General features: G+C 46.0%; 2 protein-coding genes, 1 long non-coding RNA gene and 1 pseudogene across 4 annotated transcripts; 3 read left to right on the forward strand and 1 right to left on the reverse strand.

The window, feature by feature from the left end:
* Positions 1 to 2,470: 2,470 nt before the first annotated feature.
* On the forward strand, positions 2,471 to 43,019 carry BEND3 (BEN domain containing 3). Of its 2 annotated transcripts, none has more exons than XM_037159040.2 (4): positions 2,471 to 2,715; positions 16,788 to 16,835; positions 17,308 to 17,510; positions 37,346 to 43,019. In XM_037159040.2, the coding sequence occupies exons 2-4, from the start codon at positions 16,799 to 16,801 to the stop codon at positions 39,590 to 39,592; spliced, it is 2,487 nt and encodes an 828-aa protein (XP_037014935.2). In that variant the 5' UTR covers positions 2,471 to 2,715; positions 16,788 to 16,798; the 3' UTR covers positions 39,593 to 43,019. The 2 variants fall into 2 exon arrangements, with proteins under 2 accessions (XP_037014935.2, XP_037014936.2); XM_037159041.2 differs by lacking the exon at positions 2,471 to 2,715 and adding an exon at positions 3,536 to 3,601.
* A 4,263-nt stretch (positions 43,020 to 47,282) lies between these two features.
* On the reverse strand, positions 47,283 to 63,188 carry MTRES1 (mitochondrial transcription rescue factor 1). The gene is made up of 5 exons (XM_053664829.1): positions 62,849 to 63,188; positions 60,166 to 60,261; positions 56,676 to 57,155; positions 54,216 to 54,288; positions 47,283 to 50,948 (listed from the first exon to the last, which is right to left on the reverse strand). Exons 2-5 carry the CDS (start codon positions 60,222 to 60,224, stop codon positions 50,769 to 50,771), a joined length of 792 nt encoding a protein of 263 aa, XP_053520804.1. The 5' UTR covers positions 60,225 to 60,261; positions 62,849 to 63,188; the 3' UTR covers positions 47,283 to 50,768.
* On the forward strand, positions 48,902 to 49,006 carry LOC119059445 (uncharacterized; annotated as a pseudogene).
* A 42,577-nt stretch (positions 63,189 to 105,765) lies between the features above and the next one.
* Positions 105,766 to 110,255, forward strand: LOC119059376 (uncharacterized). Its single transcript, XR_005084398.2, has 2 exons — positions 105,766 to 105,965; positions 108,639 to 110,255. It is a non-coding gene; the product is annotated as an uncharacterized LOC119059376 (long non-coding RNA).
* The last annotated feature ends 33,277 nt before the right edge of the window (positions 110,256 to 143,532 follow it).

A 143,532-nucleotide genomic window follows, 5' to 3' on the forward strand; every position in this document is an offset into this window, starting at 1 on the left:
CTGGCCTACAAATAATCCTTTCTTTTCCTCTTTTCAAAATCGCTGCCTAACCCCGTTCTTTTAGGTGGGATGCTGCCTGATTCATTGAATTGCTTAATAAGCAATTAGATCTTCAGTTTATTCAGTTGGTTTTTTTATAACACTCATTAAAAAAACAAAACCTCATATAAATATACAAAACCATTTGAGGATAGTTTTCTTCCCTAGAGAGCAATGATTCTCATTTCTGTTAATAACTTATTTGGAATAAACAGCTTACTTTAAGTAGACTGATCCACATATGCAAAGTAAGATGCATATTTACAATAATTCACAAGGTCACTTGGTAGTTTAAGGGATATGCTTTGAAAAGTCAACTGTGTCAGTTAATCGTGTTGTTTATCTTAGATGCTATTTTTTTAGTATTCTATTTGACAGTCTGTGGTTTCAAACAATATGAACAAAGAAATGTTAATCCCTATTTTACTTCTGTTTTGTGTTATTTATCCTTAAATACTTGAAACAGTGAACGACTACAGATATATCCTTAAACACAATTCATCTAATTCTCTTTGTAAAAATTTTACATTTTTAAACTACTTGGCAGTCCACTTAAAACTGCAAAGTGAACTTAAATGCTAGTCTTAAATCTTCCTAACTCTCCTACTGGGAAATCCTAGAAAATCGAACTAATGAAATACAGTTTATACTTTTAAAATTCTAATTATGACTGTCATATTAAACTGAAGGTGAGACTAAAACTGCTGCATCTGTTAAATACGTCAAGCAATGTACTATGTCATACGTGTTACTTAGTACGAGTGTAAAAGTCAAGTCCCCGGCAGAAATCGGAGCGCCTCCACTCTATCTTCTGGAAACGTATAAATTAACCATTCTTCCCAGCGACCCTCCCCCCACCCTCCCTCCGCCTTATTTTACATGTAGATAGGGCGACTCAAGTCTTTTGAATTTGAAGGGCTGCTATCTCGACTCCATTCTTTTCATCATCCTGTTTTGAATGACACCGAGAACGTATGGATTCTTTTATAAAACCACCCCCTGGATGCTGAGCTCTGTTCTCCTGGCAGCCAGTTAATTTTGCATAGCAGTTAGTACCGACTTCTCAAAATTGGCCATCCAAATGTAGTTCAAGGATGTCTCTTGTAGTTCCTCAGTGGTCTCAGATAATCCTGTTTTGTTTCTCCAAACCCGAAGGGGAGGGAATTACATAATTACTAAATTCCCAGTTGGAGTGGTGTGGAGAAGGATACCGTAATCGAAAACTATACGGTCAATTCAACCCCGTCCCGCGCGACAGGGCAAGGATCCAGCATATGCCTTATTTTAAAATCTATTCTACTTATTCACTGACCGCGCAGGGCTGGGCCACAGGCACATGGTCCTCCTCTCTAGCAGCCAGTCAGCTGGGAGCAGCAGATGGGCTCATTTGCATTTTTCTTCTTACACTTCGACAGGCAAATTAAGGATTTTTTTAAAATTTACATTTTCGCTGTTTGCCTGAAACGTAAACGTGGTTTAACTGTTGGATTGGGCTTCTCTGACCTTCACCCACCACACCCACCCCTTAAAGTCACTGAGACTTGAGGAAATACCCGAGTGGTAGGTTGTATATTTATCAGGTTGAAATCTCCAGTTCGGAGTCGGAGAAGTCTCAAGAATCAGCCTTTATTCAGATGGTGACTCGTGTTTTTCTATTTTAAGCGCTGCGTGCAGCTATCCCGTGGGTTTGTGTGTGGATGTAGGTCTCTGAGCCCGCGCACTTCTGAATCTCTCACTTTGCAGCCTCAAAACTTCGGATTACCAAGTAGAAGACAGATTTTTAGCTCTGGAGCTCACAACAGAGGGCGGGTACAGCGCCGGGGGAGTGGCCAGAGACAGAGTTTCCCAGCGCTCCGGTCGCTCTCCAACTACCCTCGACTCCATGCCGGCTCTCAGGGCCACTGGGGTCCCTGCGCCCCTATGTCTTTGTGCCCAGCTCGGCGCGGGAACACCCGCCTGGGGGCCTGAGGAACCACGGAAATGCCAAGAATTCGGGAGAGGCGCGGGCGATAGGGGAGGAAACGCCCCCGCACAGTTGCCGTCCCGCGAAGAAAAAAAAAAGTAAAAAAAAGAGGCTTTTCAAGTCAAACTCCTAGGGTCTGAGAAACCACGTTTTAGATACATAATTCGCAGAGGAGAGAGAACACGCGGCGAGCAGGCGTCAGTCATTGTTAGCCAGCGCTGCCCTGGAGCGCCGTGGGTGCGCGGCCTCCGCCCCACGCCCGGGCAACCGGCGCGGGCCCACGTGGAGCAGCGCGGCACCCGCCAAGCGCGCGGGGCCGCCTGGGTCCCCGGATTGCGCGCCCTAGCTCCCCGCCGCGGCCGTTCACGCCCGAGCGCCGCCGCTGGTCCCGCGTGTGCCCCGCTGAGGGGGAGGGGCGGGCCAGGGGTGGGGGCGGAGGGGTTGTAGTTTCAATGCGGCGGGGGCTCCTGTGTCCTTGTGCGGAAATGACACACGGAGTCCCGTCACGTCACGCGAGAGCGCAGCGCACGGACACACACAAAGAGAGGGGAAAATACACGGCGCCCGCCCGCCGCCCCCAGGAACTCCCCGGGCCGCCCCGGCCAGGCCGTCGCGCGAGTCCCCAGCTCCCCGGACCTGCGCTACCCCGCACCCCACGTGGCGACCAAACTCGGCGCGGGCCCGCTCTGCAAAGTACAGAACTCGTGTCCCAGGTAAGCGCGGGGCGAACCAAGCTGGCTGCGCGGCGGCGGCGGCTTCAGGGCAGACGGACTAGAGAGTGCCTGCAACATCCATGCCGGGGTGGGGGCGGGAGCAGGGGAGGGGACGCAAAGGGGGGCTGCCCTGAGCGCGCCCGGCGGGAGGAGCGCCTACCCCCGCGCAGGGACGTGTGGCCGAGCAAGCGCCCGGCGCCCACGGGCTCGCCGCGCCCATTGTGCCGCGCACCCCTTTGTGCCGCTCGGAACGCGGCAGCTCCATGGCGTCCCCGGGAGCGAGCGCGCCGCGCGGGGGTGGGGGAGACGCGGAGTGGAATAGTCCGCGCTACCGCCGCTGCCTGCTCCACTCGCGCCGTGCGCCGGCTCCGCTCCCCTGCCTGGCGCCGCGATGGAGCGGCCGGGCCCGCCGGAAGGCTCTGCGGAGATCGCGGGGACTCGGCGCCCGCGCTCGGCCAGGCAGCGGCGGGGGACGTTTTAGCATGAAGAAGGGGGTGTCTGAGCGGAGCAGGGGGCGGGGACTGTAGGGCGATGCGGAGTCGGGCGCGGGAGGCCAGAGGAGCTGGCGTTTGGAGGGACGCTACCTCCGGGGTCTGCAAATGGAGTGAGGCCGGCTTACGGCGGTTGTCGCTGGGAGCGCACAGAGATGGGCCCCGCCTCCAGGGGGCGCAGCGCTCCCTCCCCGTCGTCCACGACGGTGTTCGCGGTTCTCGCTGTCCGGGAGCCGGAGGGGGCCCGGTTCCCTTGGGTGTGCACCCTGGCTGTGGAGAGGCCTTCGCGGGCGGCCGCGACTGGAGCTTGGGGCTTTCGCCGCTGCCCCTGACCCCTCACTTTTGCTATTTTTGCAAACGTGATTACCCACGCAGACTTTGCCCTCTTCTTATCGGTGAGTTGTGCAGCAAACCGTATGAAGACTTGTCTACCTAAACATACATTTTTTTTAACCAGGTGTTTTCACAGGTAAAATGATTGCTCAGGTGGCCTATCGGAAAGAATTTTACGCACCGAAGCTAACCAGACAAGGGTGTGTGGAATAGACTCAACACTTCAGAGTCGGAAACGTTCAATTTCTCTTTTTTTAAAGTAACTTTGGAGTGTTTAACGTACACAGGGCATTGCGTAGGGTGTCACAAAGCCAAGACTGCAGAAAACTGAGCTCTGGGCCTGATTCGATATATAAAAAAGAGGGTCGGAGGAAGCTCTTTTGCTTTCCATTCCCCACCCCCACTCCCCTTTTTAAAAAAACAATCATCCTTACCTAGTTTGTGGGTTTTTTTAATCACCATATAGGACCCTGTTAGTTCTCTCACCCTCAATAATGAGATTTGCTCAAGATTTTGTATTTTAAGTTTTCCATCCCTAGCCACTACCTCAGTGTTTGATGACTTAGTAGGTGCTCAATAAACATTTGCTAAATGAATGGAGAGCCTCTTGGATTCCATTCCAAGATGGACGGTGGGAGTTGGTGCAGCCTGTTGCTGCTAGTGGGTTAACCCATCTGCACAAGGTCCTTGTAGTGAAATTCATGGAGCCTTTAAAATTTGTCATGTAAAAACTCCTGGATGTGGATTTTACCAGAGGCCCCATCTCCTTGTCAAAGTAATTTAAGAGAGAAGTTTTATATCCTCACCACCACCACCACCACCACATACAAGGCACTAATAGTAGCAGTAGGCCAGTTAGGACCTAGCAGACAAGGTAATCAACATGTCAACCTATTGAAGGGTATCACATCGACACACTTAATTAACACTTTTCATTTTGGTCACTCCTAAGTTACTAAGCATCCCTTACATCAGAAAAGGAATAGAATTGTCTAACAGGGAGAGGGAAATTGGAATCCACCATGGTAGAGGTTTGAGTGACAATGTCCTGCAGGAACGAATGGCTTACCTGCCACTCTTTAGAGCTGTCCAGAAAGCCCCCGAAGCACTGAGGAAAGACACAACGTGCATCTCACATTTTATAATGTAGAAAGAAAGACAGGAAGGTTGCCGGCCGACCAAAAAGAGTGTGGTGTCAGTGTACGGAAGGCTGGGGTGCAGTGTTTTGTTTCTGGCACTTAATTTTGATGACAAGTGGAGAATTGTGGTTGCCACCCTTATTTATTGTTCATTGTCCCCATTATCAGCTAACGTAAGTTTGGAGGAATTATTTGTAGAATTTGTCTTTGGGGTGATGGAACTTTTCTGTATCCTCTCACTGGTGCTTATAGGGAGGTATACATGTGCTTTTTCACAGAACTGTGCACCCTTCCCTCCAGAGTGTAAATTTGACTGTATGGTAATGTTTTTAAAATCACATTTAAAGTCACATGTAATGCATATGCCAGAAAGAAGGATGTTTTAATGTGCTTTGTGCACAGCACCTTGCTCCTGCTGTTTCCTCCTCCAGACTGGACAATTGCTCTCCTCGCCCTTCTGATGCTCCAGTATCTCCTACAACATTATTATTTGAGCCCAAAGCTCTTGTGGTTTCTGGAACTAGCTGCCACACGTGACCTGCTCATGCCAAACTAAGAGCTCTCCATGCTGGCATCAGGCCTTCGGTGTGTCACAGAGGAGGGATGCTGTTTCACTCGTGGCGGCAGTTCCGTTCGTCACCATATGACCAGACTTTTACAGACTGTTGTTTCAGAGCTGAGTTGTTCTCAGCAGTTCACCCGGTGGCATGCCTTTCCTCCACTTTTAATCCAACTTGCAACATGTACAAAGTCAGCCCTCTTAGTAGTACAGTGTTTTGTTTTCTACCAGGGGCAACTTTTCCTCTTTTCTGGCCTGATCTTCCATTATTATTGACCAATAAAACACAGTTGCATCAATATCTATAAGGGCATTGATTGCTCAGTTGAATAAATTACTGATCTTGTGTGCAGGGGGTTGATGGTTTGAGTATGAAGCTAGTAGATCAAAGAATGGAGGTTTGGGGGTGGGGTGGGCGTTAGTTTACACCACATTATTCGCCAACTCTAATTAGCTTGTGTGGTCACAAGACAACATACTTGAAAAAGTGGGAAGTACAGAGGAAACCTAGCTTATACCTCCTAGGAAAATTAGTCACCATTGTCCAGTCAGTCACATGGGTGGCTGCTGGGATGTGCTGGCCCTCCTTTTCTCCTTGACCCTCAGCTTCTGGGTGCCAAGTTTAAAGTTACAAGCAAAGTCTTATGCCTCCTACCATTGACACCTAAAGAAGTTTCCTTTCATGAGTCCAAAGGCGCTTGAGTAGAATCCTTTTGCTGAGGAAGACAGCAGGTTTAGTTAGTCACTTTCTGAAAACGCAGTGTCTAAAGGGTGAGACGCCAGTTCCCAGGCAGGCAGGGCTGTGTGGTTGCCCTTCCCTGCCTGCTGAAAGATGAGGCTGTGCTCTGACTGAGTAAGGAAGGCAGTGACAATTACAGCGTTAGAGAAACTCGGGGTAAATTGCCCTGGTTTTGTGAGGTCTGGCGTTTTTCAAACAGCATGTGCAGATATGTCTAAAAATAAAAACATTGTGAACATACCCTGCAAGTCCCATGGGCAGGGTGCCACTGGTGAGAGAGCCGGGTTCTGAGAGCCCCAAGGCTCCCGGCTGTTCCCGCGGACCCAGAGACAGCGCAAGAGAGCGGGGCCTGGGAATGTTCTTCCTGTCCTCCGGGAGCGCTCGGTGTGATGTCACCCTGCAGTTTCTTTATTTCTTTCATTTGAAAGACAAGTCATACAAACCTTTTCAAAAGCTTAGAGTCATTTAATTTTTAGTTTTAAAAAGTAGTCACTATTAAGATGTACTTTATACATCTTTTTTCTTTAAAAAAAGCTTTATAATGGGTAACATTGACAGAGCGGTCCTTTGCCAGGTGCCTTCCCTTCTGTAGTTTTCACTGAAACTCTGAATGAGGCGGTGTGCACAGCTCCATTTTGCAGAAGAGCCAACGTTTGGGTGGGTAAGCAACCTGCCCGGTGTTAGAAGTTAATTGGAGGTGGGGCCGGGGTTTGAACCCAGTTCTGCCTGATCTTAAAGTTTAGTAGGGAATCCCGTTTTCTGCGAGATCAGCCGCACTAGTCCCTCCCTTGGTGTTCTGGGGCCCGTGTGGCCAGTTGACTTGCTCCTGCACGGGAGCCCAGCCTCCAGTGGGTGCTCAGCAGGGAATGGCGGCAGCGCCCCATTGTGTCCCTGCTCTTCTTGGAAGGCTGGAACGAGACCATCAGGCCGAAGTGCACCGCACTCCTTTCCTGCTCCTTGCTTTCTGCAGCACTCTCCTCCAAGTGAGGCGCAGATTGCGTGGGCTCTGGTTCTCTCTCTGCAAAATAAGTGGGCTCTCTGAGGACTGCGTGGGCCAACATGTGAAACCGTTAGACCGTGGGGCCAGTGTTACATGAATGTCAGCTGCTGTCCTCCCTTTATGTTTCATTTTTAAAAATCTGCATGACCTGCAGGAGATGGGTGTCAGGAAGTCACATCATGCGTGACTGTTGAGCCCTGGCTGACTGGCTCAGTTGGGTAGAGTGCCGTCCCAACACGACAAGGTTGTGGGTTCAGTCCCCAGTCAGGGCACACACAAGAAACAGCCAACAAATGCATAAGTAAATAGAACAACAAAGCCATCTCTCTCCCTCTCTTCCCTCTTTTTCCTCCCTTCCTCTCTCTTAAAGTCAATTTAAGAAAATTACAAATTGTGAAACAGTTGAGAAAAGTATGAAGTAAGGTTCAGTTGGTGCCTAGTGGAACATTTAAATCCTTGAGTATGTTTTTGATAGTAACGTTTCAGATGGTTTGAGCAGAGTCTCTGCTGTACCTTTGTGTGCGGCAGTGCCACACAGCTGCCATCCCCACGGTCTCAGGTTCCAACCACATTCGTCTTCTGAGGCTCATCAAGGAGACCTCCTTCAGTGGTGAGTGTTTGCTTCACTTTATATCTGGAAACGTGACTTGGGAGATGAGGCTTTGCCGCCACGGTGGCCTGAGCTGCTGGCCGGGGCCAGCTGCTCTAGGACCTGCACCTCAGCCCAGTGGCAAGTCCCAAGTGCAGTGGATATCTCTGATTTAATGGGGCAGAGTCCTGAGTCAGCTGGCTGGGATTTGAACCTCAGGGTTTCAGGAAGCCCAAGTACTTCCCATTTCTGGGCCTGCTGTTTGTCCTGAATGACGCTGGGCTGGCCACAAGCCTCTGGTGCCTCTGATTAGCCTGGTGCAGCTCGCAGCGGAGGCCTGGTCTGGCCAATCTCTCCCGAGCAGCCAATTCTAAAAGAACTTGGTAGAGGGGTGCCCCAGGGCAGTCCCACCCCCTATGGGCAGCACTGGGGAACATTTTCCTTTGGAAACCTGAGGGACATTTAGGGAAGAGACCAATAATCCTTTGCCAAGGAATCACCATGCCATGTGTCCCCTGCTCACCTTGCTATAGCCTTGCACCCAGCTTTTAACACGGAAAATAACCCCACAGCCAGATTCCTGCATGACTCCTTCCTCTCCACTTTTAACCAATGACCTCACTATACCCCTTCCTTTTTCTGTGACCTGGCCACTTCTCCGCTCCCCAGACCTCACCTTTTCTCTGTCCCCACTGCTGCCTGCTGCTTCACCCTGGCCGGAGCCAGGACCCTGGAGCACACCTCCGATGGCCCACTTTGGTCCACTGTTTAGGTGGCGTGGAAGGAGGGGATCAGAACATCTCCCAGGGTGCTCAGTCCCAAGAGAACCCTGAAGAAGGGACTGCATGTAAGTCATCTGCTGTGCAGAACATAGAAACCCAGCATGTCAGGCATCAGGCCCTGGTCAGACACTGAGCTGCTCTCCAGTCCGCGCGTCCTCGGATGGCCTGGCTGTCGGCACTCGGCTGAAACTGTGCACAGCCCTGAGTCCACCCTCTCCACACACTGAGGGGCTTCTTACACCTTTGGAGGCAATAATTCAGAAACAGTTAGGAAATGAAAGGTCTTCGCTAGTTTGTCAGTTGTTGACATTTAACGATTTGATTTTACATTCTCACTCGTTCCTGTTTTGTGGATGTAACTTAGAATGTGACCTGACAAATAAACATTACTGTACTTCTTTTTTTATTTAAAAATTGCTTTTTTGTCCTGACTGGTGTGGCTTAGTGGGTTGGGCATTGTCCCGTGAAGCAGAAGGTCACTGGTTCAATCCCGCATGTCTGGGTTGCAGCCAGGTCCCCACTGTGAGTACAGGAGAGGCAGCTGGTCCAGGATGTTTCTCTTGCCCATTGATATCTCTCTCCCTTTCTCCCTCCCTTCTCCTCTCTCTAAAAATAAATAACATCTTTAAAAATTAAAACAGAAAGAAAATGTCATCCATAACCCTCTTAATTGGAAGTAATTACCATTCTTTGGGCATATTTCCTTCCAGCTTTGGCATCTTTAATTTTGTAGCCGAGATACCCCCATTGCTCTTGGAAGAATGTTGTTATTGACTGGGTGGCCCTGTGATGAACAATTGATTTTGAATCTTTACACATAATTTAATGCTAGGCTCTTTCTGTCATTAGAGGTTTCCAAGTCACGTGATGAGAAAATGTGTAGAAGTTGACTTCCTAACTTTTATAATAGAAACGACAGGGGCGACCAGTGATGGTCTCAGGCCAGGTCCCATTCAGTGTGTTGTCCCTTCCATTTTCTCTGCAACTTTTTGTGCGGTTTGTCAGTGCTCATGGCAGGTGGTGGGGAGGGCTCACTCTGCACCAGTTTGACCCCAGAGTCCCACCTGTGCTTCCCCCGAGAACAGCCGGGAGGTGAGAGGCCTCCCGGTCCGGGCTCCTTGTTTTACCCTTGTAGCCGTGGCTCATTACGGTGACAACATACCATAACTGTCAAGTGTGTGAGGTTCTGTAAGTGATGGAAAGATTTGATGTTAGGTCTTTATAAACTGAAGTTTATGAGGAAGATTGGGATGTACCCATTTGAACACTAACAAAGTTATTGTTGAAGTAGACCTCCCCCTAGAATTATCTTGGATTAACATTTCTCCCCTGCAAAGGAAAAAAGTCTCGTAGGTATGTGTTAAAGTTTAGAATTATTTGTGTCTAGAGCACCACATCGGAAGCATGGGTGGTCTTCTGCACAGCTGTGGCACGCAGCCTGTGTTTACTAGATGTAAGTGAGTTGTTATAGAAACCCTGGTGTAGTGTCTCCTAACCTGGGGCTTCCGACCGCTCTTTCCTTCCTGTTACTTTTATCTTCTGGTATTTACTCGTACTCCCCTCCGACAGAAGTTCCCAGAGACCTACCTGCATCCTCCAGGTCCTCCCAGGTGTCGGCCGTGATCCCCGTAGATAAGTGGTATGTGTGGTGGATTCCCTGTTTGGTGGGGCCCCGGGCCACCAGAGCACCAGGCAGGAAGACGAGAAGCCGTTCCCGACAGTGTGATCGTCAGCACGTTGCTAACCTTCCTGAGCCCCGGGTCCCATGCCTATGAAACAAGATGGTCTCTGAGGTCCCTTTGGCTCTAAAATTGTGCTTCAGTTTCCTCACCTGTAAAATGAGACAAACGAGAGTTTCTACTTCACAGGATTATTAGGTTAAGTTCACGATGAAGCTCTTAGGGCAGCACCTTCCACCCGGTGTAGGATGCAGTGTGGTGAGCAGCTGGAAGGAAAGGGCACAGCAGGGCTTCTGCCTTCAGGAGCTTGCCCTGCAGGCTGGGGCACCTCTGCTCCCGGAGGCCCCGGCAGGCACCTGCGGTGGCACCCGCAGCACCGCGAGCCAGGGGCTTCCCCTGCCCCCATTAACATGCCTCTTACAGGTTTTTAGCTCTACTCTCTCTTCCCAAAGCAGCAACTCCAAATCTTTGTCTCAAAATTTGCCTCTGGGGGAACTCAAACTAAAAAAAGAAGTAAAATTTCCATGATACATTAAGTGAGGGGAAAAAAAGCAAGGAATGAGGATCTTAAACCTTTTATTCTCAGGATCCCTTTATACCCTTAAAATTTGTTGAGGAGCCCAGAGAGCTTTTATTAATATGAGTTATGTCTGTCAGTATTTACTGTGTTAGAAATGAAAGCAAAAATATTTATTAATTTGTTTAAAAATAACCATAATAGCCCTGGCTGGTGTAGCTCAGTGGATTGAGCGCAGGCCTGCAAACCAGAGGATCGCGGTTTGATTCCCAGTCAGGGCACATGCCTGGGTTGCAGGCCAGTTCCCAGCAGGGGACGCACGAGAGGCAACCACACATTGATATTTCTCTCCCTCTCTCCTTCCCTTCCCCTCTAAAGATAAGTAAATAAATAAAATTTAAAATAACCATAATAAATTCAGTATAGGTTCAATAACATTTTTATGAATATCTTAGTGAAATGAGTGGTATCATTTACATTTTTGCGAATCTCTTTAATCTCTGACTTCATAGAAGACAGCTGAATTTTCAAATCTGCCTCGGTGTTTAATCTTCTGTATATCTCGTGGCCTCAGGAAACTTCTCCTGCTGTGCCTAGGTGAGAAAAGGGGCAATAACACCTCAGTGTTGTTATGGAAATAGTTTTGGCCCAGACTGGTAGGTCACCTGTGGGAGACCTTTCCTGTGGGAGAGGCAACCAATCGATGTTTCTCTCCCTCTCCTCCTCCCTCAAAATAAATAAATGAAGTTTTTTTTTTATGAAAATGAGTTTGATCTTGTGGACCTCTCTGAAAGGGTCTTGGATGTACTAGTAAACTTGTAAACTAGTAAACTCCAGAAAGAATGAAGAAAACACCCTGGTTGTAAAAGTGTAGATTTCCGTGGTGTAAAATACTACCACCATGGCCAATTTCAAGCCACCAACTTGACCCGTGGGCAGCAGAGCTGGGGGGAGAGACCATGTAAAGCGACAGTGGCGAACCACCGAGTGCGAAGCGCACTCCGAGAACCACGGACGCAGAACGTCTGCAGTGGGACACGTGAGGAAAGTAATGTGGGTGCCTCCAAGAGAGTAGCCCAGTGACTGGAAGACAGGGGACTTCTTAAGCAAATATTCTTTTATAGCTTTTGAGTATTGTTTTCCTGTGCGTATATCACCTAGTCAAAAAGGAAGAAAAAAGATTTTGTGTCCTCTCTTCCTTAATTAACTCTAAAGATACGAATATAAAAATATGACCTGTAATTGTAAATCTTCCCAGATTTTCCATTGCCTTGTGGCATCTCTTAGAATTGGTCATTTCTAAGCCCCAGCGAGGGGTTCTCGCTTCTCTGCCTTCTCCTCATCTTTCTTCACGGATTCTCTCCCCTCCCCAGCCGCACTTCCTGCCCCAAGCCAGGAACGTGCTGACCTTCGGGATATTCGGGATTCGAATTCAGCCTCATCTCAGCATGAGGCAGGGGGGCAGCTTGGCCAGTTATTACATGTATGCAGCCAATTTAAGCAACTTAATTAGTCTTTGTAATTTGATATTGGAGTGGCTAGAAGCGTTTTATTTATCAACATTTGGGATTACCTTCTCTTTTGTGCTTTTTGTAAACTGAAGGCTTTTCTGGTGACAGTCTGATTTCCCCTCAGCCACAGACAAAGTTACACCCACGCACGGAAGGTCGAATGGTGTCCATCTCACTCTGCAGAAGCGACCGGGAAGCACTTCAGTAACATTATGTACTCCTGCAAGCTCCGCTCCATTGGAGACCTTTCTGTAACTGTGGCAGTCACTTCACCCAAGGCTTCCTGAGCTCTTTGGTTTTTGTTGTTTTGTTTAAAAGGATTTCACTGAGATTAGCCCTATTTGAGAGTTACCTTCAAGCCTGTGCTGGCTCAGCTGGAGGCAGTAGCAAGGCACACAGGCCTCCTTGATGCATGTTCCTGTCTTTGGGTGAAATCACCGTCCCTTGGTTTTGGTCAGGGGTTTCTGAGGGGCATGCAACAGCTGCCCCACGAAAGTTGATTTTCAGGAACCTGTGGTCGCATGGGTTATCTCACGATCTGAGGTGAGAGGAGGAAGGTTTGGAAAAGGAGAGAATCTTAAATGGGGAATTCTAGGAGGCCCAGCAGGCAGGGGGGGATTGCAGTGCTTTCATCCTGGGCAGGCGGGGGCCGTGCTGGCTGGAGGCTCCCACGTAACCTATAGTTAAGTAGCGGAAGGAATTTCTGAGGCATGCTTGGCATCCGGATACTCGGTATCCACCCAGGAGAAGGAACCCTGCAACCTTCACAGTGCAGATGACCAGGGAGTGGAGGTAGCAGGCAGTACACGCGTCCCCTTCCCACCCAGCCCTGACGTGGTTGGTGTGCTGTCACTGTGTTGGCTCAGGATGCCTGCAAGGACCCACACATCCCTCTTGCAGAACCCTCTGTGCTCTGGGCTGGAGTCTGTTTATAAGCACAGGGCACACTGGTTTGCCAGGTACCTATGTGGAGATAAAAGGAGATTTGGATGCTCTAGCTGCTGTTGGAACACAAAATCCAAGGCTGGAGAACCTCAACAGAAGATGGAGGATTCTGTTAGTATTCCCTCTCCTGGTGGCTGGCAGGAGGTGTTCACAGCCTCCGTTTTAGCCCCAGTCCTCCCACTCACAGCTGTGTGACCCTGGCAAGTGACCTGCCCTCCATTTCCCCGTCTCCCCTTCCAATATTCAAATGTTTTATTTCCTTAGTCAAAATGTAATATTTTCCAGCTTCAATAACAAATAAACATTGTGTATATTTAAGGTATGTCTCTCAGTTTCCCTGTTGGTAGGATTGGGATTAAAACAGTGCGGGGTGAGCTGGAGGCACACACACGGTGGCCAGTGGTGCCAGCTCCCGGTCTGCAGATGGTAGTGAAGTCCCTCCCCCACTCAGGCCCCACATAGTAGTCCTGGGTTTTCGAGGCCTTGCAAATAGGAAATTCCCCAGTTTCCCTAAGAGCATGGCTTCTTTGCGGGCAGGGAGGGAAGGGGCTCGCCATTCTGGGTCACTCCTGAGCTGGTCTAGCTGTGTTCTGGGTCACTCTTGAGATGGTCTAGCACCTGTCACTGGCCTATAAATGAACACAGAAACGTTTTCCCAAGCAGATGCACCCTGGGCATCCTGAGGCCTGCAAAGCTGCCCCCACCCCACCCCCTCCTCCCATGGGTCTTCCCAGCTCCCCTCTGCTTTTCCTTGAACCAAGTGGCCCCAATGTGTTCTCCTCCATGATTTTCTGATAGGACAACCACAGGAGCTCACGATTCTGGTGCTGAATGGCTTGCTGTCGTGTCATGTGGTGGTGGTTCAGAAAATGCCCTTCCTGCCCACTGCGTCACACCCTGGCAGCAGCCGTGCCCGGCCCCAGGCTCCAGCCGCACGCTGTCTGCCTCCTGGGCAGATGTAATGTTAGACGACCGTCTTTGCTCAGCATTTGTGGTTCTCTCTCCTGTTTTTGCATCGACTCCTATTTTATTTTCTTCTTGGATTCACTTATTTTTTTAATGCTTTTCTACTTAGCCAGAGTCTTTGTGGTTTTCTTTCACTATGGCCTGTTTCCCCTCCAAATAAATCATCCTCCATCTCCTCCCCTTCCCACCTTTTCTCTCCAGAATGTGCTGTTTTGTGCACTGTCTCCGCCCGCCGTCTTCTCATTCTGCTGCCCCCACCTCTGCCCTGGATTTGAGGGGAAGGGTCATGGGACCCTCTGGCAGGTTTCCAAGGGGAGTTGTCACACTCGGGCCTTTGGGTGAGGCCGGAAGTGCCCTTCCTTGAGAGGCCCCTGACTGCGCTGGGAATTTCTGGCAAAGGTCGGTCATTCCCGCTGCCCCCCGAAATGCAGTTGTGTGCTTGATTTGTATATGGGAAAGTCCCATGTACCTACCTGTACCCCCCTCCTTACCCACCAGAGACACCCAGGTCTGGGATGTCATCACACGGGAGGTTGCTTTGCCTGGGACACAGTGGGAGCTGCATTTGCTAGAACTTGCCTCTGGTAAGACGGCTCTCGGGCTGTGGACGCTCACCTGTTTATTTTCCCTCAACATTGCCTGGCCTGTTGCCTTTTCTGGGTAGGAGGTAGTTTACTAAGTAGGACTTATTTTTAGTGTTAATTTTGGTTTCAAATAAGTCTTAAATTTTCTTACTCATTCCTCTGAAAATTAGTGACACAAGGATGAGAGTTAACGGGACACGCTGTCCCAAAGTTAACGGGACACGCCGGGAAGTGTGGGTCACATCCTAAGGCCTGTGTAAGTGCCGCTGCTGTGAGTGAAGTTACCCCATGCCCGGGCCATCTGCGTGCCCTCTGTCTCACCCCGTCCCCAACGTCCCTTGGCTCACTGGTGTAAGATGGGACCACAGATCATTTCGTGACTACTCTGTGAACAGTTTACTGACCTCTATAGGTGGCACCCCTCTTCCGTATTGAAATTTCTTTTTTTTTTTAAAATATTTATTTATTTATTTATTTATTTATTTATTTATTTATTTATTTTCTTAAGAAAGAGAGAGGAAGGGAGAAGGGTGGAGGGGGAGGGAAAGAGAGAGAAATGTTGATTTGTTGTTCCATTTACTGTGCAATCATTGGTTGATTCCTGTGGGTGCCCTGACTGGGGATCAGACTGGCAACCTTGGTGTATCAGGATGATACTCTAACCAATTGAGCTACCTGGCCAGGGCTAGACATTTCTTCCTTTTTTTTCTAGAAACATTTTTCATTCTTGTGACTGGGGGTGGGGCGGGGTGCCACTAGCCCCGTGCATCCAGTAGCAAGGACGCCGCTAAACATGCAGGACAGGGACTGACAACACAGGTCTGCGTGGCCCAAATGTCAATAGTGCTGAGGTTGAGAAACCTGACATTAGGGTTTGCTCTTCCTAAAACTGGTGTCTTAGTGGCTGAAATGGGCCAGGGACGATAAGCTCTGTGGTCAGCACTGCCCTGTTGTTTGAGTGGAAGGAACAGGGGAAAATTGGGGAAGCAGCTTGGGGGTCCGGAGTTTTAACTTCTGACCCCGAAACCTGGAACGAACGTGCTTTACTGCTGTAGGCAATAGAAATTTCTTAGGAGACACTTCTTAGTCCTGTTCCCCTCCGATCCCTCACCAAAGTAACACTGATGCCTGCGGTCTGCGTGACCAGCTGCGGGAGCCACAGCCCCTCAGGGTCGGCAGTCGAGACTGTCACGTGTGTTCTTTCCCACTACCTCATTAATACCTTACAGTTTTTACGGATGAGCTGTTAAGTAACGAGGGGGAAAGAATCCCAGAGACTTACTGGTGCTGTCGGTCACGGCGCCCATTCCGTTCCAGCTGGGGCCATGGGAGTCCGGGGGGCAGCTCTGCCCTGGACCCTGAGACCTGGACAACGCACCTGCCCCTCACCCGTCTCACTCACTCATCAATGAAAAGGAAGCTTGAACCAGATTGTGTGGTGCTTGGGAGCCTTAGAAACCCACAGTGCCTTTTTCTCTGAAACAGAAAGTTGTTTCTGTAGGACCAGCACCATCCAATAAACATGTAATGTGAGCCACACAGGTCATTTAAAGTTTTCTAGTAGCCACATTATGGAAAGGTGAAATTGTTTTTAATAAAATATTTTAGTTAGCCCAGCCCAAAATATTATCATTTCAACATGCAATCAGTATAAAAAAAATTATTGATGAGATGGTTTACATTCTTTTTGCTGTGCTGAGTCTTGGGAATCCCGAATGCGCATTTCCGTTGGGACCGGCCGCACTTCCTGTGCTCAGGAGCTGTGTGACTGGTGGCTGCGCCCACAGGCAGCACGGATCTCTTCTGAATGGCTGGAGTCCCAAGACCCCAGCTCGGGTCCACAGCTTCCACAGCTCGCATCCTTGGTCAGCCTTTTCATTTTGGGGTCTGGAATGTGTAAAGCAGGGACTAACAGCTTGCTGGAACCGGAGTCCGTACAAAGAGTTGATTTTCGTGAATGATGTTCCCCTAGCTCTGTAAGTGCCCTCAGTCAAAGCTGTGAGACACCTCTTGCCCACATAAAGTCTTGGAGAAGTGCTTCCAGCAGGCCTGGCTGCTTTGAGCAACTGCAAATGAGAATAAGATGTGATTTTTTGTAATATTGCAGAGCAGTGTGGACTTCACCTTCACTCCATGGAGCCAGCAGGGCTGGGAGGGAAGGGAATTTCTCACGGGAAGGGAAAGTTAAGACGTAAATCAAGCAGTAAATTGGGACTTTGTCTTTGTCTTTTCATGTAGTGGAATAGAAGATGAACTCAACTGAACTCAATGAAGATGTAGAAGAAGGTAAAACCCCTTATTAAAAATTATTTTTAATTTAATATTTCATTGGGTCATGTATTCAACGTGGTTCAGACATACTGAAGTATAAAAAGATACAAAATGAAAAGTCTGCCACCACTAGTCCCCACCCCCCCATGCACCTTCTCTTATGTGTCTTCCAAGAGGTTTTTTTTTTTTTAAGTATATTGAAAATGTAGTATTAGTCTCCCTGCATCTGCTCACCTCCCAGCCCCCCCCAAAGACTTTGAAGCGAGTTTGGACGAAAGGGTCTCGGACGTGGTGGTGTGGTATAGCGCTGGTGTGGCGAGGTAGAATCGGCGTGGTCTGAAGGTGCAGTCTCGCTCTGGCTGGACTTCACTGTCTGAGCAGCAGTGTCAGAGGGTGGCCCCCAGACAGCCTGTCACTCGGGGACCCTGCTGGTCTCCAAGCAGCCCGGTGGTCTCTCCTGCTGAGCCCTGTCTCTTCTCTGCCACAGTTCTAAAAAATAACACTGTGAAAGTGGAGACGGAGGCCGAAGATGCTGCCCTGGACTGCTCAGTGAATTCCAGGTCTTTGGAGAAGCACCCTCTGGACAGCGTCTTCACCGCCCTCCAGGACTGCAGCAAGCGAAAGCAGCTGGGCGGCGAGGGCCAGCCGGACCCTGTCTCCAGTGCGAAGAGGCGGCGGCTGATTCCCGAGGTGAGGACCTGGCCCCTTCTGTGTCTGCTTGGGCTCTAACCCTCTGATGGGACACAGAATCTCTACTCGTGGGACCTGGGCAACTCCTAAACCCCTGGGTGTGAAAAGGCTTTCATTTCAGCTGCCCCATCTCTGGCTTAAGTGTCTAGAAAGTATCCTTAACTGGAATCTTGTCTGTGTCTGGGTTCAGCAGTGGGGATGGGAGTCTTCACCAGCATTTGCTTGTAAAGGCAGGAACTTATTGATGGCAAGCCTACGTTCTGCATAGTACACCCTCAGCATAGGCTCCTCTGAAAGGGCTGAGGGCTAGCAGGTCTTCTCCACAATCAAATCCATCTTTTATGTCTGTCAGGGCAGTTTGTTGCCTAAAGAAACTTTTCAGTGAATCTTTTTGTGAAGTGGAGAATTCTTCTATATCATACCTGTTATTCCAAAGTTACCTATGTTATGAACTTGCTTTATTTCTTTTTTAAGATTTCATTTATTTATTTTTACAGAGGAGGAAGGGAGAGAGAAAGAGATGGAGAGAAAAACTGATGTGCGAGAGATACATTGATCAGTTGCCTTGCAAAAACAGGACCTGGCCTGCAACCCAGGCATGTGCCCTGACCAGGAATTGAACCAAGGACCTTTTGGTTCATGGGCCTGCACTCAGTTCAAGGAGCTACTCCAGCCAGGGCAAACTTACTTTATTTGTTAGTCACCTGGTGGTTACATTGAACTTTGCTAAATTCTGAGAGAGAAAATGGAACTGATCTAGTGCCCCGTCTAGCAGCCTGTAGTCCAGATGGCAAGTGAGACATGTACACAAAAGAGTGAAGGCTGCAGAGAGAGGCAGCTTGGGGAGATGAGGAGGTGTGCGGCCTGGGATGCCTCGTCAGCGGGCCTCCCTGTGGACCAGCAGGTTACATCTCAAACCCTTAGGACATTTTCCCAAACTCTCCAACCCAACCCAGCCCCCCCCCACACACACACTGTCTTTGGGGGACCCTGATAGTTATTTCAGCTTCTGCATGTCTGTCCAAAAGAGGCCCCCTTTTCAAGGCTCATTATCATTAGCCAGAACACCGTGGAGTATCAGCCTGGGACTCTGGGTCGTTACTGGTTTGTTTTAATTCTCCTTTGTTAGATTCTAGGGTAGATTCACAATAAATTGGGGATTTATGGATTTCAGAGACTGAGTCTTCAGTAAGTAAAACGATCCTTCAAGTGGAAAGATGATGTGGTTAAGATTCTCACCAGGATGTAAATATACATGTTTACATTACATTATAATGACGACTGACCTGCCTTCCACATCATGGAACATTGATTGATCGTCTAGCTACCTAGGCCAGCCCCCCAAGCCCCATTATTGGCATATGGTTCACATACTATACAATCCACCATTTCAACTTGTACAATTCAGTGGTTTTTCATATGCTCACAGAATTGAGCAACCACCACCACAGTTAATTTTAGAACAGTTTCACCACCCCACTGGGAAGTCCTGGACCCATTAGCAGTCCCTCCCCATCCACCCCTCCTCCTGCTCCTGGCAACCACTAACCTGTTTTTTGTCTCCTTGGATTTGCCTCTTATCAACATGCGTTATAATTGGAATCATAGAATATGTGGCCTTTTGTGTCTGGTTTCTTTTACTTAGCAAATGTTTATAAGGTTCATCCATGCTAGAGCATGTATCAGTACTTCATTCCTTTTTGTGGCCAAATAATATTCCATTATGTGAATATACCAGATTTGGTTTACCCACCCATTAGTTGATGGACATTTGTGTTGCTTTCACTTTTTTTAAAAAATTTATTTATTTTATTGATTATGCCATTACAGTTGTCCTATTTCCCCCTTCATTCCCCTCCACCCTACCCCCCGTCCCCACCATTACCCCCCTTTAGTTTATGACCATGTGTCTCAAGTTCTTTAGATTCTATATTTCCCATATTATTCTTGCCCCCCATCTACTTTCTATCTACTCTCTATGCTACTTATTTTCTGTACCTTCTCCCCCCTTCTCCTCCTCCTACTCCTCTGTTGCTAACCCTCCTTGAGATCTTCATTTCTGTGCTTCCACTCCTGATCTAGCTGTCCTTTTAGTTTGCTTTTGTTTTAGGTGTGGTTGTTAATAACTGTGAGTTTGCTGTCCTTTCACTGTTCATGTTTTTTTAACTTATTTTTCTTAGGTAAGTCCCTTTAACATTTCACATAATAAGGGCTTGGTGATGATGAACCCCTCGAATTTGATCTTATCTGAGAAGCACTTTATCTGTCCTTCCATTCTAAATGAAAGTTTTGCTGGATAGAGCAATCTTGTAGGTCTTTGGATTTCATGACTTGGAATACCTCTTTCCAGCCCCTTCTTGCCTGTAAGGTCTCTTTTGAGAAATCTGCTGACAGTCTGATGGGGACTCCTTTGTAGGTGACTGTCCCCTTATCTCTTGCTGCTTCTAGAATTCTCTCCTTCATTTTAATCTTGGCTAATGTAATGATGATGTGCCTTGGTGTGTTTCTTCTTGGGTCCAACTTCTTTGGGACTCTCTGAGCTTCCTGGATTTCCTGGAAGTCTATTTCCTTTGCCGGATTGGGGAAATTCTCCTTTATTATTTTGTTCAAATAACTTTTCCACTTGTTGCTCTTCCTGTTCCCCTTCTGGTACCCCTATAATTCAGATGTTGGAGCGTTTAAAGATGTCCTGGAGGTTCCTAAGCCTCTCCTCATTTTTTTGAATTCTTGTTTCTTCATTCTTTTCTGGTTGGTCATTTTTTTCTTTCTTCTGGTCTGCTCCCTTGATTTGAGTCCCAGTTTCCTTTCCATCACTGTTGGTTTCCTGTGCATTAACATTCATTTCAATTAGTTTAGCCTTCATATGTTCCTCTAATTTGTGACTAAAATGAACCAGTTCTGTGAGCATCCTGATCACCAGTGTTTTGAACTGTGCATCTGAAAGTTTGGCTATCTCTTGGTCGCTTAGAGTTATAGGCTCTGGGCCCTTGAGTTGTTCTTGAGCCATAACGTTTTTGTCTGTTTGTGCCTGGTACGTATGAGGAGCGGAGCCTTAGGTGTTCACCAGGGTGGGGCCACCCACGTTGCTAGGTTGTGACGCTGTATGTGGGGGCAGGGTCAGAGGGGACAAGGTCAGAGCAGGGCAATAGCGGTCCCCTCTGCTGCTTCCCACCTCTGGGGCCTGCATAGTCCATCTCACTGCTCGCTCATTCGCTGGTTTATCTGCTCACGAATGTGTGACTGTGGTCAGACTGCCGCCTTGTGCACGCACTGGGTCTGCCTATCACAACCCCGCACCTGGGATCTGCCAACCGCCTACCACACACCTGGGTTGGTCTGGCTGAGTTTTCCTGTGCAACCCCGCTTTGCCAGCCGCTGGCTTTGCCCCTCTTACCGGTCTGGCTGAACGGTTTGTTGTTGTCGGACTTACATATAGATCAATTTTCTGTGTTTTGGTTGTGTTTTTGTTACTAAAACTTTGTTGTCTTTAAACTTAGTTGTGGGAGGAGGCACAGTGTTTCCACCTACGCCTCCATCTTGGCCATAAGTCCCTAAATATATTTTCTTGATTATGCTATTACAGTTGCCCCATTTCCCCCTTCACTCCCCTCCACCCTGCATACCCCCTCCAACCCACATTGTCCCCCTTTAGTTCATGTCCATGGGTCATACGTGTAAGTTCTTTGGCTTCTACATTTCTTTTACTATTCTTAACCTCCCCCTGTCTATTTTCTACCTACCATCTGTGCTACTTATTCTCTGTACCTTTTCCCCCCTTCTCCTCCTCCTACTCCCCTGTTGCTAACCCTCCATGTGATCTCCATTTCTGTGGTTCTGTTCCTGTTCTAGTTGTTTCCTTAGTTTGCTTTTTTTTTGTTTTAGGTGTGGTTGTTAATGATTGTGAGTTTGCTGTCATTTTACTGTACATATTTTTTACCTTTTTCTTAGACAAATCTCTCTAACATTTCGCATAATAAGGGCTTGGTGATGATTAACTCCTTTAACACTTGACCTTATCTGAGAAGCACTTTATCTACCTTCCATTCTAAATGAAGCTTTGCTGGATAGAGCAATCTTGGATGTAGGTACTTGCCTTTCATGACTTGGAATACTTCTTTCCAGTCCCTTCTTGCCTGTAAGGTCTCTTTTGAGAAATCAGCTGACAGTCTGATAGGAATTCTTTTGTAGGTGACTGCCTCCTTATCTCTTGCTGCTTCTAGGATTCTCCTTAAATTTTCTTAGGATTCTCTCTTAAATTTTAATCTTGGCTAATGTAATTATGATGTGCCTTGGCGTGTTCCTCCATGGGTCCAGCTTCTTTGGGACTCTCTGAGCTTCCTGGACTTCGTGGAAGTCTGTTTTCTTTGCCAGATTTGGGAAGTTCTTCCTTGGTTTTTGTTCAAATAACTTTTCTACTTGTTGCTTTTCCTCTTCCCTTTCTGGTACCCCTATAATTCAGATGTTGGAACATTTAAAGGTCTCCTAGAGGTTCCTAAGCCTGTCCTCATTTTTTTGAATCCTTGTTTCTTCATTCTTCTCTGATTGGATATTTCTTTTTCTTCCTTCTGGTCCACACTGTTGATTTGAGTCCCAGTTTCCTTCCCATCACAATTGGTTCCCTGTACATTTTACTTTATTTCACTTAGTGTAGCCTTCATTTTTTCATCTAATTTGTGATGAAATTCAACCAATTCCGTGAGCATCCTTATTAGCAGTGTTTTGAACTGTGAGTCTGATAGGTTGGCTATGTCTTGGTTGCTTAGTTGAATTTGTTCTGGAGCTTTGATCTGTTCTTTTATTTGGGCCTTTTGTTTTTGGTCTTGATGCGCCTGTTTCATAGTGAGGGGCAGAGCCTCAGGTGTTCACCAGGGCAGGGCAACTCATATCACTGGGTTGTGATGCTGTATGTGGGGCAGGGATCCGAGAGGGAACAGTGGGGCTTGCTTCACTGCCGGATTTCAGTCCCTTCCCCTGCTTCCCACAAGCAGATTGGGCCCTTCTGGTGCTAATTCTTGAGTGGGACGGGTTGCGTAAGTTCTAGGACCCTCCAGCAAACTTTGCTAGTCGCTCCAGCAAACTTTCCTGTGAGGCTGGGAGTCTCTCCTGCTGCTGCCTTAACCCCCACAGGTGTTTTCAATTGGCAGTTTGAGGCTTTATTTCCCCGCACTGGGGCCTTGGGTGGTGCAGTCTGTTCCACTCCCCAGTTGTTTCTCCCGGTTTGTCTGCCCTTGAACGTGGAACCACCCAGTCCTCAATCCACCACCTCACAGGTGTGCCAGCCACCGCCTTGCCGGGAATCCTCTCTGCCCCTCCTACAGGTCTAGATGAATTTCTTCTTTAACTCCTTGGTTGTCAGACTTCCATAAGGTTTGATTTTCTGTCAGTTCTGGTTGTTTTTGTTTTTAAATTGTTGTCTTTCTTTTGGTTGTGCGAGGAGGCACAGTGTGTCTACCTATGCCTTATGTTTTACTTTAAAACAGAACTTATCATCTTTGTCCGTAATGATTGGTAATCAGGTGTTCTGTACTTTTGTACTCGTACAGATAGTGCCGCAGGACCCTCCGTGTACACGCCCCTCATGCCCCTCTGTGACCGTTCCTGTGGGCTGGGTTCCTACAGGTGGTTCTGAGAGTGTTGAGGAGTTTGACAAGCACTGTTAAGTTCCCAAGTGAACTTCTGGAAAACACTGTCTTCTGCTTGTCATCTGCTTGTGATCAGTGCTACAGAATCCTTCACGTTTGTGAGCAAAGCCAGCGTTCAAGAAGTGGGACACAGAGCTGAATCTGTGGATTCACTTTTGCTGTGTAACAACCATCCCCTTCCCCCCAAAAAACCCAACTTGAAACAACCACGATTTTCTTTAAAATCACGTGGGTCACTGGGGGTTCCACTGACTCGGCTGACGTGGGAAGGGTGAGGTGGTCGGGGCCTGTCCTGAGCTGGCAGGGATGACGGCAGCTTCCCCTAGGCACACTCTCCACCCCTGGGACGCCAGTCCAGGCTTGTTCACAGGACACGAAGTTCCTGGGAGTCAGACCGGACAAGCTCCGGAGGGCAGACTCTTCAGGCCTCTGCCTGCATCACATGTGCCAGTGTCCTGCTGGTCAAAGCCAGTCGTGCAGCCAAGCCTAGACAAACAGGGTGGGAAAGTAGGTGCCCCCCAATGGTAGGAGCAGGAGGTCCCATTGTAAAGAGGCGCTCCCCCAGGGTGGGGGAGCTGGTGTGGCTGTTTTTATGAACAATCCTCCGCAGTAAGAAGCAACAACCTCCACACGGAGAAGGGATTCTGACCAAGTGAATCCTGGGTTGCGGCCTTTATGGACAGTCCCAAGTGGTCCCACTGTCTCACCCTGCAAATGGCATGATGTTTTATTCCTCCTTTCAGTGCAATTTCGTCGTCACGGCATCATAGAGAAGGGAGCATCTCCATATTCTTGGAGCAGAAAGGTAAAGAGAAGGTTCTCATGATGTGTGTTTTAGTTGAGACCTTCAGTATTTGAAGCAAGTCAGAAAAGATCTGGTGCTGGGTTAGAACCCCAGTGAGGTGCCCAGGGGAGGGCGCGCCCGCACGTCAGGTGAGCCGTGCGATGGGTTCGAACGCTCGTGATCCTCTGGTGAGGCAGCCGGCTTTGTCAGGCCAGAGCTTCAGGCATCAGCCAGGATTTCTACCTCATTCAGAGAAAGGTGAACCAAGGTGTGCTTGAATATTTCTGATATGATTGGTCCAGCTTACATATTTGGTCACATGTTTGCTTTTCAGCGGATTTGCTGAAGTTCAGACCCATTATATTTTGACAAGGAAGAGAGATGGTTAGTCCTGGATTCTATTTTGGGTGTTTTATTAGCTTTGTTCATTTTCCTTAGTGTATATGAAGTGGTATTTCTGCACACCTTCCTGTTCTATAAAAAGAATGTAAATAAAACCTTTTGAAATTCTTGAGCTCCTGGTAGAAAGGTATCATGTGATTTCAAGGCAGAGTTTCCTTCTAAAGTTTGTGTGTGTTCATTTGTCGGTAAACCAGTAGCCTCAGAACCCTGGGAACTTCAGGATAATCCATCAGTTTTATGAAATTATAGTATATGTTGATTTTTCAAACTGGTACTGGTTCTAATTTGGAATGAATAGTCCTTTATCCTTCTCTCCCTGAATTTTCTCTGCTCCTTCTTACATATTCGGGGCGAGGGGGTAGAGGTGGAGGTGAGTACATGCAGCTTTAAGCACTTTCGTCACAGGGTGGGACCAGAGGAACCAGGAGGCAGAAACAAGCAATAATCAAAATGGTAGAAAGGAAGTGATTTAATAGTAATGGGGGGGGGCGTAAGAGGGGATACAGAGGGGATAAATGGTCGTAGAAGGAGACTTGGGGTGGTGAATACACAGTACAATATGTGGATAATATATTATGGAATTTATACCTGACACCTATATAATTTTATTAACCAATGTCAGCCCAGTAGATTCATTAAAGACTTTTTTAAAAGTCCAAGAAAGCCCTGGCTGATGTGGCTCAATGGGTTGAGTGCTTGCTTGCAAACCAAAAGGTCGCCAGTACGATCGCCCGTCGTGGCACATGCCTGGGTCATGGGCCAGGTCCCTGGCTGGAGGCACGCAAGAGGCAACCAATTGATGTTTCTCTTGCACATGAAGGTTTCTCTGAATCTCTTTCTTTCTCCCTTCCTCTCTCTCTAAAAAATAAATAAAATCTTTTTAAAAAATTAAAGGTACAAAAACAAAAACAGTGGAGAACATTATGCTAGGTGAAAGAAGCCATTCAGAGAAAGACAAATACAAATACCATATGATTTCACTCATATGTGGAATGTAATGAACAAACTGAACTAACAAGGAAAGTGGAGAGAGACTCACAGACGGAGACCAGGATGACAGCTAAGGAAAGAGGAAGGTGGGGGTAGAGGGGTTGAGCAAAATGGAAAAAGGATTCATGGACATGGACAACAGTGTGGTGATTACTAGGGGAAGGAGCTATAATGGAAGAATATCGAGTAAAGATTGAATTTAATTTTTTAAGGAGATTTTATTTATTTTTAGAGAGGGAAGGGAAGGAGAGAAACATCAATGTACAGTTGCCTCTCACTTGTCCCCACTGGAGACCTGGCCCACAAACAGTTATGTGCTATGACTGGGAATCAGAATGGCAACCCTTTGCTTCACAGGCTAGTGCTCAATCCACTGAGCCATGCCAACTAGGGGCGGATTAAATTTAAAAAAAAAACAACAACAACCCTGTGACTGTGTACCTACTTGGCAAATACCACCGTTCCTTATTTTATTTATCCATGTAACAAATCCATGATGAAAGGATTAATATCTTCACCAGACAGACAATCAAACTCAGGCATGTAAGTTAAAATAAAGTTCCAGGAGTCCAGTGGGGCTGCCTTGTTCCTGGTGTGGAGTGATTTGGACACTCAGCTTCCTGCTCACATCCAGGAGCTGAGCCCCACCTTCTCTGATCCAACCCATAAAAACAGTAAATACCAGAAAGAGTCGAGATTCTGGAGTCAGATAAGGGGCAGTTCACCGTGGGGCCTTTGCCAGTGAGTGATCCCCTAGACTCAGGTTCCTCCATGGTGATGAGAGATGACTCTGCTCACCTTGTTAGTTTTCTGTGTAGATCGTTGAGATACCCATGTAAGCAACCCAGTACAGGGTGTGACCCATGTGAGCCTGCGGTAATGTTTACTTATGACCCTGACCCCCACATCCAACTCCACCTCTTGTGGTCAGTGTCCAGCTGCCTCGCTCCAATGGAAGCCATCGGCGTGCTCCAGGGTACCCCGGGCCTTAGCACCCTTGATTCAGAACACCATTCAAGTCAGAGCATAGACCGTCTTCCATCTTCTTTCCCCAAACCCAAAGGAAGAGGAGGAGGGTGAAGGGGGTGCTGTTTGAGTGGTAGCTCTGATGCCAAAAGTGTGTCACATGCAGACTCATATCGGGGGATGATGACTTGCTTATGAGTGACATTTTACACAATACTAAGAAGAAAAATAAAGTCTCAGAAATTTTGACAAAAGGCTGTATAAAGGCTTATTTGGCACCTCCACTGGAAAAGCCTTCATAGCCAAACACAGCAGATGTGGAAGGTGAGTAGCCAACGGGTAATCATCTTCTCGCTCACGGGAGCGGGGGTGATATTCAAGAGCTGTGTGCCAGGCAGAAGTTAGCTTTGTTTTCCTGGAGGGTTTTGTTTCTGTGTTTGTTTTTAATCCTGAAGCGTCGCTGTGGTTTGTTTTTCAATCGGAGAACAGCTGTGCTGTCTCGTTCATTCAGTGCAAATGTGCCGAACACCTCCTCAGTGCCAGTTACGTGGCACCAGCTGGAGAGTTGTACGTTTGCACAACCACTGCAGCAGGTAGGTGTCATGGCCATTCCCTTTGCCCGAGGCTCCGAAGTCAGCACTACCAAGCCTGCTGCGTTCCTAACGGTGCACTTACATGCCGTGGTGGCCCCGAGGGCTGCGGGGTGTTTATAAGTTGCCGTGAGAAGCCTGTGAGGATGTCCTGCCCTGGTGTTTTGTGGTCCCTTCTTGTTTTCCTCCCTTCCATTATAGTTGCCTTATCTCTCCAGATTCTTACCTTTTCAGGCACCGTAGCACATTCTCGATCCTTACTGTACACTGCTGGCAGTATGAGGATGACCTGAATGGAAAAAGCCTTGAGGGCCGAGGTCAAGTCTGCCTTGTTCCCTGTTTGCCGGCACAGTGCCCACCGTGTGGGGCACTCAGTGATATTTGCTAACTGGCTGTGTGGTAGGGAGCCCCTCCGTACCTTATCGCTAAACTGTCTCTGACCAACCGCTAATTATGGTGATGATGATATGAAGAAGGAGAAAAGAGTTCTGTGGAAAATGAAAAAGGTAAGCATCACCCTGCTCAGTTTTTTGGAGGGGGGGTGATGCGAGCCCCCTCCGTGGCATGTCACATGGTCCTCCCTTGATGCCACATAACTTCTCAGCCCCCTGCCCTCTAGGAAGGCAGGCTGCTCTCCTGGTGTTTCCATTAGCTGGCGCTCTGGGCACTATTCAGCAACTCAGCATTCGTTGAACTGAGTTTAGTGACTGCTCTTAGAGGGCTTGGAGTCCCGAGACAGCTGTTTAATCCCAGGAGCATCTCCAGGGCGACACAGTCCCTGGGACATCTCTGAGCACGGACATGTGGAATCTCCCCTAAACTTGCCCCTCACTTGTAACCAACATCAACCTCTTTCTGTATAAATTCTCTAGCTGAGAGGTTTGGGCATCCGCTCCTGGGTCTAATGGTGCTGGTGGTAGGTGAAGTGCCCTGTTCTAGTTCAGGAAAGATGCTGGCCCTGCAGAGCTGAGCGATGCCACAGAGCTTCCATATGGTTGGAAGATGAGCCTCGGAGAACTGCGCATGGTGTCAGCCAGATACCCAGTGCCAAGTAGCACAGATTTAAAGATTTCTTGATACTCTAGACAGCTGAGCAGAGATTTTATCAGCAGCCGCAAACGCAGCCAGCCCATCGTCGCCTTGTCAGCGTTTGTGGCATTGATCGGAGCGCTGAGTTGACAGGACACCATTGTGGGGACATCTGAGAGAACCTCCTCTTTGGTGCTTGCCTTGAACTGTGTGTGCGAAGTCTCAGAGTGAGGACGGTTGCCCTCTGCTGGGACTTAATTTTTTATTCAAGAGAGGTAGCCAGAAATGTCTCAGCTGGTGGCAGTGTTTCTAATGTGCTTGGTAGAAACTGAAACATTTTTATTAATGAGGCAGAATATTGAGAGTTATTGGGGGGGATTTCCAGTTGCCACAGACCCTGCCTCCCGCCTGCTCCGGGGAGGTGGGGGTGCCAACAACTCCTGTTTGTTGTTGGTATTCAGACAATTCAGGCGGAAACTTTTCCCTCTACTTACTCTCCGCGCTGGGGATTCATTAGGTCAGACCTCCCTGCAGAACAGGTACCCTTGCTGCGTGGAGGTTGAATTTCTGGTGATGTCTCTGCACGGAATCTTTTTTAAAATGTGAAGTCAAGCAAAGACGACCCCTGTTCTAAAGTCACTCCTAATGCAGCGATGGCTTCTTTGGTGATGGGTGTTACTGACTCAGATTTCTGCACGTGGGTGAAACCTCATGGCAGTCGTGTGATTGGGACCTCCAAAACTATTTTGGTAGACTGGAATATAATGGTGAGTAAGACACAAAAAGTCTAACTCACAGCCTGCAGGAATTAGCACGCAAGACACTTCGACTTGATGTGGGCAGTGCCGCTTTTCAGCAGCGACCCAGAGCCGTCGACCCACCTCGTAGAGAAATACAGCTCTCGTGTGGATTTGTATGTACTCATGTAGGTACACACCGGGAAATGGGATAAAACTTGCCTGAATTTAATCACCGCGTGCAGTGCACTCGGGTATTTTCTGTTTTCTTCCTGCCCCTTTTTTCTCCACACTTCCTCCTACCCTCCCTTTGTCTTCTCATGCTAGTCGTGATCCATCACGTCAGCATCCCCACTTACAAACGGTTCACGGCCCTCTGCTCCAAACGCACTGCATTATTTCTGATCTGTGAGTATGTGTGCCGGGGGAGGGGGGCTTCCTCCCTCCCTCCCTCCTTTTCTTCCTAATCCTTTGCTTTCTGCCAGAGAGCGGAACAAAAAAACACATGAAGAGCTTAAAGCCCCACGGTCAGCTCAGCCGCCCTGCCTCCTCCCCTGGCAGGCAGGCAGGCCTCCAAGATGTGCCTTCCATGAGTGACTTACCCTGCTCCCGCTGCTGCAGGAAAGTTCTTTTGTTTCCTGGTTAAGAGTACTGGGAATCATTGCAACTAGTTTTATAAAAGGCCCACGGTATAACCTCTGCCCTGGCTTAGGAGTAGCATTGTTTAATCATATCGTAATAATAAATATTAAGTACTTGCCGTGACCAGTCAGACACGGGCTCTTTGCTTTCTGTACATGACCTAATTAAGTCCCCATTCCCCTGTGAGACAGGGACCCTTATTTATCTCTGGGTCACACACAGGAAGCTGAGCCATGAAGGTCATGTAATGTGGCCAGGGTCACACAGTGGACTGCCTGATGGTTGAGCAGAGCTCTTGTCCGCTCCTTTTGCCTGTCTACAGCCACGTTATTAGTGAAGCAGGTGGCCTAAGGAACTGCTCCTTGGGTGGTAGACCCCTAACCCTGCTTTAAACACCTGTGTGTGTGGTTGTCCAGCCAGCATTCACTGAGCTCTTGTGTGTCCCAGGCACTTTGCTAGGCACTGGGGGTAGACTCAGGAATGATTTGGTCCTGCCATGTAACCAACCATGCTGCAGCGGGATGCGGATGAGGACAGCTTGGTGAGGAGACCCCAGGAGGGCCTGGGACGGAGGGCAGGCTGCCCAGACCCAGCATGTCCCTGGCCCGGTGCTCTTGGGAAGTGTGGGAGTGGTGAGGTACAGAAGGGCCTGGTGCCTCTGACCCTTCATTAGCTTAGACAAGCAAACCCTGAGAAAGTATTGGGCAGCTCCTTGGGATAATTAAAACACAAGAATTCCCATATCTTCAGGTTCCCAGGAGAGTAAAATAGCCTTTCTTTTGCATGGTTATCAACAGAGATGTAAGAGAAAAAGTAACCTTTCTGTAACATGAGTCAGATTATTTTGTTACCTAAGAGGGTCCAGGAGGTACTTAAGTAATTGATTAATTTTCAAATATAGGCAATTCAGAGTGTCGAAGTTGGATTTTTTTTTTTTAGTTCCTTGGGGTGACATTGGTTAATAGGATCAAAGTTTTATGTTTATGTGGCCTCGTGGTCTGTTATCACCCTGGGACTACCTGTTCTCGGCACCACGTTGCTCACCTGCCATTGTAAATGTAGCCTCTTGAAATTGTCTCTGCCCCACAAGAGAAAAAACACCTCATGCACTGGTTTATGCTGGCATTAGTTATCTGAAGGCTTACAGATGACATTGAATCTGCCTGGATGAGAAAAACTGGGAGCAGACAATGGCTTCCAGGCCCTGGCGACTCAGAGAGGATCAAGCCAGGAGCTTGCTAGAAGTGCAGGCCCAGGGACCAGAATCTGCGTTCTGACAAGAGCCCAGGTGACTTGTACTAGAGTTTCAGAAGCCCCGGGCCTGCCGGGCTGAGCCAGCCACACCTCCCAGGCGTGGAAGCACCCTGAGGAGGCACTTCCTTCTCACCATCCTCAGTCACCTGGGGCAGTCACCTGGGGCACTCTCATGCTGGTGGCAGCTGACACTTTGTGCTACAGCCCTGTGTGCTCCCCTGACACCCGGAGTGGTCGCCAGTTGGCTCTTCTGCTTAAATAAACTTCCAGAAATACATCCCCGTACACTGTGGGGTCAAATTCAACATTTGTCAATGTGGTATTATCCATCACCAGGATAATAAACATCCATCATCAACTACCATTAAAGTTTTGTGCCCCTTTGCATCCTCCCTGCACCCCCACATACCACTAATCTACTTTCTGTCACTATAGATAAGTCTGCATTTTCTAGAAATTTATGTGCATGGAATCATACAATATGGTTTGTATGGCTTCTTCTGTTTGTCTGGCTTCTTTCAGCATAATTACTTTGAGATTTATCACGAGTGCCATGTGTAACAGTTTTGTTCCGAGTAGTATTTCATTGTACAAATATAACAGTTTGTTTATATACTTGTTAATAAAAATTTGGGTTGTTTCCTGTTTGGGGCTATTTATAAATAGGGCTGCCATGAACATTTGCTTAGAAGTATTTATATGATCTTCTGCTTTCATCTTGCTTGGTAAATAAATACCCAGGAATGGAATGCCTGGATCATATGGTTCATATATGTTTAACTTTTTGGAAAGTACCAAGCGTTTTCCAAATGGTGGTTCCACTTTCTCTCCCCAGCAGCCGTGCCTGCAGTTGCTGCTTGTCTGCGTCATCTCCAGTCTGCGCCGTCTGTCTTTGCCATTGTGGTTTTGATTGGCTTGTTAATAATAAGCTTCTTTTAATGTGCTTGTTTGCCATTTATGTGTCTTCTTTGAAGTAGCTGTTGAAATAATTCATTGGGTTGTATATTACTGTGTTTGAGAGTCCTTCTAGTATTCTGGGTTCAAGTCCTTTATCAAATAAATGATTTGTCAGTAGTTTCTTCCAATCTGGGCTTCTTTCCATTCTTTTAACTGTGTCCTTCAAAGAGCACAAGTTTTTTATTTTGATGAAATCCAGTATATCAATTTGTTCTCTTATGGCTTGTGCTTGTAGTATTCTCTTAGAATTTTAAGTTAGATTTTATATTTACGTCCATGATCTATTTTGAATTCATTTTTGCATATGGAACATGGTAGGATGAACCAGTGTCATTTGTGGAAAAGATTATCCTTTCTCCACTGACTTGCCTTTGAACCTTTCTTGAAAATCACCTGTCCATATATATGTAGAGAAGCCTCTTAAAAAATGTTCTAGCCCTGGCTGGTGTAGCTGAGTGGATTGAGCACAGGCCTGCGAAGATCGAGGTTCAATTCCCAGTCAGGGCACACGCCTGGGTTGCAAGCCAGTTCCCAGCGGAGGACGCATGAGAGGCAACCATACATTGATATTTTCTCTCCCTCTCTCCTTCCCTTCCCCTCTAAAGATAAATAAATAAAATCTTATTTAAAAAAAACCCACACATTTGAGGCCTTGTCAATAGGGAAGACTCCAGATGAAAACAGTGAGAACTCTGGGTTCTCTGTGGTCAGGATGATTGCCATCCAGTGGTGGAGTTTGCAGTCCAGCTTTGGGGTCCCAGTATTTTGGGCTTTGCTGGGGGTCTGGCAACAATGGACCTGCAGAATGTACCATCCCTGGGATTTGAACCAGTCCCTCAAATCATTTTTGGTACGGCTTAAGTCTCTCACAGGCCTCTGTTGAGCAAGGCTGGATGATATGTAGAAAGTACCCTTTTATTTTTTATTTTTTTTAAATTACATTTTGTCGATTGTGCTATGACAGTTGTCCTGATATTTGCCCCTTTGCCCTCCTCTACCCAGCACGCCCGACTCCCTCAGGCAGTCCCCACACCATTGCGCATGTCCGTGGGTCGGGTCATGTGTATGAGTTTCCTGGCTACTCCATTTCCTGTGCGGTACTTTACATGCCCATGGCTATTCTGTAACTACCTATTTGTACTTCTGAACCCCCTCACCTCCTCACCCATCCACACACACCCGCTCCCATCTGTCAACCATTAAAACACTCTGTGTCCATGATTCTGTCTGTTCTTTTTTGCTTAGTTTTTTTAGATTTAATTGTCTATACATATGTATGTTTGCCATTTTATTCTTAGTAGTTTTTATCTTCTTTTTCTTAAATAAGTGCCTTTAACATTCCATATAATAATGGTTTGGTGATGATAATGAATTCCTTTAGTTTTTTCTTATCTGGGAAGCTTTTTATCTACCCTTCAATTCTAAATGATGGCGTTGCTGGGTAGAGCAATCTTGGCTCTATGTCCCTGCTTCTCATGACTTTGAATATTTCTTGCCAATCCCTTCTAGTCTGCAAAGTTTCTTTTGAGAAATCAGCTGACAGTCTTATGGGAACTCCTTCATAGGTAACTAACTTCTTTTCCCTTGCTGCATTTAAGATCCTCTCTTTATCTTCAACCTTTGGCATTATTATGGTGTGTCTTGGAGTGGGCCTCTTCACATCCATCATGTTTGAGACTCTGTACTTCCTGGACTTGCATGTCTATTTCTTTCATGTCTTCATGTCTATTTCTTTTCCTAAGAAAACTTAGGGAAGTTTTCTTTCATTATTTTTTCAAATAGACTTCCAATTTCTTGCTCTTTCTTTTCTCCTTCTGCCACCCCTATGATGGGAAGTTTGGACCTCTTGAAGTTGTCCCAGAGGCTATTTATAGTATCCTCATTTTTTTACATTTCCTTTTCTTCTTCTTGTTCAGATTGGTTGTTTTTTTCTTCCTTATGTTCCAAGTCATTGATTTGATTCTCAGCTTCATCCACTCTACTTGTTTGCCTGTCAGTTGTCCTTTATTTGAATTAGTGGGTCCTTCATTTCTCACTGGATCTTCTTTATGCTGTTGAGGCCCTCACTAAGTTCCTTGAGCGTTTTTACAGCCAGTATTTTGAACTCCGCATCTGATAGATTGCTTATCTCCATTTTGTTTGGCTCTCTTTCTGGAGTTTTGCTCTGTTCTTACATTTGGGCCATGTTTCTTTGTCTCCTTGTTTTGGCAGCTTCTCTGTGTTTGTTTCTATGTATTAGGTAGAGCTGCTTTGACTCTGTGTTGTGGTGGTGTGGCCTAATGTACTAGGTGTCCTAGAGTGTCCAGTGGCACAGCCTCCCCTATCACCCAAGCTGGATACTTGAGGTGCACACTTTGTGTGGGCTGAGTACATCCTCCTCTTGTAGTTGGGCCTTGGTTGCTATTGGTGGGTCAGTGGGAATGATTTACTCAGGCTAGTCAGCTACAAGCTTTGGCTGTGACCACTGACTACCAATTTCCGCCCTGTGTGGAGGATCAGCTGTGCAGGGGCAGGGTAGTGGTGCTCCAACGTGGCCTATAGCTGCCTATGGGGTCTGCTGGCTGTGGGGTTTCCTGGGTGTGTAGGCCAAGGCCAGGCCCCACTGGTGTTTTGCCCAGGGCACCTTGCCTAAACTATAAAGCAAACTGAGTTGGCTGCTACTTGTGCTGGGCTTGGAGATTCCCAAGCGAAGCCGAGCTGTGAATCTGGGCTGGCTGCTGCCAGTGCCAGGCCTGGGGCTCAATGATGCCAGCTGTTGCTGTTTGAGAGGATTTGGGAAGTTGTGAAGCATGAGCTAAGACCAGCCATTCATATGGAAAAGCAGCTTGGGTGGGCCGGAGTATCTGGTGATCTGCAAGGCTGGTCACATAGTGTTAGCCAGGTTGATGAAGTCTCAGATATGGCATGAGTTTGCCAGCTCCGCTCAGTCTGGGTGGATGTAGTTTCTTTTTCTTTTCTTTTCTTTTTAAAAATATTTTATTGATTATGCTTATTACAGTGGTCCCATTTCCTCCCTTCACTCTCCTCCACCCTGCACACCCCCTCCCACCCACATTCCCCCCCCCCTTTAGTTCATGTCCATGGGTCGTACATGTAAGTTCTTTGGCTTCTACATTTCCTTTACTATTTTACCCTCCCCCTGTCTATTCTCTGCCTACCATCTATGCTACTTATTCTCTGTGCCTTTCCCCCATCTCTCCCCTTCCCTCTTCCCTGTTACCAACCCTCCATGTGATCTCCTTTTCTGTGGTTCTGTTCCTGTTTTAGTTGTTTCCTTAGTTTGCTTTTGTTTTTGTTTTAGGTGTGGTTGTTAATAATTGTGAGTTTGCTATCATTTTACTGTACACATTTTTGACCTTCTTTTTCTTAGACAAATCCTTTTAACATTTTACATAATAAGGGCTTGGTGATGATTAACTCCTTTAACTTGACCTTATCTGAGAAGCACTTTATCTGCCCTTCCATTCTAAATGAAAGCTTTGTTGGATAGAGCTATCTTGGGTGTAGGTCTTTGGATTCCAGCCCCTTCTTGCCTGTAAGGTCTCTTGAGAAATCAGCTGACAGTCTGATGGGAACTCCTTTGTAGGTGACTGTCCCCTTATCTCTTGCTGCTTCTAGAATTCTCTCCTTCATTTTAATCTTGGCTAATGTAATGATGATGTGCCTTGATGTGTTCCTCCTTGGGTCCAACTTCTTTGGGACTCTCTGAGCTTCCTGGACTTCCTGGCAGTCTATTTCCTTTGCCAGGTTGGGGAAGTTCTCTTTTATTATTTGTTCAAATAAGTTTTCCAGTTGCCACTCTTCCTCTTCCCCCTCTGATACCCCATGTAATTTGGATGTTGGAATATTTAAAGGTGTTCTGGAGCTTCCTAAGCCTCTCCTCATTTTTTTGAATTCTGTTTCTTCATTATTCTCTGATTGGATGTTTCTTTCTTCCTTCTGGTCCACACTGTTGATTGGATTCCTAGTTTCCTTCCCATCACAGTTGGTTCCTTGTACATTTTACTTTATTTCACTTAGTGTAGCCTTCATTTTTTTCATTTGATTTGTGATGAAATTCAACCAATTCTGTGAGCATCCTTATTACCAGCACTTTGAACTGTGTGTCTGATAGGTTATCTATCTCTTCATCACTTAGTGGTATTTTTTCTGCAGCTTTGATCTGTTCTTTCCTTTGGGCTATTTTTTTTTTTTGTCTTGATGTGCCTGTTAACGTAGTGAGGGGTGGAGCCTCGGGTGTTTACCAGGGTAGGGTAACTCACATCACTGGGTTGTGATGCTGTATGTGGGGCAGGGATCCGAGAGGGAACAATGTCACTGGCTCCACTCTCTGCCGGATTTCAGTCACTTCCCCCACTTCCCACAAGCAAAGTGGGCTCTTCTGGTGCTGGTTCCCAGGTGGGTGGGCTTGTGTCTGTTCTCAGACCCTGTGGGTCTCTCCAACAAACTCTCCTGTGAAGCTGGGAGTCTCTCCTGCTGCCGGCTTACCCCCACAGGTGTTTTCAATTGGTAGTTTGAGGCTTTATGTCCCCGCACTGGGGTCCTGGGTGGCGTAGTCCATTCTGCTCTCCCTTTGTTTCTCCTGGTTTATCTGAGTGCGAATGTGGGACCGCCCAGTCCAGCAGCCGCAGCCTTGGGTGCCCTGCTCCACACTCCGCTGCCTCACTCGCCCTGCTCTGCTGTCTGCCACGTTGCCGAGAGTCCTCTAGTTCTGGCTGCCAGACTCCATCCCTCCTACCAGTCTGGATGAATGTTTCTTTAACTCCTTGGTTGTGGGATTTCTATACAGTTCGACTTTTCTGTTAGTTCTGGTTGTTTTTTGTTTTTAAATTGTCGTCCTTCTTTTGCTTGTGCAGGGAGACACAGTGTGTCTGCCTATGCCTCCATCTTGGCCAGAAGTCCTGGATGTGGTTTCTTAATTCTGTAGTTGTCAGACTTCCCTTCAACTCACTTTCTGGCAGTTCTGAGTGATGGTGGTTCTGTATTTAGTTATAATTTGATGTGGTTGTGAGACGAGGCGAACCGTGTCTGCCTGCGCTGCCATCTTGCAAGTGCCCTCTTAGATGCGTGAGACCCACAGTAGTTCACGATGTGCAGTGGGTGACTTAGGACAGTGGGGCGTCGTTCTGTCCTGGAACACTGATCAGGAAGGGCTGCTGGACTGACAAGGAGACCAAGACTTAGAAACCTGGGAGGCCTCATCACTTCAGAGTCTCGCAGTTGTATAGGCTCTGGAGATTCCAGGACCTTTTCTGGTCCGAAATGAGACGTGCTTCCAGGCGTGGTGGAGTCGGTGGCACAGCGCCACTGTCCAGACCTTGTTTGTCCGTGCTCACCACTGTGCATCTCAGCCGTCCTGAGTGGTGACGTCTGTTCTCCGAGAGCCGCAGACTGGAGGACATGCCAGAGGTGCTGGGGGCAGGAGTGATTTTACCACCCCTGCCTGAAAGCACTAGAGCCCAAGTTGATGAGGTGACCTGCCCGTGGCAGAGCTGCCACAGGGGCTCCTCGTGTTCCCACAGACTCAGTCCTCCCTAGAGCAGGTTCTTGCCAGGCCTTGTCAGCTCCTGTGCTCATCGCCTGTCCGGCCCTATGAGCCACAAGCCCAGTGCTGGTGCCCCGCAGCAACCTGAAGCCTCCCCGGTCCAGTCTGAGCCTCAGGGTGTAGGAAGCGTGAGCAGGTTTTTGCTCTGGGAAGCTGGGACAGGCTGATTCCAGGGCAGGGCAAAGCAGTTCTTCGGAAGCTCCTGCAGTTGACCTTGGCCCCTGTGTGTGTGTGACACAGACCTGTGTCTAGTGTGGTGCATCAGAACACCCCCCTAACACAGCTTTTGTTTTCCAGGCACTTCTAGCAGGCATGAGGAACCGGGAAAACAGCTCGCCTTGCCAGGGCAACGGGGAGCAGGCCGGCAGGGGCAAGACCTTGGTCTCTGTGTGGCCGGGCGAGGAGGAGCCCTGCAGTGACCTGAGCACCCCCTCCTACAAGAAGCCTCTGTACGGCATCTCTCACAAGATCATGGAGAAGAAGAACCCTCCCACAGGGGACGTGCTCAGCACGTATGAGCTCTTGGAGAAGGCAAACCCCAGCAACAGCCCCTCGCCACTGAGGCTCCTGAACGAGACACAGAAGCGGGACAGTGGCAGTGTGGCTGCGACCACTGACGGCGACCCCAACATCTACTTTCTGATCCAGAAGATGTTCTACATGCTCAACACACTCTCCTCCAACATGTCGCAGCTGCACAGCAAGGTGGACCTGCTGTCCCTGGAGGTGAGCCGCATTAAGAAACAGGTGAGCCCCACAGAGATGGTGGCCAAGTTCCAGCCACCCCCTGAGTACCAGCTGACCGCCGCCGAACTCAAGCAGATCGTGGACCAGAGCCTGTCAGGCGGCGACCTGGCCTGTCGCCTGCTGGTGCAGCTCTTCCCTGAGCTCTTCAGCGACGTGGACTTCTCCCGAGGCTGCAGTGCCTGCGGCTTTGCAGCCAAGCGGAAGCTGGAGTCGCTGCACCTGCAGCTTATCCGCAACTATGTGGAGGTCTACTACCCCTCAGTGAAGGACACGGCCGTGTGGCAGGCCGAGTGCCTGCCCCAGCTGAACGACTTCTTCAGCCGCTTCTGGGCCCAGCGGGAAATGGAGGACAGCCAGCCGGGGAGCCAGGTCGCCAGCTTCTTTGAGGCTGAGCAGGTGGACCCCAGCCACTTTCTGGACAACAAAGACCAGGAGGAAGCCCTGTCCCTGGATCGGAGCAGCACCATAGCCTCTGACCACGTGGTGGACACACAGGACCTCACCGAGTTCCTGGACGAAGCCTCGTCGCCAGGCGAGTTCGCGGTTTTCCTCCTGCACCGGCTCTTCCCCGAGCTCTTTGACCATCGCAGGCTGGGAGAGCAGTACAGCTGCTATGGGGATGGCGGCAAGCAGGAGCTGGACCCGCAGAGGCTGCAGATCATCCGCAACTACACAGAGATCTACTTCCCCGACATGCAGGAGGAGGAGGCCTGGCTTCATCAGTGCGCCCAGCGTATCAACGATGAGCTGGAGGGGCTGGGGCTGGACGGGGGCAGCGAGGGCGACCCCCCGCGGGATGACTGCTACGACTCCTCCAGCCTGCCCGACGACATCTCTGTGGTCAAAGTGGAGGACAGCTTCGAGGGTGAGCGGCCAGGCCGGCGTTCCAAGAAGATCTGGCTGGTGCCCATCGACTTTGACAAGCTGGAGATCCCGCAGCCTGACTTCGAGGTGCCGGGCGCCGACTGCCTGCTCAGCAAGGAACAGCTGCGCAGCATCTATGAGAGCAGCCTGTCCATCGGCAACTTTGCCTCACGCCTGCTGGTGCACCTCTTCCCCGAACTCTTCACGCATGAGAACCTGCGCAAGCAGTACAACTGCAGTGGCTCCCTGGGCAAAAAGCAGCTGGACCCTTCCCGCATCAAGCTCATTCGCCATTACGTGCAACTGCTCTACCCCCGGGCCAAGAACGACCGTGTCTGGACGCTGGAGTTTGTGGGCAAACTGGACGAGCGCTGCCGGCGCCGGGACACGGAGCAGAGGCGCTCCTACCAGCAGCAGCGCAAAGTCCACGTGCCAGGCCCTGAGTGCAGAGACCTGGCAAGCTATGCAATCAACCCGGAGAGGTTCCGAGAGGAATTTGAAGGGCCCCCGCTGCCCCCCGAAAGAAGCAGCAAGGACTTCTGCAAGATCCCTTTGGACGAGCTGGTGGTCCCGTCGCCTGACTTCCCGGTGCCTTCCCTGTACCTGCTGTCGGACAAGGAGGTGCGCGAGATCGTGCAGCAGAGCCTCTCGGTGGGCAACTTCGCCGCCCGGCTCCTGGTCAGGCTCTTCCCCGAACTCTTCACGGCCGAGAACCTCCGGCTGCAGTACAACCACTCTGGGGCCTGCAACAAGAAGCAGCTGGACCCCACGCGGCTCCGGCTCATCCGCCACTATGTGGAGGCGGTGTACCCCGTGGAGAAGATGGAAGAGGTGTGGCACTACGAATGTATCCCCAGCATCGACGAACGGTGCCGCCGTCCCAACAGGAAAAAATGTGACATCCTGAAGAAAGCCAAGAAAGTAGAGAAGTGATGGGTAGCCGAGGACCTGGGCCTTCTTTGGAGCATGTGTATGGTACCCACAGACACGCACCTTACGTCAGTGGGAAGGGGCTCACTACTTTTGCACATGTACACACCCACCCCACTACAAGAAAGAAGCCTTACATTTGGTGTCTCCCACTAATGACTTTGGCCCTGAGTCCCCAGTGGTGCAGCCAATGGGGGGGCAGTGCAGAGCTGGTTGAGCAGAGGGGCCTCAGCAACAGGGGTTCTCTCTCCTTGGCTTCGTCCTCCCCTTCTTCTCAATTTGAAATGCAAATTCAGCAACTGTCTTGTTCCTCTGCCCACATTTTACATCTTCCGTTTTTATCAGTTCTTTTTGTAGCTGTTGTTGAAAGAAAGGAAATCTCTTTTAAAAGGATCATGGGCTCTCTGGGGGGGCCACTTAGGAAGAAAATCTTAAATATTCAAGGTGAACTACTGTTAGATGGCTTCAGTTACTGGGATTTCTTTTCAAGGTGGTTTCAGATTTATGGGATTTTTAGAATGGCCACCTTTGGGCGTGATGGCTGATAATAACTTCAGGGGGTGTAGAGACCCACTCTGTTGACCCTGCCTTTCACATCTGATTTCAAAAGAGTCGAGATGCTCCTGGCTGGCAGTAGATGGGGTGGAAGAGCGTGACGTCCTTTCTGCCCAGGGATGTGCCCTCCCTTCTGCGGCGGCGCTGAGGACAGGGCTTCCCCGTGGCCTGGCCTGCTCAGCCAGGTCGGTAGAGTGTGGGGCTCCCTCTCTGTAGACAAGAACACTGGATGATGATGATGATGATGATGATATGAATGTAGATAGACGTGGAAACACGTTCACAGTGTCATTTGAGCTGCATCCTTCCACTCGCCTCTTTCTTTCTCCACATGAGGATGCTGGTTGGAGGGGTAGACACGTTTCCTTGGAGAACAGTGTGTGTGTATAATTGGCTTCTTGTTTGATTTGAGGGTGGGTCTCTTTGGACTCACCGAGAATTGTTTACTTTCTGTGTGTGTGTTTGTACAGAACCCGGGTTCTGGGAGCTGTGTGGTGTGTTCTTCACCACAGCTCGGTGTTCGCTCCTCCAGTCCGTGTGCATCCTTGTTCCTCAGGGTGGGCCCAGACCCTCAGGCTTTCTCGGGGATACCTGGCGTTGGAAGGACACAGGTCATCTGGAGTGGGCCACCCATGTCCGTTCTCAGGGTCCACTCAGAGCTCTCCCCTCAGATCCCCTAGAAGAGCCTGCTGTCCTCCATCCGGCTGGTCCCTTGGCCTCGGGGTGAGACGCTTCTTCTCACTGGTTGGGAAGGTCAAACTGCTTCAGGCTAGTGGTGTGTTCTCCAAGAATTCTAACCAGGAAGTTTCCCAAATAATAGTTCAAGTCCTTAAAAACAACACTTTTATTTATCTGACTTTGGGGGCCAGATGCCTAGGAGGGAAGGGAAATGGTCTAACTCAAACTGAACACATCATACCAGAAACCTGAAAAAATGAGAGTCACACAGGGTAGTCATAAAAGCTTTGTGGCTTAATATTTTGCTCCCTTAAAATGCATAAGTAATAGAAACAATCTGTGAATTGTCTTTATACAGCCGATTAATTAGGACTTCAGTTCTGCTGGCTGTATGACATAATTTTGCCTGCACCGAGCAGGCATTTTTTTAATTTTAATATATATGACAGGATTCTGAGTAATGTAAACTTGCTGATCTAATTTCAGTAAATTCGCTTTTAAATGTCATTTGCAGATTATTTCTGTTGCAACTGCAGGCCTCAAATTTCTGAAATTTAGAAATGTGCAGGGATTTAATGACTCGCACCTACCCACCTACGTTTCTTACTAAAAAACTGAAGGGAGGTAAAGGGGACCTACATACATACCAAGTACATACCTCTTTGTGCCTGGAAAGAAGAAGGGACTGCAGCAGCCAGGACGCTCCCCCCCAACCCCCCCACCCCCCCCACCCGGGCCTTTCTCGATGCCTTAGTACCCCCCACACACGCACACACGCTCGCACACGCACATGCATTCCCTACCCAAAGATGGCAGTGGCCCTCGCCTGCCAGCCCTGCTGGCTGGAGGGTGTGCCGTGGAGTTTGTTCTGGTCTCGGATGCATCCAAGAGGATTCCAAGCCATGTGAAATTGTCCTGCTTCCAGGGGGTGGAACGCCACCCACAACTTCAGAAGCACAATCAGTTATTAATTTTTTTAAAACCTTATCCACCCACGTTAAAGAAATCAACAGGTTCTAGGTTCTAAGAACGAATGTTGTTTCTGCGTAACCTAGAGCATGTTCTGGTTTTTGGAAACTGTGTTTTGGTGGTTTCCTCAACACCTTTCCTGCCTAGGGCTCCTCCCCCCAACCTTAGACTCCCTTCCCGTGCAGAGAGGTGGACGCACTCGGGAGCTGCTTGCTGTCCCCGTGAGGAGACATGTGCAGGTCCTGTCTCTCTCCGTGCGGTGGGCTCCAGGGGCAGTTCTTTACATGAAGCAATAGAAGTACAAACTGCTGTTTTCACAATTTCATGTTTCCCATAAAATCTGTTGGTGAATTCCTTCCCCCTCTCCATCTAAATTCTTTGGTTTTTACTTGTTTTTGGATTTTTCTCTTGGCCTCATAGCCAGAGAATGAAAGAATTAGCACACACGCATTCTGATGTTAAGTAGCACGTTGCCATAGGTGGTAGTGTCTCTCGTTTTCTGTGTTAGCAAGTTTTAAAAGAATGTATAAAGGGAGTCTCATGTACTGAGTGTTCGAATCCTGCTTCAGTTCTCTCTGGCAGTGTCTTTCACAGGGAGTTACAGTCGCGTCTGTGTTGTGGGGGTTCGGCTGCCCCTCCCAGATGGCGGCGGCCCTGCACCTCCTTTTCTTGAAGCTGGAGGGAGGGCTATCCCATCAAGCAGCCAGTGGGATCCACATAGTGATGAGTGGATTAGCTGTTCTAAATGGTGAGAGTCACTGGGCGGACCACACCACACAGCCTGGCCACTCGGGTTCCCGTGGAGACGGCCTCAGTTTCCACCTCCCCCAGATGGTTGCCTCTTGCCTGACTGAGAGGGGGCTGTTTCAAGACCCCTGACTGGAGGTCGTTGGGCTTTCTTGCTGCCCATGTAGGTAGATGATACCAAGTGGGGGTGGGGCCAAGCGGCTGCCGCCGCCCACTTGCCTTGCGTAGATCCAGCCTTAATGTTTTTTCTGACGTCCTAGTGATAGCAGACCCTGCACAAAGTGGATATCAGAGTTAATACTGTGAGGAGACAAAACCATGAGCATAGTTTTACCAAAGATAATGAAATACCACATAATGTCTGCATTTTACCATTGATTTGAGTGCATCCTTAGAAAACTGAATGTAACAAAAACCCAGGACATTTTTGGAAATTGTATGCTCTCTAGCAACTCTGTGTGAATTTTTATACAAGCACTGTTTTATGAGTTATATAAAATGTTATAAAAAGAAAAATATGGTCTCATAACATCTTATTTTCTTAGGGAGAGGTCTCTCAGAGCCTGTCTCGGGGTGTTTGTCCGTCCGTGCAGCCTCTTCACCCACTCCCAGGGGAGGATGTACGTGGGTGCTCAGGGCACCTCGGCCTCTGGGGCTCCCACCAGCTGGTGTCAGGGCTGCAGCTCACTGGAGTTCTGTTCGTCACAGCTGAATGACTGCAAAGTCACCAAATAATGCTAGCCCATTTCTACACAAACGGCTTCCTGGCCACCCAGCGGGAGGTGCCTTTGACCTTACCTTTCCTGGGCGTGCCAGCTGATCCCTGCCTGAGGCCAGGCTAGTTCCACTCTTTTTCTTTGGATTAAATGGGATGTAGTTCCTCAAAGCTAACATATTATTAACTGTAACAAAAGGATACATGTTTTCCTCAACTCTTTGGCTAATTATAAGTCATTAAGTTTAAACAGTACTTCATAGTGAAAATAATATCTCAAGTTGTCAGAGGAACTTTTTTTTGGCCCAGGGTCACAATTTCTTATAAATATGTTGTGATTTGGATTGGAACGCTTTTCCTACAGTGAGTGTTTGCTCGCTCGTGAGCCCTGACACTCCTGCACTCAGCCTTACACAGGCTGGGGCTGGTCAAGGGCTGCAGCCCCAAAGGCTAAAAATGCAAGAGCAAGTTTAAGCAAGAGTTGAAAGAAGCATAAGCTAAATTCTTTAAGCCCCTTCTAGCTATAAGTATCTTCGCTGTCTACCACAAAGAAAATTCAGAGAGTTTTAATATATGGGAGCTTACTTAGAAAAGAGATAAGATCCCCACACCCAGTTAGTTATCATTATCGGAGGAATGGTGAAACGGGATGGACTGGGAGCTCCTAGATAAATCCGAAATCCCCCGGCCAGTGGTGGGAAAGGGATGGACATTTATTGAGCCTGCTTCGTAACGTGGCACCTAGCAGCTGTTCGCCATTGTACCTGTGCCCGGCACACTAAGAGCTGTACCTGGGTCATCTCTCAGAATCCCCTCACAGTCCCTGTGAGGCAAGTTCCATAATTATGCCTGTTAAGACAAGAAAACTCAGGCCCTGAATGATGTTGATGTCATCTCTTTTAATTCTCCTAAAAACTCAGTGTTTAGGCGCTGGTGTTTTGTGATAACGAAGGAGAGAGAAGTGAGTGTGTTGCCCGAGTCGACATAACTTACAGATCCCAGTGCCAAGATTTGAATCCACATTCACCTTCACCCTGTCACACGTCTCAGGAGCTCCGTGCCCCTGAGCCGCAGCACACACAGGCTCAGATCCCAGGAGAGTTGCAAGTCACTGTCTTGTCCCCCACATCCTCCAAGCCTCCCCGGGGGGACTTAGGTGTGGACGTACTGGTTTTAGAACTGCCCTGGGTGAAATGATTGTGGGAAATGTGGACAGACATGTTCTGATAGGAGTACATCTCTTGAGATTGTGAGATGAACTGCCCTGGATCGCATTCCCTAGGGGCAGAGCCTGAGGTGGGGGTTCTTGTGCAAATGATTGAGGGTGTGCTGGCAGGAGCCAGAGTGTGAGGAAAGCAGGATGGGGCCGGGGAAGGCCATCAGCAGGAGTCTGGTTGCACCACCCCAGCTTCATTCCAATCCACCGAGCAGCCCCACAATATGAACTGCCAGTTACTGACTTTTCTGACATCTTGCCCATGGGAACAGGGTAGCCCACCTGGCAGGGGGCTCCCTTGGACTCCAGGAGGGCCAGTGGCCCTCAACGGCTACAGGATGAATGCAGCGGCAAAGGAGATCTGGGTGGGAATCCATCAGTACCCACAAGGGGCAGGACCACCAGAGGTTCTGATTCGGTAGGTTTGGGGTGGGGCCTGCGAATTTGCATTCCCAGGTGATGCTGGTGCTGATGTTGGGGGCTGCACTCCGAGCACTCCCCGCACTACAGGAACTTCACAGAACTCACTGAGTTGTGTGTATGTGCAGAAACGGGAGGCTTAGTACCTTCCTGGTTATTAGAAACAGGCTCCGGCTGAAATAAGTGGTTTCCTGTTGTGCTAAAATAAAGTCGACTACTTAGCTAGTGGCAGACCAAACCTCAGCTGTCGCTGGGTCAGTGGGAAGAGGCAGGGTTCCGTGTGCTTCAGAGTCAGGGTGCAGGAGTGCCGGCCAAATTACGGTGGCTTTTGCCAGAACACTTCTGCATGGCCACGCATGGCCGTTGATTTCATTATTTAAGGGGTAAGAATTCATTTGTTCTTCTAAATGGAGTTGGTAGTTCAGATGGTGAACTGTGTTCTTGACGGAGGTTGAGAGTGTGTAATGCCGCTGCTCCTCCCAGAAGCTCCTGCAGTGTGACAGCTGTGTATTCACAAGTGACAGTGGGTCCTTAAATTACAGGGAGTTCTGTTTTTCGTGAGAACTCTCATCTTCTGAGTTCCTGAAGTGAGTCAAGAATGTGCTGGGACCTGACAAGCATAGTTCCTTTAATCCCCACAGAAACCCTGTGGGCTAGATATTTGTATCCATCCCCTTACAAAAGGGGATGTTTCCAGAGGTTAAGTAACTTGGTCAAGGTCAGACAGCTAGCAGAGCTGGGGGCCTCTAATGCTGCTTGGGCCAACACCAAAGTCTGTGCTTGTGGCTTCTGAGCTGCCGTTTGTGTAGCTGTGTGCAGTAACTTCTCCATATCTCTACCTAGCGGTCCCCCACTATTTAACTTTTGCAAACTGTCCAGTCTCTGAGCTTCTGGATCCATCCAAGTGAGAGAGCATTTGACCCGCCGAAGCATTTAATGCCACAGGAAATAGAACAAGGAATGCAGGAAGACTCATCTCTGCCTCTAGAGGAAGTTCACTCAGCAAAAGTCTAACACCTGCCACCTCCTGGGCACTGCTCCATGATTCTCACAAGTCCCACCCTCACTAGTTGGCAGCTAAGCTCGTTTGAGCTTGGAGGGACGGTTCTGATGATAAACAGCACAAAACCTGACATCTCTTGCCTGAAAGTGATTTTCCAGGTGTGTGTGGTATAAGCAGGCTGAGACCTTGGTGCTTCCCCTTGGCACAGACGGGCAAGGCCACATCACAGGTGGAACCGGCTGGGCACCGCCCAGAAGCACACCTGCAGGCCCGCACAGTTTCCCCACCCTTCTGTCAAGTGCTGGCTGCAGAAATCAGTTCTTTCCTGGGTTCCGTTCCTGCTTTTTCTGATACAAGGTACTAAACCCGAGTCCCCTTGATCTGACAAGTTGAAATCTGCACAGGCATGGTTCCAGGTGGGATAAGGCACATACTTCAGCGTCTGTTAGGCCCTCGGTGATGGGGCCTTGTCCTCGAGATACTAACAGTCATTGTGCCGCTTAGATCCTGAGCTGGCTGCTGTCATTGTGGCCCCACCTTTGTCTCAGAATCAAGATTTACGAGCTTTCCCCTGCAACCCTAGAGGAAATTCTCCACACACCCTGTGGGGAAGTGTCTCACAGCATCAAACCCCTCGGAGCCGCTGCACAGTGGCTATGGCCAGTCCGGACCTCTAAACAGAAACTGCCCATTTGAGACCCTCGCTGTTGTGCCCTGACCACAGTCCTTGGGGCTTTTCTCATCTTCCCTGGGGAAGGTCTCTCCAGCTTTAAACATGAAGTCCCCAGAGGGAAGGCCCGCTGGACGCCGTTGACATCTCTACAATGGCGTCAACAAATGCTTAGTGAGCAACCCATGTCCTCAGGACCTTGCAAAGTTGTAGGCTTTTCACTAACCTGCTTTTGACATACTTGGTGTGTTAAGCAATAATGAACAAAAAAAATTTTTAAAGGCCAGCGAGCACGTCTTAGAGAGCAACAGGAAAGCGGCAGTCAGACGCTGCACCCCATCTCAGAGCCGGCGGAGAAATCCCAAGCAGCAGGCTGGGGAGAAGCAGCAGGCTGGGGAGAGGGAGAACTTATGAAGAGTGCATGTGAAAGTACTATACCTCTGTAGACCCGCATTAGACTGGCAAAGGCCAGAAAGCTGGTCGGGCCAGGGGCTGTGTGTGTTGCTCGTGGGAGGGTGGCCTGGTGCAGCGCTGTGCGGAGCAAGCAAGCAGCACGTGTGCTGCAGTCTGGAGAAAGTCACTGGGAGGGTGGGCAGGCCAAACGGGGGCACGCACCTGGGATTTACTCCACGGCAGAGAGGAGCAATGGATTAGATGAATCTGCAGTGCCATGGGTGGATCTTAAAACTATTCTCAGTGAAAAAAATACAAAAAGAAATGTATAGTATTATCATTTATGAAATTTAGACATATTAACATAGAACAGCAAAACATTTTACAATACATACAAAAAGATACACATCACACACGACAATAGGGGGCTAAAGTTACGGAGGACCAGTGGAAATACAGGAAAATGAGAAAAAAATGACAGAACCTGGAGGCTGGGTACGAAGGCTGGTTTCAAGCAACTGATGTGACTCACTGAAAGAATGAAGTTTGGCCCTGACCAGGCACCTCAGGTAGTTAGAGCATCGTCCAGGTACACCAAGGTTGTGGGTTCAATCCCCAGTAAGTGTGCATACGAGACTCAAGCAATCAAGCAATCAATGCCTAATTAAGTGGAATAATGGATTGATATTTCTCCAAAAATCAAGAGAAAGAAGGTTGGGAGACACAAATTCTGTTCTCCTGAGTCTGCTCCATGGACTTTATATAACTTCCTTCACTACTCCCTGAGATCATCAGTAAATTGTCCGATCATTATGATAGTAATTTTTTGAAAGCCAAAAAATATGTGACCGAGATAAAGCAGAGCCTTGACCAGTGTGGCTCAATTGGTTGGGTGTCATCCTTCAAAATGTTCGCTCGATTCCTGGTCAAGGTACACACCTAGGTTTGCAGGCTGGGTCCCCGATAGGGCACGTATGAGAGGCAACCGGTTTCTCTTCCACATCAATGTTTCTCTTCCCTTCTTCCTCCCTTCCCCTCTGTCTTAAACAAAGAGAAGCAGAACTTTACCAGAATGTTTTGATATACCCTGCTTACCCTTCAAGGCTCATGGAACACACACTGCCACCCCAAATGAAATCTGTTTTCTTTTTAGTTTCTTGAAAAATGGTAGTTATGTTTCTACCTCCCCAATCATTATTGACCAAATAAACCATGACTTATCCCCCAGACGCTAAAAAGATAATGAAACTATTGCCTAGCCATCTGTATAATTTTCCAGGAAAGGTATAAATGCTATTAGCAGAGAAATGCAATTAGCACTGTATTTCCCATAAGGGCGCCCTTTCTTTGAAAGGATTAACCATTACTGGTGAAAGGGCTGGACTGGCCTCTACCAAAGCCTAACTTTGACATTGTTGATTCTTTAAAAAGCACAAACACTAGAAGCATTTCCATACCTTTGTGGGAAAACAAAAACTGTTAACAAAAACCTTCCTCGCCGCCCCACTGGAGGAGGGTGTCTCAGCCTCACCACTGCGGACGTGCTGGATCAGATAACTGTCATGCAGGCGGTTGGTACACGGTACGGATGGTGTTCACTAGTGTCCCTGGTCTCTACCCACTCGATGCCCATGAAACCCCCTCATTTGTGACAACCACAAATTTCTCCAGACATCACCAAATGTACTCGGGCAGCCAAGTCACCCCCAGTTCAGAACCAGTGCATGAGGAACATCCAAATTTCTTATCTTTTCACTGTGGTGGCCACATCCTCACTGAGGAGGCTTTGCCAGGACAGCATTATAAACAACAGCATGAGTGAGCTCCAAGAGTTCCATAAATCTTTATGAACTGCTTTTGTTTCTGATCAGTTTTTGCCATGTGCTGTGATCAAACCAACATTCTCCATCATCAGGTATCTTCTTTCCTAGTTTGATTTTTAAAAACGGATTTGTGGACAAAGACTACATACAGGTGCAGAAATAAATCCTCTTTTGTAACCCAGAACTCATTGTTTGGGATGAGTTTTGACACCTATAAGAAGAAACATGATAAGAGAGAAAAAGAAAAAAAAGGGGGGGGGAACCATAAAAAAAAATGGAGACATCTGGAACGGGTCAAACCCTGCCGGGCAGCTAAGTTAGGGACTAATTACCAGTAGCTCCAAAAAGCCTTCCATACGGCCCCCCTCCTGCTCTCTGCCTACCACCAACTCATCAGCTTTGTACATTCTCACTTTCTTCCTCCTTCAAAGACACAGGTAAGGCAATTAGTAACCTGATCCCCATCTGACCAAGGTCACCCAACTTGCTGATGCCAAGACTGAGCTTAAAAACCAGGACCCCCAACACTTCTCATGCTGTCCCTCACCATCCAAGGCTTCTGGGGCTTACTGTTATTTCCCATGGAGAAACCAAGAGAAGACAGGGAGAGAGAAGCAAGAAGGGAGGGAGAGGCAGGAAGACAGGGAGAGGGGAAAAGGGGCAGGTGAAGGGAATGAGAAAAAGTATGGATGTCAGTATAATCTAAATTACAATTCATAATGTCAAAATTAAACATATTTTCACTGATGACAGTAGAACCCAATTAATAAGTGGTAAAATAGAAAAATCCCCTCTGACTCAGTGCACAGAATACACTATTTCTTCCTGAGAACTTATTTAAGATTTCAAATAAAAATTGGTGTTCCCTGGTCTTCTGAAAGCTGAGCTGGTAAAAGCCTTCCTTCCAGAATCATGGGCCCCAACGGCCCACTGCTTCGGGCTGCAGAGCTCTGCCTGCGCTGCCGCCAACCTCACTCTCAACGGGCTGGCCCTGCCAGTGCTAAGGAACAGCCCCTAGGAGTCTAAAGACTAATTTATTTATGCAGACGGCCTTTCCTTAAATGGCCTATATTTGTGTGTGTGCCCTCTAATACTACTCTGTGTTCTTAGGCTCTGTCCCTTTTGTAACTCTTAAGAATTAGATTAGTTTCTGAGTCTTTATTCTCTTCATTGATAAAAATCTATTTTCTACTTTCGCCTGAAAATTAAACCCTCAGCCTATTACCCTATACCAGGGGGAGTCATCACATTTTTCCCACAAAGGGTCAGATAGTAAATATTTTAGGCTCTGTGGGCCACACAAGGTCATGTCATATATTCCTTTTTGTTTCTTAGACAACCTTTTAAAAATGTAAAAACCATTCTTACGTACCATCTGAAAGGCCTCTGGCTGCCTTAGTTGATCAACCCCTGCCCCAGACAATTAATTTTAAATGAGCCCTAACTAACTGCCTTCCCACTTGGAATTCGGTGGAACTTGACTCACCCAGACTTCTAAGGACAAACTAAGGCCAGCAATGTTGGTAATTCAGAAAGGCCAGTGGTGAATGAGGTCTCCCGATGCTCCCCTGGGCGACCTTCGCTTGGCTTGGTTTTCCTTTAAGAAGCCTGAACCCAGGGAAGCTGGCCGACAGGGATAAAACTGGAATGAGAACACTGACAACCAGGCCAGTGCATTTCATGCTGCCTCGTGATGTGGTTACCACAGCAGACAGCAGGCTGATCATTAAAACCCTGCCTGGGCTTCAAGCATTCAGCATACACCTCGCTCATGCTCAAGGGGTCCAAACAAGCACAAATCAAGCCCAGAAGGAAAATCCAGGCCACTGGGAGTGTCTCCGAGATACGGATTCCAATTTCCATAGGATGGCCCAGTAGATTCCACAAATGATACAAGAGCTTTATTTTAATAAAAATGTCTGTTTTTTGAGCTAGCTCTTTTCCCCATTAGACAGCAGCTTTTTCCCTTGAAAAAAAAAAAGCAATTCGTTTATTTCATCATAGTCTTTTTAGGCAATTTTAACTTTTTCCAACGTCGTAAGACTACTCTGTATTTCTCACTTTCCGTCTTCTCTTCAAATACTTTTTTCAGGAGAATCCGCATCATTATCTCTGTTTCTGCTTCTTTATCTTCTCCAATGAGAAGATCCAATGTATCTCCCACTTTCACCTGAAAATTAAAAGAAAACCGAGCCTTTATTACAGCCTGGGAAATGCAGGCCAATGCAAACATCCCTGCTTGGAGCTTTCAGCAGGTGACTACCACCCAGGGGGCAGGTGAGGAAAGGTCCCAACTCTGTAGCAGTCACTCACTCCTAGGGCCACACTCAGAGGTGCCTTAAACAAGTGCAGCTCCGCACCAGTCAGGGTCCTTCCTTGGACAGCGGGCAACCTGTGGACAGTCCCCATGTGGTGTGGCCCAAATACTCACCACATTGTACACCTAAAACTTACATGACGAGTATAAAATTATATACCGACTACACTTAAAAAAAGAGAGGCAGGACTCGACTCACAAAGATGGACTGCCATGGAAAAGAGAGGCAAACTGGATGCTGACGCAGTGGGTTTGAGGGACTGAGGTCAAACCCATTCTTGCCCAGATGGGAGCTCTGGGTTGAGTGAGGGCAGGGCACACCCTGAGGCAGTCATGCCGTAGCGGCCAGGGTGCCGGTAGCCCAGATGGATACCTGGTCCTGGCAATTCTGGATCCCAGGGGATCTGCCCAGCAACTCAGGAAGGGGATAAAGTGACTTCTACTAGAAGACAAGCCAGGGATGACCAAGGGCATTCTTCTAAGGGGGAGGAGAGCCCCATACGTGGGCCACAGACTCTACGTGGGAACACATAACCACTCGAAAGCCTACCGGACGGCTGCTGTTTAAGAGGCATGGTGCTAGGTGATGGCTTTCACCTTATTTTCCAACGAATGCTGTCTGAGGCACTCATAATTTCGTGCCTTCGGAACGAACATCTGTTCTTCCACTCACACAAGGCTTTTGTAGGCCCAGCACTCAGCCTACAAAACAGGAGTGCACAGCTGCTCATCAGGAGGCCACCTGGTCAATCCAGGCAGCCCACAGAGCCAGATGGACACGCACATGGGGACCTATTCTAAACCACTGATGTCCCCCCTTTGGGGCCGAGAGGCAAAGGCTCACACCATACCTGGGCACAAAGACTGCTTCTCCCCTTAGGTGTGAAGGATGGACTGACCTAGGAATCATCTGAGGAGGGCGGGGAGGGCAGGGATCATCCTGTATGTAGTTCTGCTGGGTCCGATTAAAAAAAATAATGACCATGCAGCTCCAACTGTGGATTAATGTCCAAAAACACAAGGCTTGGGGTCTCTGCTGTACCTTTTTTGGCATAACTCTTCCACAAAATTCATTTTTAATATATGTACCTGATAGGAAATTTAAAAGGTACAAAAGCATATGGAAGAAAGGCAACCCTTCTCGTGTACCCTTTCCCAGAACACTGTGGGTGATTTCTGCCCCTTAAGAGAAGAGCAGGCTCACGGGAACCTGAAAAGTGGGTCCCTTCGGCAGCTTACTTCTAGGGCACAGAACAGGGAAGGAAACCTTCTCCTTTCCCCAGCCGATCCCAGGGAGAGGTGAGTTTAGGAAGGCTTCAGTCCCCACATCTGGACTCCAAACACTCTGAGTCAACAGTTACCCAGCACCTACCGCACTCTGGGCCCCAACTGTTTGCAGCTCACAGAAAAACTCTGCTCAGCTGCAGACAACCAGGGTTACAGCTACAGCATCAGGCAAGTGCCTGGCCCCTCAGGGCCAGCAGCCAGGCACTGGCCCCACAGAACGGACCATGCAAGGGCAGGTGTTCTTTATTTCCTGCAAAGCCCTGTCCTTCCCAATGCGGGAGATGGCACAGCAGACACAAAGCAAAACTGGCTAGGATTAGGGGCTGTTCGAAATATCTACATTTCCAGTCTCCCCTTAGCTGCAGTTACTATGGCTACCAGGTCGCCTAGTAACAAGGCAGCCCAGTGTTAATACTGGCCCCTTCCTTTGCTGACCCTCAGGAGAAATCTGGAAGGCAGATGAGAAGATAGAACACCCAAGGCAGAATGCATTTGCAGCAATTAGGCTGCAGTGAACCATGTATCAAAGCAGAGGGGGAGAAACAGCCTGGTGGTGTTTGTAAACAAGACCCCCGCACCGAGGCATCAGGCACCAGGAGCAGGTCTCACCTTTGGACACTGCGTCTGGCCAGAAGCGGGCTGGGCCACAAACACGGAAAAGCAATTACGGGGCGGGAAGGGCCTGATCTCTGAAGCACGTCTGGAGTGCCTGGTTTCCTGCAGCGCACTGAGCAATGACTGACACCCACAGCGAGAGCCGGCTAGCTCAGGTGACACCAGAGGGATCGTGAGCCTTGTGACTTGACAGCTGACCCAAGTGCTGAGATCCTCCTCCTGTCCACTCAGATCCTGGGAGAAAGCACTCTAGAGAAAGCCTCGGTGCTCCCCCAGGTCCACACCATCAGCTGGCACCCTGCCATGTCCCCGGGCAACAGGACCCTGCTGAGGCCCTCCCTCCGCCTCAGGGGTGTTTTAAAACAAGAGAGAAGCCAAAATAAAAACCACCTCTGAAAGTGTGTCTGCCTTCCCTGGGACACTTGTCCCCAGGCACTGACTCAGTGAGGCCACGTCTGCCAATACCTCACACAATAAGTCTGCATCCTCTAAATTTGTTAAGGGCCTCTGTTGTACACTTTTTTTGTTTCGTTAACTTTTACCTTATTATTGGTTTTTTCCAATTATGAAAGTGATAAATACTTGTAAAAATTATGAAAATAAAAAGCATGAAGAAAATATAATGCCCCATTCAAAAAATACTACTAATAATATTTTAATTCTAGATGTATTTATATAATCGACTTTTACAAAAATACATACTTTTAACAGAACCTATATATATGATTTATTGTGACAACACTGGACAGTGGAAATATACTCTCCTGTAACCCTTCCGAGAGCCTCCTTCACTGGGTGCCGGCCCCTGGGCCACGGGCACTGGGGGAGGGGCTGCCGGCTGCAGGGCTGCACCGCCGCTCAGGGAACGACGGCCAGAGACCCTCTGCACAGACCGAATGTTCCTTTTCAGCCTGATTGTTAAAATGTCACAGGGACTAACATTAATGACTGAGAAGTTTAAATATTAGATTTTTGCCAGTTCTGATAGTCATCTTCAAATTTTAAAGAAGAAAGGGGAAGCTTCATCTCAAAGTCATCATGGCTGCAAAAGAGCACGTGATCTGTGTGACTGAAGGCGGCTGGTGACTGTAGCGTGACCAGGCCCTGGGGAGATCTCAGAAGGGTAATGCTGCAAGTAGGTGCCCGAAGGGAAACTGGGGGCAGCATTAACTGAGTTTGGCAAAGCAACAAAAACAGCTGGCTGTCTTAATATCTCACCGTTCTGCTTTTCTTCCATAATTTTTCCCCGTTCAGCCTGAGTTCACCTTTGTAGAATGCATCTTCCACTTTGCTTTAAAAAAAAAAAGTCAAAATGCTTTAAAATAAAAATATATTCAAAACCATTATACAAGTTTTTGAAACACACCTGCCATTAATGCTTACTCTGACAATGACCTACCTCCCCACAAAATCTTCAGCCTGGGTGCTGGGAAAGTGAAAGTCAGCTGCTCCCATATGTATCTAAAACAGGGAGACCAAAGGGGACTTTTGAACAGATGCTGACCTGCTGCAAAGATTTGCTAGTAATTCTCAGGCAGGGAAGCAGTCCCTTGATGGGGCTTTCTGAGGGGGCTCAGTGCGTGCACCTGCCCCAGTTGGGACAGGGCTGGGTCCCCCACCTGACTCCCTGTGCAGCAGCTCCCTGCAACGTGGTAGCTGCTGTGACTCACAACAAGGTAAGCAGTCACTCCCTTCCCCTCACATACCTGCTCTGTGCTCTGACAGAAAAACCAGGCACCATGCCTACGATGGGGTCATTAAGAAACCCTCTACTAGTCTGCATGGCCAGGTGGGGAAACTCCAGTCCTGAGGCTGCTAATCTCTATGAATCTAATTTCTGGGGCAACTAGACCAGGGGAGGATCCAGACAGAAATCAGTGCCCTTTCTTCCTGAAGCTCTGGTTCCAGGCAATTGACATATAAGTTCCCCTTAATAACAGCAGCAGCAGCAGCAGCAGCTATCACTCTGCGGGAGGGAGAGCACCCCTTTCAAATTTGCCAGATTTTAGAGACTACGAACGAATCCCAATCAGGTTGCCTATGGGCTCAGAGTCACCTTTATGGACCCTTAAGCTTCACAGATTGAAAAAGTAAACTATGCCATTAAATTAGGTCATATAGTAGGGGGGAGTGGGACAACTGTAATAGCATAATCAATAAAATATATTTTAAAAATAAAAAATAAAAAAACTAAAAAGAAAATTAGGTCATAAAGGTACCAGTTACACAAAGAAATCTTTCTGAACTTATCATTCATACCACAATTTTTACCTTGCACTCAGTATGTGCGTAATGACTGCTACAGGAATGAATGAACAATGAGATGAGGGTCACTATTCTTGTATAATTAGTCTAGGAGAGAATGGGAACATTAAAGAAATCTTGAGCCCTGGCCAGGTGGCTCAGTTGGTTAGAGCTTTGTCCCATGCTTGCATCCCAAACCGAAATCCAAACCCAAACCCAACCCCAAAGCTTGTGGGTTTGATTACTGGTCAGGGCACATACCTACGTGGCGGATTTGATCCCTGTCCCTGTGTGTACGGGAGGTGACAGATCAATGTTTCTCTCTCGTGTGGATGTTTCTCTCTATTCCTCTAAAATCAAGAATCTTGAAAGTTACACTTAGTATCTCTGTGCACTATATATGAACATACACAGTACTTTTTCCCTTTCAATCCTCACCCGAGGATATGTTTGTTGGTTTTAGAGAGACAGGAAGGGGAAGGGAGAAGAGGAAAAGGGGGAGGGGGAGAGAGACAGAGAGAGACACACAGACCAAACCACCCAGCCTGGACGAATTTTCATCATCACAAGTAACATATATTGAGTACCTACTATGTGCCAGGTACTGCTATAAATACTTTAGAGAAATATTCAATCCCACCAACTACCTTCTTAAGTAGGTTCTATCGTCCCCATTTTACAGGAAAGGAAAATGGAGCACAGAGAATTTATGTCCAAGGTCATATACATGATCAGGACTGGAATGTCAATAGTCTGGGCTTCAGAGCCTGCATTCCTTTTTTTTAAGTATGGAAAGTATATTTTATTTTAAATAAAAGAATAAATTTTTTCTTTTTATTTATTTTTAGAGAGAGGGAAAGGGAAGGAGAAAGAAAGGGAGAAAAACATCAGTGTGTGGTTGCCTCTCACATGGCCCCAACTGGGGGGCCTGGCCTGCAACTGAGGCACGTGCCCTAGACAGGGAATCGAACTGGTGACCCTTTGGTTTGCAGGCCGGTGTTCTGCCACACAAGTCAGGAGAGCCTGCGTTCTTAACCACCACGTTATACAGCTTCCGTTGATTCTAAGAGATATTTTTTCACACTGTTTTCTGGACTGTAAAATCCAGATGCATTTTATTCTTGCTATATACATCTTACATGGTGATCCCTTTTCTCCTTAAAGATGTTACTAACATAAAATCAACAGTTCATTTTATAGTCTTAAGGGAGTTTTAGAAACAAAAAAATATGGCACATGAGATTTTCAGGCTATCACTTGACCTCTTTGGGAATCAATTTTCTCGTCTATAAAATGAAATAATTGAAACAGGTTTCCTATAAGGTCTCATCTATGGTTGCTCTTCACCATAATATGGGCCTCGTGATTGGTAATGCTACATTAAAACAGCCAACAAGAAAAGTGATCTTGTAATAAAATGCACATCGTACTTACTTTCTTCCAATATCCAGGCCTGTCTTCAGGATAACATCATACCGAAAGGACTGCACGACCTTCTCCAAGTCTTTGTAGTCTCTGACCACGCTGGGGTCGTCCCCCGGCCCTTCTTCCTGCTCACTCAGCTCGTCGTGGCCGCTCTCTTCACCAGAGTCCTCTTCATCCTCAACTTTCTGCAGAGTCTTCTTAGCAGATTTTTTAGAGCTTATATTACTTTTGAATCTCATGGAAAATGGGAAAATATATTCTGGAGGTAGTAAAAGTCCCGGGAGTCTCAATGAGAAAATGTTATGTAAAAGTGTTTTATAATTTGATGCATTTAATTTGGTACTAGAAAAATATAAGTGTCGATTCCAGGAAGCACAGAGCTTGTATGAAGGCGTCCCACGTACCGCTCCCCAGAGTCTGACCCAGGCATCCGGTTTTCTCAAAATACTGGCAGGCAGCCTGACACTAGTCATGGCCACGGTGCACACCCTGCAAGACAGGAATGCGGTTTCACTTCACGAGTGTAGCGGCCTGGCGTCTCACAACATACACCACACAGGCTGTGACCATGTCACATTTGCTACGCCACAGTGGTCTGCGTGCACGGAGGCCATGCACCGTACCACAGTGAGTCTTCAAGTTGTACTTAACATGCTTACCTCACAGGCTGGTCATGAGAGTCGAGCTAGATACGAACATATGTGAAAACACTGGTTCTACTCTTTCCAACCCCCAAGTTAGCTTGGTACTGATTGCTACTGGAAAATGTTAATAATAGTTTTAGATAATTTGTTTAAAAAAAAAAAATCTTGCCCTGGCTGAGTGGGTTGAGTGCCAGCCTGTGAATTAGGTCAGAGGTTTGATTCCCAGGGCGCATGCCTGGGTTGTGGGCCAGCACTCCAGTTTGGGGTGTGTGAGAGGTAACTGACTGATGTTTCTCTTGCATGTTTCTCTCCCTTTCTTTCTTCTTCCCTTCCCCTCTCTCTAAAAATAAATATATAAAATCTCTAAAAAACATCTCACAGAAAGACTATTTACTGACATGTGCCATACATTCCCTTACAACACTGACCTGACTGTGGAAAGATGCCAGATCGTGACCTCACAAAACCCAGAGTGAATCTCTAAACTCTACTTCAACCTCCAATCCCAGCAAATCAAAGCTGGACGAACCAACTGGACAGACATGCACTTTATTTCATTTACATCTTCCCGCTGCTTAGCAGAGGCATTAGCTAGCAGAGAAGGAAGAGACTCGGAGACCCACAACCTAGGAAACTGCTTCCTGAGGCACTGAGGTGCTAACGTGCCAGAGAGCAATCAATTCCTACATTACTGCGAAGGCAGCAGACACTATTATAGTGGCAGACTTTCCCCAGTCCATCAGGATGGTTTTAACCACGGTTAGTAATGCGAGAGGGGTTGCCATATGGTCAGTATCTCATACTCGAAGTCTGTGAACGACTGTCCTTCGCATCAAGGCTATACTTTCACACTGATCTGATAATGATTCCCGCGATTTTTCCTTCCTCCTTCCCACTCAGCACAAGGCTGACGGCAGGTTAACCCAAAGTGGCCGGAGCTTGCAGTCATTGGCGCCAGAAATTCTGTGTGGGACCTTGGTTCTCTATGGGGACCGGGAATTCCGTGTGGGACTCACTGCACGATGCAGGCGATGTCTGAGTTCTGGGCCACGACAGCCATGGCCCAACACCTGATACCAGTGGGCCGACCAGACTGGTTTGTGGGATGCTCAGGTCGCACAGAGGAGGAAGACAGTAATGATGGCTGGCCTATCTTTGAGGTCAGTGTTTCTCAAACTGTGTGTCATGGGCTATTTTTAAAACTTTTACTTTTTCAGAACTAGAACAGAAAGGTATAGAAAATATTACAGTGTATCACATATAATAAAAGTAAACACTGCTTTATGAAACTTTTGTTACATTTACACTCATACGTATATACATATACACACAAACACACACAGTCATCAAGTAAACGTATATACTATGGATCCCAATAAACAGAAAGTTTGAGAACAGCGGTCTAAGTGACTTCAGCAAATTCTTTTGCTATCAGGTATAATGCCGAAGGCCACGTGGACGCCTTGGAGCTCAGGCCCTGGCGGTGTGCTCCGCCCCTGTGAACAACACCTCCAGGGCGGACCAGTCTGCTGAGAGGAGGAAGGCGGCTGCCTCTCAGGAGTAACTCTGTGTGGGCCCCTCGTTTTACAGAAGAGTACAGATGAGACTTGGAGCAGTTTAACAAGTGGCTCGGTCATGCAGCTGGTAAGTGATAGAGCCAGGATTCCAATGCCAAGTCTTCTCAGCACGCACTGATTACTATGGGTCAGGCATCACTCCACATACTAACTCGTTTATTCCTTCCACAAGCCCACAAGTTACGGTATCACACAGATGCTTAGGGGACTCAGACCCAGGCTTCCTGGCTCCTCATCAAGGCTCTTTACCACCATGCTAAACCTCCCACCAATCTTCTGACTCCAAACCCACTGCTCTTTCTGCCATTCCATGACACTCTTCATTTTCTTTTGAACAAACACTTACCTTCATTGACTGCACTACTAGAGAGAATTCAGTCTGCTCCTTACCTTCAGAAGCAGACTGAAGTGTTGTCCCACTCAGACATCCTGCGGGGGGGCGGGGGGAGCTCTGGCTCCAGGTCAGTCCTGGGACTCCCCACGCCCCCTCCCTGCCTTTACGCCACACTGGGGTCTCTATGAGGAACGCCTGGATGTTATGGTCCTGTCCACATCCACCACGAATAGTTATCTTTACCTACACTAGGAAACTTTTACTAGCACAAAATGGCTTTAAAAATCACACTCATATGTAATTACTATTAACACAACCAAAATGGCAAGCCAAACATTCATTACCTGTAATTAGTTACTCATTCCCTCTCTAATCTGCTGTGCTCCCTAGCAGAGGTATGTTGGTAAATGCTGAAGCTTAGATAAAATTTATAAGCATAAAACTGAGGAAACACAGTAATGTAAATTTTTGCTGGAGATGATGACCACTGCAGTGGACACCCAGGGCCACGGGGTGGAGTGTGAGAACCCAGATTCTGCCTCAGAGCTTTGGAACTGGCCCGAGGAGCGAGAGAGCCAGAGGGGCGGGTCCTGCAGGCCCAAGCCCTCTCCAACCAGAACTGCAGTGGTGATGAATATAGGGGTTCCTTGTATTGCATTGCAAAATAAGGATTCTACCACTGAAAAAAAGTTTCTGTCCTTTTAACATGGCCTCCTGCCCTCCAAGCTCCACACAAAACCTTCCATCCTCCTCCACCCTCCCCGTGCTCTTTTCCAAACACATGTTGTGCCAATACTGTTTTGGTGCTGTTCTTATGTCCCAAGAGTAGTGACAGGGCGGAAACTGTACTCTATCCCTCACTCCCATCCCCGATCTGCTCAACACATACAAAAACCAGTGCATACTTGTAGAGCCACTTTTAAGAAATGAAATGAGCATCCTACCTATGATACATCCACATCGTGCATTTGCTTGCATATGCCAAGTGGCCAGCTAGGTCCATGTATAAAACACAGTCCTTGTCCTCAAGAAACTGCCCGCTGAAGTGGAACGTGGGTGAGTGAACCGGCTGTTAGAGAACGGGACCTGAAAGCTGAGGTCCAAAGGAGCCCAGCCCTGCACAGGCTGGAGCCCAGAGCAGGCAGGCCTGGGGGCAAAAGTGGCCGGAATTTAAGCTTGGGGGCGACATCAAGTTACAACCATGATTTTTTGCTTTCTGGTGGACCAACCTCATCAGCATGCCATCATTTCTCATTCAAAAACAAACAGGCAATTCTCCTAAAACCCCACTACCCCTAAACTGTTGCCTCTTTCCCGCTCCTCTTACAGCAAAATTCCACCAAATGGTTGTCTATGTACTCAGTGCCCTGTTTTCTAAATCCAAAAGTGCATCTGTTAGTCCCCATTGTATCTGACTTCTCAGCATCATTTGAAACTAACCACTTTCCTTTTCCAGTTGGCTTCCAGGATGCCTGTCTTGGTTCGCCTCCTAACTTGCCCACTGCTGCCATTCAAGGCTTCTCTGCTGCTTCCTTCTCTTTTTCCTGACATCTTAGTGTCGGAGGGCAACAGGGCTCAGTCTGACCCTCTTCTCCATTCACTTCGTCCAGCTCAGGTATCAGTTTTGACTAATGTATATCAAGACATCAGACATTTCCACAGCTTGAAATGCCACTTATACGTCAACAACTCCCTGATCTGTATCACTATTCCAGACCATCCTTACAAATTTCAGATTTGTGTATCTGTGCAGAAGAGTTAATTTAGCAGGTCTGACACTGCTATCCTTAGAAAAGTCTGCTTGCAAGGTAGCAATTGGCTGGTGTCTCAGGTTTCATTCTCACCACTCCCAGAGTGGCGCACTGTGCCTAAACTTCTTGTACAAACCATTTGATATAGGCTGAATCCCTGCTTATAGGAGTCTGGAATTTTGGTACATTCTCCATAGACACTGCCTATGTGACTGAATCCTAATGAGAACACTGGGCCCGGAGTCTCCAGTGAGCTTTCCTGATAGACATTTCACATGTGTTGCCAGTTTGTTGCTGGAGGAATTGAGCATGTCCTGTGTGACCGCACTGGGAAAGGACTCTTAGTTTGGAAGACTGCTTCCTCCAGATTGTCCCATGCATCTTCTCCAGTGCTGATTGTGCTTTGTATGTGACCCACAGCTGAGTCCTGTTAAGTCTTCCTAATAAATCAGTGAACCTGGAGGTGGCCTTGCGGACCCCTGACACAATATCCAACTACCTATTTATTCAGTCTCCGTATGAGTAACAGGCAACTCAAGCAACTGGTCCAAAATAAACTCCCAATATGTATATTCCCAGTCCCAAATCTTTATCTGCAACCTTCCCCACCTGAGTCAACGACAACACCACCCTTCTAGTAGTTGAGAACAAAAGCTTCCAGTCATTCTCCACTCTTCTGATACCCTCACACCCACATGCATTATACCAAGATACCAAGTCCAGTATCCCACCACTTCCACTGCTACCACAGCAGATTCAGGCCACTATCACCAGGGCTGCTACAAAGACTCTGTTAGAGCCTGTTCTCCCCAGAGTGTAGGAATGACTCTTAAAAAGCAATTTATACCACATCGCTATTTCCCTCATAAGTGAGAAAAGCAAAATCCCTACTATGGCCTAAAGTCTGTGATCTGGCCCCTTCATTCTCCTTTCTGACCTCAATTCCTGCCTCTCTCACCCTTGCTCCCTCAGCGCCAGCCACATTGGCCTTCCTGCTGCTCATCACAACAGCCACATTTCTGGCCAGAGTCCTTTGTTTCAGCTGCACCGAGAATACTCTTACCCAGGTATCTGCATGGATAACTCATCTACACTTCAATGATGACTACTCATTCCGACTCTATTTAATAGGCATCTCCCTCTCCCAATCTACTTACTCTGCTCTACTTTTTTCCCCCATAGATCTTATTTTCTGCTATTAAGATTACATAACTGATAACTTACCAGTGTTTTTTCCCCCCCGCCTGTCTCCCCTACTAGAATGTAAACTCCCCTAGTAGAATTTGCATTCTAGTAGGGGAGTAGGGATCTCCACCTGTATTATTTCCTCTGCTGAATCGCACATGGTAAGTGCTTAATTACTGTGGAATGAAAGTACAACAGAACTGGAGCATTGGAATGAATCCGGAAAAGAACAAGGATGGGGCTGGATTGATGGGCAAGAAGCTAGATCTCCAAGGGCCTTGCAAACCTAAAATGTCCTTAGACTTGACTCAGAGGGCATACAAGCCGTAAAAGGTCTTAAGTAGGGAAGTGGTAAAAGTACATTTTAAAAGATTTCCTGGGCCAGAAGGGGTACAAGAGCCTAGGGGTAATCGGGGCGGGAAGCCCGACGGCGGTTTTGGGTGATAAGTTTAGGAGAGATACAGAATCTGTGAACTAATCGAAGGCTGTAAGAGGCAACGCTGTCCTCGACCTGCGGGAATCAATCAAGGTTCCCGAGCCTGTTCACTACTCCGTAAGGAGAACCTGGTTTAAATGCTTCTAGATCTATTACAATTAAAAATCCTCCCTTCTGCTGCCCTTAGAGGTGGACTGACTACATAGACCGGGTCAGGTTTCTCTGTCTCTCTGCCCACCCCCGCGCGCTGCGCACCTTTCCGGGTCCTCAAGGTTAGGGGAAACTGGACGCCTGCGTCCTTGAGCTCCCGATCTGTGTCTGGGGACAGCAGCAGGTGTCGGGACCGGGGCAATCTCGGCCCCCCCGGGCGTCCGAAGCTGACCCGGCCGGGACAGGACCTGGGAGACTCACGCGGAGTGTGGCAGAAGCGCGGACAGGGCAAAGGCGCTCGCCTAGCCTCTATTTCGCCAGTGCGCGCAGTGAAGCAACGGAAAGGGGATTCCGGCTGGGGGCGCAGCGCGCCCGGCAGGGGCGCAGTTACCTGTAAGTCAGAGCCACCCCTCCCCCTCCCTCCCCGCAGTCGCTCCGACCGAGGCCTCCAGGCACCGCCCCACCCATGCCCCGCCCCTTCCGTCGGCGCTGTAGCGGCGAGAGCGGCGGAGCAGAGAGTTTGGACGCGGGGGCGGGGACGCAGCGACCCCTGCTGGAAGTCGCGCCTCGGATGACTGCCCGGTCGGGCCGCCCTGCCCCGAGGACACTGGGAGTTCTGTGCCTAGAGCGGAAGCCCGCTCAGAGTTCTTCCACGTGGTTTCAGAGAAGCTTATCTTAATGCGGTGGGCCTTGGATTCTCTGGAGCCACCAACCCTTTGGAACACCCTTGAGAGTTGTAGACTATCTCCAGAAAAATATATACACCTGCTAGTATTTGCTGACACTATAAACGAAGTTCAGAACATCTTTTAAAGAGTAAAGTGGTAAAAAGATCAACTGAGTCATACCTGTCCAGCTCACCACCCACCAGTAGGTGAAGATGAAACTGGAAAGTCATCCATCGAGCTGACTGTCACTATCAAAACCTTTAAGTAGAGACAAGGGTTGAATATGGGTGCTTTGTTCAGATGCTGGCGATCTGCAAAGATGGCAGGTTGTGTATCCTCAAACTGCTTTAATGTCCCAATTCAAGCCGACCTTTTTGTAAGAAGAAAGGGTAAGTAAGGGGTTTGGGAAAAGGTTAATTGGATAAGAGAGACTACTGTCCTGGTGGCGATTTTCCTAGTACTTTTTTAGCCGTTGATCGACAATTCTTCATCTGAACCACCGGCATTCCCTCCAGAGAACACAATGGTTCAGATACCCTCTGGGGGGGGGGGGGGCTGGCAGACCCCCGGGGGCACAAAGGAGTCCACCTCCTGGAGTCCACATATTGATCACTTAAGCCTTATCAATTAAGGCTAAAGTCTTTAACTCGAGTTTCCCTATGAATTAGATGGCATAAAACACACAAAACAAAAAACTCAACTCTGAAAATACTGCTGAGCGGTGGACATTGTGGAAACAGCCCTTTTGTGATATAAACAGATGAACCGGAAATTAAAGAACTTCCAAAGAACAACCTGTTGCATGAAATTTCAAACATGTTTACATTAATGCTTGTGAAGGTACTTGCTTTGTTAAATTAGAAAGCCTTTCGTTCCTGTTCTCAGAGTGACTTCTTGTCCTTTTTTTCCTCACCCTACACACATCCGTTTCACTGCTTCACCCAGTGACTACGGTACTTGATTGCATTTGTGCAACAAGAAAAAGCAGTTAGAAATAGTTTCACCTTCTGAAGAAGAAAAGCAAAGGGTTCCTTAAGGAGAATCAGCCCTGCAGTCTTAGCCCCTGGATTGGTCTGAGATAGTCTTCTTTAGATAACCAGTGGTCTGGATACGGGAACACCCTTTCCTTAGTCCTTGAGGGGGTAGTCAGAGGGTTATCTGGAGGTTTGATGTATATCCAGGCATTGATGCAGAACTAAAAAGCTCAGAAGTTTAAGTTCCCAAGGTAGTTAAAACAGGAATAGAACCGTTTCCTCTTTCCTCAATATACTTATGTTAGTAATTTCACAGCTTGGTGAAAGTGATACTATTTTATTTCTTATTTATGATGTTTAACTCCACCCCCCCTCATTTCTTTTCCATGTTGGAAGCAGCCCCCTGTTGTAGTGCATTATGGGTGTTGTAGTTTTTAGAGACAGAACACTTAGTTGTGCTAAGCCCTCTCATCAGGGCTGCACTAGTGCACAGACATAGAATTGAGGTCAGAGTTGAGCCTACACATCTGGGACCCAGCTTTTATTTACTTATTTTTATTTTTAAAAAAGATGTTATTTATTTATTTTTAGAGAGGGGAAGAGAGGGAGAAAGAGGAGAGAAACAATAATGTATGGTTGCCTCTCACGTGACCCCAACACAAGACCTGGCCCACAACCCAGGCATGTGCTGTAACTAGGAATCGAACTGGCAACCCTTTGGCTTGCAGACCTGCACTCAATCCACTGAGCCACACCAGCCAGAGCTCTTTTTAAAAAAGATTTCTATTTATTTATTTTTAGGGAGAGAGGAAGGGAGAGAGAAAGAGGGGGAGAGAAATATCAATTTGTGATATATTGATCTGTTGCCTCTAGCATGCCCCCACCTGGGAACTGGCAACCTTTTGGTTTGTGGGCTGGCACTCAAACCATTGAGCCACACCATCCAGGGCAAGCTCCAGCTTTTAATTTAGCTTAAATACACACTTACATAAAGAGATGAGTAGATCAGACAGCGCTTTAGTTGGGACTTTTAGATGAGTTTAAAGTTTTTCTTTTTAATGCAGAAGGAACAGCCTCACTTTCAATTCTTTGACCATTGTTATGGGCTGGATTTTATTTTTGTATATTTTCTCTTACAGTTTATTTACTACTTATTTGTTTGTTTAAGTGGCAAAAAGTTATTTGGGGAAAACAGTTCCCTTCCACTGCCTCACCTTACTTATCCCAAATCTCAAGGTTGGCTAATCACCAAGGATATTTTAAGAGCAAGCTCTTAGGAAGCTCTGTCCCCCCATTCTGAACCCCATTCCTACTCACTTGCTCAGGGTGCTCACTTTGTCCAGCCCCTCGTTTCTGAATCTTTCTCACTTTTCCAGATCATTCCTGTCTGCACATAAACAACACAAACATATAACAAGTTATCTTAGATATGAGATATTTTAAAAATTTAATAGAAATAACATACTTTTTTCACTCCACTTTATTTTTGAGATTTATTCTATATTTACAATGACATTTGGGCTCCTTTACAGAATTCATATGTTATTCCAAGTTTGTTTATTATTATTCATAAATTATTCCAAGTTTGTTTCTTTCCTGAAGAACAGGAAGGTTCTTCCAAACACTGCAGCGATGGGCACTTGCAAGGATGTCACGATGAAAGTTTCTCTAGGGTGTTGTCTTGGAATAGGAATCTCTGGGTCCTGGAGCAAGTATGTTTATCTTCAGTCTTACTAAAAAAGGCCTACTTGTGCCAATTCACACTTGCACAAGCTCATCACAGTCACATATCACCCCGTTTTTCTTAATACTTCCTGTGGCTGACCTCCTGGGTGGCAATGATAACTTGTTTTAATTTATAAACTTTCCCTGATTGGTAGTGAAAATTTTTATATCTTTTTCTATTCAGATTTTCTCTTCTTTAATTTGCCAATCGATTTATTTTTATTGATTGATTGATTTTAGACACAGAGCGAGGAATGGCGGGCGGAGAGAGAAACACCCACTTGTTGTTCCACTCATTTAGGTGCTCACTGACTCTTGTATGTGCCCCGACTGGGATGAAGCTGCAACCTAGGAGTGTGGGGAAGGACGCACTTACCAACTGAGCTACCCAGCCAGGGCCAAAGAATTAAGAAAGTATCAACTTTCTTAATAAAGAATGCTCCTAATTTTTTTCATCATTAAAAATGGTATTTGCTAAAAGTTTTTGGCATATACTTTTTTCCAGGTTAAGAAACACCCTTCTGTACCTATTTTGCTATAAAAATTTTATAAACTTTAACCATTAATGAATTTATAACCTTTCAAATACATTTTTTGTGTGCATTGAGAGGATCATATGGTTTCTCTATTTTAATATGTTAATGTGATAAGTGTGTGTATACATTTTATAGTATTAAACCATTTTATATAAACTCATCTTGCTCATTTAAAAAACACTTCCCTTATGAAATTTATATTTAAAGTAGGTTTCTTGCAGACAACATAATTGGGTTGTGTTTTTTTGTCCACTGGCACTCTTATGAATTCTGTTTGCTAATTCTTTGTTTAGGATTTTTGTATCCCTATTTATGGGCAAGATTCATCTCTTATATTTCCTTTCTTATAGCTTTAGAATCTTAATTATTTGAGCCTCATCAAATGGATAAAGGAATTTTACCTTTTTTAATACTCTGGAATAATTTGTATAAGATTGAAATAACCTTGTTTCTTTAAAGCCTGGAAGATTCTATCTGCATTTATCTTGGTGTAAGTGTGAACATTTTTATCTTCTAATTCAATTATTTTTTTAAATGACTATTTCAGCTTTATATTTCTTCCTGAATTAGTTTTAAGTTAAAATTTAAATGAATTATTTAATTGTATGCTTCCCAGTTAAATGGCATAAGATTATTTCTAATATTTTCCTATCTTTTAAATTTCTAATGTATTTGTTTGCATCCTTCTTTATTATTTTCTTTTTTGATCCATCTTGCCAGAGGTTGTCTTTTAAAAGACTTAGGTCTTCTTAAAAATTCTTTTCCTCTTATCTTTGTTTTCTAGTAGATTAATTTTTTCATTTTTTAAAAGACTTTATTTTTAGAGAGAGAGGAAGGGAGGAGGAAAGAGAGGGAGAGATCAATGAGAGAAACATCAGTCTCTTGTACAAGTGTGCACCCCAACTGGGGATCAAACCCACAACCTAGGCATGTGCCTTGACCAGGAATTGAACTGGTGACCTTTTCCTTTGCAGGACAATGCCCAATCAACTGAGACACACTGATCAGGGCTACATTTTTTTCTTGATTATTTTCCTTCCTTTTACTTTTATTGTTTTTTTTTCTTTTTCTAATTTCTTTAGCTAGATGCTTAACAACTTTCAGACTCTTAATCTCTAAGATAAGCATTTAAGAGTATACACCTTTAAGGACTGCTTTAACTGTATCCCACAAGTATTATATTTATTTTTAAAACATTTTATTTATTTCTTTTTAGAGGTGGGGGAGGGAGAGAAACATCAGTGCATGAGCGATAGGTGAATCTGTTGCCTCTCGCAAGCTCCCAACTAGGGATCTGGCCTGCCACCCAGGCATGTGCCCTGACTGGGAATTGAACTGGCAACCTTTCAGTCTGGCCACTGAGCTACACGAGCCAGGGCCCCACAAGTATTTTCAATGCCATTCTTTGGACTATAGTTGGGATTACAGGTATAATATATTAAATTCGTTGATTTGCTGAGCACTTACTAAGTATAGGTCATTATGGTAATCACCTTAGGATATGAAAACCTGCAAGTGATACTGTTCACTGCCTCATACCCAAACGCAAGATACATATCTTAGTTATGACTCATTCCCTTGTGAGGTAGGAACAAACTTTTCTTCTACCCTCAGGGTTCTTCTGGCTGGTCTAGTAATCAAACAGAGAAATGAGACAGATGACCAAGAGAAAATAGCCAAATTTAATCCATACATATGTATGGGAGCCCCATGTGCATGAGAGTCAGAGACCCCACATACAGGGAAGTTTCAGAAATGAAAAGGGGGACTCAGCTACAGAAGGCACTCTGAGCTAGGGGTAGGTAATGCTCCTTGGGGACTTCAAAGGGTCATTGCAGGATGGTAAGAAGAGCAGTTGCTCAGTAAATAGCTTTCCCACTATATAGGTGGCTCAAAAGTGTCATAGCTGATAAGCTCTTATTACGGGCAAGGCTCTGTTTGGGTTTGACTAGTTTAGTTAAAGGGAGGAGCAGAAGTTTCTCTTCAGCCCGAGGCTACTCTGCAAAAGTTGCCTTTGGTTCAAAACACTCTGCATGCCACAGAGACATTTCTTGGGGTGACTCATTCTGGACCCCCACACTACCAAAGGTGTACAAACCTAATACTGTTTCATGTTTTATAGAGATCTTAGAGTCAATAGGAATGATAAAACCATGCCAATAATAAGTAAGGAAGTTACCCAAAACATGAAACAATGAAAAAAAAAATCTCAGCCCAAAAATATATATTTAAGTATCAAAGATTTTGTTGGGGGAAATGACACTTTTTAAAAAGAAATGTGCTTTTTATTTGTTCTCAACCCTAGCCTGAAGGACAAACCAAAAATTATAGCTTACTAGTAAATTGAAAAAGAAAAGTTCTTTGGTCAAAAGTATCCCCAGTTCTTCAAACTGCATGGTTTGGAATATTCTCTAGGGCAGTTTCTCATGTTTAGTGTAATTTTGCTCAAGCTCTGAATCTGTAATTTGTTCTAATTTTCCATAAACACTCCCCCAGCCACTATTTATTTTCTCCTGTCTCACAATTTCTAAGGTCCATGTTTGGTGCATATTATACCAATAAGCAGGAACTTAGCAGGAACTTCCGGAGAACTTTTTTTTATTGTCATTGTTACAATGACCAGGAAGAATAAAGAATGGTTACATTGATTTATACTTCATCTGTAATCTTATCATTAAAATTTTATTTTTAACAAAAAGTTTACATAATTAAGGTGTACAATGAGATGGTTTGATATATATAGTGAAATACAGAGAGTTATATAGAGAAATGATTACTACGGTCATACTATCTCCTGACATAGTAATCATGTTTGTGTGCACAATGAAAGTACCTGACTGCCTCGGTAAATTTCCAGCATTCGGCCCAGGGTTATTGACTGTAGCCATCATGCTGCACCTTACATCTCTCTTCACCCTACATAACTGCAACTATGTGCCCTTCCACCAATACCTCCCCATGCCCCCACCTCCCACTCCTGGGAAACACGGGGCTAGTCTCCATTTCTGTGCATTTGGCTTTTTTAGATTCCACATACAGATGGGATTGAGACAGGCTAGGAAGCCAGGACTAGTGAGTAGGGAAATAGAGACAGTAAATCACAAAATCCTATCTTCCCTGACCCAGGACACTTCTCTTCCCCAACCAGAGGGTAAATATCTTAAATCACCTTATCCAGGGAGATAAATAGCAGAAATCCAATTAGTACCATTGTTTAACCGCACCCAAGGACAGATGAAGTTAAGGAAATAAATCTCATTTTTAGAGCATCATTGTAAAGCTGAGGATCTACTGAGATCCTCCCCTAAGACGTCCCCTAAAATGCCAGCCTTTAAAACCAGTGAGACAAAGGATCCAGCTCTGGCTCTCCCTTCAGAAGCATGCCTGCACCTTCCTCCTCCTCCCTCTCAGGAGTGCATCCCCTAAACTCTAAGGGTCCCCATGAGACTTGCAACCAGGGGGGCAATGGGCAGCAGTAGCTTGTCCCGGGCTAACCCCCTGAATCTGTCTCCAAGGCCCCCTTTCCTCTGGTCTTCCGCTGAGCTGATAGCAGTCTCCTAAGCTTTCTTCTTTCCCACAACGTTCTTGACAGCCAAAGCAACTCTGCCTAGGCACTCTCCCATGGCTTCTTCTGCCCTAAGGCCTCCCTTTGTTCCACTGTTCCAGCTTTTTTTTCTTTTTCCATAAAGGAGAGAAATATTGATGTCAGAGATGTGGATTGGTTGCCTCTCGCGTGCCACCAACTGGAGACTGGCTGGCAATCAAGGCATTTGCCCTGACCGGGAACTGACCCAGGAACCTTTAAGTTCATATCACAGTGCTCACTGAGCCGTGTCAGCCAGGGCTAACTCACCTAGCCGAAGGTGTAGAATCCTGCACGAAGCCAGGAATCCCTGCACTAATCACAAAAAAATTGATAAAAAAAAATGCCAAAAAAACTTTTTTTTTAAAAAAAAAATTAAAAACTAAACTAAAAATTATAAGTTTGTAAATCAAAAAAAAAAAACTTTGAGTCTGAAGGAAGACCAGTAGCATTTCAAATGCTAGGCACATATTAGATGAGATCTTTTTCTTTTAAAACCAGTTGGAGAAAAAAATGATTGATATGGGGAGAGGAAGTGCAGAACCAATCAATACCACAAAGAATCAAACTAATTTACTTATTCGGTGTCAGGCAGTCTTAATGATCATATGAAGAACCAAGACTATTGCGGTTTGGATAATCTCCGAGGTTCCAGTGTGCAGACTTACATGCTGTTTGTTAATGTTGTCTGCCCCGGAGCAGCCTGGGTGCTGAGTTGCCGCTCTCTGGTGTCACAGGGTCCCAGCATCAGGCCTCTGTTCCTTCCCTTTGTGTGCATGTTATGGCGAAAGAACACATTCTTAGAAATCACAGATCGGATTCTTGCCATAATGAGTGCTAGTTCTGCCCTTTGTTGACGTAATTTTAAATCCCTTTTTTAACTCTGAAAATTAGGACCCAGAGCTTTGCGTATTGGCCAGTAAATGGGGTAAACTCTAGTAATCAGAGAACAAATTCAGAACACAAGATTCAGTGAGACAGGTCACAGTAGTTTTTTCAACATAAATGCACAAAATTGGCCATTAGTGGAAACAAAGCAGCCTAAGAATTTAGTTTCTGATGCATGACTTTGGACAAGTCGCTGATTTTGTTTCTGGATTTGTGAAATGGTGATAATAATAGTGCCTACCTCAAAGGATTCATGTGTGCATTAAAGACATCTGTGTTCGGGGCTGCAAGATTTAGCAAATAAAAGAACAGCCTGCCCAGTTAAATTTGAATTTCGGATGAATGAATACTTTTTTAGTAAGAGTATGTCCAAATATTGCAAGGGACGTGTGCCCTGAAATTTGAGTGGTTTCTGTGTTGCCTGGCAACCCTAGCTGGGTCACATGCTTATCACGCTGCCTGGCACGGATAAATAAGAGCTGTTCACGTCTCCATCAAGGATGTTGTCAGCATAGAAAGGCAGCCCTCACAAATCTCATCCAGCAGGCGAAATCGCCACTAACACAAGATAAACTAAGTTACAGCTGGCTGTTTACCTCTCTACCCACTTCTAGGTTGTCTGCTCCTAGAGGGTGAAAACCGTGTTTTATTCCTCTTTTTTTACCCCTGCTGCCTAGTATCTACAATGCATTCTGCATGTACTAGTGGCAGAAGAAGTGCCTGTTAGAAAGAAATTCGGGAATGAGCCAGGTTAAGTGGTTGGCTGTGTCTTCAGCACTGGCTGGCTGGTCAACACAAGTTTTCCTGTCCACTTGGTGAGAGGAGCTGGGACGTGAGGTGGACTCTCAATGGCCACTGGGTTCTCCTAGTTCACTTAACCTTGACTTTATTTTCACCCAGCAGCTGATACCTTGAGGGTCTTTCTCAACTAGACTTTCCTCTTGGGACATGTACACACTGGCCTATATTCCACACCAGTATTCCATTCTTGTGGGGAATCTTTCTCAAGACAAATGAGTATGTGTGTAAAAAAAAAAAAAACAACCAAAATTCTATAGAATGATAATAAGCATGAATTCTGAAGCTAGGTATCTTGGGTTTGAATCTTGGTTTTACCACTTATTAGCAGTGTGACTTTCCCCATGTCATTTAACCTTTATGCCTCAGTTGTCTCAACTGTAAAATAGGGATAATTATCTATCCTAAAGGATAGTGAGAATTAAATGAGTTAATAAGTATTTAGAACAGTGTGTAGCATGTGCTATGGAATATATAAATGTTAGCTTACAAAAATAAAGAAGACAAGCTCTGGATCTTTGCTGACAGGCAGAGTATCCCTCAAACACTCTTTAATGAATTGGATACTTCAGTCATCCTTATCTATGGCTTCTCCATGGAATATACACTTTCCCCTTGTAAATGACCAAGACAGGCCTTTGCCCAAAGTGCTTATATATTTATAGATTTGCTGCTTCTTGGTAGGAAATGGTAATGTTGTTTTGCAGAATGGCCTCCAACAAGTTATGGCGGTGAACCGAGTATGCTGCCTGGGGGCTGTGACCCTCTGAGGAAAAACCTGCCCCTCTGTGCGCAGCTGTGCTCTTGGCCAGCGTGCTCTCAGCCAGGGGTGCAGGTCAGGTGACTGGAAGCAATTGGAAGGTCTTCCAGATACCCCCGCTGGATCGTGTCACTGGCAGCAGCCACCACACCTCCAGTTTGCAGCGCCGACCTCCAGGGGGAGGACAACCGGGAAGCACATAACCTGGCCTCCTCTCTGTAGGCACGTGCTGTCACGAATCTTTTCACTTTGAGGAACGGACTCTAACCCTGTACAGAACTGCAAGAAAAGTAGCAGAGGGGTGAAGCAATCAATGACCAGGAGCAGTGGTTCTCAAAGTCTGAAGCCAGGATCATGATCTGCATTGGCATCACTTGGAGACTTAGACATGCACAGACTGGAGCCCTGTTCCTGACCCACCAGGTCAGAAACTCTGGAGTAGGGGCCCAGCAATCAGGGTTAACGGGCCCTCAGGTGCTCATAGGCACACTCAAGTTTGGGAACCACTGGCCTTGAGCCACAGCTACTGTCTTCCTCTTTCTTCCTCCTCTCCCCTTTCTCCCCCCTCTTTCTTTCCGTCTTTCCTCTCTATCTCCCTCTCTTCCTCTCTCTTTCTCTTACCCCTTTAAGAAAAAGGAATGGAGCCCTGGCTGGCATAGCTCAGTGAATTGAGCATGGGCTTGCAAACCAAAGGGTCACAGGTTCAATTCCCAGTCAGGACACCCTGGGTTGCAGGCCAGGTCCTCAGTAGAGGATGTGTGAGAGGCAACCACATCTGATGTTTCTCTCTCTCTCTCTCTCTAACACTAAATAAATAAAATCTTTAGAAAAGAAAAAGGAATGAATAATGTTTTCCAACTTATGCACACGTGAGCCCAGTTGACTCAGAGATCCTGGGAAGGGGATTTACCATTTTCTTTCCTGGAAGTTCAGGAATTGCAAAGTGTTTTGTCCCCCGCACGGGTGAAAATGAGAAAATCAGCCTTAGTAAACCTGATATAAGCCCATCTGGCTTTACAAGCCTCACTCTCTATAGGCACCCAAAATCCTAAGGGAAAGAAGCCAAGTGATTTACTCCCAACACAGGAAGCTACCCCAGACCGCACCACCCCTGAGAACTGAAAGGGCCTGAGGACGCATTGCTTTGGCTAGTGAGAGAGACACTGTCCCCAAAAGACAATGCTTTTTTGGGATTTAGAATGTAGGATTTCCCCTGACCTTAGCTGTTTTCGGTGTGATTCTCTTGACTCTTGAGTCGAAAGGAACTTATCATCTAGAACCCTCTGGAGGAGACCCCTGGACCCCACACGGGTGCATTATTAGTGTACGTCTGCCCTCCCACCTGGGAAGCGGTGAAGGGGCAGTCCCTTCAGCTGCCCCACCAGAGGACTCTCTGATGCAAAGTGACCTGAGCCCAAAGTTGTGCACATTCAGGGAGCTTTGAGCTGTCAGTCTTTTATCATCTAGTCCCTCTTGCTAGGTTTACCGGTGAATAAAATAGGAAACAGAAAGGCGAAGATTGTCTAGAGCCGTGCTGTCCACTCTAGGAGTGACAAAGTTTTAAAAAAAAATCTGGTTCCTCATTTGCACTTAACCACATTTCAAGTGCTCAGTAGCTGCATGTGGTTAGTGGCTACTATGTCAGAAAATGCAATAATAAAATAAATACAATAATAGTTCCATCACTGTAGATGGTTCTTGGATGAACTACTTTCAAGTGATTTATTGTTGTCATGTTATATGTTGACACATGTTTTATGTCATTTGAATCATCCACTTGTTTCTATGTCTCAGTGCCTCAAACAGTGCCAAGGAGGGCCACACCCAGATCTTATCCGGCAGACTGAACGAAGACGAAAGTAGCATATACTGCAGGAGTCTAGCTGGTTGCTTCCATGGCTGTTGTTTATATGTCATTCATATGTCTGTGAACAGTGTCTCTGTACATTCATTCATGCAATTATTCTTTTAGTCAATGTGCCTTTATTATGTTGCTACTATGTTCCAGACATAGTGTAGGTCCCGCAATACCGCACTGCCCTTGGAAGGCTACTGAATGAGGAGCTGGACACTGGAACAGTTCATTATAATGCAAAATCATGTTTTGATATATATAAGGATAAGGAGAGTTTTGTGGAAGCAGAAAGAGGAAAAACTTGCCGTCCGGGCAGAATTTGGTAAGACTTCACAGAGGTGACCTTTGAACTGAAGCTGGAAGGACTGGTGGGAGTTTACCAGCCGACCAAGGTGCCCCCAGCAGCACGAACAGAGTGTGAAAGTCTCTCGGAGCCGTGAAACGGCTGCTGTGCGGGGCCAGTGAAGAGTGCAGTGAGCTGGGTGGTGGGGAGCGCGGGCTCAGGTGGTGGGTGCATGTTCACAAGCTTGAATCTTGCCTTCTGTGCATCGGCAGTTAAGTCTCTCCCTCACGCAGCTTTCACATGTTAAGTCCTGTTGAAAACTCGGGTGCTTCATGAAGTTGAAGGTATCAGGGTGTGCGATGGGTTAGGCACTGGGCCCGGCCCACAGGGTGTGTTCAGCAAACCTCGATTCCTGCCCCTTCCGGGGCAGGAAGTGCGTTTGCTCCTCTTTTCTCTTAACGAGTTGCTGCTTCTTACTGGCTCCTCATCAGCGTATTTCTAAGTCTCTAGGAGTGACTGATTCCTCTCCTCATTTCCCCCGCTATTAAGTGTGACAAAATCTCACCCTCTTATCTATCACAGGCTCATTGATGTGGTCTTTTCAACAACAGTCAGAATGTCTACTGTAATTTATCTGCTTTCCTTCTCCTGCTGAGTTTTTCTTTTTCCTTTGTGATATATGACCTTTCTGCATATAACTTTATAAAGGACAACTCTGGCCTATCCATTACTGTCTAAAGCATACTATCATAAGACAGCATTACAAATGGGTAGTTTTCAGGAATAGCTTCATTTTTAAAAGGGCATCTCTTATTTGTGAATGACTGCAGGGATTCCGGTTGTGAGTAAATGTGCCAGGCAGATACTACTCTTAATTCTCATGGATAGATAACAGGCACCTAATTCATTCTACCGCACTGACATGCAGGCTGAGCATACAAATGGAGGTAGGGTACAAGTGTCTAAGAGGGATAGAAACATCAATGTGCAAGAGATATATCGACTGGCTGCCTCTCACACACCCCAGCTGGGCACCTGGCCTGCAACCCAGGCATGTGACCTGACTGGGAATTGAACCACCATCTTTGGTTCACAGGCCGGCACTCAGTCTACTGAGCCCCACTAGCCAGGGCCAAGTGTCTAAGTTTTTAAAAGCTGTAATTCAAGTGAACAACTGTTAAATAAATGTGCTTTATCCTACTACGTTGATAAACATACCTTCATGATGACAAAAAATAAAACAAGTTTAAAGTCCTGATTTTTGTATGACAGAAAGTTGGTAAATAATACTAAATCTAATTATTATTGCATATGTATTTGAGTGTTTTGTTGATTGGCATTGATTTTGAGGTGAGACATAAAAAAAGACTCATATAATTTATAAATGTTTCTGTAAATCTATTTTTCTTTCACTTCAGCAAAAATCACTGTTCTTATCAAGATTTTTAGCAATGATAAATTGCTAAAAATTGATCAATTCATCAATGATATTTGAGAAATGTTATTTGAGTAGGTTTTATTAAAATGTACATTAAAATAAAGACAAACAATAGAAAAAGGACATTGTTTTATATATATATTTCAAAAATTATAAAACATTTTTATAAAATATTCAAAATTATCTACTAAATTTAAAATGTAAAGAGCAAATTATTAACAAAGATCACGTTCATTAAAATTCTTTAAAACTGACATTTTACATTTACTTATTTTTAGATTTTATTTATTTATTTTTGGAGAGAGGAGAAAGAAGGGAGAAAGAGGAGGGAAACTTTTTTTTTTAAGATTTTAATTTATTTATCTTTAGAGGGGGAGGGAAGGAGAGAGGAGAAACATCAATGTACGGTTGCCTCTCGTGCGCCCCCTGCTGGGAACCGGCCTGCAACCCAGGCATGTGCCCTGACTGGGAATCAAGCCATGATTGTCTGGTTCACAGGCCTGCACTCAGTCCACTGAGCTACACCAGCCAGGGCTAAATTAAATTTTTTTTAAAATTTAATTTAAATACTATAAAATAGTTTGGTGAAAACAAAGCAATTTAAATTCTTGTGTTCAGTGTCCATCCTGTCTCCAGTGTAAATAATCAGTATCATGCTTCATGCCTGTTGCAACAAATTTCTGAGAATGAAAATTTATATTTAAATTTTCATATTGCAAGATACTCCTGGGCAGTTGTGTTGAATGTCATCCCAAGATGTGAGAACCCCCAGAACCACGAATTAGAACATGAAGAAGCAAGAAAACGGACCTTCAGCCCCCTGGGAAATTACAGCGTGTCATGCAAGAAGCGACTGTCTTCCCTATAACTCAGAAGAATCCACAAGTTAATTTATTCTGGTTTTCTCCTACCTGAAGTAAAAGAAAACCCACGTCCTTCCCAAAACCCAGAGCAATGTCCATCTTCGAACTGGGCAGTGGCGCAGCCCACAACCATCCTGGCATTCTGCCTAGGTGCCTTTCGTTTTGAGGACAGAGGTGGGAGGTGTGGAGGAGTGTTTCCCTGGGCCCGTTAGTCACAGAGTGGGTGCATCCCAGAGGTGCAGTCAGGCGGGCCAGGGACGGGGTGCCCCTGACCTGCTCTAAGGGCAGGCCTGGATACGCTCACACCTGTGCCTTGGGCCGTCCGTGGTGCTAAAACAATGGACTGGCGGCTGACAGACAAGTTTACTGTTTACAGTCTCGGAAGTCCAAGATCAGAAGGCCGGCGGCGGATTCGGTGTGGGGGAGGCCTGCTTCCCTGGTCCTACAACAGCCCACTTTTCACTGTGTCCTCACAAAAACAGAAGGGATGTGGGAAGTCTTGGGGTCTCGTTTATAAGGGAATGAATCCCTAATCCCCTAAACACCTGCGAGGCCCACCTCCAAATCCTTTCACCTTGGGGCTAGGTTTCAGCCTAGTTGAGGATGGGAGGACAGGTCATCCCAAAATGCGCCTCTTTGGCATAAGGATTGTTTTGGGAAACAGCAGACACAGAAGGAGACTTGAAAACAGAGAAGTTAGCTTTTCGTAAGGGGAATTTATAAAGAAAAAGAAAACCCACATTTATGCATTTATAAAGAAAATCTCCAATTATAAGGAGGTCTGGTCTCTGTCCTATTCCAGAAAGAGAAGCCTGCCTGTCTCTGAAATCACTGGAGACTCTTATCAGTAAAGAAGGCCTCCCCACACCCAGCCTTTTAAAAAAAAATTTAGTCGAAGATGGTATTTAAACCTGAATGAATTCTATTGTTACATCCCGTCCTTGCGAGCAAGAAGGGTCGGAGACTGCTGGGTAGTCAGAGGTGTTTTATTGGCCAAAGTTTCAAAGTTTTACCTGCGCAGAGGCGAACTCTCCGGGTGCCTCCGGAGACACACAAGTGCCAGAATGGCTGCAAATGAGAGTCGCGCCTGGCGCTCACAGCCTGGGGTTTTTATTGGGGTGAGCAAGCAAGCAAGCAAATACAGAAGCAGATGTAGCTGTTAGGAATTGGCTATTTTGAGAGGACACACACACATCTCTGCTTACTACAATGGATACTTTTCTTCAAAGACAAGGCCATGTCTTGAGATAAAAATTTTCCCCTAACGGGTGTCCGTGAGATTACTTCAAGGCCTTGGCTAAACTCCCTGGAACATCTGCCCACGGCCAGGTGTGGTTTTCTGCCTAAGTCTACAAATAAACATCTAGTTTAAGCAAACATCTAGGCTCTCCTCCTCACCCCCTAACATTCCCCCATCTCCTTGGGTAGCAGGTCAAACCCTTGACTCATTCTCATCAGACGGGAGGATTGTATAGGGTTGAGAGAGTACCATTAGTTTTACTACTTCTATTCTTTCTTTGATGAAGGCTAATAATTTGTTTAATATTATAGGTCCTATGGTTAGTGCTAATATAAGAATCAACACGGGGCCAGCTATAGCAGATATTAATGTGGTTAGCCATGGTGAGGTTTTAAACAGGGATGCATACCAACTGGGGTTTTCTTCTTCTTGTTCTCTATCTTTTAATCTTTTGGTGAGGATTTTGATATTTTCTCGATTTACTCCAGAATGGTTGGCATAAAAACAGCATTCTTCTCCTAGGGCAGCACATAGCCCTCCTTGCTGTAGGAGAAGAAGATCTAAGCCTCTTCTATTCTGCAAGGCTACTTCAGCCAGGGAATCTACTTGGCGTTCAAGATAAATTACCTGATCTTGCAATAAGGCGATGTCCTTGGAGAAAGACTGTGACAATTGCTTTAGGTTCTGGTCACCATGGACAATCGCCCCAGCTCCTACAGCCGTGGAGCCTAGTATTCCAACAGTGGCTAGTATGGGGATCAACAAGGGGGCCCTCTTGGTCCGCCGGCGGGGCAGTACTAGAGAGGCGGGGTCTCCCCCATATAAATATGCTTGAGGAATGACATATGCACTTACGCACAGTTCAGGGCGGCCGGTGGGCACTAAGCACTTAAATATTCCTTGTGTACAAATAAACCATAGTCCTTCAGCTGCCTGAATAACTTGCAGTTTGGATTGACTGCCGTGGTCAGGCTGGGGTACTATCTTTTGATTTAAACAATAATCACTATAGTTGGAGGTGGGTAAGTTAAAGTTGCTAAGGAGGTAGCAGGTCCCATTTCCGTGGAACTCTGCAAGGGTCAATGTACTATCAGTTAGACAGTCTCTTATTTTCTTGTGATCTGTCAAGGCCTTTGGGGCATTGACACTCCCCGAGGTCGTGTTGGCTCCTATTCCTATATAGAAGGGGGGCCTGGGGCTCAAGCACAGCCAACACGACTCCGTGAGGTCTGGCTGAGTGTTATTGAAGAAAGGAAAGATCTTATCTAGCAGGTCTAAAGCGTCTGCTCCTTGATGGTGGGGTCTTCCAAGGAGTAGGTCCTGAGTTTCTAAGGGGTCACGGTGGTCAGTTCTAACTGGACTCTCCGGGGGGGGTGTCCCTGGTCTATGAGAAACCTTAGGGGGGCTCGCGAGGGGCCGGGAAGGCCTTGGCGGTATACCATTTCCAAACCCTCTCATGGTTGGCCCCTCTATTTGGGGAATCCGTCTAATGGTGAAGAGAACTCCTGGGTGCCACCCATGGGCATACAGACGTAGTCCCCAGGTGCGCCCTTTCTCCCACCATGGTCCGCTGGGGTTCAGGATTGTTACCGTGACGGGGTTGCACCTATCTTGGGCACAGCGGGGGTTCTCCTTCCCTGCTGGCGGGTTGGACTGGTTCCTGGTGAGACTGATAAAGGTGTCTGTCTTTATCTTCGGTGTCCACGAGGGGGGTGCGACAATTGTCTCGCAGCCCCAACTTTTGCAATAGTAATCCCCAGCCCCTCCACAGAGATCCTGGAGGTATTTCATTTCATATCCTGTCCTATGTGGGCATGCACAGAGGTCTGTATGGAATGGATCTCGGTTTAAATTTTCATTATTGTTACAATTTGATCCCTCCTCCCCCGCAGCTCCCCGTAAGGTTTGGGCTCTGTCTGGGTCATCAGAATGGAGCCCATTCCCATCGCAAAGTCTATGTCCAAACCATTGGGAGAGATCGGCCTGGAGGGTTACTCTGCCACTGCTTCCCGTGTTGTTTGTGGCAGTTACTTCACTGTCAGAGAACCTGATTAGAACCCATTGATGGGCGACCCCTTTTGCGAGTGTGACCCAACAGGCGAGCCACACTCCTATGAGTGAGAGAAAGTGAGTTTTAGGGGCTCGCCTGGGTCTTGCTGGACTCGCCATCTTTGAGATCCTTCTTCTGGTGCTTGGGCTGCCTTGGTGTGGGATAGGTGGATCCAATATGGTTTTTCTGCTACCCGAATGGCAGTGGGAGTGCTTAACAGTACCTGGAAAGGTCCGATCCACCGAGGCTCTAAGCTTCCTTTCCTATGATTAAGAATCCATACCCACTGTCCAGGCTCCGGTGATTCTGGTGTCTTGCTCTTCCCTTCCTGCTGGTGGGTTTGCCGTAGAGCACGCACCTTGTTCCAAATCTTCTGCAGTGCTTGCAAGGGCCTAAGGAAGTTACGGTTAGAGACTTCTACTTCCTCGTTAGTTAAACGGGGAACCAAAGGTATAGGCTGTCCAAATAATATCTCAAAGGGCGCCCAGGTCTTAATATAGGGGGTGCATCTTACACGAAAGAGGGCGAAAGGGAGTAGCTCTACCCAATTTTCGCCGGTCTCCTCCTTTAGATTTATTAGAGTTTCTTTGAGGGTTCTATTCATCCTTTCTACCTGCCCTGAACTCTGGGGTCTATAAATGCAATGAAATTTCCAATTAATCCCTAGCCTAGCCGCTAATTCTTGTGAAACCTTGGAAACAAATGCAGGTCCATTATCAGATCCTATGGCTAGGGGTACCCCATATCTAGGTATAATCTCTCTCATTAGAATCTTACAGACTATGGAGGCCGTCTCTCCCCTCGTGGGGAAAGCCTCGACCCACCCTGAGTAGGTGTCAACTAGGACTAGTAAGTACTTGTAGCCCGACTTCCCTCTAGTTACTTCAGTAAAGTCTACTTCCCAGAGCTCTCCTGGGGCTTTTCCCCGGTACCTTACGAAGCAGGGCAACTTCTTGTTTTGTGCATTTACCTGAGCACATACCCTACATCGTGAGGTAATCGAGTGAATCACCTCCCTAAGGTGTGGCCCTAAGTAGTACTTTCTGACTAGTTGTTCTAACTTGTTCTGACCTAAGTGGGTACTAGCATGGATGTCTTGCACTATCTTCCTCACTACTCCTTGGGGCAAGTATATTCTAGTATCGGGGAGCACTATCCATCCACGCTCATCTTTTCTCCCACCTAATTTAGTCCCCTCTTGCTCCTCTTCGGTGGAGTATTTGGGATCTGAAGGCAACTCTGGCTGAGGAACCAGGGAGAGCAGGTTGTCATCCTGGCCTGTTGCAGTCTCCCTGGCGGCCGTGTCAGCTAAGGTATTTCCTCTTATAACCGGGGAATCTCCTTTCTGGTGGCCCTGCAGTGTATGATAGCGACTTTCTTGGGTAGCCATATGGCCTCTAGGAGGGTGAGGACCTCCTCACGGTTTTTAATGTCCTTGCCTCCTGTGGTCAGGAGGCCTCTTTCCTTGTCGATAGCTCCATGGACATGGGCGGTGGCGAATGTATAGCGGCTGTCAGTATAGATATTGGCGACTTTCCCTTCAGCCAGCCGCAGGGCTTGGATCAGTCCTATCAACTCTGCCCTCTGTGCAGACGTTCCTTTGGGCAGTGCCTTTCGCCACAGCACCTTATCTTCCGTGGTCACTGCTGCTCCTGCATACCGCTGTCCATCTTTGATAAAACTGCTCCCATCAGTGAATAAGGTCAGGTCTGCCTTCTCGTGGGCCTGGTCCCGCAAGTCTGGGCGGGCCCCGGTTACTGTATCAAGGACCTGGGTGCAGTTATGGACAATTTCTGCATCTGGTATCCGTAGCAGGGTGGCCGGGTTCAAGGCAGTAGTCTTGAGGAACTGCACTGCTGGAGGATTTAACAGCTGTGCCTGATACTGTGTCAGCCGCGCATTAGATAACCACCTGTCTGGGGCGACCGTAGGACTTGTTCTATATAATGTTCACCAATGACTTGTATATCCTGCCCCAGAGCTAGCTTGCTCGCTTCCTTGACTAGCAGCGATGTGGCTGCAATGGCCCTCAGGCAGGCCGGCCACCCAGAAGCAACTGGGTCGAGCTTCTTGGATAAATAGGCTACGGGTCTCTTCCATGGCCCTAATGTCTGGCTTAATACACCTAGGGCTACTCCTTCTTTTTCTGCTACAAACAATTGGAAAGGCTTAGTCAAATCTGGCAGGGCTAGAGCTGGGGCAGCTACTAAAGCTTCTTTTAAGGCGTGAAAGGCTTGTCTCTCCTTTTCAGTCCATGTGAATGAGTCCTCTTTGCCCCTGGTTAGCTCATACAAGGGCCTCGCTATTTCTGCAAAGCCTAATATCCACAGCCTGCAATATCCTACGGCTCCCAGAAATTCACATACCTGCCTTTTGGTGGCCGGCTCTGGAACTTGCAGAACTGCCTGAATCCGTTGGCTAGACAGAGTCCTTTGTCCGCCCTGCAAGTTGTACCCCAGGTAACTTACAGTTTGAGTCACGATTTGGGCTTTCTTGGCTGAGACCCGGTATCCCATCCTCTCAAGGTCTCGCAGCAGGTCTAGGGTGGCTGTTTCACATTCTTCTCGCTCTTGGGCTGCTATTAGAATGTCATCTACATACTGGAGGAGAACTATGGTGGGGTGAGATTTCCGGAACTCCTGGAGGTCTTTGCTGAAGGCCTCATTAAAAATTGTAGGTGAGTTTTTATACCCCTGGGGCAGTCTGGTCCATGTGAACTGCCCTACTAGTCCATTTTCGGGGTCATTCCATTCAAAGGCAAAAATCTCCTGGCTCTGGGGGGCCAGGGGTATACAAAAGAAGGCATCTTTCAGATCCAGAACAGAGTAATAGGTATGAGTTGGGGGCAACGAGCTTAGCAATGTATACGGGTTGGGTACAGTAGGGTGTATTGTCTCGACTCGGGCATTTACCTCCCGCAAGTCCTGCACCGGACGGTAGTCCTGGGTTCCAGGCTTCTGCACAGGCAACAAAGGGGTGTTCCATGCGGATTGACACTCTCTTAGAATGCCTGCCTCCAGCAGGCGCCGCAAGTGTCTCACAGTCCCTTGCCTGGCCCGCGCTGGAACCGGTACTGCCTTATTCTGACTGGGCTTGCTGTACTGGACAGCTGGACCAGCACTGGTGGCTGGTGGACGGCCAGTCCAGGCGGGTTAGTCTCTGCCCACACCCCTGGTACCTTTGTCTGCAGCGCTTCGGAGACTCCGGCGTCTCCTCGCCCTTCTTCCGGGAGTGCAGCCAGCAGGTACTCCTCGGAGAGGGGGACTGTAACCTCCACGCTGGCTCCTGCCGTGGAGTCTTCCTGCTGCCTGAAGGTTATAGTAGCTTGGAGCTTCTGCAACAGGTCTCTTCCAAGCAGCGGGTATGGACAGTCTGGGATAACTAGAAAAGAGTGAGTCATCGTGCCTCGACCCAAGTCAGTAATCCTGGCAGTTGTCCAGGGGTAGGCTTCAGCCTTGCCCGCTGCCCCTACAATTTTTGTGGTCGCCTTCTGGACTTGCCCCCGGGGTTGTTTTAAGACAGAAAAAGTGGCTCCCGTGTCGACAAGGAAATCTACTGGTTTACCCTCGACGTTTAAGGTGCCCATGGGCTCCTGGGAGCCAATAGGTGTGGAGCCCCGGCCCCGTCAGTCCAAAGTTTGGAGGAGGACCTCTGGGCCACGCTCTGGGCCTTTGTTCCCACCTCTTAATTTGGGGCAGTCTTGCTTCCAGTGTCCTTTCTCTCTGCAATATGAACACTGGTTCTTCCTCAGTCAGGGCCTCGGCCTCCTCTGCTGCTGTTGTTTATTATCTCCTTTTCCCTTCTGTGGTACCTGCTGTGCAGCGAGGAGGATTTTGGCCACTTCTTTTGCTCTCCCTACCTCTGGGTCATCCCTGTTTATGTACACCTTCTGTGCTATTTCCAGGAGCTTGCTTATATTCTCTCCCTCAAACCCCTCGAGCTTTTGTAATTTCTTTCTAATGTCTGAGGCTGCTTGGGTTACAAAGGCTATGTGAATTAGTCTTCTATTTTCTGGCGCCTCTGGATCTAATGGGGTATGTACCCTGTATGCCTCCATCAGCCATTCTAGGAAGGCTCCGGGTGATTCATCCCGCCCCTGAACAACCTCACTTACCTTACTGAAATTCGTGGGCTTTCTTGCTGCTGCCTTAAGACCCCTCAGTAGAGCCCGGCGATATTGGAGGAGCGCTTCCCTTCCGCCGCTCGAGTTCGGATCCCAATTAGGAGGTTGGGAGTGTAGGACATCCTCTAATTCTCTCCTCCCTCCTACAGTCGCCCCCTCTTCCCCCATAATAGCCTTTGCTGCTTCTCTCATAATTCTATCTCTCTCCTCTGAGGTAAACAGGGTTTGCAGAACTTGCTGGCAGTCGTCCCAAGTGGGCTGGTGGGTTCTGAAAATGGTTTCTAAAAGGGAAATCAACCCCTGTGGCTTTTCTGAGAAAGGGGGGTTCTGGTGCTTCCAATTGTATAAATCGCTAGTGGAGAAGGGCACATAAATCAGGCGCGGGGGAGCCCGCGGCGCATCCGGCGCGGGGGGAGCCTCTCGCACCGGTAAAATAGCCGCCCCTGTCCGAGGAGGTAAAGTGGTGACTGCTGCCTCCGCCCCGCCTGGGTCCGTGCCTCCACCGGACTGCCTGCCGCCAGGAGTATGGGGCGGGCTTTGAATTCTTTTTCTCTCCTCGGAAGAGTCTGGCTGATGTTGGGTTGGATATGGGAGCGGTATGAGGGCTGGATCCAAAAAATCCTCAGTTTGTTCAGGCAGGACCGGGTATAGCCTGGTTGCAGCGCGAGACCCCCCAGCATCAGGTTCCTTTTTCACCCCTTTGTTCCCTTTCTGCCCTGTAGTTACACAGATAGCTCTCCGCCCTCTTTTGTTGGTCTGCAAGCACTTTCGAATACACCCAGGGCGCTCGGTAGCTATGTCCACCCAGACATCAAAGTAAATGAATTGGTCTGGGTGGGGCGCCCGGTACACAGTGGCACGGACAGCGAACAAGAGGGGAAGATCAAAGGTTCCCTCGGTGGGCCAGCCCACATCCAAGGTGGGCCACTCAATTTGGCTGAGGGTCCGGAGGAACTCTGGGTCCGGTGGGGGTCCCCCATATCCGCTGGCGCGTCTCTGAAAATCAGAAAAATTGTTTAAGAGGCAGTCAAGGGGTGACCCGGGCACCGAACTACTCTGGCCCATTCTGATGCGCTGGACGACCTTGGGGATTTCAGAAACAAGGGTGGTTACAATTAAGGTTAGCAGATAACACACGAACAGACACAGTCTCTCCTCTCACACAGGCAAACCGCGGTTCTCACGCATCCAAACCAAAAGTGACCTAGTCACTACTCCCTGAGGGCGTCCCCTCCTTAGGGAGCCCCTGGGTGGACTGCCGGCAACGTCTTGCCTATCACCTCAGGGTCAAACGGTCTAGACTTTCAAACATTGCCAAAGAGGATCCTCGTTACTTACGTTCGCTCGAGCAGTTCACCCAGTCTCCGAACTCAGATCTTACATCTCGCTGGGGCCTCCAAATGTTACATCCCGTCCTTGCGAGCAAGAAGGGTCGGAGACGGTCAGGCAGTCAAAGATGTTTTATTGGCCAAAGTTTCAAAGTTTTACCTGCGCAGGGGCAAACTCTCCGGGTGCCTCCGGAGACACAGGTGCCAGAATGGCTGCAAATGAGAGTCGCGCCTGGCGCTCACAGCCTGGGGTTTTTAGTGGGGTGAGCAAGCAAGTAAGCAAATACAGAAGCAGATGTAGCTGTTAGGAATTGGCTATTTTGAGAGGACACACACACACATCTCTGCTTACTACAATGGATACTTTTCTTCAAAGACAAGGCCATGTCTTGAGATAAAAATTTTCCCCTAACGGGTGCCCGTGAGATTACTTCAAGGCCTTGGCTAAACTCCCTGGAACATCTGCCCACGGCCAGGTGTGGTTTTCTGCCTAAGTCTACAAATAAACATCTAGTTTAAGCAAACATCTAGGCTCTCCTCCTCACCCCCTAACACTATCTAAGCCACCTCCTTGAAAGTTACTGCTTTTCCCCTGGGTATCTCCTGTGTGTGCATGAAGTATACATATTATTAAATTTTTTCTTTTTGTTTTTCTCTTGTTAATCTGTCTTTTGTTGCGGGAGCCTTGGCCAGAAACTTAGAACAAATATTTTTCCTCTCCTCCAATGTGAGTTTTTGGGGAGACACATTCAGTCTGTAACACTCTGGGTCTGGAATTTTATTTCTTACAAATATATTACCTTAGATCTAGGTGATAAATACAATCTTAGCCTCTTAGAATTCTTTGGTAAAACATGAATTAATGGGGGAGAATGATGATATCAACAATCGCAACACTCTTTGACACAATTTAAAAAATGATGTTATTCTTCCTACTACCAGAATTCAATGAGCAAGGACATTTTTATAAGCACACTGTCTTTCCCATTACCTCCTCGTCACATAAAATCGAATTTGGCACTCATTTCTCTACCCTGGTTCCAATTTACATTTCATGAGTCATATATTTCATCCCATTGTGAGTCACTGATAAAGATTAGGAGGGGACCCTGGTCAGTGTGGCTCAGTTGGTTGGAGCTTTGTCCTGTAAACTGAAAGGTTGCTGGTTCAATTCCTGGTCAGGGTACATACCTAGGTTGCAGGTTGGGTCCCCAGCTGGCGTGGCTGCAAGAGGCAACTGATAGATGTTCTTGTATAAATGTTTCTCTGCCTCTTTCTCCCCCCGTTTCTCTCTAAAATGGAAAGTTTGTCCTGGGGTGAGAATAAAAAAAGGATTTAGGAGGACAGTTTCATACTACTTGTCACTGGGGGAACCCTGACTAAGGAGTTTTTTTATTCCATTTGGGAAGGACTTGGATATCCTTTGTTAAAAAAAGAAACAGTAGGCCCACAATGAAGTCGCTTGGGCTAAGACCTCATCACTAAACCAAGACTTACTGCCTCACCTAATTTCAGTTTCAGGAATAACCAGTCAGTCTTGAATTACCTGGCCAGCACTAGTGACGTAATCCACCCAAAAGACCCCTTTGGTCCCGTGTAGGTCAGGACCAAAGCTGACCTCGCCTGAAACAATCCACTCTTTGTTAGAAACTTCCTTTGTCCACCCCTTTTGCCTTAAAAGATTTTCATTTGTACGAGGGGCGCCTTTCTGCGTGCTTGATGCACTGCTGCCCAGTTCATGAATACTTAAATGAAACCAATGAGACCTTTTAAATTCACTCGGTTGAACTTTGTTTTTTAACACCTTGTAGTAAGATTGGAGGGGGCTTTACCTAGGCCGCACCAAAGCATTGTAAAGGAAGTACCACCCACGTCAGAGCCAAGGGGGTTCCAGGACAAGGAGAAAACAGCTCGGATCAATTCATGCCTACATACATGACCATACACACGGAGAACACTGAACTGCACTTTCCGTGTGTAAACAGCCCAGACTTGGACAGTGCCCCGCGTTGCTTCTCATGCCCCTCGGCTTCTCCTCTGCAGAACGCCCGAGCCCCTGTGGAGGCTGACAGGCCAAGGCAAGGTGCTTAAAATGTGTGGTTAGGGAGTTAGGTATGTTGTGCTGAATATGAAAGGGGCGTATTCAGAGAGAAACATCAAGGAGACAGGTGGGGAAGTAGGACTGGAAATTCCAGCAAGAAATCGGGCTAGGTTTCTGGCTGCCCTTAGAGAGGTGAGGGGGGAGGCACAAGAACAGATACATGACCATATCCTGTGAGCCCAATAGTGCACGTTTGCACGTATAATGAAGATTTAAACGGAGTGCTGTGCGGTGCTGGAGGAGCTGGGAGGAGCTGGAGTGAGCCCATGGGCTTGCATGTGGGATGTCCCGGGCTAGTAAAGAAACAGTCCATCTGCAGACTCCTCTTCAGAATGCCGGCTCACACTCAGTGGTGTTACACGATAAACTGAGGCACATTAAAATTGTGGAGCGTTTTTCCGAGGAAGCATCTGTTCCAGGTGGGCAACTCCAAACCAGAAGCTGTTAGGAGAGCTCCACAGACAGGAGCTAGGGTTAAGACTTTTATAGAACAGATGCATAAGCAAAGCAAGGAAATCATTTGATTGGCTATAGCTTCAACACCTGCCTAATTTGGAAAAGCCTAGTTGGCTGTTTGTGATCGACTATCCTCAGGTTCTAGTTTCATGACCCTGGGGGCATTTGCAAGCTTAGGTTTTAGCTTGATGTAAGCCGCCAAGGCTTTAGAATCCTGTGGTCTAACAGCCTCCTTGTTTAATTAATTTAACAGGAATCGGATCCTCATTATGCAGGGGTCCCTCGAGTAGCGGTCAAGTGAGAAACTGGAGAATTGCTTGCAAGATACCCCCATCTTCATCCCTCCTCTCAACCTTGTGTTTCTGGTAAAATATCATGCAAGGAAGGGATCAATTTTTGTGTTGACTGGCTAAAGTGGTCCTGCTAGGAATCCAGGGGAAGAATATAAGATTACTTACCAAGATATCTTCCTGGGAGCCCTTTGATATTATGGTCACCTAACCCTTCTGTAAATTGTCTCTGCTTAACTCTCTCTCAGCCTGTAGCGCTTGCCCAAAAAGGCAGGGCAAGCATGAAATAAAAACAAATGCAAAGCTCACTTTCCAACCTCTTCTTGCTTTGAGGATCCAGATTTTAACTGACACTTAGAATGTATTTTAAACAAAGGTAATAAATTATTCACCTAGTAAACAATAACATGTTTTTAAGCTTCTATACCTTTATGGTTCCAATCCTTTTGAGCTTGAACTTTCTACACAAACACATGGTTGCTTACACCACTGTTTGGTACCCTGTGACTCCCAGATCTCGGGGTTTAGTTGCTCCAGAGCAGCGCTGTCCAAGATGACAGCTACTAGTTGGTGGCTGTTGAGCACTTGAAATGTGGTTGGTCTGACTGGAGATGTATGGTAAGTGTAAAATACTCTCACTGATCTCAAAGATTTGGTAGACCAATTCTTTTTTTTTTTTTTTTAAGATTTTATTCATTTATCTTTAGAGGGGAAGGGAAGGAGAGAGGGAGAGACATATCAATGTATGGTTGCCTTTCGTGTGTCCCCCGCTGGGAACTGGCCTGCAACCCACGTATGTGCCCTGACTGGAAATGGAACCGTGATCCCTTAGTTTGCAGGCCCACGCTGGTAGACCGGTTCTAAGATGGTTCCTGAAGAGAAGCAAAAGTTTTGCCTTTGGGATATCAATTTTAAACTGGTGATTAAGAAATAAGGCTCAACTCTGGTCACTTTGGCTCAGTTTGGTTGATTGTCGTCCAGTGAAGTGCAAGGTTGCTGGTTCGATTCCTGGTCAGGGTGCATGACTGGGTTGCAGGCTTGGTCCCCAGTTGGGGTTTGTTCAAGAAGTGACTGATTGCTGTTTCCCTCTCATATCGATGTTTCTTTCTCTTTCTCCCTTCCTTCCTCTTTCTCCAGAATCAATAAAAGAAAAAATTTTTTAAAAGAAATATGCAAAGTACCCATTTTCACTTTAAAGTCTAACCCGCTGCCATTTTCCTCGTTTGTCCACAATGTCAGGTGGACCCAATTTTGTGTCTTTGGAATTGTCATGTTTATGGAAATTCCCCAGAAGCATGTATAAAAAATTTGATTTTCTCTTTTTAATTTGTCTCTGTTAATTTGATCTTTAACCCAGCTAGAAGAACTTATAGGACAGGAGGAAAAGTATTATTGTTTAGCCCTCACACTGTCAGAAATCCTCGTCTTACACATTTGTGCCATCTCCTGAAATGTATGCGGGACCTGTGACTCGCTTCTAACAAAGAGTATGGCAAACACAATGGACGTGACTACCCACGTCGCAAGCATGTTACCTAGGTGGTAGTTCCCATCTCCATAGCTGAGTCTCCTCTGCTGGCTTTGAGAAAATAACCTGCCATATGGAGAAACCCACACGGCAAGGAACTGAGAGTGGATTCCAGCTGATAGCCAGCAGCAAGGTGAGTCCCTATTCTGAGAACCCACACAGAACTGAATCCCTTCAACAACCATGTGAACTTGAAAGTACATCCTTGCCAGTTGAGCCTCAGAGGAGACCCAGCCCTGGCTGATGCCATGATTACAGCCACGTGAGAGACGTTGAAATAGAGGACCCATCAGGCAGCACCCAGATTCCTGACTGACCCACAGAAACCATGAGACAATGAATGTGTTCTTGTAAGCTGCTAAGTTGGTAGTAATTAGATTATGCTGCAGTCAATAATACAGAACCAGAAAAGAATGTAAGCTATCCATCAATAATTATTTAATATTGAAATGATAATATTTGGGGTATATTGAAGTAAATAATTTTTTACCAAATTTTTCTCTCTTTCTTTTTTAAGAAAAAAACTTGAAAATTAAAAAAATATGGCTTGCATTATGTTTCCATTATATTGGGTAGCACTAGGCTAGACCTCCACGGAGACAAGGGTTTCACGCAGCTCCTGTCGCCCAGCAGGCCGGAACAGGCCGCTCGCTCCGTCCTTGGCACTCCCGTCACTTACTGGGACATGCTGTTGAGATGGAAAATAGTTTGCCACTTCTGAAAAGGAGTGATTCACCCTTTAGGAAGATGAAGAAAGCTGTTGGTGTAATTTTTTTCCCAAAAGAGAAATCTGCTTAGTCACCTTATTTTTGAATGCTGTCTTCAGGGTTTAATTTATTTCAAATTAACAGGAGGTGGCAGGTGCAATTAAAGGGGAAAAATGGCAAGTTAAGCATGATATTTTTAAACTTCCATATTTGCAATGACAGCTACACATTCAGGGAATAAATGCTAATTATTTTGAATTATTTGTTTATTCATTGTATCAAATGTTTGCCTTTTACTGATTAATGCTTCACAACTTATGCTACATCCTTTATTGCTAATTCATGAAGCTATAGTGCCATGACTAGTGAATTCTGAACTCCAGGAGACTCTTTAAAACTATCCACCCTGGAACTTGCTGCTGTCCTGAGCTGCTGATGCTGGTAGCTGCCATACCCTCCAGTGTTTTGGGACAGAAAAAAGTGCTGACAGTAACTAAAAAGTAACCAAGACATTTGGGTGTCCTGGGAAGAGTGATTTTTGTGCCATTACACTAATATTTCAAAATATTTGTACCTTAAAAAAGATTTTATGTATTTATTTTCAGAGAGAGAAGGGAGGGAGAGAAAAGAGGGAGAGAAACATCAGTGTGTGAGAGAAACATTGGTTGCCTCTTGCTTGCCCCCAACCTGAGACCTGGCCTGCAACCCAGGCATGTGCCTTGACAGGGAATTGACCAGCACCCTTTCAGTTGGCAGGCCGGTGCTCAGTCCACTGACTGAGCCACACCAGCCAGGGTAATATTTGTACCTGTCCTGTATCATCTTAAGCAAATTAGCCAACAAAATAAAACAAACAACAAGAAAACAGGTTCAAAGTTTTGATATTCTTCATTCAAATACTTCCCCAAGTGTGTACCAACATTTCCTCAGACCACATACAGAATTCTTCAGAGAGGAGGGTTGTACAGAAAACATTTCCTTTCTCGTTCTACTTCTGATGGAGCTGTGGGGCCCATTGTGGACGGTATACTTGGCACTGCCTGCCAGTCCTCACCCTTAGTTTGACTCTGGTCCATCGTATTGCACGCACATGAGCCTTACTCAAATGAGACTCTAATGAGCAAACTCTTTCTTTCTTTTTTTTTTTTTTTGCTTAAAAAAACTGAATTTATTGGAGTGACATTGGTTAATAAAATTATATAGGTTTCAGGTGTTTAATTCTATAATGTATTATCTGTATATTGTATTGTGTGTGTACCACTCCAAGTCAGCAAATGTTTCTTAAAGATTTTATTTACTTATTTGTTAGAGAGAGGGGAAGGGAGAGAGAAAGAAAGGGAGAGAAATATTGATCGATTGCCTCTTGCCCATGCCTAACTGGGGACCTGGCAGGCAACTGAGGCATGTGCCCTGACCAGGAATTAAACAGTGACCTTTCTGTTTACAGGACAATGCTCAACCCACTGAACTACACCAGTCAGGGCAGCAAATGTTTCCTAATATATATGAAGAATTCTAACAATAACATAAGACCAAAACAGAGTGAGCCTTTCAGCGGGGTCAAGGACTTGTTAACTTGAACCCAAAGACATGTGGAAAATTAATACTTATTGTGAATATCCTGGCTTTAAAAATGTACTTGAGCCAGGATGTATTGCCTTGTTGAGGCTGAAGGTGGTTAAGGACCAAGTTCATGCCTTGGGGCACCATGTCCTGCTGTCATACTGTGTGCAGTGCAACTCTAAGATCGGTGAGGTGCCCCAGGCCCAGTGGAGATGGCCTTCAGTGCGCATTCAGAGGGGGTTACCTGCTGCCTGTCTGAGACTTGTGTATATACGGACCGGTGTCGAGAGAGACCATTAACCTTATCTCATCCTCGTTTATCCAGGTTTTATCATCTGCAATTGTGTGCCTGCAAGGAAGATTTCAGAATCTAAAAACATGTTCTTACTGTCCTGGAAAACACTAGTTGGAGCCTGACTACACATCGAGTTATTTCTGACCCTTTCGATAAGGAGCTCTATTGGGTCTAGTCACGCGATGTCTGAGTCCAGTGCCCCCTCACCCTGAGCACACCTTTGACATGTGTCACTTCTGTGGACAGGCAAGTTTATGAGGAATGGTTCATGAAAGGAGAATCCCAAATGGCTAATAAATAGCCAAAAAACGTTTAATCCCCTTGATTGTGAAAATGCAAATAAAAATGAGATGTTTTTCTCTGATAAGATTTTAAGAATATTTTATGCCCTGACTGGTAAAACTCAGTGGTTAGGTGTCATCCCGCAGAATGGAAAGGCTGCTGGTTGGATTCCAGGCACGTGCCTGGGTTGTAGATTTGGTCCCCAGGTGGGGTGCATGTGAGAGGCAACCAATCCATGTGATGTTTCTCTCCCTTTCTCCTTCCCCCCTCTAAAAATAAATAAATAAAATAGTTTTGAAAGTTAAAAAATCAAGCTGTAATTCTCCCATTTAACAAAGGTTTGCGATTTAGGCAATCCCACAGGGTGCTGTTGAGAGTGTGCATTTGTAGAGGACAATTGGGCAGTTTGTTTCAATACCCAAACCTCAATTTTTTAGGAAAGCTTCATAAGAAAATAGCCAGAAATGATGCCCTGGCTGGCGTGGCTCAGTGGATTGAGTGCTGGCCTGTGAACCAAAGGGCTGGATTCCTGGCCAGGGCACATGGCTGGGTTGGGAATGGTGGAGATGCATGATGGGCAACCACACACTGATGTTTCCCACCCTCTTTAGAAAAAGAAAACAAAGAGAAAAATAGCCAGAAATGAAAATAAAATGTGTATAAAAATGTTGGGTAGCTCAGACGGTTAGAGCGTCGTCCCTGTACACCAGGGTTTTAGGTTTGATCCTGGTTCAGGACACATATAAGAACCAACCAATGAATGCATAAATAGGTGGAAAAGAAAATGGATGTTTCTCTCTCTCTCCCTCTCTCTTTAGAATCAATCAATAAAAAATCTTTAAAAATTAAAAAATTTGACTTCCAGCCAACATGGAGGCATAGGTAGACACACTGTGCCTCTTTGCACAACCAAAATAAGGACAACAACAATTTAGAAACAAAATAACAACCAGAACTGACAGAAAATTGAACTATAGGAAGTCTGACAACCAAGGAGTTAAAATAGACACATTCATCCAGACTGGTGGCAGGGGCGAACTTGGACCACTGGCAGAGAGGAGTTGCGGTAAAAAAAAAAAAGCAATGGCACCGGGCATGCAAGGCAGAAGCGGGCGAACCCTGGGCATGCAGGTGGCGGCTGGCAGACCCTGGGCGCTGGGTGGCAACAGGCAGACGCAGCGAGGTGGTGATTGTGAAGTGAGGCACTGCACGCAAGGCAGCTGACAGACCAGGTGGTCCCACATTTTTGCACAGATAAACCAGGAGAAACTGGGGAGCAAGACAGACCACACAACCCAGGGTCCCAGCTCAGGGAAATAAAGCCTCAAACCACAGATTGAAAACACCTGTGGTGGTTGAGGTGCTGCGAGAGACTCCCAGCCTCACAGGAGAGTTTGTTGGAGAGACCCACAGGGTCCTAGAATGTACACAAGCCCGCCCACCCGGGAACCAGCACCAGAAGGGTCCAATTTGCTTGTGGGAAGCACGGAAAGGACTGCAATTTGACAGAGAGTGGAGCAAGCCCCATTGTTCCCTCTATGACCCCGTCCCCACATACAGTGTCACAACCCAGCCACTGGGTTGCCCTGCCCTGGTGAACACCTAAGGCTCCACCCTCAGCACGAAACAGGGGCAACGAGATTTAAAAAAAAAAAAAAAAAAGCCCAAAAGGAAGAACAGATCAAGGCTCCAGAAAAAATACAACTAAGTGACCAAGAGATAGCCAACCTATCAGATGCACAGTTCAAAGCACTGGTGATCAGGATGCTCACAGAACTGGTTGAATTTGGTTGCAGATTAGATAAAAAAAATCAAGGCTACACTAAGTGAAATGAAGGAAAACGCACAGGGCACCAATAGTCATGGGAAGGAAACTGGGACTCAAATCAATGGAGTGAACCAGAAGCAAGAAAGAAACAACCAAACAGAAAAGAATGAAGAAACAAGAATTCAAAAAAAGGAGGAGAGGCTTAGAAACCTCCAGGACATCTTTAAACATTCCAACATCCAGATTATAGGGGTACCAGAAGGGGAAGAAGGAGAGCAACAAGTGGAAAACTTATTTGAACAAATAACAAAGGAAAACTTTCCCAGTCCGGCAAAGGAAATAGACTTCCAGGAAGTCCAGGAAGCTCAGAGAGTCCCAAAGAAGTTGGACCCAAGGAGGAACACACCAAGGCACATCATCATTACATTAGCCAAGATTAAAATTTAAGAGAAAATTCTAGAAGCAGCAAGAGATAAGGGGACAGTCACCTACAAAGGAGTCCCCATCAGACTATCAGCGGATTTCTCAAAAGAGACCTTACAGGCAAGAAGAGGCTGGAAAGAAGTATTCCAAGTCATGAAAACCAAAGACCTACGACCAAGTTTGCTCTATCCAGCAAAGCTTTCATTTAGAATGGAAGGGCAGATAAAGTGCTTCTCAGATAAGGTCAAGTTAAAGGAGTTCATCATCACCAAGCCTTTAGTATATGAAATGTTAAAGGGACTTATCTAAGAAAAAGAAGATAAAAAAAACATGTAGTAAAATGACAGCAAACTCACAATTATTAACCACACCTAAAACAAAAATAAAAGCAAACTAAGCAAACAAATAGAACAGGAACAGAACCACAGAAATGGAGGTCACATGGAGGGTTAGCAACAGGGAAGTGGGAGGAGGGGAAAGGAGAGAATAAGTAGCATAGACGGTAGGTAGAAAATAGACAGGGGGAGGGCAAGAATAGTGTGGGAAATGTAGAAGCTAAAGAACTTATGACACATGGGCATAACTAAAGGGAGGGAATGTGGGTGGGAGAGGGTGTGTAGGGCGGAGGGGAACAAAGGGGGTGAATGGGACAACTGTAATAGCATAATCAACAAAATATATTTAAAAATTTTTAAAAGGTTTATGACGTCATCTATATAATAGGAACAAGTGTCCAATTGGAAAGAATGTTGTGCCCTGGTTGGTGTGGCTCAGTGGATTGAGCGCTGACCTGTGAACCAAAGGGTTACAGGTTCGATTCCCAGTCAGGGCACATGCCTGGGTTGCTGGCCAGGTCAGGTCCTCAGTAGAGGGTGCATGAGAAGCAACCGGACATTGACAGTTCTCTCCTTCCCTTTTGCCTGTCCTTTCCCTCTGTCTAAAAAAAAAACAAATAAAATCTTTTTTTTAAAGAAAGAATATTGTAGTGTCATTTTGAATGCTTTTAAAGAATATGAATGGCAAAGAAAAATACAGTAAAACCTGTCAAAAACTTCCGGAGATAACACCAATTCAGACTTAACACTTGGCCCTTACTCTCCCCAACTCCCCCTCTCTATTAGGGGTGCACTAAAGTCCTGTTTTCGGGGCGTGGGAAGTGTAGAGGGAGGACAAGGCCGGGAAGGGGAACACAGGCTCCCTCCTCGGGAGGCAGGGAAGTGGAGAATTCTGCCCCGGTGTTCTTCCAGCTCCAAAGGATTCTGGGAATTGCCACCACTGGCCCGGAAGACCTGCCCACCCGTGAACCCAGAATCATCTCCACTGAAATTTGGAGCAGATAAAGGCCACCATGTGCACCAAGCTGAAGCCAGGACGTGGGTGGATTTGTATCTCGAAAAAGTCCTGACTGGCCGTCCGTACAGTTCAGCCTGTTACACGTCCAAGGCCCGTGGGCCAGATGCCTCCAGAGGCCAAAACCCAAAACATCAGAATTTGGAGTAGGAAAGGCTTATTGGTCAAGAAAATGCCAACAGAGAAGGCGGAAGCCCTCCTAGTGGTACCTCAAATTTATTTTAAGAAAGTGTGGAGTTTAGGTTTCTTTAATGTCAGGAAAAGGGGAAAGGGTGGAGGGGGCAAGAAGTAAGTGGCCAGACAGACATCTGGGCGCCAGAAGACACCTGGTGCTGTTTGATGTGAGTTCGGTCATGAGGTTCCTGCAAACCTTCGGTAAGTGGTACATACTTTCCTTATCTCCTCAAGCCACAAGCAGAATTCCTCTAATGATCTGCAGGAAGACTACGCAGAAGCTATTGGCCTTGAGGCCATGGGAGCAAAGCAGGCTGGAACAAGGCGGCGTCGGAGAGACTGAGCATTTCACTGTTTGAACACCCTTACTGTATTTTATTGAACTTGTGGTAATGTGATCTCAAATTTTGTGATTAATTTAAAATAATTTTTATTGAGTGAAAAAAGCAAGATAAAAACTTCATGTACATTTGTTTCTAACCCAGCAAAACCAATAATCAAACTTTAAATATATATATATACAAAAAGAATATTAAAAATTTATTAGTGGTTACTTCTGGTTAGTGGGCTATGGATAATTTTAGTATTCTTATACTTTTCTCTATTTTCCGATGTTTTGAAATATTGCACATGTATTACTCTTAAAATCTGGAAAAAATGTAAAAAAATATTGAGAGGAACTTTTTTTTAACCACAGATCTATATACAAATATATGGCTCTCAATAGAGACATCCCTCATCAACCTATAACTAATTAAATTCATCTGGTCTTATTTTAATAGAGTGCTTCTTCCTTAGAGTGACATTGTGAGAACAGAAAAGCCAGCATTCGTGGTGCCTGTCACCCGCCAGACCCAATAAGCAGAGACAGGGTTGCATCTTTATGGACACTTCATTCAGATGGCCAAGGGTCTGAGAAGACCGTGGGTTTGGACCCTAACGGACTGTCTTAAATTCCATTTTCAACTAATCCTTTTTATAAGGAGAAGAACAGTGTAGGTAAGGGGACTGGAATTCAGGAGAAAAGTTAATCAGATAAAAGCCCCAGCGCTCTTTCCTCTGTGCCCTGGGCAGTGGTCTTTATCTGTGCCCTGGGGCACAATGGCTCAGGTACCACCTTGATTGCTTGAGACCTCCTGAGGCACAAAGGTGGATCTGCTTCTGGTCTCCTGGACTCAGGGTGGGTCATACCTTCAGTTCCTGGAACAATAGCTTTTAACACACATTGGTTGCTAAGTTTACTAGCTACTACCTGAAACTAAAATTTTTCTAACATTTGAGCCCTCCATCAATCTTACAACTACATTGGATAAGATGTCAGCAGCATCTGCTTTAGATATTGCTGAGTGGAATCTCCAACAACCGCAGTCAGATTTAGAAGGGATTTCACCAAGTCTGAAAATCTGGGCCTGTTTCTGGCTCAACGTAACATTTCATTATATGTACCACTGTGTGACGTGTTCATAACTTCCTTTTGGTTTGTAAAACCAAATTTAATCCAATTTTCTTGGCCACTTAAAATTCTACTAATCTACTAGCATAAGGAACCTTCCCTGCTTTAAGCTTAACATAAAGTGAAAGACCTGGGAAAACAAAGGGGCATGGAAATAAGACTAAAAATCAGACTGGCACAAAAAAAATACACATACAGCCCTGGCTGGTGTGGCTCAGTGGACTGAGCACCAGCCTGGGAAGCAAAGGATAGACCAAGGATCATTTAGGGTTGTAGATGAAAAAGGGACCATATACTAAACTGGGTAAACTGAGAGGAGGCCTGCATGGTGACCCTACAAACTCAGAGACTTAAAATAATCACATAGGATGGTCTGAACATGAAAATTCCTAACTAAAGGTGGCTCATGGTGGACAGTCACATCCTAGGCCTGTAGCTTCAGTGACAAAGGTCAATCTATTTCTGGGGGTGGGGGGGAGGGAGGAAGAAAGAGAGGGAGAGAAAATCCATGCGAGGCTGCCTCCCTTGTGTGCCATACCCAGAAACCAAACCAGGGGCCCTCCCTTTTTTGGGACAAGAGCCAGCTCCCAGAGCCACATTCAGTCAGGGTGACAGGTCAATATGTTAAGTAAACCCATCCACTGTCTTTCTGCATCTAAGATAACATGTCCTTGGAATGTTAGAGTTATCCCCTTTGTCTGGACCCCTCGCGGCACCCCGCTGCTGTACCCATCACCCCAGAGCCAGACTGCAGAAACCCTGGTTGTCTCTTTGCACCCCTCCCACCAGGGCTACGGGCCATCCACGTCCGTCCTTAGCTAGGCTGTACCCACCCTCGTAAAGGAAGTATGCGGCTATTCATTTTACCTTTTATGCAATTCCAGAGGTTTTCCTGCTTTGCTTTCTCCTGCCAGCTCTAAATCTATTAACCAATGGATTTCATGCAACACCCCTTCGGGTTCCACCTTTGATTCTGATGTGTAAAGTAGGCTGCAAAAGTGCCCTTCTCCGGAGCGTTTTCTCAGTCCATTGAGATTTTGCTTCCCGGCAATTTGTCAGTTTGGCTCAAACAAACTCATAAAAGTTCTCTACAGTTTTGGATGTTTCTGACATTGACAGGGTCCACATGGGGATTCATTTCTGTGAGGTGGAAGTGAGATTTCATTTACACCAGAAATCAATTACCCCACCAGGCCCTGAGTCCACCTCCTGCCCAGGAGTGAAGGGGGAGTCTGAAAAAGATCCCTTAAAGGGGACGAGCGCCAGCCTTCCTCCGAGGCAAACTGCACCCAGGCCCAAGCTTGTCTTCCCCTGCAGCCTCTCTCACCCCAAAACAAAAACGAGGAAACTGATGCTTTGCCAAGTGACTTCTCATTTTTTTCCTACAGCTCATTTTTTCATTCTTCTTCATTTTCCCTGAAAGCTTGTGTGTGTGTGCCATCTGGACTCAAGAGAATTGGTCCAGTTGTCACGGGATGGATGAACTGAGGCAAAACTGTAAGTTCTGTTCAAGAACCTGTGAATCTCACAGTTGTCACAGGATGGAAGGCCACAGGACGCGCTGGTTTGTTAATCTGGTTGCGAGATTTTATCTATTTGTGAATGAATAATGGTAGAAAATTCGGAGTACACATCAGAATGCGGTAAAAAATGGGCCACACGCTTTCTGTGCCCTAGCCAGCTGATGCCCCTTCTCAAGGGCAAGCACTGCTATCAGTTTCTACAATTTCTAGTGGGTCCCTTCTGTCTAGGTGGTGCGTAATATGCTTCTTCTGTCTAGGTGGTGGTTTTTTTTGAAACACAGTGAGTACCATCCTGTACACATTATTTGGTACCATATTTCTTTTCACTGAAGAAATTATCTTGGAGGTTTTTCTTTGCAGCACATGTTATGCTCTTTTCAATGATTTATGATACTTCATTATATTGGTATGCTATCGTTTCCTTGACTAATTCGCTGATTTCCAATCCTTTACTGTGATGATGGTGCCGTGACAAACCCTCAGGTATATATTCTTTTGATTTCTTCAGTATGTCTGTAGGCTAAATTCCTAAAATTAGAATTGCAAGGTCTAAGGGGACGTGTACTGACAATATTGAGATGTCAGGTTTCCTCCCCTAATCCCCTTGGCCTTCCGGAGGGTCTGCTTTCTCACGTCCTCGCAAACACAATGGAGATACCATATTTAAATTCTGGCCACAGGGATTGAGAGTTACTTCTTCTTTGATTTTCTTACTAAAAAAATCCCCAGGATGTTTGGAGGTAGGAATCCTACTACTCAATTTGCATCTGAAAATAGTCACAGTTCACTCACTTCACATTTATTTTCTTACTTGGATGAAGCTTAAAACCTGAGAGAATTTATTTGAGAGACTCTTAGAGGAGATAAAGGAACTAAAAGTCAAAGAAGCTTATTGTGGTTTATTAGCTTTATAAGGCTTCAAATACAGTCAGCACAAAGGAGCTTTTATTTTTTGACAGTGAGAGCCGAGGGGTTCCTATGGCCAGCAGGGGGCAGCACGTCCCCACAGAAAATCAGGTTGCAACTCTTGCTCCAGCCCTGTGACTCAGAACAGTGTTCAGTCAAGAAATGTTAATTCACTGCCATAGGAAGAGTGGAGTTGGCTGGAGTGCAGGACAAAGCTTAGTTTAAGAACCAGAATAAGTTAAAATATTAAATTCCAGCCAAATCTAGGATGGCATAGACTAAGGGGGAGAGTCTTGTGAAGATACATAAGAATAGAATCATATTGTAGAATAGAATTTAAATGAAATATTTCATTATTCCAGCCACCATTTCTGCTGTAAAGCATAAAAGGAATATCCATTACTGGGTAAATATTATATTTCATGCCCATTTTCCTGTAATGTGCTAAAAAAGTCAAATAATATCTATTTCTCTTGAAATAGTATGTATTATTTTCCCTCAAAAAAGAAAATGACCTGCTTTCTCTTTTTTAAAAAATATTTTATTTATTTATTTTTAGAGAGAGGGGAAGGGAAGGAGAAAGAGAGGGAGAGAAACATCAACGTGTGGTTACCTCTCATGTGTCCCCTGCTGGGGACCTGGCCTGCAACCCACGTATGTGTTCTGACTGGGAATCAAACCAGCGACCCTTTGCTTTACAGGCCCGTGCTCAATCCACCGAGCTACACCACCCAGGGCTGACCTGCTTTCTTAATATTAGCCCATTCAACTGGCGATATTGATTGAGTGCCAGGTGCAAAGGCTGCGGGTTGGAGGAGTCTTGGCCGCAGCCCTAGCTGGCACAGCAGGAAACACTTGGGTCCGGAAGCTTTGGTTCTGCTTCAGGTGAGGCACCGGCACTGCCTCTGTGGCCTTGGGCAAGTTGCTTCTCTCTGCCTTAGAAATGAAAATAAGGCAAATGCCATCTGCCTCACTGACCATATAAAATACCACATGCAACGATGCTTGAAGAAAAGAAGTAGAGTTACACAAATGAAAGATTTTAAAAGCCACTCTAGAATGAAGGTATCCTGTAGTGACAGGAGTGGCAGCCTAGTGAGTCCCTTCCACACTCCAGGAAACGTGCTAACCACGCACGTTATCTCGGTGAGGGTCACACGCCCGTGAGGTAGGTATTACTAGTCCAACTGCAGGCTAAAACAATATTTTTCCTTCTACCTTATAAGTTCTTCTAGCTGTGAGCTAATAATCAAATGAACAGAGACAGATAACATGAGAAAATAAAAAATTAATACATATGTATGGGATATTCACATACACATGCAAATCTCAAAGACAGCGAATCAACCGTGTATATATATGACATTTTGGACAAAGGAGAAAAGTGGTGTGGGGGGTGGATATTAGATTTCAGAGGCGAGAATGGCAAATTTACAGGGAGTTGAAGAAGAGCAGAACATCTTCGCAGGTGACTATGTTTTAAAATATTATTTATTTAGAGAGAGTGGAAGAGAGAAACATTGACTAGTTGCCTCTTGCATGTCCCCAATTGGGGACCTGGCCCTGGGCCTCAGGCATGTGCCCGCACCGGGAAGTGAACTGCTGGTTTGTGGGATGACACTCAACCCACTGAGCCACACCAGCCAGGGCCATACAAGTGACTTGTTGCTAGGCAACTCAGAAAGGATGGGACATAGAGGTATCCAGCTAACAAGACTCTGCCTGAAGCCCTCCTGTTTACCGTACTTAATTCGAATTAGGCCAAGGTGAACATCCTAAAATCTTCCTGAAGGTTTTTTTGTTTTTTTTGTCTGAATCTCTTGGACAGGAATGGGGTCGGCAGGGTGGGGGTGTGTGTGTCAAAGTTTCCTTCTGATCCTGGTTTCTTAATAATCAGTTTAGAATCATTATCCTAAAATGTAGGTTCAGGGTAGATTCCCTTTACCCATTTTCCAGATGAAGTAATTGAGGTAGGGAAACCTGCCCAAAGTCAGACTGTTAGAAGTGGTGGAGCAGGACTCAAGTCCAGGTCTGGCTCCAGGGTCTACTACGAGGTACATCAGCCTGGTTCTTCGTCATCCTCACAGCTCCCTACTTGAAAATTGTAGGTCTCACTCCCTTCGTTTTACTCATAAGAGAACCAGCATCAAAAAGCGAAGTCATTTGCATCCTGAGCTAAGGATGAGGAAGGTGCCTTGGGACTTCAGAGGAGAGGAAGCTCATTTAGCTGTCCAGTGGTTAGATGTTTGCTCTGCCCTATAGATAGGTCATAAAAAGCATATCTGGTACAACTATTACTATGGGCAGGGCCCCTAATTTGAATTCGGTAAGGGACAAGTAAAAGTTTCTCACGAGCCATGAGCCCAGAGCCCTGACAGGCTCTGAGCTGCCTTCAGCTGAAGACACCCCGCAGGCCCGAGTGGCACGTCCTGGGGAGGCCTGTGCTGGGCCCCTTGCTTTACACAGATACATTACTTTATAGACTTGATTGGTTTCAAGATTATTTCATGAAATAAGTTCTCTGTAAAAATGGAAACTGGCCATGTGTCTTTATTTGATTTTATTACTATCACTGATTTGAGAGAGAAAAACGCCAGTTTGTTATTTCATTTATTTGTGCACTCACTGGTTGACTCTCACCTGGGCCCTGACTGGGGATGGAACCTGTGACCCTGGAGATCAGGGCGGTGCTCCAATGGACAGAGCCACCTGGCCAGGGCGATTAAAAAATATTTTATTTATTTATTCTTAGAGAAAGGGGAAGGAAGGGAAAAACGAAGGGAGAGAAACATCAATTGGTTGCATTTTGAAGGCCCTGACTGAGAATTTAACCAGAGACCCTTCATTTTGGGGGACAATGCCCAACCAACCGAGCCACACCAGTGAGGTTACTTGAGTTTCTTGCCATAAAGGAAATAGAACGAGGTGAATTCGACTACCAGGCTAAGCCTCCAGGGTACAGAATTACTGAACCCTGGGCCACGTCCCTTTTGGACGCCCCAGGAACTGCTAGGCAGAAGTAAAGGATCTTGCTTTGTGAATTACGCAGTCTCATTAGCTGGCGGTGGCTCCCGGAGCATAGATGCCAATGGCCTTACCAAGTTGGAGCACTCTTTTGTGCTTGATATTTCTTTCATGAATCTTATGGCATCAAAGAAGGTCTGGTTCTGGGACCTTCAGTCTCGCAGCGAGTATCACCTGAGGGCTCCCAGTATAAGGCAGGCACTGTTCTAACACTTTATATACAGTAAACCTTTAGTAACTAATTCATAATGGTTGTGTTATGTCCATTTTACAGATGAAGAAACTGAGTCTTGTTGCCTCAAGCGTAAGCACACAAACAGGATTTGGACTCAGGCAGTCTGGCTCTAGAGTCTGTATTCTTTTCCATCCCAGCAGTCCATCTCCTTAAACTAGTGAGGAGGAGGAGGAGGAGGGAGGAGGAATAGAACAAACGGATGCAGGACCACATAAATGGATCCTCTGAGGAGCTTCAGAAGAGCCTACGCTAGGTTCTGCCTTGGACCCAGGTGCTGGTGAGCCCCAGTCTCTGCATGCCCTGGAAGAGGAGAGGAGAAGTTGAATGTGAACAGGTTCTTTCTACACTATGTGATCCATCTCACGCACAGCAGACATCGCTGTTTTCCCAGCACACGCTGCATGTGGAAAGTTACAGAGTTAAAGGGGCTGACCATTAGGGGCACAGGTCCACTCAGCCCCAGACCAGCTCTGGGAATTCCACTGCTACTCTGCTTCCATAAAACTTTTATTTTATTTTTTTTAAAACAAGTCTGTTCTGCAAAAGTGAAATTTAAACAAATTTACAGCCTTTTTAGGTTCCGCCTCTTTTTGCTTTCAAGATTGTAAAACACTAGGGCAAAACCCAAGTAACAGGATTATGTCCAGCAATTGAAAATCAAACCAAAAATACTTTACCAGCAAAATTATTTCAACTTTTATGTATGCTCGAAAGTTTTCACTGTTTAATGGTTGGAAAAGACATTCCACTAAAATCTGCAGAATGATGACTAATTTTCTATTTGCACCAGTTCATTAAATTGCCTAATGGCAGCCATGGAAAAGTAAATGCCTATCCCTTAAGCTTTAGCTGTTTAAACCAATGACGAACAAGTGCATTGCAACACAGACCAATGGAGAGTGTCCCCCAGGAATTCCAGAGGGGCTGCGAATTCTAGTGGGACCGCCAAAGAGGTTCCTGCTCCCTGGGTGGCACCTGAGAGCAAAGCCGTCTTGGGGACTGGGGCCACCCCCGGAGGGGATTGTCGCTTCCTCGCCTCAGCCGCCCGTCGCGCGCTGGGGGGCCAAAACCCAGTCGCTCGCAGCGCCGCGGCCGCAGGTCCGCGCCCACCGGGCGGCTCCCCAACTCTCCGGAAGAAGGGGACCGTGCTGTCCCGTCGCGTTCGCACAGCCTGGCGAAAGTGAGGAGCTCAAAACACAAACCCAGCGAGCGGGAGCGCTCTCTGCGCGGGGCTGAACAGACAAATGGCTCTGAGCCTAGGCGCTGCCTGCGAGCCCCTCGGATCAGCTCGGGAAGGGCGCACGCGTGGCGGTGCCAAGTTCCTGTCGCCAAGCTCGGGGTGCCCACAAAGCCCCTACAGTCCCCCTTCTCTGAAGCGGGGATCTGAGATAACCTAAGCCCAGAGAGCTCCCTGCCCCCCAGCCCAGCCGCCCGTGCCCGGGTCCCAGCCCGGACTGGAGGGCGTCCGCCGCGGGAGGCTCAGACTTTCTTTTGGGCAGTAAGATGGCTGGTCTGGGAAACAAAGGGAACTTGGGCCCGGCCCCGAGAGCGGCGTGCGTGGTTAGCGAGTTCGCCCCGGGTCCTGTGTGGGAGTCGCCAGACGCCTGTGCAGCCCGCAGGCAGCACACTCGGGGAAACAAAAAGCACCCAGCCCGGAGCGGGCGGCGCCTGGCCGCCCACCTGCCGCGAGCCAACGGGTCGCGGTCTCCCGGCGCACGACGGCCCGGGCGGCTGCGGAGGTCTGGGGCCCCGGGGAGCCCGGCGGGGCGGGGCCGGCGGCAGCGGAGGAGGGAGAGTGGGTGGGTGGGCGGGAGGCGCCACGTCACGGCTATTGTAGCTGTCCGGGTATATAAGGTCCTGCGGGCGGGCTGTGCTCCCCACTTTGCCTGCGCCCAACCCCGAACCAGCGGTTCTTTACGCACCTGGCTATCAGCGAGACTCGCGGCGCACCGACGGAGCGGACATGGGCAGAGCCATGGTTGCTAGGCTCGGACTGGGGCTGCTGCTTCTAGCGCTGCTCCTACCCACGCAGGTGAGGCCCTGGTGCTCCGCTGGACGCGGGGGTGATGTGCCCGAGGGGGTCGAGACTCTCCCAGGGATTAGCCTATGGTCCTACCCCGGGCCGCGGACTGGGACTCGAACATAATGTGACCTGGGGGAGGGTGTTGTGAAGCCCACTTTACAGTCCCTTTCGTACCATCCCCACCCGTCCCGCGGCTCCGAGAACAATGCTGGTCTGCGCGTGAACTGGGAGGACCCCGCCCCACCCCAGGCTCCGTGCCGTCCATTCCTAGGCTGCTGCTTGGCGCCTACCACCCGCTTCCACTCGGGTCCGAGGCACTAGCCGGTAGGAGAATGCGCTCCCCACCCCTGCAACGCCCAGAAACCTCAGACTCTTTGGGGAGGTCGTTCCTGAGCGCCCTGCTCTCCTTCAGGAGTATTTGTTCCCCCAGCGCACCACACAAAGAGAGGGGACGATCCCCATTGCAAGGGGGGGCGCCACTCTACCATTCTCCACTCAGCTGGTTTGGGGAGCCAGAGGAAACCCCTCTTATCTGGCCCTTTTAACCCACTCCAGTCCCTCCTGGCTCCCGGCTGGGCGGGGACCCTCTCCCAACCCTGTGGTCTCCCGGTGCGACCTTCCAGGTTAATCTCTCGTCACCTCCGAGCCCGGTGATAGCGCAAATTGGCCGTCTCGGCGAAGGCGGCGGGTCTCTGTCCCGGCTCCCTGCTAGGCTTTGTCCCCATCCCCCCACCCCCCCGTCCTCCATCCCAGGATCCAACTTGGACCCAACGCCTTTACTGGGAACTACGCTGCCCTGCGGGGTGGGTGCGCGGCGGCCTCGGCCTCGAGGCAGGCCAGGGGCAGAACCTGGGAGACCCCAGCCGGAGGTTCCAGGGTGGGAGGAGGGTGGCTTGAAGGGACATTTCTCCAGCAGCGTGGGCTGGGAGGGCAGGAGTGGCTCTCCATCGCCTTCCGCTGGGGCTTCTGCGGAGTGTCTCCTGAGCTTTCTCGAAAAGTTGGGTGCTCTGGGTCCTTGGTCCCCCAATAGCCAGCCTCCGGACTCACCTGGCAGCACAGCCTGGGAATGGAGCGCTTCTCCGCGGCCTCCCCTCCGCCGGCGGGTAACTGGACCCTATTGTTGTCTTACGGGTCGGCTGCGCTCTAGAGGCTTTTGCGAGTCCTCGGTGGGGGAGGGGCGCGGCCGCGAGAAACCTACTGGTCTCCCCCACCTCCGTTCCATTTTTTTCCAACCAGATTTTTCCCCCCAAATTTTTTAAAAGGGAGGTTCTAGATGAGCAAATAAATCTAGCTTGGTAGGGAATTTTTTGTTTAATGCCAATTTAACGTATTGGAATTGTTGGCGGTGCAGAGGGCCCTTACTTAGGGTGCACTGAGCTCTATATTAAAAAGTCACCTGCTGCAACGAGATACTTTGAGTAAAAACTGGTCACCTTCAGGGATCCCGAGCCAGGTCTTGCCCCCAAACAGAGCGTCCAGTGTAACATAATTTCCTATGTTAATGCATTTCTTTTAGTGGGAGTGCTATTTCCTGGTAGGACAAGCTGAATCTTGCACACAGTAGGTGCCCAGTAATTATATTTGACTTGCTCAGGATTTTTTTATTAGTCTATTTTGGATAGGATTTGTCAAATACATCATTTTGGTCAATATTTGCTTAATGAGCTTATGGGTTTTACAACAATAGGAGCCGGTGCTCGTGAAGACCAGTTTTATTTTGGGACCACAGGCAGCCCAGCGTACCTGTGGACCAGACCTGCTTGGTGCCACAACCTCCGTCTTGCCTGTAATTAGAAGCCCTTGTAAACCCTCTCCCTTGCAGCGAGAGCTGAAATCTCCCATTTGCCTTTGTTCCGGGACAAAGGAGAGATTATCACGTGCCCCACTGGACTGTGCATTTTGTGACTCGAAAAATCTGTGTTGAGTGACACCACTCAGGCACTGGGACACTGGGGGGACCGCAGTTCTTGGCCACGGCACTGGGCTTAGTGACCAGGCAGGAAGGCTGCTGCTGGTGAAAATTAAACACTAAATCCTCTTGGTGTCATTTCAACGACTTGGTGTTTTGGGTGAAATCATTTTGCCGTAAGGAAAGGGCTCATTGTATTCTTAAATTTAAAACAAATACATTGGCTATTTTTGAGAAGGATTATAATTTCAGGATTTCAAGTGAGCAGATACTCCATGTCCATTTAAGTTAACACCACGGTGGTATGAAAGGGGCGTGTGAAAGTTATTGAGCCAGTCCCTGAATAGACAGTGACTCAATTCTAGTACCGTAAGTCTCTACAGCGTTTTATATTCTAAATTATTTGTGCAGCTTACTATCTCCTCCCTTCCTGGGAAATAAAGGAAACCTTTTGTAATGCCAGTAAATCAGTATTGTCACACAAACTCCTATATTGCTTTATAAATAATTAAGAATAAAGTGAAGAGCATTTTTGCTTGGTTTTGGTTGTTGCAGTCACTTGGCATCTCTAGGTAGTTTGCTTTGAAACGATAGAAATATTTTAGTGTGATGCCAATCAAGAATTCAGAATTAAACCATGTGGCAAGGGAACAATGGGCAAAGAGCAACCTAAGAAATCTTATCTTCATTGCACATTAAGTGTATGGGGAGGCAACTCTTGACGAGTGGAAATGTATCAGTGTAACTTGTTCTTATATATTTATATCTTTTAGATTTACTCAGATTCATCCACTACCACACCTGCAAACACCTCTCCCCAGAATAATACCACGTCTAGCCCCAGTCCAACGAATACCACCACCACCAAGGCAAGTAGTGATGGGGCCCTGCAGTCAACCGCCAGTCTCTTGCTGATCTCCTTCTCTCTTCTGCATCTCTACTGTTGAGAGACTCGGGCCAAGAAACGTCTGTACTTCTTTATCTTCTAAACCCAATCCAAATGGCGTCCAGTGTGACAAGGAAAAATCAGAACTTTGAATCGTATTCCACACCTAATCTTATTGACACAGAAAATGTTGAGGATCTCCAATTTGATTGGCTTGAAGAGCATGTTCAAGGTTTGACTAGATGATGAATGCCAATATTAAATCTGTTGGACTTTCATATACAAGATGAAGAGAAACACATCCCAAATTAGTTGAGCGGTGATTTCCTTAAATGTGGCTTAAGAAGTATGGACACATAAAATGCTACCTTGAAAATGAATAGATCTTGTGTTATGTAGAGATAAAGGATGGAAGTTGGAACAGAGTCAGTTTTCCTTTGGTTCATTACAGTTATAAGGCCATAAAATAATTAGGTAATGCAAAAAGCTATTTATATGTACATTAGAAGGATCTTCCAGGTGTTCCTGTAAATCCTCAATGTATTATTTCACAGCGCTAATTTAATGAGGATGTAACTCTAGATAAAGTTTTACATTGTTAAGCTATCACTGGTCTCTTGGGGACTGAACTCTTTCCTCTGAGGCTTTGGATTTGACATAGCATTTGGCTTTTTGTGTAATAATTGATATGTGCAGGGCAATGATGGATTGGAATCTACCCCAAATCCAAGCATAATTAGTAAATTCTTCTTATATTCAACAAGAGCACCAGATTCATTTAGCTAAACTAATTCCAAAGAGTAGAAGTACACTGACCTCAACTAATGTCAAAGTGCTTTTTATTTCTGCATAAGTTGAGTCATTTTTACAATTGAAGAAATGGTCATTTTTGACAAATTTTAAAATTGAAAAGGCAGATAATATGAAGAAGCCCAAACTGTAAATTAGGTTATTTGGGAAGTGAAGACTGGAAGCTTGCATTAAATTCAGAAAAACTTTTGTACTCTTTCTGTACATACTTTTTTTAAAATTAGGAATCAAAATAGTGTTGAAACACTTTCTGTTGTTGGCCAATATTTTTAGATAGTTAAAGCCTGATCCAAAGCCTAAGGTAGGCTTGATTCTGGAAAGCAAATCTTTTTACAACTGCCTCGATGCACAGAACCTTTTTAAAAATTGACATTCCCTAAAGTCTTTTGTTCGCATGGTCACACACTGAGGCTTAGATGTTCCAGTATCTGACATGGCCACGGTAGTCTTGATAACCGAAGTCATTGTTTTCCATCTTTAGAAACCTACCCAGGAACACCGTACTCAGCAGATCTCAAGCTATTGTGTGTGTGAATGAACATTCCCTTTTGTTTCAAACCTGAATGCTGTACATCTATTTTGGATTGTATATTGTGTTTGTGTATTTATGCCTTGATTCATAGTAATTTCTCATGTTATGGAGTTGATTTGCATTGAACACAAACCATAAATAAAAAAATGGCTGAAAAAGCAACTCATTGTACTGTTTTTACTGACTTTAATCATAGGACGTGCTGGTGCTAAGAGACTTGCTAACAGGTATGTGTTCCAGACACACAGGCCCCCAGTGCAGTAGCAGCCAGTGTCCCCTTGGTAGTCAGTCACTTGCGTCAGCCTTGCAGCTCCCCACTCTGTTGACGCAGAGCTTGGAGCTGCAGTGGTTGGGTGGCAGCGGACCCCTCAGTTTAATGGAATTTCTGCTGTGCCTCCTGGCAGAAGCATTCCTCCCTTCAGAGCTGAGATCTCTAGACCAGCAGAACATAAGATTTCAGTGATAGGACAATTTTTTTTTTTTGCTCTGACCTGGTGGTTGATTCTGGGTTGGGATGTGTGCTGGGGTGGGGGTAAGGGGATGCAGATGATTGATGTTTCACTTCAATTTTTCTCAGATCAATGAACATATCTTCACGTGAGAATTTTTTAAGAAGTAAAATTCTTGCTAGCAGGTCGCTGATTAGGGGTAATAGCGGTGCCACCCTCATCTTGACCCCCTGATTCCTGGAGCTGTGAGTCCTGGCTATGGGAGAGACAAGCTGGCATCACATTCAGAGGATATACGTCCTCCTGGAGTTCACAGTGCCTCAGCCCTGCAGGGTATTGCCACCGTGCTGAAGTTCAAAAGGCCACTGTCTATCAAGCCAGGTGCCTAAGGGATGGTGGGGAGCATGGTGAGACCAGTGAACTCCGTGGGCATGGGCCCTCTGCCACACACCATCTTTGATCAGGAACAACATGTGGGTCACCGTAGCTGGGTAAGGTTTCAGTCCATGGATGCTAGCTCGGTGGAAGCATTGAATACAGGGGACTCAAATCCATATGTGGAATATATGTCTATTCCAGTGAGAACAAAATGCCTCCTCCACGATGTGTAAGCATTTCACTGGGCTGATGAGTCCGTGGAACGGTGCCATACCGGCAACTCAGCGTCGGTCTCTGCTGCAGCAGGTTGGGTGCTCAGCAGTGGCCGTGGAGTCCATAGACTTCGTATGTGTCCATGCTGCTGGGCCCCTGCATGACCTCCTCCCTGCCACTGCGGTCACTTCATTCGTGAGCTTATTGGGTGACAGCAGTGATGGCCAGGGAAAGAAGTTGGCTGGCACCAACAGAATGTACCATTTTGCCCATTTGATTATTAAAATCCTCTGCTGAGGTCACCTTTTGGTGACCATTCATGTGGATACAAATGCCTGAATATTCTTTTCCTGTTCAAAGAGATCTAGCCATATGCCTCTTCCCAGCTTCCTTCTCACCAGTTTTCCAGTCATGTTTCTTGCAAGTCCGTCCAGCCCAACTTGGCCCCAGCCCATAAACTGAACAGACTCAATAGTTCTGACCACTTTTCCTTCCTAGTAAAATGAACAGCCAAGTTCACTGCCTGTAATTCTGCTCACGGGGAGGATTTCCCTTCATCACTGTCCTTGAGGGATGTCCCAGAAGGGAGCCATGGTACTGCACCTGTCCACTTTGGGGTGGTGCCTGTATATTGTGCAGAACCGTCTGTGAACCCGGCCCAGGTTTTTTTTCCTCAGTCAACCGGTCATAGAGAACTCCCTGTGAAGCTATACGTGCAGTCTGGGGTAGAGAAGGAATTGCCGCAGGAATGGAGACCGTGGGCATTCGGGCCACTTCCTTGTGTAATTACTGGTATCGGTAAGACCCGCTAGTGCCCGGTATCATACAAACTGCTCTCATTTGACAGTGGAGTGCTGCTGTGCACAGCCAGCTCTATGGCTGGGCAGGTTAGACCACACCCAGTTCATGCTGGGCATTCAGGTTGCATGGTCTGTGGTTAAACATTTCCTCTTCACAAAAACTCAGCAACGAGCCAAAGCCTGTTTCTTAAAGAACAGTTGCTGTCTGCAGTGACTGGCAAGGCTTTGCTCTGAAATCCTAAAGCTGACTATCACGGCAACCCTTGATCTAATACAAATTTATAAAAAAGCAATAAAATATTTGGGTATGTCTTTTAAAAAGTAGTCATCTATGCTCATGGAGGAAGAAACAGTGGTAATTACTTTTTCAGCTATTCTTTGAACACGATTTTAAATGAATCTGGGCTGTTTTATCGATCAGAAAGATGCTCAACATTCTATTTCAGACTTCTACTCTAAATATTCACACTTAAATATTAGTCAAGAAATTTAAGGCTGAATTCAGTAATGAGTAGCCATTGTATGGGTGGCCCTTGAACCAAGTGTAGCCTTAATAGGTAAAGCAAACAATTCAGAGACAAGCAGATAGTTGAAGCATTGTGCCATAAAGTGAAGATGAGAAAAATCTATTCAGAACTAAACATATTCTAAACACATACACCCAATGCCACTACTGTCCTTAAAATAGAACTAAAAGAGTATGAGTTTTTCATTTCCCATAGGCCTCATTTGGGATTGGTTTGATTATTTTTAGATTCCTCCCTCAGTGTAAGGATAGTATTGTTTCCCTAATTTTGGTAGGATGGCACTTTTTGAAACAACCAAATCACCATCGCAGTTTGCTTCTCATTTCCTCTTCAAATTACACATAAATTTTAAAATCGATGCATTTGTAAGACACTTTAGGAAGTTTCCATATTTGTGATTTTGCATAGAATTATCTATGTGTCCAAAGTGGTTTAACTGTCATGCCTCTTAGCAACTGGCAGATGCTAAGGTTTGGGGAAAACTTAACATGTCTAACACTGAACTCATTACTTTCCCTCCACATTACCTGCTTCTCTGTTCAGAGCACCAACCTGCCAAGTGTCTCTCATTACAAATCGGGAAGCCGCCTTCCTCTTGTCTCCCTCTCTCCAATCAGCCACAAAGCCCTGCCACGGGCAAGTCAGAAACGCCTAGGCACCCTGCCTCCTTCCCTCGCCCCATGCCTCCCTCCGACTGCATCATCTGTCCAAGGCCTGCTTTTCTGCCCTTAGTCTTTCTACCCTATGGTGATTCTCTAAAATGTAGATCTGATTATTTGTTCCTCACTTTAAATGTTTGGCTGGCTACCCTGTACCTATAGAAGATAAAATAGAAACTCCCCTTCATGACTCCTAAGGCTTTTCCCAGTCTGGCTCCAACCCAACTTTTCTGTCCCATTTTCAGTCAGACTGGGTTGCTCACCCTTCTCCGAATCCACAATGTCTGTCACGCCTCCACACCTTTGAGTGCATCCACTCATCCAAGTCAGTGTAGTGGTTAAAGGCGTGGATGCTAGAGTGAGGCTGCCTCAGTCTGACTCTCAGCCCAGCTATGACTAGCTAAAGGAGCTTAGGCCATTATGTAAGTTCTCTGCCGCCCAAGAGTCTTGTCTGTAAATGGGCTTGTTAGTAATGGTACCTATCTTGTAAGGTTATTGGGAGAATAAATGAGTTAATACGCAAAGTTTTAGAACAAAGTTCAGTGCATCGCTAGTACTTGATAAACATTGGTCAGCATTCTTTTCTATTAACATATGAACATTGTGTTGACCTGTCTCTGAGCTCCCTGAATCAGGAACTGTGCCATAATCACTTCTAAATTCCTGATGTCTGACTGACAATCGGTGTTCAATTAATGTTGAGTAAGTAGAAGAGCCAGCAGCAACACTGAGCACCAGAGTAACTGGGGGAGGCGCAGGGCAGACCTTTGATACTATATTAGGTCACAGGGTGAGGACGAGAAGGTGGTTAGGACTGTTTCTAAACAGGCTGATCTCTCGGGTGCTCAGTTCCCAACAGATAGACAATCTGCTTCTCTATTCATAGCTGTAGTTTTCAGCTCTGATTGCATAATAGAATCACTTGGGAAGCTATTTTTTAAAAAGATTTTGTTTGTTTATTTTAGACAGAGAGGAAGGTAGGGAGAAAGAGAGGGAGAGAAACATCAATGTGTGGTTGCCTCTGGTGTGCCCCTAACTGGGGACCTGGCCCATAACCCAGGCATATTTCCTGACTGGGGATTGAACAGGTGACCCTTTGATTCTCAGGCTGGCACTCAATCCACTGAACCACACCAGCCAGGGGATGGCTGGATCTTTTTTATGCTACGGAGCTCCTCACTCAGTTCATAGAGCATCTTTATAACTAGTGCTTTGAACTCTGCCTCTGATAGATTGCTTATCTCCATTTTGTTTAGCTCCTTTTCTGGAGTTTTGATCTGTCCTTTTATTTGGGCCTTATTTCTTTGTCTCCTCATTTTGGCAGCCTCCCTGTGTTTGTTTTTATGTGTTAGGTAGAGCTGTTACGACTCCTTGTCTTGGTAGCGTGACCTGATGTAGTAGGTGTCCTTAGGGTCCAGTGGCACAGCCTCCCTTATGATCCAAGCTGGGTACTTGAGTTGTACCCTCCATGTGGGCTGAAGAAGTATACCTTCTTCTTGTAACTGAGCCTTGGTTGCTATTGGCAGGTCAATGGGAAGGATTTAGTAAGGCCAGCCAGCTGCAAGGACTGTCTGTGATCATTTACCATTAACCTCTGCCCTCTGTGGAGGATCAGCTGTACAGGGGCAGGATGGTGGTGCTCCGACATGGTCTGTAGTTGTCCACCGGGTGAGCAGGTACTGGGCTTTTCTGGGTGGTACAAGCCAAAGTCAGCCCCCACCTGTGTTCTGCCTGGGGCCACCCTGCCTGAGCTATAAAGAAATCTGAGAATGCTGCTACTTATGCTGGGCTTGGAGGTTCCCAATTGAAACCAAGCTGTGAACCTAGGCTGGGGGCTGCCAGTGTTGGGCCTGGGTAACTTAGCAGTAGATTCGGGGGCTAGGAGCTCACTGAGATTTGTTTGAGAGGATTTAGGAAGTTGTGAAGCATGAGCCAAGATCAGTCATTCATATGCAAAAAGTGCCTAGTAAAGCTTTTTGCATCTCACCCATAAGTTGGGTGAGATGGAGCCTCAGTGGATCTCCAGGGCAGGACAAACAGTGTTAGCAAGGTTGATGTAGTCTCATATATGGCACCCACCTGCTGGCTCTGTGGCTCTCTGCATGGAGGGTTCAGAAAAGGGCCAGTGGCCTCTGTCGACTTATCTGTCTGGGAGAAAGCTGTTCCCTAGCTTTCATCTTGTGCCAGACACTTCAGTTTCTCCCTGTATGTCACCTGTGCCTTTCGAGCTGCTACCCTAGTGCTGGGGGTCAGAAGAAGTGGGTCTGAGTAAGTCTGTGTGGATTCTTTAAGAGGAATTGCTTGGAATACTAAAAGTTTCTTCCAGCAACTCAATTCCCTCTGGTTTTTGCAGCCAGAAATTGTGGGGACTTACCTTCCTGGTATTGGAACTCTGGGCTGAGGGGCCTTGTGTTGGGCTGGGACTCCTCACTCTAGAGATATCCCGCCCAAATTTTTATCCACTACATGTGGATGTGGGAACAGCCTGTTCTGCATCTTAGCTCCTCCTACCTGTCTGGATGGATGTAGTCTCTCTAATTCCGTAGTTGTCACACTTCCATTCAACTTGATTTCTGGTGGTTCTGGGTGGTGGTGGTTCTCTATTTTAGTTGTAATCTTGCTGTGGTTGTGTGAGATGAGCCGTGTTTATCTGTGCTGCCATCTTGACCACCAGTCCTCCAGTTTTAAATACTAAGATTCTATCCAAACTTTAAAAAATTTGTGATTCAGAATGTTTTATATATATATATTTCTGTGAGTATTGGTGAGCTCGATGTCCCATCCATGTGAAATTGGGCTCAGTATTCCAAGTTGAGCCTACAAAAATTAATGCAGTTTCATTGTTATTACTCTAGAAGGTATTGACACATATCATATTCATTTGTCTGGCTATTTGCTTGTCCTTTTGCACTCTACTGCATTTTATGAAGGCTTGGAAAGTGCTCCTCTTCTCACAGAGTAGGACAGTCTAATTGATAGTTGCTGGTCGGCTTAGGTGAGATTGCAACGACCTTGAACTATCTGGTGGGGTTTGTGGAACACAACTGGTGACCCAACCCTGGCTGAGACTGGAGTGTGAAGACAATCAGAAAACAGTTTCCCTTCGTAGCCTCCTTGTGAATACTGTGCTCGTTATATGCTTTTGGTTTTGCACTTACTTATAATTTGCTCATTTACTTTATTATTCTATGTCTCATTCTGGTAAAAAAAAGAGGTTTTGAGTCAGCTTAGAGAAATATGCGTTATATACCAGGCTATGAATAAATGAGGCACTAAAGCCATGAATTCATGAAGAAGATTCGAGTGTGCCTGCTAGGGGGGCCTGAGGGGCTGCTGCGGCTCATGGAAGGAAGGGACTGTGATTAGAAAGGGAAACTAAATTGTCTGTGCATTTGAAACATGTGACTAAACCAGAAGTATTGAGGTCTGAAGGAAAATTTTATTTATGGGTCCATAGGAGGGGCTTCCAGGTGAATATGGTCAATGTCATGGGCACCATCCTTGCAATGAGTGTGACAGCAAGTTTCTTATGCCTATTTCTTATCATCGTCATTAACACGGCAAAGCATAATTTAGCAGAAGTAATTTTACTAGCAGCTAAAATAATGTTAACCAAATATGCAGCTTTGAAGTTGAATATTTATAGGTAAAAACCCAAGTATTTAGAGGACTGTGTGGACAATATCTTCCACGAGTATTAGTTTTTGTATTGAGTATTTATTTGCCATGAGTGTTAACTGATCTTATTGATATGGATTGAGCAGAATATAATGGCAAGCACCACGTACAGTCACCATTTTAAATACTTTTACGTGTATGCCCTGACTGGTGTGGCTTAGCTGGTCGGATGTTATCCTGCAGAGCTGAAGATCACAGGTTTGATTCTGGGTCAAGGCACATGCCTGGGTTGTGGGCCATCGATGTTTCTCTCTCAAATAGGTGCTTTTTCTCTCTCCCTCTCTTTCTCCCTCCCTGCTTCTCTCTCTAAAACTAAATAAATAAAATATTTAAAAATACTTTTCTATATATTTGCTCATTCAATACGTGAAGTATTTCTGTGTGATCAGTGCCACAGGCATCACCATCACCTTTTTCGCAGATCAAAAAAACCCCAAAACAGAACAGAAAGCTGTTCGGTGGCTTGCTGAAGGTCGCCCCTTGCTAGACTGCTACTTGAGCCCATGTCATGTGGCTCCCTGCTCTCAGCCTCTGCACTGTCATAGTCTCTCTGAGGGTCTGGGCTTGTCTCCTTTGACAGGATCATGGATTGGGCCTTTCCATTTGCTGTTTAAAAACAAATGCATAAAAGTTTCACACTTAAACATGCAGTAAAGCTGACATCGTGTCATGAAAATAATCCGCTCAGGGTTGGGTAGCAGCCGTGACATGTCCACATTGGGGTGTCAGAGCCAGCAGTGATGTGGGTCACGGAGGCCTGTGGTTTTCAAGCAGGATGTGAGCAGACCCAGCCAGGGCCTGTGAGGGTGGGGCGGACAGTGCAGGAGAGGCCTGATCAGACTGGGCCCACAGCCCTTCTCCCCAGGTCCTTCAACCGCCGGGGGCCCCCCCCCCCCGCCCTGCTCCATGCAGAGCATGGCCAGCGTGATCTGTTTCACTTTGGGGGCTACATGTAAATTTTAATTAAGCAAAAAGTTCCAAGACAAAACAAATTAAAGTTACTGTTCTGTGTCATCACAACCACAATAATTTTCAAATCCCCAAATTTACTGTTTCTGGTTACATAAGTAATATATGCTTGTTACAAAAATATGGGGAAAGGGAGTACGAAAAAATCACAAGTCACCTATAATCCTATTACTTGGCAATGACAACAACTTGCGTTATGATGTATATTTTTTGTATTTTCCCTTCATGCATTTATATACATATCTGTGCTTGCAAACAAATATATCTCAACAAAGTTGTTTTATAACCTGCTTTTTCATTTGATGATATATCATGTGATTATTCATTTCTGCAACATGGTTTAAAATAGCTACAAGTTATTATAGTTCTCCAATGTACTATACTTAATTTGATCAGTCGCCTATTATTGGATATTTAGATGGCACCTAATGTTTTCCCAATTATAAATAAATAATATTTTATGAACATCATTGTACCATCATTGTAGCTCTTTCCCTTTATTTGTATTTCTTTCTTGTAACTTATTAGAAGGACGATTTTTGGTGGGTGTTGCATGCCACCTAGATCCTCCCTTCAGGCCCCAGGACTCATTTCCCCACTTCCTGGGGTGTTGACTGCTGACAGCTCACAACTGATTCACTTCCCAGGACCACTCTGGGTTATGGCCCCTCCCAGGGCCAGCTCACTTTCGGTGACTGTCGCTGGGGAGGTCCAAAGGCCCACCCTCCTTGGCCCAATCCTGGTGAGCTCTGCAGGGCCACCCCGCTTCAGCTCTATGGGACAGGCCAGAGCTGTTTCCAATGCATCACAGCCCTGCTGCTGCTTCTGCGCAGCTCTGCCTCCCAGGCCCTCACAGGCCCTGATCACTCCCCTTCTGCACACGGACCTCCTCTCAGCACCTGTTCCCCCGGGAACCTGACCCAAGACAACATGTCACAGACATTTTTATGAAATTTTACATAGTTTTATTTTTTATTAATTAAAAAATTGATTTTAGATAGAGAGAAAGGGCAAGAGAAAGAGAGAAGAGAAGCACCGATTTGTTTTTCCACCCAATTATGCCTTCATTGGTGGCTTCTTGAAGGTGCCCTGACTGGAGATTGAACTTGCAACCTTGGCATATTGGGAAGATGGTGTAACCAACTGAGCTACTCTGTGAGGGCAATTTTATGTAGTTTTAAAATAACTGGAATGCATGCTTGTTAATATTTCAAACCGGTAGGCCCATCTGAAGAACTGTAAGAAGGCTAGAGTAGTTGTAGCAGAGAGGGTAAGCAGAAAAGTGTGAGAGAAATGTGGAGTGTTTTGCAAGGACCAGACCATAAAGGACTTTGCAACCTGTTGTATGAGGGGCCTGGCAGGAAGCAGATACCACAAGCAATTGGGTAATTTGAGGACAGTTTAATGAAGAGACCATTTGCAAAGCTGTGGGTAGAGTTTAGTCTAGGCCAATAGGCATAAATATTGCCTTGGGGCTCAAACCAGCAGGGAGCCCTTTACAACCAAAGCTTGAGGGACAGTTATTGGAATCCAGGCAAGCATGGTGTGGAGATGGCTGCCTGACTGGAGCTGTGGCTTCAGTAGATGGACACAGTCAACCTGAGGTGACTTGGCAGAGAGGAAGCAGGGAAAGAGACCTCAACCTTACTCTCCTTCCACCTTCCAGATCTCCTACTGGGTTCCTGCCACCTGCCTGACCCTCCTAGAAGCCAAAGAAGCCTCCATTCCATAGAGGTCAGCCTCCAGGAATGCAGCGGACAGGCCAAAGCCAGGTGAAGAGTGAACTTGAAGGGACAAAGTAAAGATCTCAGGCACAGCCATAGGCACAGTTCTGGTTTTACCCTGAGCATGGTGTTATGGGCTGGATGGGGCACTCCACCCCTCCCATTCATATGTTGAAGTCCTAACTGCTGGTACCTCAGAATGTGACTGTATTAGGAGATAGGGCCCTTTAAGAGGTAATTAAGGTAAAATGAAGTTATATGGGTAGGTCCTGATTCAATATGACGGGGGTTCTTATATGAAGAGATTAGGGCACAGACATTTGCAGAGGAAAGACCAGGTGATGGCAGAGAGAAGGTGTCTGTCTACAGCCAAGGGGAGAGATCTCAGCAAAAATCAACCCTGACAAGAACATTTTTTGGACATTTAGCCCACAGAACTGTGAGCTAAATTAATTTCTATCCAGGTATGTCCAAACTTTTGGCATCTCTGGGCCACACTAGAAGAAGAGTTGTCTTGGGACACACATTAGATACACTGTGACTTGTAATCACAAAAAATTCTTGTAATGTTTTAAGTAAATTTACAACTTTGTGTTGGGCTGCATTCATAGCCATCCTGGGCTGCATGTGGCCGGTGGGCAGCGGGTTGAACACTTCTGAAGCTGTTTAGTTCGTGGTATTTTGTTATGGCAGCCCCAGCAAACTAACACCCATGGACAGTGATAAAGGGTTGGGGGCGGAGTGATATGATCAGACCTCTGTTTTGGAAAGATGGCTGGCTGCAGCTGAGACTTGATTAGAGATGGGGGCCAGAGTAGATGTAGAGACACCAAATAGAAGGCTATGGTGCACAAAGGCATGGATGGCAATCTCCGAAATGGAAGACCCTCAAAAAAGGTCAGGTTTTCAACTGTTTTCTTACTGATGGGTATTCAAATGGTTTTCAAATGTATTTATATGTGTATATATAAACATGTACACACATTCATGCATATACACATATTTAGTGCTGTACAATCAATGATACAGTAAACATTATTCTTATATGTGTATTTTGTACACATATTCAATTTCCTAAGAGTGAAATTACTAGATCAAAGTATATGTGCATGGAAAATTTTAGTAGATTGCTAAATTGACATCCAAAGAAGGCAGACCAATGTATGCTTCTCTTAACAGCTCATAAGAGTGCTTGCATTGGACATTAACAATTAAAAAAATTTTTAGTGTGCACATTTCTAAGGCTTTTGATAATATATTGCCCCACTATCCAACAGAAATGACATATCAATTTCCATTCCCAGCATGCAGTAATTTTAGTTCAGATATTTTGTGAAGCAGAAGTTACCAATCCCTCATCTATAACCATTAATATTTTTATCTATAGAAATATATATACATATATGATGTTCTCTCTCTCTATGAGTACACATATATAAAACATATATAATATGTAACTCTATGTATTCTTTATATATAAAGTGAATTCTACATTCTCTGTATGTTCTATGTCTATATCTCTATGTACCTATTATCTCTAACTATCTATCATATAGCATAATATATAGAATCATGATCAATAGAATGGCCAATGTTGAGTAATTTAACTTACGGTACACCTCTAAAAATTATTTCAAATGTTTTCCTAAGTAACTAGGTATTACTAGACATAAACTGTTTTGTAGGTTTTCTACAGAATATGGAATTTGGGGTTTTGGGTATTTGACCTTCACCCATTTTCTCTGCCACATGCACTTTTTGGCAATCAAACTATATACCACTAGCAAAGAAGATAACCTTTCTCTCTTTTTTTTGAGGGGCAAATGTGATGGTTAGTTTTCTGTTTGGTTCCAAGGTTGATTCACTGCCTTTCTCTGTCTTATGTGTCCTGTCATACTGCCCTGGATGAACTACATATCGCCACCCTCACCACCCACTTCTGTGCCCTTGACCTCTGGCTACTGGTTGGGTCAATTGATGGGAGGCACTGGCAGATTGGAAGGTGGGTGGAGAGGACTGAGGTCTTTACCTCTTTAGCCACTGACTTCAGCCTGGTAGTGGTTGCCTCTCTCCATGTGGGCATTTCCCGTGGGCGGGCCCCTCATCTGCCACACAGTTCTCTCTCCACTCCTGTGACACCAGGGAGCCCAAGTCAGGTCCGCGATGCTCACTGTTGCTGGACCATGTGCTTCACCTAACTTGCTAGTTCCCTTAACCCTACCAACATGTTCTTTTAAAAAAAATCCTCGCCTGAAGATATGTTCATTGATTTTAGAGAGAGGAAGGAGGGGAGAGAGAGAGAAAGATCAGTGTGAGAAACATCAGTGGGCTGCTTCCCATGTTCGCTTTGACCAGGGATCCATCCCACAACGTTTTGGAGTATGGGGTGACACCCCAACCAACTGAGCTACCCAGCCAGGGCGCTCTGACAAAATGCTTTTTAAAAATTAATTAATTAATTTAGAGAGAGGGGGAGGGAGAGAGGGGGAGAGGGGCGGGGGGGGAGAAGGAGAGGAACATCCATGGAAAGAAACATTGGTGGGTAGGTTGGTTGCCTCTCCTGTGCACCTCATCGGGGACAAACCGGCAACCCGTGTATGTGCCCTGCCTGAGAATTGAACCTGAGATCTTCCACTTTGTGAGTCATCACCCAACCGAGTCGCACTGGTCAGGGCACCAGCAGGTTTTAAGTATTTCATTCATTCGGTTCACTCAGTTAAACGTTTTAGGTCTGCCATCTGTTTTCAGGGCCCACCTATTACAGGAAATCTGCCTTTGGCTCATCCCAGAGATCAAAGTTAAAGGTAGAAGGTGGGGGGTTCTCCAAGACATACTAGTTTACCCTTTCACAACATCATATCAGGCCCCTCTCTTGACTGTAGAATGTCTCCGATGGTCCTGCACGGAGGCCACGTTTGGGGGCAGGCTCCCGATAAGCCTCAGTAGCCTGCACTGAATCACTGTGATTTCACGTACCCTGAGGCTGGTTCCTGCCCAGAATTAGACCCAGAGCGTGACAGACAACCTAATGAACTCCTGGAAGATTGCTCTCCACCATGATATATCCAAAACCATGGTCTGCAGTGGAATAACTTGTCCTAAAAATGACTAGCTTGTCATATAGAATATAGACCAGAGAAACAGGTTTTCGGTTTACCATGGAAGAGTTTTAGCTTAATTAACTCAAAACCTTAATTGATTTTAAGTTAATTTGGTTTATTATTATTATCCAGAAAGGTCTTCACAAATAATTACTGCAACACATCTTGACTTCTTAAGTAACTTCCCAGAAAAACAACAACAACAAAATCCCCCTAATATTCTCAAGGATGATTTTAAGTTTTGTGTGGAGGGGTTTTTAATGAAGGGCTTTATTGTTTCCAACAGAGGAAACAGAACAACCCTTAAAATGAAAAAAAACTAGCTTTATTTTTGTTGTCGTGGGGAGAAAGTGAGGATAGACAAGTAGCTAGGTAATTAAAATCACAAGGTTTTCATAATCAGAATAAATGCTAGTATTTTGTCATATGTGCTTCAAATGAATATTTAAATCATAAAAATTTTTAATACCTTCTGACTTTTAAAAATAACACCTACTGTTGCAGTGCCCTGGGGTCCTCTGTCTGGTCCCATTCTCCTCCCATTCTCCCATAAGCAATTAGTATAAAGAATTTGATATGTACACAAGCTGTACTAAGTCAGAATATACAATAATTAGTTTATTTGAACTTCTATGAGTATTTTACTATACAATTACATCACAATTTATGTATGTAATTTACTGTTGACAAACTTTTAGGTATTTTCCAGTTACCCTCCTACAGATAGCGTCACAATAACCTTCTAGTCCATGTGCCCTTGTGCGTTTATTTTTCAGGGTTTATAACTAGACATGGACCTTCTGGGTTTTGGAGTATGCTCGTTTTCAGCTATGCTAGATAGCTAGAAGTGATTATTACTATTTTTAATTTTTTTCTTTTTCCCATCACCATTTATTTCCCAAGAACTGATTATTTTTGTCAATTGCTTTACTCTTTACCACATACATAGCCTTAAACAATATGTAACATTGCTTGTCTGTGTGCTCCACTTTCTGGGAGCACAGAGTAGCAGATTACCCCAAAATACAGTGGCATGAAACAATTTATTATGCTCACAGATTCTGGGCAAGGCACAGAGGTGTCCGGGGCCTCGGCCTGAAACCTCAAAGGCTGGAGGTGGGATCATTTAAAAGCTAGTTCACTCCCAAGTCTGGTGGTTGAAGCTGGCTCTCAGCTGAGGCCTTGGCTGGGCTGTTGGCCAGAACATCTCCATGAAATCTCTGCATGTGGCCTGGGCTAATTCATGACATTGTGGCCGGGTTCCAAGGGTGATTTGGGCCGGAAGGAGAGAGAGAGAAACACGAACGAGGTAGAAGCTGTATCGTCTTTCAAGCACTACCCTTGGAATTAACACGGTTACTTTGACTGTGTCCTATTCACTGGGAGCAAGTCCAAAAGGCTGGCCCGTGTTTGAGGGGCGAGAGTGGAGGCTCCACCCCTTTGTGCAGCAGTGTCACCGGCACATACAACGAAGGGGAGTGGGATGAGACATGTGTCGGTGCAGCCGTCTTTGGAAATAATATCTATCACCTGGTAATCTTGTGTTTTCTTTTCTTTCAGTACATTTATTCTGATTGTAAAACTAATACAGCTGCCCTGACTGGTGTGGCTCAGTGGGTTCGGTGTCACCCTGCAAACCAAAAGGTCACCAGTTCCATTCCCGGTCAGGGCACATGCCAGGGTTTTGGGCCGGGTCCCTGGTTGGGGACGTGTGGGAGGCAACCACGTATTGATGTTTCTCTCATGCATTGACATTTGCCTCCTTCTCTTTCTCCCTCCCCCTCTGTAAAAATAAGTAAGTAATTTTAAAAAAAAATAATACTACTAATTACAAACAGAAATTCAGATAAACATAAAGAAGAAAATAAAGCCTACCAATTATTCTACCATTCAGAAACAGAGTTAACATATTTGACACACATGTACTTTTTTTTAAAATAAAAACCATCTCATGGTATATGTATTGTTTCTTCATTTAGAAAAATATCACTGACCTTTTCAATGCCAATCAATAGAGCTTTACACTGTCATTCAAAAACAATGGTCTCTTTCATTATATAAACATACAGTCTTCACTTATCCAATCTCTTCTTTATGGACACTTAAGTCATTCCTAAATTTTTATTGTTTTGTCTGTATGACTTTAAAATTTATATAAGTGATATTATACTAAATGAAATAGCCTGCAACTTGCTTTTATCCATGAAAATGTTCCCAAGAGCTAAGTCAGTACATATAGTAAGTATTTATTCAACATTTATGAGTATTTTATTCTATCATTACATCACAATTTATGCCTCTAATTTCTTGTGGGTGGACTTGAAAGTTTTCCCAGTTATGCTACTACAAACCATGTTGCAGTGACCCTCCCAGTACCTGTCTTGTTGTGTGCATATTTTCAGGATTTATCGTGAGTCACAGAGTCGCTGAGTCACTGGGCTGTGCTTATGTCAGCTATCCCAGACAGCCAGAACTGGCTGTTTAGTCACCGGATTTACACCACGGCCTTCGCCGAGCCTCCAGATTGCTGTTGGACGGATGCCTGAGGTTTCCTGGCAAAAACTGGCATTCATTCGCATCACTGTGCTACTTCAGTTCTAAATACATGCTCACATACAGTGGAATGACTGGAATGAATAATTTATAATTACCTGCAAGAATGGGAATAGACAGAGCTTTGATAGCATTTTCTTGATATAGTACTTTGGTGTCATATTTGAAAATAATTTTGAAATCTCGGAAATAGGAACGTGTCAGGCCCCCGTAAGTTATTAAAAAAAATCTCTCAACAAATATCAGAGTTAAACAACGACAGTTTTGTGCATTCTGGCTTGAAATTGTCAAAAAGGACTCTAATCCTCAAAAGCAGATGATGTGAAGTCCCTCAGAAGAGCGACTTTGTATTGAAACAGAAGCACAACGGGATCGAGAGCAGACGGTCACAAGTGGTGTCAGTATGAAGGATTTTCCTGCTCTTTTACTATCACTTTTGAACAACTTTGCTGAGTTTGTTTGCAAATAGGATCTTTATCAAAGTCAGCTAGTTCCTGGGGTCAGGTTACATAAAGTCCTGTTCTGTGTCCACAATGGCACTTTTGTGTCTATAAACCTCAGCACATATTTAAACAGACATTAAGGATAGGTATTTACCTGCTTTCAGATGGTTAGTGTTTCGAACTTCTACCACGAAGTTGGCCTTACTTCTTTTGTCCTGATCATGTTCCATACCACGCAGCTGCGCTTCCTACAGTTTTTCAATGAAGTATTTGTTATGTGGTTTAGTGTCAGTGAAGATTTTGTTTTCCATACACTGGAGTTCCTTTCTTAAACCCAGTGTATGGCAATCCAAAGTCACACTCCATATTTCTGTTTGTGTTCTTATTTTAAAAGAAAAGGAACAAGACTTCTTTTAGATTGCAGTTTCTATTTTGAGTGGAAATATTTTCACTGTTTAGTTTCAGCCCTGAGAAAGAAACCAGATCGCTTCTAGTTAAGCGTTCTTGGCTAGCCAAGTGAATCCTCTCGGATTTTGGGTCCCTAGCATGCATGATTGGGCCACCAGCTTCTTTATGGGCAGCTAGTTTCTGGGAGTGAAATGGAGCTGCTGAGAAAATGTGAAACCAAATTCCAATATGGAAAATTATCCCACAAAGAAGTGACTTGTAACAGGATATGATGTCACCACCGGATGTTCTATGATTACATTTGTGATGGATGCTGTATGAGGATCCTCTCCAATGCTTTTAAGGGCTCTGCTCTTTTTTTTTAAAGACTCTTCCTACCTTATAACCAATGATTAAAAATAAAAATGATTGACAATCACATTGTAAAAGTAATTATGAACAATAACATCTAGGAAACCTCACTGCATATTCTCAAAATTTGTGTCCTCGAGTCACCCTTGAAGGACTCATCATAAGAGCAAATTTCTTAGACAGCAATCATAAAAAGAAACCTTGAGGAAATAAAAATGAATAAACCACCTCTCTTTTTTTCACAGAAAACAATTTCATTGTATGAAATATCTGTAACATAAAATTTACTGTTTTAGCCCTTTTTAAGCATACTTTTGTGGCATTTAGCACCTTTACATTGTCCTGCAAATACCACCATCATCCATCTCCAGAACTTTTTCATTTGTAAAACCAAAACTCTACGAATTAAACAATAACTCTCCACTCTTTAGCCCTCAAGCTCCTAGTAATCACCATTCTATTGTTACAGAACAGATGAGGGGGGGCTATTACTGTCCCACCCAGGAATGCCAAAAACTGTTATAGTGATACCGAACAAGAGGAGGTCCGAGGGAGGAGCAATACAATATTTGGCCCACCTAGGGATGCCCAAAACTGCTGTAAAACAGGGGCCCCTCCCAAAAACCAAAATACTAAAATCTACTGGGCCCTTCTGTCCGCCGCCAATTGGAAACACATCTCTTAATGCCAGAGATTTGTGAAAAGGAAACAAAATGTTTATTTAATGCTATTCAGGCCTAATGCCACCACTAAAATATCAAAGTCCTTTAGGTTGTGCACCTACACCCACACAGCGCTCCCTTCTCCCACTGTCCCAACTCCGGGTACCGTAAATCAGGAAAAGAGCACACGTCTGTGTTGCAGGCCGCTGGCACCGTCAGCTGTGTCACTGTGCAGGCAGGATCTCGAGTTAATCCAAAGTACTGTGGTACCCTCTCATAGTCCACTGGCAAGAGTCCTTTGTACCCAGTTCCAGTCAAAGTCTCTGTTGCTTTTCAGGCCCCGCGGCCAAAGGGGGCACCCCAAAGCCGCGTGGGCCTCTTCTACCAAAGCTGCAGGAGTCCGCACTCCACCAAAAGCATGTGGCTGTCTTCTTCACCTGGCTGCAGGGATCTCCATTCTGGCAAAGCTGCGTGGTTTTTCCCTTTCACCTGGGAAAGAGGGGGTCCACACCCTGCCAAAACCACGTGGCTCCCTCTTTCACCTCACCTAGAGGGGGTCCTCACTCTGCTGAAACCGCGTGGCTCTCCTTCATCTGGCCAAGCGGGGACCCTTCATGTCTCGGAGCCAGTCTTTTCCAAGCTCCCACCTAGGCGCTCTCACTCCGGAGCGCAGCCCCTTGTTACATTCTGAGTCCAAGCCCTTCTCCCTCAGGAGAGCAGCCCCTAGTTCCCATCTTGAGTCCCTGCTAGATCCTTCTCCTCCCTTCTCAGGAGCGCCGACCCTAGTTACATTCTCCTGAGTCCCAGTCTACTCACTCAGGACAGCAGCCCTTAGTTACATTCTGAGTCTCTGCTAGTTCCTTCTCTCCGGCTCCAAACTTGGCCACTACTATTTAACATATCTATGAAACTAGTTAAAGGTTATAGATATGTTAAATAACCATTCCTCCAGAGGTTAGCTCCAAAACTGTTGCTATGCAAAATAGTTCTCAATGGCATGGCTCCATTCTTCCCTTCCCCCGGGGGGGGGGGGGGAGTGGTGAGGACATCTTATATGTCTCTCCAATATTTCTATACACTTTGAATTCTGGACACCATTCCAAATCTGTTTTTTTGGGGGCCCCCCTTGCTGCACCCTGTATCAATAGAACACACCCACACGCAGGGCCAAGGGGGTACAATATGCTATTAACCAAAAAAAAACAAAACCCTACCAGGTTCATTATGTCCACTGCCAGATAGGAAAGATGTCTCTCAATGCCAGAGATTTGTGAAAAGGAAAGGAAATGTTTATTTAAAGCTATACAGACTTTGGGGGGCCTCCCCTGGCTGCACCCTGTATCAGCTTTAGCAGAGAATCGCCACTGGGGTTTGGCAGAGTGTCAACCCCCCCACTTCCCGCAGCTTAGGTGAGAGAGATCCACACAGTTTGGCCAGAGTGGGGACCCCTGCAGCTCTGATAGAAGAGGACCACCCAGCTTTGGGGTGCTCCCTTTGGCCATATGGCCTGGGAAGCAGGAGAGACTGCTTAAAGTAGTGACCTAATGTCTTCATTAAGATATGAAAGTCCTTTTGGAAACCCACAGATGCCCGCAGTGCTTCCTTCTCCCCCTGCCCTAAGTTGGGGTACTGTAACTCAGGAAAAGAAGTAGGTGTTCGTGATTCAGGTTGCCAAAACCATCAGCTGTGTCACCGTCCAGGCAGGCTCTCTAATGAATTCAAAGCCATGTGGCACCTTCTCATGGCCCAGTGGCAGGAGTTCTTTCACCCTTCTTCTAGGCAAAGTCTCTCCTGCTTCCCAGGCCACATGGCCAAAGGGAGCACCCCAAAGCTGTGTGGTCCTCTTCTACCAAAGCTGCAGGGGTCCCTACCCTGGCCAAACTGTGTGGATCTCTCTCACCTAAGCTGCGGGAAGTGGGGGGGTTGACACTCTGCCAAGCCCCAGTGGCGGTTCTCTGCTAAAGCTGATACAGGGTGCAGCCGGGGGAGGCCCCCCAAAAAAGATTTGGAATGGTGTCCAGAATTCAAAGTGTATAGGAATATTGGAGAGACATATGAGATGTCCTCACCACCCCCCCCCCCTCAGGGGGAAGAGACAAATAGAACCAGGCCCATTGAGAGCTGTTTTGCATAACAACAGTTTTGCAGCTAACCTCTGGAATGACTATTTAACATATCTATAACCCTTAACTGGTTTCAAAGACATGTTAAATAGCTGTGGCCAAGTTTGGAGCCAGGGAGAAGGGAGTGGCTTGGACCCAGGATGTAACCAGGGACTGTGCCCCTGAGTGAGAGCGCCTGTGTGAGAGCTTAGAAAAGATGGGCTCCAGGACATGAGGCGATAACTGCCCCGGTGAAAGGGAAAATCACACAGCTTTGCCAGAATGGAGATCTCTGCAGCCAGGTGAAGAAGAAAGACAACGCGCTTTTAGTGGAGTGTGAACCCCCTGCAGCTTTGGTAGAAGAGGCCCACATGGCTTTGGGGTGCTTCCTTTGGCCACTTGGCCTGGAAAGCAGGAGAGACTTTGACTGGAACTGGGTACAAAGAACTCATGCCAGTGGACCATGAGAGGGTACCACAATACTTTGGATTAACTAGAGAGAGATCCTGCCTGCACGGTGACACAGTTGACGGTGCCAGCGGCCTGCAATACAGACGTGTGCTCTTTTCCTGATTTACGGTACCCGGAGTTGGGACAGTGGGAGAAGGGAGCGCTGCGTGGGTGCAGGTGTATACCCTAAAGGACTTTGATATTTTAGTGGAGGCATTAAGCCTAAATAGCATTAAATGAACATTTTGTTTCCTTTTCACAAATCTCTGGCATTGAGAGATGTCTTTCCAATTGGTGGCGGACAGAAGAGCCCAGTAGATAATAGTATACCGTCCTTGGGAGGGGCCCCTGTTCTGCAGCAGTTTTTGGCATCCCTAGGTGGGCCAAATATTGCCCCCCGCCTCGGACCTCTTGTTCGGTAACAAAGCTGCATGGCGATTCTCTTTACCCCAGCTGTGGGGGTTCCCACTCTGGCCATAATTGCGTGTTTCTCTTCCTCTCACATGGCTGCGGGGGTGCCCACTCTGCCAGAAGTGTGGCTCTCTCTGCACTGCCACAGCCGTGTGGTCCTCCCCAGCAGAACTGCCAGGGGGTCTCCACTCTGCCAAAGCTGTGTGGCTCCCCCTCTAATGGCTGCCCTGTCTGGGTTTAAATCCCTGTGCCAATCTTCCTCTGCAGCCCCATTTGCAACTCCTCCCATAATCGGCTCCACTTGCCAGCACTCCCATATTCTTCCAGCTTTACTGGGCTGCCATAGTGAGTCTGGGCAGGCGTGGCCCCATAATGTGGAGCCAGTCATCTCCAAGCTCTCACGCAGGTCCTGTAAACAGGGGGAGTTGCCTCCCAGTTACATCTTGGGCAAAAGTCGCTCCCTTCTCCCTGACTCAAAGCATGGCCACAGCTATTCAACATATCTATGAAACCAGTTAAAGGTTATAGATATGTTAAATGACCATGCCAGAGGTTAGCTGCAAAGCTGTAGCTATGTAAAACTATAGCTATGCAAAACAGTTCTCAATGGCCCTACTTCATTTGTTCCTTCGCCCAACTCACCCCTGAGGGGAAGGGGTGAGGACATCTTACATGTTTTTCTAATATTTCCTGGATACCCTGAGTTCTGGGCCCCATTCCAAATTCCTATTTGGGTCCCCCCTCTTGGCTGCACCTTGTTTCACTATGTCTGTCTCTATCAATTTGACTATTCTAGCTAGGCACCTCATGTAAGTGGAATTATATAATATTGTCCTTTTGTGACTGGCTTGTTTCATTTAACATAATGTTCTCAAGGCTTATCCATGTTGTACATGTTTCAGAATATCCTTCCTTGGGATGGCTGAATAATATCACATTGTTCGAACATACCACATTTTGCTTATCCATCAGTGGACACTAAAGTTGTTTCTACCTTTTGACCATTGTAAAGCTATAAACATGGTACACAAATATCTGTTAAAGTTGCTGCTTTCACTTCTTTTGGGGACATGCTGGATTATGTGGAAATTCTATGTTTAATTTTTTTGAGGAATAGCCATATTGTTTTCCATAGTGGCCGCATGATTTTCACATTCCCACTGGGTGCAAGAGTTCCAATGTTTCCACATCACTGCCAGCACTTGTCCTCTCTCTCTCTAATAACAGCTATTCTAATGAATCATGAAAACCTTTAATGTCAACACATGTACAGGTATTACCCTCTTGGAAGACATGTGGCCTTCCAGTTCTTCACTGTACAAACACAGTTGTGGTCAACAAAGTCCTTGTATGCACATCTTTCTGACAGTGGCTGGTTGGTTATAAGCTTATATCATATTACCAAAAGTTGAATCAAAAGTTGAATTGCTGGTCTAAAAAAAGAGATGTTTGTAATATTTCTTGCAATTTATGCTCTGAGAGTTTCTAATCCCCACACACTAAGTAAGATCAGATGTTACCAATCAAAATTTATTTTGTGCCCTGGCTGGTGTAGCTCGGTGGATTGAGTGCAGGCCTGCGAAGTAGACTATCGCGGTTTGATTCCCAGTCAGGGCACATGCCTGGGTTGCAGGCCAGTTCCCAGCAGGGGCCAGTTCCCAGCAGGGGATGCACCAAAAAAGCAGCCATACATTGATGTTTCTCTTCTTTTCTCCTACTCTTCCCTCTAAAAATAAATGAATAAAACCTTAAAAAAAACAATGCGAAGGGAAAAAAATTTATTTTGTCAGTATGATTGCCAACAAGTGATATCTCATTGTTTTTATTGTATCCTTTAGTTTTTAGTGATCTTTGCATCTTTTTACTTCAACCTCCCATTAAGTGGATTGAAAATGGCAGATGAGGTTTCCTGAAGGAAAACTGGGGTCCTATTACCAAAAGAAGGGTTAATATAGACTACATGGGCAAAGCAATATATTTTTATAGTTTTTTGTTTTTATATTTTAACATTTAGTTTATCTAGAATTTATTTCAATGGCTTTATTTTTTTTTCCAGATGGTTAGCTAGTTGTCACAGCATTATGGAATAGTCCATCTTACCCACACTGATTTTAAATGCCACCTTTATTTTTTAAGTATATTTTATTGATTATGCTATTATAGTTTTCCCAATTTTCCCCCTTTTATCCCCCCTCTGCCCTGCACCCCCAACCCTCCAGCATTTTCCCCCTTAGTTCATGTCCATGGGTTGTACATATAAGTTCTCTGAATTCTGTTTCCTATACTGCTTTTTATCTCTCCCCCTCTATTTTATGCCTGCTAATTATGCTTCTTCCCTATGCCTTTTCCCCAATTCCTTCCCTCCCCCTCCCCACTGAAAACCCTCCCTGTGATGTCCCTTTCTCTGATTCTGTTCCTGTTCTAGTTGTTTGCTTAGTTTTTGTTGTTTTTATTTCTTTTTTTAAGGTTCATTTGTTGATCATTGTGAATTTGTTGTCACTTTACTGTTCATATTTTTTATCTTCTTCAATTTTTTAGATAAGTCCCTTTAATATTTCACATAGTAAGGGCTTGGTGATGATGAACTCCTTTAACTTGACCTTATCTGGGAAGCGATTTATCTGCCCTTCCATTCTAAATGATAGCTTTGCTGGACACAGTAATCTTGGATGTAGGTCTTTACTTTTCATGACTTCAAATACTTCTCTCTAGCCTCTTCTTGACTGCAAGGTTTCTTTTGAGAAATCAGCTGATAGTCTTATGGGAACTCTTTTGTAGGTAACTCTCTCATTTTGTCTTGCGGCTTTTAAGATTCTCTCTTGACTTCCACCAAGATGGATGCATAGGTGGAGATGCTGTGCTTTCTCACGCAGCCAAGTTTAGAGACAACTAAATATTAGCAACAGAAAACACAGCCAGAACACAGAAAATTGAACTTTTCGGAAGTCTGATAACAACAAATTCTTCAGCCTGACCGGTAAGAGGAGCGAAACCAGCAGCTGGCGGAGCAGGGTTGCACAGGAAAACAAGGTCAGACAGACTCAGGCACGCAGAATCCAGGTGCAGGGTTGGACCTGGTGGGCAACTCAGCGAGCGACCGAGGGGAAACAGTGAGGAAGCATGGCTACGGGTTGACTGTGGTCGCGCATTCGTGTGTGGATAGACAAGCGAGGGAGTGGGCGATTGGACTGGAGCCAGCAGGCCCCAGTGGCGAGCGGCAGCGGAGGGCGCTGCCATTTCCCCGCTCTGACCACGTCCCCACATGCAGCGTCACAACCCAGCGACCTGGGAGTTCAAAGCTCCGCTCCTCATACTTAACGGGTGCCAACAGACCAAAAATGGCTCAAGAAGATCTCAAAGCCCCAGAGCCTATAAATCTAAGTAATGAAGAAATAGCAAAACTCTTAGACGCACAGTTTAAAATGCCGGTGATCAGGATCCTCACAGAACTGGTTGATTATAGCCACAAATTAGAGAAACATGTGAAGGCGAAACTAATTGAAATGAATGGAATTACACAGGAAACCAATAGCGATGAAAAGGAAACTGGGACTCAAATCAATGGAGTGGACCAGAAGAAAGCAAATAATGGCCAAACAGAAAAGAGTGAAGAAGCAAGAATTCAAAAAAATGAGGAGAGGCTTAGGAACCTCCAGGGCATCTTTAAATGCTTCAACATCCAAATTATAGGTGTACCAGAAGGGGGAAAGGAACAGCCACCAGTGGAAATTTTATTTGAACAAATAATAAAGGAGAATTTCCCCAATCTGGCAAAGGAAATAGACTTCCAGGAAACCCAGGAAGCTCAGAGGGTCCCAAAGAAGTTGGACCCAAGAAGGAACACACCAAGACACATCATCATTACATTAGCCAAGATTAAAATGAAAGAGAGAATCCTAGAAGCAGCAAGAGATAAGGGGACAGTCACCTACAAAGGAGTCCCCATTAGACTGTCAGCTGATTTCTCAAAAGAGACCTTACAGGCAAGAGGGGCTGGAAAGAGGTATTCCAAGTCATGAAATCCAAAGACCTACAACCAAGATTGCTCTATCCAGCAAAACTTTCATTTAGAATGGAGGGACAGGTAAAGTGCTTCTCAGATAACATCAAATTCAAGGAGTTCATCATCACCAAGCCCTTATTATATGAAATGTTAAAGGGACTTACCTAAGAAAAAGAAGTTAAAAAAACATGAACAGTGAAAGGACAGCAAACTCACAGTTATTAACAACCACACCTAAAACAAAAACAAATTAAAAGGACAGCTAGATCAGGAGTGGAAACACAGAAATGAAGATCTCAAGGAGGGTTAGCAACAGGGGAGTGGGAGGAGGAGAAGGGGGAGAAGGTACAGAAAAATAAGTAGCATAGAGAGTATATAGAAAATAGATGGGGGGGCAAGAATAGCATGGGAAATATAGAATCTAAAGAACTTGAGACACATGGTCATAAACTAAAGGAGGGTAATGGTGGGGACGGGGGGTAGGGTGGATGGGAATGAAGGGGGGAATAGAACAACTGTAATGGCATAATCAATAAAAAATAAAATAAAAAAATAAAAGATACTTTTCATGTGGAAAAAAAAGATTCTTTATCTTTAATCTTGAGGGTAATTTAATGATGATGTGCCTTGGTGTCTTCCTCTTTGGGTCCAACTTCTTTGGGACTCTCTGACCTTCCAGGAGTTCCTGAAAGTCTGTTTCCTTCGCTGGACTGGGGAAGTTTTCCTTCATTATTTATTTAAATAAGTTTTCAATTTCTTGCTCTTATTCTTCTCCTTCTGGCATTTCTATGATTCAGATGTTGGAAGAATTAAAGTGGTTCCAGAGGCTCCTAAGCCTCTCTTCATTTCTTTGAATTCTTGTTTTTTTATTCTGTTCCAGTTGGATGTTTATTTTTTCCTTTTGTTCCAAATCATTGATTTGAGTACTGGATTCCTTCCTGTCACTGTTGGTTCCCTGAATATTTTGCTTTATTTAACTTTGGGTATCTTTCATTTGCTCTTTCATTTTTCGACCAAGCTCAATCAGTTCTGTGAGCATTTTGATGACCAGGGCTTTGAACTTTCCATCAGACAGGCTGGCTCTCTTTCAGATCTCCTCACTGCTTACCTCTCTTTCTGAAGTTTTGCTCTGTTCTTTCATTTGGTCCCTATTTCTTTGTCTTGGCACACCTGTTAATTTGTAAGGGGGCGAGGCCTTAGGTATTCACCAGAGCAGGGCAACCCTCCTTGCTGTACTGAGGCACTGCTTGTGGGGGAGGGGTCACAGAGGGAACAATGCAGCTCTCCTACAAGGCTCTAGCCCCACTTTCCAAGGAACTCTTATGTGAGACGGAGTTTCTCTCATCACAGCAACCCTGCTATAGTCCACAGTCAGGTCGGAGTCTCAGTTTTCTATTCAGCTATCCCTGCCTGCCCAGTCCACTGCCTTGCAGTGAACTCTCTCTGTCTGCCTGTATTACTGGTCTCGTTGGTCTGGTTGGTCTGGTTGACTGTTTGTTTAATTCTTTGGTTGTCGGAATTCCACGCAGTTTGATTTTCTGGCACTTCTGGTTGTTTATTGATTTTAGATTGGTTGTTATCCTTCTTATGGTTATGTGAGGAAGTGAAGGGTTTCTACCTATGCCTCCATCTTGGTTGGAACCTAAATGCCATTTTATTACACCTTAGATTGTACATCCTTGATTCATTTTTTGAAAATGTATTTTGTTCCATTGGTTTGTCTGTCACTTCTTGTGCTAGCACAGCATTGTTTTAATCACTGTTGCTTCATAATATATTTCAATTGCTGACGAGATAAGCCTATTTGTTTTTCTTCTTTTGTCTTTTTCCCAGAAGTTTCTTGCTGTTCTTATGTGTTTATTTTTCCAGAAAAGTAATTCTCAACCTTGGAAGCACATCATAATCACTCAAGGAGCCGCAATAAACACTGACGACCTGGTCCCACTCCCAAAGGTCCTGGTTTAAGTGCTCTGGGGTGCTCTGGGAACAGTTTTAAAAGCTCCCCAGGTGATGCTAATGTATAGCCAATGTTGAGTGTCATTTTACAAGATGAACTTTAAAACCATTTTGTTTTATTTCTCTTATGATTTTGCATTGTATTGTACTGATTTATAGAGTAATTTAGAGGTAATTGACATCTTTATAATACTATGTCCCTCTATATGATTCAGTTACAATTCTTTGAAAAAAATTAGAAACAGACTTTGGCTGACTTAAAGAGAAAGATAAAGGCATTTCTGAGAAGCTCTGGGGTGGCCCATGGATGTAAAGGGAAGCTGAAGGACTAGACTTGGGGTAAAAAGAACCAGACCAGATACAGGCACCTGAGATCAGCTGAATGGAACTGTCTTCACATTCCCCAACTCTACCAGCTTTCCATCTTTGAGGCATTTTGCTCAATTTTCAGATTCTGAAAAAAATTTCATGAACCTGTCTTTAGTAGCTTGTTTGCCCCTTGGCTGGAGAAGGGCAGGCTATTTTAGGTGACAGTCCCAACAAGCCCACATGCAGTGGGGCATGGAACACAGAGAAAGGGGAGGGGTAGCTGTGTCAGAAACTGGGGCTTCGACGACGTGGGGACTGGGGCTGTGGGGGGTGGGTACAGGCAGCAACAATGCCAACAAGTATGACACAATGAGACCTGCAGTACACATGCGTGAGCACGGCGTTTCTCTTCATTTCTTCTATTTTCTTCAGTGTTGCTCGGTGTTTTATACTTTCTTCTTTAATTTACAAATTACTTATTTAGCTTATTTTTCAGATTTTTATGCATTTTGTTTCTATTGTGAATAGTGTCTTTTTGTTATATTTTTACCTAGTTACTTTCAGCATATAAAAAAGTTTCATTAAAAAAATTTAGCTTTATTGAGAAACTTTATTTTTTATGTTAATCTGAACACCTAACAGAACTCTCTAATGGTTTTAAAACCTTTGCATTTCAGCCTCTCATATTTTTCAGGTATTGTCTCTTTATTTGTAATATTTTACATTTTTTCTCTTTTCTAATTGTTCTGGCTCACTTCTGCAAGACTAATAAATTACCTTGTTTGTTCATTACATTTATGGAAATGATTCTTATATTTTATTTTTAAATGTCACACTATCATAAGTATATAATTTGTCATGTTTAGGACATTTTTGTATCACTATTTAATAAACCTGGCTTTTAAATTGGCAATTGCTGTGAAATTTTTTTAAATACTTTTTTAGAATCTCTTGAGATGATGTGATTTTTCACCTTTAAAAATTTTGATGATAAATTTTATTAATATAATTCATATGTTGAAATATGTTTACATTTTAAAAATTAACTCTACTTGGGCTGGTATGCTCTTCTGTTAATTTAATACTGGATTCTAACTGATAGTGTTTTACATAAGATATTTACATCAACTTTTATACTAAGGATGTTAAGGTTTCAAAAAATATTGTTCTGCACTATTGTTATATGGTACTGTCTTAGGCAGTTTAGGTTTCTATTACAAAATATCATAAACTAGATGGTTTGAATGATGGACATTTATTTCTCATGGTTCTAGAAACTGAGAGTCCAATATCAAAAGTGCTGGCCGATTTGGTTCCTGTTTGATCCCTCTTGCTGGTTTGCAGACAGCTGCCTTCCCACGGTGTCCTTACATGGTAGTGACAGTGATCATCTGCCTTGTCATCTTTCTTACAAGGGCACTGTTGGTTGGCAGACTGGCCTGCATACACGGAAGGCAATGAAGGACTGAAGAAAAGGGCAGACCACTCCAGAGTGGAAGGTGGCCATTTTAACAAGCAAGGCAACATACTTATGGGGCTTGTCCTGGGTGGCCACAAGACAAGTAGATCTTTGCACCCACCTGCCAACAACACTTGGCTCTCTTAAGGCTGTGTCCTCAGAACAGGTCCCACTGTGGAAACAGTGGGCAGGGCAAACATTTCAAAGACAGTGGGTAGGTGAGGGACATCCAATGGCCCAGGGCCAGCTCAAGGAACAACTAACTGGTGGTCACAGCCTCTTCATGACCTCCTCCTCCAGACACTAATCCCACTCCGGAGGGTTCCAGTCCCATGACCTACTCACCTCCCGAAGGCCTCCATATCCAAGTACTGGGGATCAGGGGTTCAACATATACATTTGGGGGGACACAAATATTCAGTTTGTAGCAAGCACCTATTGGAACAGGTCATTAGACATCTTAGTTACATCATCTGTTTAATCCTCTCACCAACCCATTCTAAAGATGGGGAAATGAGTGAGTTCAGACAAGTTAAGTGACTTGCCCAAGTTAGTATGTCACAGAGCAGGATTTGATACCTGATCTAACACCAGATCAATGCCTTTTCATGGTAGCAATGGCCTCTTGTGAGTTCATAACAATTCTTTGAAAATTAACAACTGGAATCTAAGATCTCTGCTTCCTGTTCCACTAGATATCAGAACAAGTTTTGACTGTAAGATTCATTAAGTACATTTATTACGGCTTCCTGTGTTGATTTTGATTTACAACATATATCCCATTGTTCTCTAAGATGTTTAGAGCCCAGTAGGTATATCCCAACAAATCACATATTTGGAGAGCCAAATATTTGGGTTGCTAAGCAGCATCTACATTTAATATTCAAACATCTAGCAACTAACTTTCAGCGCTGGCACAATTTCCAACAAAGTCCAACAAAGTCCAGATGCATTTTAAGCTGTCTACTAAGTAACACACACATTTCCTGGTTTTAGTAGGTCTCCTTCCAATCTCTGGAAGCTGAATCAAACCGCGTGAAAGCCGCACCTGGTAGAGGTAGGTTCTGTCTCTAGAAGATACTTTAGAGACTTTAGGACTCAACACAAGACCAATTAATTCCCAGTAATGTTCAATTCTTCCTCAGATGCTCAGAATCAGGAAGGCGTTTCTCCTCAGGTTATACCTAGGGATACATAGAAGAAGGTGAGCAAAAGGAAGGCACACCCAGGAAGAGGAAGGAACCCAGAGACTAACCCATCAATCACATTAAAAAGGAGGTCACAAGCTAATGTGAATACTGCACAGTGCTTGGCTCCCTGCACGGTCTCCTCTGGCTGGGTGAGACTACTTGATTTCAGCTCTGCTACAAGAATCACCGCCCTTCTCCACCCTTGCCACCACCTCTCCCTGACCTGAGTCATTTATCAAGTCAATCTGGTCTACTAAGAAATGGTAGTTTGCCCTAAGTATAAGCTATAGGGTGAACCCATTAGCCAAAAAGAATTGTTATCTAAACCCAAGGGAATTGTGTGTTTGCTATGAGGCCTTCCCAGTTTCCCAGTCAGGGTTTGTCTTTCTATTTCCCTGCGCTTTACCATTGTGGGTGTTTATCTTACATTCAAGTCCCATAGACGTTCTTTCCATCAGATCTTGTTCTTACCAAGTTCAGTTGAAAAGAAGTATGTAATTAAGATGCAGTGTTGCAGCATAGGACAAGCCAACAGCACAAGTCTCCAGAGCTGAAAGAAGACCCCACAATGGTGGCATTTCAAGTACCATGACAGAAAAAGGTCTGGTATCCCCAATTCATATGTGCTCTGGCCCCATCTGACTATATCATAATAAACTAGTAAGTCCCAAAAGTCCAAAACTTTCCCTGATGTCCCAAGATTAGGCCTCTATGACCTGGGGTGCTTTCAGAGTCATAAATTTAAATCAAAACACCAGCCCTCCAGTCTGTCCGGGATCTTTGTTTAGGTGTGGTCACGAAACCTGGGCAAGTGAACACGCTCGTCTGCCGTGGGGAACTCGGTTCCCTCCACTGAGCTGCACTGGCCTCGGGGTCCACACCCTCTCACTGGAGAAATGCAAAACCCGTGACAATCTCAGCTGGCAAGGGCCTGTGTCCCTAAAATGATTGCTACGTAGTTTGGGGTTTCAGATGCAGCTATTCTTTGGCAGGATGTTAACTTAGTGCTGTTGTTGTATGTCATCTTTTTCACTCCTAGTGATTTTTCACTACTGAATATACTTTTTTTCATCATGTAGTAGAAATCCACAGTGGTGATGTGATTCTGTGTAGGGGACCTGCATAAATTAATAGGCTTAAGAATTTTTTTATGGCTGATACAATTGGGGTTATGTTATGTGTGTTTATGCGTGGCCTGTTTATTTTAGGCTCTGTTTGGCCAGTGATTTTCTGCAACAGTAGGTGGCTGTCTGTATTATTACATGTAAATGGGTCTCTGTTAGCCCCTTCCGCTCCCTCCTCTCTTCAAGTTTCCTTGCATTTTCCTTTTCTGTTTCACGTCTTTGGCCTTCACTTAAGGTGAGTGGGGGCACAAGGGTCGGGGTGGGGTGCAGGTAGTTCTTCAGAGGGTAAGAAGAAAATATTACAATCTTTATTTATGTTTATTTTTATCTAGAAGTATAAAGAAATTATGCTTTGCTGGTCACTTTCACTCATGTGGAGTTAAAGCCATGGTGCTGCTGGTCATGAGGCGTCCGCAGGACAGTGCACCCCTGCCGGGAGGGCCCCGACACGGAGGGTGGCGGCGTCCTCCTCTTCTTGCTCTCCACTGCATTTTGGTCGGTTCACGCAGGCACAGTGTCGGGGGTTTGTAGATTATGCTTTCTAATGTAGCCACCCGGTTAACTGATGAATGGCTAAAGAAGATTCCTGCAAAGAAACTGTGGTTGAAGATAGAGCTGCCAAGGCAAGCGCAGGAGAGCGTGAGAATAGCGAGAATAGCAGGGTGGAGGCTTGGGGGAGGGCTCTTCTTCCAGTCTGAGCTCTTTGTCAGCTCGCGTCTCCCGGAGACATAACTTCCTATAACTGAAGAAACAGCTGAGGAGATGGTCTAATCTCCCCACCAATACCCCATCAGTGATATTTCTGTACCTGATATTATTATTGTATTCACTTTCTGTATATGACATTACTGTTTTCAATTTCAGAGACTGACCTTATCAGACATCCCCCACAATTCTGGGTGCCCCTCTTGCCTGTTCACAGGTGTGACTAGCATCATTTGGTAACATACTTTCCATCAAGTGCCATGACATTGACAGAATGGCCCCAGGTTAATGTATTTTTAAATTAGACTACACATCATATTTTAAAATTGTTACTAAAAGTAATATATATTATAGAAAATGCAGTTACTCAAAAGAAAGAAAATAACACTGAGTTAAAATCACAGTACTTGGGGATAATCATAGTTAAGTCTTTTCCAGTTACAAGTATACTTTTATTTCTTTCTTACGAAAGTAGATTTTGTTATACATTCTATTTGTAAACCTCTTAAAACATCCACGCTATGGATTAGCTCAATTTATGGTGTTTTGAAATTGTCTGTGAACAATTTTGTCGTGAGTCAGGCTAAAATTTTTTCTTTAATTCAAATTTCATGCTGTGTTTTCTAAAAATTAATTTTCTTGCCGAAGAAAATGACGTATTATTTAATTATCTTATGTTCCATCAGGATTCTCAGTCTGGCAATTGGCGTCTGGGAAGGTTTCCGAGCCTTTTCCTGCCACAGTGGTCTCTGACTATGAGGAGCCAGGAAGTCCTGCCCAACGGAGAGCATGGCAGAGGGAGCCACAGCTGTTCCACTGCGCGCTTCTGTGTGGCTGGTCCTTTCCCGTTTACCTCCAATATCATTATGCTCATGACTCAGGCAAGAGTCTGGGCACCGAATAGGGGCTCAAAACAAGAAAAACAAGGAGGAGAGTGTGGACTCGTGGCCTAATGCCCCATCTGGCCAATGCTCAGGATGCAGCATGTCCACATTTTAGGGGCAGAAAAGAAAGCGATTCTTCTGAACCAAGTTTGAGTCTGCAAAGGTAATCATGACCTTGTTCCATTTAGTTTATGCTTCCATTTTTCATGTAGACAAACCATGTCCCAATTATTATTCTTGTGAGAGGCAACGGCTATGTCTTATTCATCCTTTTGATTACTGTATCACCTGGTATCATGTCTAACACTCAGAAAACATTGTTTGTGATGATAATCATAATAACAAGGTAGCATGTACTACACAATATGGAACATCAAAAAAGTCAGACTTAGATAATTCACAGATGATGTGATTGTTTGCAAAAGAATTGACAAATATTTGTTAGAATTGATCAGGGAATACCACCAAGTTGGTAGATTTCTATATAAGAGTCAGTTGATTTTTCTATAGCATTGTTGAGAGCTCAGCAGTGGTCCAAAAGATATGTCCAAGTTCTTACATATAGAACCTGTCAATGTTGGTTCATATAGTTCACAAGATGAAACATTATATTACATGGTAAAAGATGTGATTGAGTTAAGGCTTTTGAGAGGAGAAGTTGACCTTGGGCTATCCAGATGGGCCCTAATCCAATGATGAGAGGAAAGTGGGAGGAGACTGGACACACAGGAGAGAGGGTGACGTGACGATGAGGGCAGAGACTGGAGCAATGAAGCCACGAGCCCAGAAATGCTGGGCAGCCACCAGAAGCTGAAAGAAGTGAGGAAGAATCCTTTCTTAAAGCTTGCAGAGGGAGCAGACACTGATGGAATTTGCATTTCTAAATTTCCATAACATGAGAGAATAAATTCATGTTGTTTTAAAGCCACCAAGTGTGTGATGATTTGTTATAGCAGGCCCAGGAAACTACCATGAGAATGCATTCTTATATTAGTTTCCTGAGCCTGCTGTAACAATAATTAGTTATAAAAAAAGAAAAAGAACACACTAAAGAACAGAGCTTGTGATTAAGCGCATGTGCACTGGAGCCAGACTTCCCTCCTTCAACCCTGACGTCACCAGTTACGAGTTGTGTACTGATGAGCATGTTATGTAGCATCGCGGGGCTGTAGAGCATGCGGTGTAGAGGCAGCTCATTTGGGCCTGCCTCTGGCATTAGTGAACATGCAATACGTGCTGGTTATTGTCATCATCAACAGTATTACTACGGTTGTTACTATTGCCAAGAGCAGTTAGAAAATGCAGCATGAGAAGGCATTTAACATTGCAATTACAAATAAAAGGTAGGGAATACAAACATAATCACTAAAGGCTTATGTACCAGGTCACAAACATTTCCTGAAAAATACTAAAATCTAAATAAAGGGGGAGGTATATTATATTCACAGATAAAAATGTTCAATAGTGCAAAAACACCAATTCATCATACTTGATCTCTAGATTCAATCTCATCCTGATCAAAATCCTAATAGGTCTTTTTTTTTTTAAATTGGGAACTTGAAAACTGATTCTAAATTGGAAATGGATAGCAAAGCACTAGAAATAGCCACTACACATTCGAAGAAAAAGAACCAACTGTATGTTCCATTCTACTCTGGAATACTATGCGGCGATGAAGACAAGGTAGCATGGATGCACGCAACAACAGGGGTGAGTCCCCTGAACATGAGGTTAAAGTGAAAAAAATGTCAAGACAAAATTTATAGCCAGGCAAAATTATATACTATGTGACTAAACTATTAAGAACAGTGGGCCCAGGAAACTACAGTGGGCCCATTGTATTATTATACAATGCAGATATGGTAACTCTTGGAGGGGGGAGACATGCAGGAGGCTTCCAAAGTGGGTTGGGGGTATGAGAATGTTCATTT

The sequence above is a fragment of the Artibeus jamaicensis genome, unplaced genomic scaffold, assembly GCF_021234435.1.
Source record: "Artibeus jamaicensis isolate MK-2021 breed Jamaican fruit bat unplaced genomic scaffold, CSHL_Jam_final contig_387, whole genome shotgun sequence".
NCBI classification, from domain to species: domain Eukaryota; kingdom Metazoa; phylum Chordata; class Mammalia; order Chiroptera; family Phyllostomidae; genus Artibeus; species Artibeus jamaicensis.

Coding starts and splice junctions, on each gene's coding strand:
- BEND3 (XM_037159040.2), top strand. CDS start 16,799: ATGAACTCAACTGAACTCAATGAAGATGTAGAAGAAG. Junction 16,836..17,307: donor CAATGAAGATGTAGAAGAAG/GTAAAACCCCTT, acceptor TCTCTGCCACAG/TTCTAAAAAATAACACTGTG. Junction 17,511..37,345: donor GGCGGCGGCTGATTCCCGAG/GTGAGGACCTGG, acceptor TTTGTTTTCCAG/GCACTTCTAGCAGGCATGAG.
- MTRES1 (XM_053664829.1), bottom strand. CDS start 60,224: ATGGACCTAGCTGGCCACTTGGCATATGCAAGCAAATGCACGATGTGG. Junction 57,156..60,165: donor ACGATGTGGATGTATCATAG/GTAGGATGCTCA, acceptor CCTGTCTTGCAG/GGTGTGCACCGTGGCCATGA. Junction 54,289..56,675: donor GGCCTGGATATTGGAAGAAA/GTAAGTACGATG, acceptor TTTTTTTTAAAG/CAAAGTGGAAGATGCATTCT.